At 37.6% G+C, this 104,538-nt stretch overlaps 8 protein-coding genes and 1 long non-coding RNA gene across 9 annotated transcripts; 7 read left to right on the top strand and 2 right to left on the bottom strand.

Annotated features, from left to right (window-relative positions):
• Positions 1–7,026: 7,026 nt before the first annotated feature.
• LOC149718647 (uncharacterized) lies at positions 7,027–9,244 on the top strand. Its single transcript, XM_089851322.1, has 9 exons — positions 7,027–7,260; positions 7,324–7,363; positions 7,445–7,521; positions 7,638–7,710; positions 7,787–7,951; positions 8,023–8,191; positions 8,353–8,570; positions 8,638–8,957; positions 9,017–9,244. The coding sequence occupies exons 1-9, from the start codon at positions 7,208–7,210 to the stop codon at positions 9,225–9,227; spliced, it is 1,326 nt and encodes a 441-aa protein (XP_089707448.1). The 5' UTR covers positions 7,027–7,207; the 3' UTR covers positions 9,228–9,244.
• A 5,400-nt stretch (positions 9,245–14,644) lies between these two features.
• On the top strand, positions 14,645–18,333 carry LOC149718646 (ATP-binding cassette sub-family C member 3-like). The gene is made up of 9 exons (XM_089860615.1): positions 14,645–14,725; positions 15,159–15,293; positions 15,418–15,510; positions 15,555–15,606; positions 15,721–15,922; positions 16,014–16,023; positions 16,611–17,080; positions 17,323–17,517; positions 18,201–18,333. The coding sequence occupies exons 1-9, from the start codon at positions 14,645–14,647 to the stop codon at positions 18,331–18,333; spliced, it is 1,371 nt and encodes a 456-aa protein (XP_089716741.1).
• A 23,832-nt stretch (positions 18,334–42,165) lies between these two features.
• LOC149718645 (uncharacterized) lies at positions 42,166–49,904 on the top strand. The gene is made up of 3 exons (XM_089861091.1): positions 42,166–42,266; positions 46,968–47,565; positions 47,598–49,904. The coding sequence occupies exons 2-3, from the start codon at positions 47,029–47,031 to the stop codon at positions 48,876–48,878; spliced, it is 1,818 nt and encodes a 605-aa protein (XP_089717217.1). The 5' UTR covers positions 42,166–42,266; positions 46,968–47,028; the 3' UTR covers positions 48,879–49,904.
• A 4,143-nt stretch (positions 49,905–54,047) lies between these two features.
• LOC149718644 (uncharacterized) lies at positions 54,048–58,968 on the top strand. The gene is made up of 2 exons (XM_089850875.1): positions 54,048–54,156; positions 56,901–58,968. The coding sequence occupies exon 2, from the start codon at positions 56,962–56,964 to the stop codon at positions 58,297–58,299; it is 1,338 nt and encodes a 445-aa protein (XP_089707001.1). The 5' UTR covers positions 54,048–54,156; positions 56,901–56,961; the 3' UTR covers positions 58,300–58,968.
• An 8,126-nt stretch (positions 58,969–67,094) lies between these two features.
• On the top strand, positions 67,095–68,557 carry LOC149718643 (uncharacterized). The gene is made up of 3 exons (XR_016373956.1): positions 67,095–67,203; positions 67,845–67,959; positions 68,100–68,557. It is a non-coding gene; the product is annotated as an uncharacterized LOC149718643 (long non-coding RNA).
• A 2,387-nt stretch (positions 68,558–70,944) lies between these two features.
• Positions 70,945–85,740, bottom strand: LOC149718642 (ATP-binding cassette sub-family C member 1-like). Its single transcript, XM_089850874.1, has 19 exons — positions 85,627–85,740; positions 85,481–85,545; positions 84,767–84,892; positions 84,490–84,669; positions 80,229–80,403; positions 79,906–80,160; positions 79,622–79,825; positions 78,178–78,324; positions 78,006–78,102; positions 77,039–77,403; positions 76,803–76,970; positions 76,552–76,730; positions 74,715–74,823; positions 73,723–74,247; positions 73,305–73,504; positions 73,087–73,213; positions 72,048–72,622; positions 71,756–71,950; positions 70,945–71,069 (listed from the first exon to the last, which is right to left on the bottom strand). Exons 1-19 carry the CDS (start codon positions 85,681–85,683, stop codon positions 70,958–70,960), a joined length of 3,861 nt encoding a protein of 1,286 aa, XP_089707000.1. The 5' UTR covers positions 85,684–85,740; the 3' UTR covers positions 70,945–70,957.
• Positions 85,716–88,159, bottom strand: LOC149718641 (multidrug resistance-associated protein 1-like). Its single transcript, XM_089861006.1, has 4 exons — positions 88,118–88,159; positions 87,345–87,521; positions 86,370–86,483; positions 85,716–85,946 (listed from the first exon to the last, which is right to left on the bottom strand). Exons 1-4 carry the CDS (start codon positions 88,157–88,159, stop codon positions 85,716–85,718), a joined length of 564 nt encoding a protein of 187 aa, XP_089717132.1.
• A 4,908-nt stretch (positions 88,160–93,067) lies between these two features.
• Positions 93,068–95,297, top strand: LOC149718640 (ATP-binding cassette sub-family C member 1-like). The gene is made up of 8 exons (XM_089850873.1): positions 93,068–93,175; positions 93,232–93,350; positions 93,432–93,490; positions 93,815–93,940; positions 94,011–94,190; positions 94,364–94,538; positions 94,611–94,865; positions 94,951–95,297. The coding sequence occupies exons 2-8, from the start codon at positions 93,312–93,314 to the stop codon at positions 95,179–95,181; spliced, it is 1,065 nt and encodes a 354-aa protein (XP_089706999.1). The 5' UTR covers positions 93,068–93,175; positions 93,232–93,311; the 3' UTR covers positions 95,182–95,297.
• Positions 95,298–95,731: 434 nt separating this feature from the next.
• On the top strand, positions 95,732–102,922 carry LOC149718639 (ATP-binding cassette sub-family C member 1-like). Its single transcript, XM_089850871.1, has 12 exons — positions 95,732–95,876; positions 97,682–97,778; positions 98,340–98,704; positions 98,758–98,925; positions 99,339–99,523; positions 99,733–99,832; positions 99,947–100,471; positions 100,600–100,799; positions 100,907–101,033; positions 101,132–101,706; positions 101,845–102,039; positions 102,641–102,922. The coding sequence occupies exons 1-12, from the start codon at positions 95,763–95,765 to the stop codon at positions 102,750–102,752; spliced, it is 2,763 nt and encodes a 920-aa protein (XP_089706997.1). The 5' UTR covers positions 95,732–95,762; the 3' UTR covers positions 102,753–102,922.
• Positions 102,923–104,538: the final 1,616 nt, after the last annotated feature.

Here is a 104,538-nt window from a genome sequence, read left to right as displayed (position 1 = left end):
CAACGTTTTAAAGCTCGAGTTTCGAAATGTTTTGAGACATTTACTTAGTCTTCAACTAATTATGATAAGATTTTCTTTAAAATAGCTCTGCGAATAAAATTAGACACAAAACTACACTAAGCCTTGGCTAGATATCAGCGGCTGAGGCCGAGCGGCGCACCTCGAGCTGCCGGCGGCCGGGCTTGCCGTAATGGCGAGAACAGAAAAATACCTCGTTAAAAAACAGATGCACGGCGTCTTAAATAGGCCAAGCAAAAACTACCCAGATTGATAGGATCTTCGTGCCTTACTCCCAAATAATCTTTCGTATTGTGAATAGTTTTAAATAAAGAATATTTCAGACACTAAACTCAATATTTATACTAGTTCCCTAATTTCAACAGAAAAATAGCTCTGCGAATAATAATAGACTCTAAAACTACACTAGGCCTTGTCTAGGTAACAGCGGTATCCCGATTCCCGAGCCGCCGGCGGCTGAGCTCGCCGTAACCGCGAGAACAGAAAACATTCCTCGTAAAAAACAGATGCACGGCGTCTTAAATAGTCCAAGCAAAAGCTACCCAGATTGATAACATTTTAAGGCCTTACTCTTTGGTATTGTGAACAGTTTTATCTAAAGAATATTTTAGATACCCTACTCAGTCTTTATAGTAGTTCTCGAATTTAGGTACGTGGTAATTCGGTTCTTTAGGTGGAAGGATCCGATGGATCCGAAGGAGCCGCGTTACTGAACTATTTCCCTCCGCGTAAGGGGAGGTTCTTTCCTAGGAGCTTAGAGAATATCGTGTAGCTCCCCAAGGCACATGTTACGTACTTCATGTGTAAAGCCTAATCGGCTTCTGGTTTAGCTTAAACTATGTAGAAAAATCTCAAAAAAAAAAAAATGGTCGGATTTTACTTTGAAAAGAAAAAATAATAAAATTAGTATGGATTAAAAATCCAGAGCGAGCGAAGCGAGCTCCGCAATTTCGCTGCCTATAAATTTGATCTCGATGAAAGTGCTTAATTTTGATAAACTTGGCCCTTAACTATACGAAAACTTCGACTAAGTCGAGAGTATAGATTGTATTAGAACCATTCATGGAATTATAAGATAATATAGGACAGGTTCAAATATGTAGCATTTTACAGTAATTATAGGACCGCTGGGCTCCCTGAAACACCCAAAGAGTCCGTTTGGTATTACCAGCCCCATGACTCTATGGAAAGCCATTCGTGTCACATGCAAAGAGGAGAGAGAAACGCGCTTTATAGAATCCGCCGAAAAATGGGAAAATAAGGGGGTAGTAAAAACAATTTTCGGAACGTTTAGTTTTAGGACGCACATCCTTTGCGCATGGGGGGATTGAACTCCTCCCCTTATCTCTTTCATCCCCTACGTCAACTATGCACGAGAAAGCTGCACTCAGGCGCCGCGGTGTACCCCCGTTTTGACCACGCATGGAACACGGTTGCCTATACTGATTCTCTCTCCGTCTTTCTCTCCTCTTTGTCACATGCAACACAAATCAACGGGTTCAAATTTAAAGTCAACACAAAAAACATTTTCTGTCGCGTTAAAATTTTAAACCAACCAAATTCACGGATATTTTCGCTATAAATATTTCAACGAATTACATATTAAACATCTGAAGGGCGTGTCTTTAAATTTTAACGCGACAAAGTAATTTTAGTGTGTTGAAAATATTTTAACGCGTTGAAATCGTCTCGTCGCGTTGATTTTCATTTTAACACGACAAAATCGTGTCGTTCATTTTCGTTGGTTTTCTATTGGCTCAACCTTTGTCAAATAACAACAAACATTTGACCAAATGGAGTTGTTTAGTGATCATCACTAACATAATTGGTCCATTACCAGTTTCACGACATAAAATCTAGTATATCATTGGTCGAAATTATCGTCGCGTCAAAATAAGAATCAACTCGACAAAATGAAGATTTTTGTCGCGTTAATTTGTGTAGCATGTGGCACGATTGGCGATCTTAACGCGTTAAAAATGAAATTCAACGCGACAAAAAAAAATCGCGTTAAAATATTTTCAACAAATATTATTATTATATTATTATTTTGTCGCGTTAATATTTAAAGACACGCCCTCCAGATTTCCGATATATGATTCGCTGAAACATTTTTAGCGGAAATATCCGTGGATTTGATTGGTTTAAAATTTTAACACGACCGAAAATTTTTGACGCGTTGAATTTAAATATGAACGCGTTCATTCGAGTTGCCTGAAAACACTGAGCACCTACGTTCTGAATATAATCTTGCATAAGTAGAAAATGTTTATTAGGAATCGTAAATAGTGAAACAGACTAAAATAGCTCTATTATTTCAACAAGAAAAGGCCATTATTATTTTCCTTATACTGTCAAAAAAGGGAGGGTGGGGGACCAGTCTCGGCCAACTCACAGTGTCACCCAAATTAAACGAGGCTTCCCAGAGGGGGCTGAGCCCCCTCTGATTTTTCCCCGTGGGGGCTCGGGCCCCCACATGATCGGCGCCCCTGATACCCTTGGCGCTCCATGGGGTAGTTCAAGCCGAACTACAACGGATGCTTGATAGTGGAATAATTACAAAGGTTGAGCGACCCACTGATTGGGTTAGTTCCATCACGGTTGTAGAGAAAAAGGCCAATCCCTTGGATGGTCTAAACATTGACTCTACTACCAAACCAGGGCCAAATGTCCGCCTCTGTCTCGATCCAAGGCCACTTAATAACGCAATCAAAAGACCTCATTATCCGATTCCAAATCCGGATAAACTTCTTACCAAACTCCACGGTTGCTCAATATTTACTTTGCTAGATGCAAAAAACGGATTCTGGCAATTACCTCTGGAGGAAGAGTCGTCTTACTTGACCACATTCGCTACTCCTTGGGGACGGTATCGTTTCCTAGTCCTGCCGTTTGGACTAAATAACGCGCCAGAAGAATTTCAGAGGGCCATGGATGATCTTTTTGAAGATGAGCCTACCGTGAATCCCTTTTATGATGACTCTGCCTTGGGCTCAAAAGACATGGATGAACATTGTCAATTATTGAGACGGGTTTTTACCATCGCTCGCCGAGCTAATCTCAAGTTTAATGCCGCTAAGCTCCAACTTGCTAAACCTTCTATCAAATACCTCGGCCAAATTCTCACTAAAGATGGCATTACCCCAGATCCAGCGAAGGTCCAAGCTATTCTCGAGTACCCACAACCTCAAAGCCCTGAAGACCTACTGCGGTTCCTTGGCATGGTGACCTATCAAGCTAAGTACACTCCTGCTCTATCAGGCAAAACACATGCTTTACGTCAGTTACTAAAAATGGGCAATGCCTGGGTATGGGACGAAAACATGGATCAAGCTTTCCAAACGCTCAAAACCAGCCTAGCTCACCCTCCATGTTTAAAGCTTTTCGATCCTTTAAAAGCAGTAACTGTCGCTGTCGACGCTAGCAAATTCGGCATCGGCGCAGTTTTGCTGCAAGATGATCAAGCAGTAGCATATGGATCTGCCGCTCTCAACGATACGCAGCAGCGCTACGTGCAAATCGAAAAAGAGCTTTTAGCTGTCATTTTCGGTTTACAACATTTTAACTACTACACATATGGAAGACCTGTAGAAGTCCTAACCGATCATAAGCCGCAACAAACCTTATGATACAATTTCTCCACGACTACAGAGAATGCTCCTCAACTTGCATCGTTACGAAGTTAAATTAACTTATGTTCCTGGCAAGGATTTGGTAATAGCAGATGCTTTGTCCCGTGCGCAACTTCCTAATACCACTTTCGATCTTCCGCTTGGAGATACCAACCCCGAACGAGTTTGCTTACTAATGCAAGCCTCAAATAACAAATGGAGTGAATTGCGGGAAATGACTCCAAAAGACCCCACTCTCAGTGATGTACTCCAGTATGTTCGAACTGGATGGCCTGATAAAAGGTCCTCAACAAAACTTACTACGCGCCAATACTGGCACTGCAAAGATGAATTGTATGAGACCGAAGATGGACTTTTATGCAGAGGCCAACGATTAGTCGTACCGGAACAATTTAGGCCAGATTTGCTATCGACACTACACATGGGGCACAGAGGCATTGTTGCGACTAAAAGAAAGGCCCGAGAATACGTCAATTGGCCTAACATGAGTCAAGATATCGAAGTCTACCTTTCTCGATGCCACTTGTGTCAAGAACATCAGAGAGCGAATCAACACGAACCTCTTTTAGATCGCCCATTACCATCTCGACCATGGCAGAAAGTCGCCTGCGATTTCTTTGAACTTAATGGTGCACATTACATGCTGATGATTGACTATTTTTCCAAATTCGTAGAATTGCAACTTATGCATGGCACAACCGCTCCTGCCGTTATTAATGCTATGAAAACAATTTTTGCGAGATTTGGTATACCGGAAGAGTTGGTTTCCGATCAAGGACCTCCCTTCACATCCGCAGCCATGAAGGACTTTTTTTCGACTTGGAGTATCACTCATAACGCCTCCTCCCCGCGCTACCCTCGCTCTAATGGACAAGTCGAGCGTGCTGTCCAGACCTTGAAGAATTCCCTCCGGAAAGCGTTGGAAGACGGTGGCGATCTTCATTCGGTACTACTCGATTATAGAATTACTCCCACCTATGGTATGCAATCGCCAGCTGAACTACTTATGGGTCGGCGTATACGATCTTTCTTACCGACTCATCCGAACAATTTAAAACCCAACTTTCCTACAAAATCAGCAACACAAGCGCTCCACCGTCGACAAGAATCTCAACGGAACTATGCGAACATCGGCACTAAACCACTCCTTCCCTTAACGGAAAATACCCGCGTTTGGTTTCGACGAACTCCGGACGAAACATGGAAGAAAGGACTAATCATAGCAATTGGTCCAGGACCAAGATCCTATGGTATACAATCGGAAGACGGACGCGTCTACACTAGAAACCGCTTCCATATTCGCCTAGATAAAACAACATCTCGCCTACCACAAGATGAAAGGAAGGTTGAGGATTTTTATCCTCTTGGCGCTCCCGTACAACCAACACCTCAATTAACAACGCCAAGCTCCTCATTCCCTACCCCTCTATTACCAATACCCCAACAGGTACCGCAGCAACCCTCAAACTCTCGATTACGTACTAAGTCATCTGACAGTAGAATACGAAACGTCACAACCGAGCCAGTAATCACCGCCACATCAGTACCAGATGACCTACATCTCCAATCTGATGTCACGGAAACTAATCATAACATTGCAGACGCTAACAGAACTCGCGTTGGAAGAGTTATCAAGAAACCTGCTCGTTACCTCTAAATACACACTTACATAAATTACAATAAAACAAAATTCACACTTGTTAATTTTCTATAAAAAAGGGCATGTGATATATTTCCTAATGTTACTTTATGTAAGTTCCCCCCCTGAACTTTATACATGTTCCCTTGCTTCTCAGAACTGAATACAACCCTCAATAAAGAATCATTCCGTACCTAGCGTTCTAGAGTGAGAGTCGTTCCTTTATTTACTTAGCTAAAGAATGTAACAGTTACGTCGAACCTTGACTTGAATAAATTCCACTATTCATCACCTATCACTTCAATATTGCGTAACCCTAGTCACTCACGCAGTAACTAATCAAAACTAGGGTACTCACTACTTTCCGGCAGACACACTTTGCGTGGCTGTTATTTTAATTTGCGTTACGTAACAAAAACAATGAGGACTTATTTGTATTACTGTTTGAGATTGGACAGTCCGAGGACACTTCTTTTTGTTGTCTGCAAGAACGGACAACAACTTCCGATTTAACAACGCTTTTCCATAAGTTGGTAAGATACGTTCCATAAGTTGATAAGATACGTTCCATAAGTTGATAAGATACGTTCCATAAGTTGATAAGATACGTTCCATAAGTTGATAAGATACGTTCCATAAGTTGATAAGATACGTTCCATAAGTTGATAAGATACGTTCCATAAGTTGATAAGATACGTTCCATAAGTTGATAAGATACGTTCCATAAGTTGATAAGATACGTTCCATAAGTTGATAAGATACGTTCCATAAGTTGATAAGATACGTTCCATAAGTTGATAAGATACGTTCCATAAGTTGATAAGATACGTTCCATAAGTTGATAAGATACGTTCCATAAGTTGATAAGATACGTTCCATAAGTTGATAAGATACGTTCCATAAGTTGATAAGATACGTTCCATAAGTTGATAAGATACGTTCCATAAGTTGATAAGATACGTTCCATAAGTTGATAAGATACGTTCCATAAGTTGATAAGATACGTTCCATAAGTTGATAAGATACGTTCCATAAGTTGATAAGATACGTTCCATAAGTTCATAAGATACGTTCCATAAGTTCATAAGATACGTTCCATAAGTTCATAAGATACGTTCCATAAGTTCATAAGATACGTTCCATAAGTTCATAAGATACGTTCCATAAGTTCATAAGATACGTTCCATAAGTTCATAAGATACGTTCCATAAGTTCATAAGATACGTTCCATAAGTTCATAAGATACGTTCCATAAGTTCATAAGATACGTTCCATAAGTTCATAAGATACGTTCCATAAGTTCATAAGATACGTTCCATAAGTTCATAAGATACGTTCCATAAGTTCATAAGATACGTTCCATAAGTTCATAAGATACGTTCCATAAGTTCATAAGATACGTTCCATAAGTTCATAAGATACGTTCCATAAGTTCATAAGATACGTTCCATAAGTTCATAAGATACGTTCCATAAGTTCATAAGATACGTTCCATAAGTTCATAAGATACGTTCCATAAGTTCATAAGATACGTTCCATAAGTTCATAAGATACGTTCCATAAGTTCATAAGATACGTTCCATAATTTTGTCACTGGTTACTGAGAGCTTGTCATGGAAGTGACGTCGGTAAAACATCGTAGATTCTCGTAAACCGACACCTGGTGAGACGCAGCCAAAGGCTTAGTCCAGACTAAATATTAAGATGGACGGCAAAACCGCGTGTAGTCAGGCAATTTTCGCTTCCGTCGTTCTCGAACTAGCTCTTAGTAAGTCTCTAGCATTACGAAGTATAGGAAGTGTCATACTTATGGATGGAACATATCTTATAAACTTACGCTTTTTCTTATGAAAAATGGGTAATCTATCAACGACTCTTTACAGCCTTTGAAGGTATAGGATTTTCTGCTCAGTCCAAAATGGCGATGAATCAATTTGAATTTATGGGAAATAACCGATATTTTAAGTATAGGTACAATTTACATTTTCAAATCTTAAATGTAATTGTTAATTTGAAATTTAATTAAAACTGAAGGTACGCCCAAGAGACTCCCGTAAACGTGACGACACTGGAGGTGAGTTTACCAAGGTTAAGCGGCGTGTATTTGAGAATTATTTTCTTTTTGGTAATTCAACTTTTAAATATTTCTTGTCAGGAGTCGTGGATGAGGGAGAACCAAGTGTTACTCTACAATGCCATGGCAGATTATTTGAAAAGATCACTTAACATAAAGTATTTTTCGTATTCCTTGAAATTAGAATCGTGTAAAAGGGTGAAACTTTTCACATTAAACCAAATGCATTTAATAATATTATGTTATGTTATATGATTTTGTCGGTGGTGTTTAGAGTAATTTACGAAGGAAATAAAATGGATTTTGATGACATGACCAAATTTGTTACTACGTCTGATGCTTTCAGCGTAAGTGAAAGAGAAACGAGACCAAAATTTATGTCTACTTATGAAAAAATTCTGATAATCCTTAATCTTGCTTTAGAATTCTACTTTTATGCTGATTCCCTTGCCACGTGCACTCTTCTATGGCCGAAAGGAATATTTCACTCCGTCTCCAGTGTACGAAACGGCCAGGACGATTATCGTGTCCGGCCCCCCGAGGAGAGTCTTGTCTACTTCCTTGTCCTTCTTAAATATGGACACTCCAGTAAATGTTGCTCAATTACAATCCACTACCTCAACCCCCTTTTCATTAATTTCCATTATCGGCTGAATTAGGTGCTGATTTTAACGGGGTTAACCTTATTCATTCTGTCACTTTTGCTCGTCATTTACTCCATCGTAACCAACAAATACAAATCGGTGCCCACCAAGAAAGTTGTCAAAAAACTGGCCCGAGAAACCCTGGAAAATGTTTGGGACAATGCGTCGCTCTTGTGCGCCGAACGTAAGCGATTGAGTACTCGCTTACACTTGAAAAGAATATTTTCCATTATGACGTAGCGAGAGAGTTTTGTATGGGGGGATCCAATCACCTAAATTGCATTCTCATAACAAGAGATGGCTATAGCTTTAAATAATCGGATATAATTATGTTCCCTATTACAGCGATTCCCTCCATTTTACCACAAATTACTTGTCGTCTGCTGGCTGCGTCATGGCTGATCGGAGTGACTTTCATTCTGTTTTTCTTGGGTTGTTATTTGCGGACGGAGTTCACGACGGAAAGCTACAATCGCATCGACACCCTCTCGGACTTGATCAAATCGGGAACTCCACCTATAGTTGCGAAAAATGGCGGAACTTTCGACTATCTGAAATATTTGGTGAATAGGCGTTGTTTAAGTGTTAAGTTCCTCTGTTCTTCTGACGTCACTGGTAACGTATCTACAGGCAGCCCAGGACCCAGATGTTAAGAAATGGTTTGACGCACTAAATCAGGAGAATATTTTCACTGGTGTTTGGGATTACATGACACGTGACGGATACCTGCCTATTCTTTTTGGGGAGAAAGCTTTCATCGCAGAGGACACGTATCTGATTTGGATAATGGGAAAATTCCTCAAATTAGATCCCGAGAGTAGAAAGTTCTTTTCGGACAATAAAGGATTTGACTTTTCGGAGCACGTAATTAGCTTCGACTATTTACACTTCGTTTTCAAAACATCTTGGCTAAGAAGCAGTCCGCAATTACGAGAAAATCTCCAACTGCTGTCGGTATTAATTTATTACAGTAAACCGATTAAAAAACTTTACGATTGTTTTATTACAGCTTTGAACCTTTGTTCGAAACGCAAGCATTGAATTATCCGGATTTTGAGAAGCTTCACTTTATTGAACAAGTCAAGTGGAAGAGACCGTTGAAAAGCACGACTGATTTGGACCTGAGTAGCGTCTGCGTTGCTTTCTACTTGCTCTTCATGCTGTTGTCAGCAACAGTAGCCGCCGTCATGACCGAAAGAATCTTCAACCACTTCGCTTAAACGCTAATATTTTAATATATGTCAAGAAACTAAATCAAAATTTGTGAAAACACAAAGCACATTATCAAAGATAGAGTGGGATATAGACCGAGTGGGGAAAGGTGAAGCCCCGCCCATTGACATGCGCGGTAACCACTGGATGTTTTACTTCCAACAGCAACACGTAGATGGCGGGAAAATCTACACTTTGGCGCGAAATTTAAAATGCTTCCTTTTACAACATTGGTGTTGATATAGATGATGTTAGTTCAAATCTTAACAAAAAGGTGAATATTTGTGTTCAAATATAGATTTTAAAATATATTTCCCACCATGTTTAAACACAACATACACATTGTCTATTGCTAAACAATAAAGGATTTACATGGATTATTATTAATCTCGACGTTAAGAAAAATAGTCAAAATTATTTGTAGACCGAGCGATGATGCCTAAATTGGAAAATACCTGCACTTGTGTCTTTGCAAGATCATGTCTTGTTTTTTCGATAATAGACTAATAGTTTTCTGATAGCTATTTTGTTTCAAGGATCATTTTTCTCTGAATTTTTGCAATTAATTCCAGGATGAAGAGAGTAGTTTTGTAAAATGCGGTGCTTGAAGTCAATTTAGCTACCAAAAACGTTAATAATCACGATAATGAAACAGACTGAATGTATGTTAAACTTGTTTTGTTATTGTGTTAACTTTGCATTAATATAGCCGAAGCAAAACAAGTTTAACATACATTCATTCTATTTTTTAATCGTGATTATTTACAAGTAACTTCAAGTGCCGTACTTTACAAAGACTTCTCTCCTCATCCAGTAATTAACCTCAATTAATCACAAAAACAACCCTAATAACAAACAAGCAAGATATGTCATTAAATCTAATTTTATTATACATTTCCGCTGTTCATTCTTTTATTCATCATAGGGGCTTCAATTGATCTGCATTTGGGTGTTTCTTTATTATTTCTACCAAAGAAACTCAGAGAAAATTTTTAATTGAATGTTTATTGTGTATAAAAAAGAGTTGTAAATCAACTCACGATATAAAAAACTTGGTACACATTTTCAATACAAAATATCAAGACAATAACGCATAAATGAAATAGTCACGCGTACAAATTTAAATTCGAAAAAAGAAAGTAGTAAATCAGTGAATTTTCTTCTCTCTCTCTCTTCTTTTAACATTTAGTAACATTCAATAAGTTGCAATCGAATTATTTTATGTACATCAGATAAGTTGTTCGAGCAAAGATCGAAAACGCTAGTTAAGGAATTGCATTTGCATCTTAATTGTTATACTGCTATTGTAAAATGTATTTTGGGCTGCGCAAATGTTTAGGAACAGAAAAATTAAGAGCATTTAATAGAGTCGAGAGCTGGAGAATGCTATGAACTAACTTGTGAATAAAAGTAACATGATTCAGTCATTAAATTTTCAGGAGATCCAAAATTTTCAATAATAGTCCATAATTAATAAGTAGCTTTAGGTAAAAAGTATTTATGACTGAACTCTATAAAATTTCGCTGTACTGCCTCTACTGTTTTTTATGAGAAATTAACTACAGCTACCCCAGGCAACCCAACCAAACAGCAACCTGGAACGAACTAGGCTTAAATATAAGATGCGGAAATGATGCAGAGATGTCAACTGACGACTAAACTTAAACGAAATCGCTAAGGAACGACGACATAAGCTAATCAAATAATCTTCCTTATACATTAGAGGCAGTATGAAGTCTTATCTAAGAGAGCTACCGCTCTCCTAGAATAGTCTTGGTGACGTGCCTACAAAAACGTAACTTAGCGTCGAATATAGTACCCAAATCTTTAGTTTGAGTTGCTGTGCGGATGGGTTTGGAGTCAATTAATTAGGAGTTCAGCAACATTCAAACGAATTGGTTATTAAAAAACTATTATTCTTTCATTGATAGAACAAGACATTACCTTGCAAAGACGGAAGTTCCGGTGCTTTCAGCTTAAGGCATCATTGCTCGGTCCACTGATAAATTTAATAACGTTGGGATTATTTGGGAAATATACATTCACTTCTGTGTTTCTGAAACCCGAAAATGGCTATTTACAACCCATATTTATTTAAGAAATAATAAATTTAAATCCTAAAGACAAACTACTCCCATAATTATACATTTAATATTGCAAAAATCATGAACTTAAATATATTTACTTCTATTGCTTAGTAATAAACAATGTGTATGTTGTGTTTAAAACATGGTTGGTGAGAAATATATTTTAAAATCTATATTTTAACACAAATATTCACCTTTTTATTAAGATTTGAACTAACATTTTCTATATCAAAACCGATGTTGTAAAACGAAGATTTTAAATTTCGCGCCAAAGTGTAGATTTTCCCGCCATCTACGTGTTGCTGTTGGAAGTAAAACATCCAGTGGTTACCGCGCATGTCAATGGGTGGGGCTTCACCTTTCCCCACTCGGTCTATATCCCACTCTAATCAAAGACACATAAGGAGACACGTGAAAAACAAAGTAACCACGGGACACAAATGATCTATTGGATCACCCCCATTTCGTTTTAAACCAGAACGGTAACAAAAATAACCCCATATATAAAGTTACTTAAAATATCGCAATAATTAAAGCAATTCCCACGAAACAATTAACGTCAAATACTTCAAAACACTTTTCCATATTTAACCCTATACCCTAAAAAAATATTTGCTTATCGCTCTTTGTAATCTTGGCATAATTAGGCTTCTTTGAAAAAACGTAGTAGAAAAACTTCTTAACAACCCAGCGCCGTACAAAATTCCATCGAGTTACGAGGAAAAATGGAAATTTTTATGATGGGGCTATTTTGAAGGAAAAGAAAACAAGTTGGGAATACCAAAACCAACCTCTCCGAGTCGAGACGAGGGCTATCTACCCACTTAAGAGGGTTTTTCTTAATTAAATAAATAAATACAATCAATATTAATTATTTTAATCGTGAGTAATTTACCTTAATTCTAGTTAAGTCGTTTTAAGAAACGTTATTACTAAAATCACTTTAAACATAGCTATTGTTAACGTTTGACTTCTAAAGAGCACCTTTATCACAATTTTTGTAAATTTATGGTATATATTCTAGTTAAGTCGTTTTAAGAACCGTTATTACTAAAATCACTTTAGACATGGCTATTGTTAACGTTTGACTCCTAAAGAACACCTTTGTCACAATTTTTGTAAATTTATGGTATATATTCTAGTTAAGTCGTTTTAAGAACCGTTATTACTAAAATCACTTTAGACATGGCTATTGTTAACGTTTGACTCCTAAAGAACACCTTTGTCACAATTTTTGTAAATTTATGGTATATAAGGCGATTGATTCACAGTAAATGATAAACCGAAATTACGTGAACCTTTGGTGAAAGCCCTGCCATTGTGAGGCTAGACTTGTTTCTTAACCCTAGCCGATCGTCGCGTACATCTTAGCCCTAACGATGATAATGAACTAGAAGTCAATATTGCTTTCTGTGAACCGCGAATGCGGTGACAGACACACAGACAGAAAATGTCCAGTGCAATACCTCTCTCCGTGACGCCAACGTCACTCGGAGAGGTAAAAAAAACGTCGAAGGAAAAATGCGTAACAGAAGTTGAAGAGGCTTTCGAGATAAGACCTAGATAGCATGACGTGACGTGACGTGGCTTGGCTTGGCGCGTACATAACACATACCATAAATTCCGCACCTCCTACACAAACCATATGCAAATTAATTTATACCCCTGTATAGTTTTATCATCAAAAACTGTCAATAAAATCATCGTAGCCCATCCCATGCGTGGATAATCTACAACAGGAAATAGGTTGGAGTCGAGGCTACTTGGTAAGTTATGTACCGTGTCCGCCTATACTTAACCTAGCCTCCTGGTGTAAATGGTATCAATCCTCCTTGTCTACAGACTATTTTATAATACTATCATTAAATCTCGATGCAAAAGAAATAAATAATAATAAAAAACATTCCTTTGAAAGGATGGACAATCATTTCTAAAATTGCGCAGTTCGGTTAGAGATGAATGCAATATATTTTATTAAAAAGGTGGCAGTCGGAATTTTTTCTTTATAAGACATACCTCAAGTATTGAACAGTAGGTAGTTAGGCACGCACGTCTTCAAATCAAATAAATTTTTCAAATACTTATTTCTATTATACAACGTTAAGTATATCCTTCTCAATTAGGTGGAGTTTGATTCTTAACTTTTCTATTCAATTCCCAATAAGATTACATAAACGAAAGAAACCTTTTGGTGGCATTTTTGTTCAACTGTTGCCAACGGCATCAGATATCACATGATACTGCAAGGATCTACAAGTTCTATTATATATATGCAAGGTGTTCCAGTGGAGAGATGGAGACGACTAATGTTCTAAGGGCCGCCATAAACAAGGGTTTTAAGGATGACCCCTTGATTAAAGTAGAATTGTCTCGCAGTTTCTTATGTTAAATTTAAGGGGTCAACCGTAAAACACTACTTCAATCATAACTTGTAAACTGTTAATCGGTCATGGAATCACATTTTCGACTCAAAATTTATTGATTTCACATAGAACCACACAACTTCGGACTGTCCTTTCACCGTCCCTTTATGGTAAAAACTTGCCTTGGGGTAACATTAAAATGTCCTACTCCATATTTTAAAATGGCGTCAAAGTCATGCAAGTTTCTTTGATACTAGTTAAAAATTAGTTCTTTGATTTAACCAGCACTTATCTCAATTAGTACCTCTAATGAGTTACTAATTAAGTCGTGGTAAATAGATTCTGGTGTATGAACACCTGTTGTCTGGTACATGGACACCAAATACAATACGGATCAAATTTGTTTCTCTGGTCTTGGATTCACATAGCCATAAATGTTCCAATAAAAATTGATCTAATTGCAATTACCAATTAAATCTTAAATGATAATTGATAACTACACTGATTAAATCCAAGGCGCATACGTCTTACAGGCATATTTCTAATTACACAGCTGTCAAAGTAAGTTTCATAAGTTTGCAGTTCAGCAAACATATTTCTTCCGTCATCTACGAATACATTCAAACAAAATAAAGTTTCTTTCGATTCTAACTGTATAAATTCGAAAGTTGAAATCAAACATTTCCGGTAAAAAGTGTAAAAAATATTGGTGAGAACTTAGAAGAAAAATAGAAGAAAGCCTTAAAAACCTTACAGTTCAGTGACCTGCCTCGACTAAAATTCGCTATTTGTAAGCGATACGTGGCTCTCGAAAAAAATAGCTCGAAAGCCTTTTGTAAATTTTGAACAGGATTGAAAATAGAGCTGCTTTATATAAAGATAAAATAAAGGTTGTAAGGTTAAAGGTTGCACTGTTTTGTTTTTATGACGTTGCTGACTGGGTCCGGGACTCTGACGCGCAACTTTAAGTATACAATGAAGCTTGCAAACCAAGTTTATCACGACGACTTTCAAACGGTTGATAACGTTGGAGCGGCAATAAAATTTGGAACTTTTGTAAGATTAAATGCAGCTGAGAAGGAGATTGAGAACTACTGTGCTCTTAATATTTTTATATTAGTTTCCATTTAAATATACCTGCTCAAAAATACGCGCAAAACAGTTGAACAATATCAACCTTCGTCAACCGCAATCTTTAAAATCATAAGTTCATAAGAGACGTTCCATAAGTTTGTAACTGGTTACTGAGAGCTTGTCATAAAGTGACTTGGGTGATACCAGGAATGTATGGAGGTGGGTTGGAATGGCTAATGGGGCTCCCGATGTTATCTTGATGGTGGAAAGCCTTTGTGGCTGTCCAGGGCTATGACTTAGATTTTTAAAGCCTAAACTCATCCTTATTCCAACGTCACCTGGGACTACGTCAGAATAAATTTGAAGGTATTTCAGGCTTTAGTAGTGGTGCAAAGTAGCAATTACGACCCCTCAGAAAAGAGACGTGATACGCGCCGATCGTCCACAGATCGAATTCACCCCGGATCATCTCTCAGAGTCCTCCCACGTGACCCAGCTATTCTTTACTCCTAATGGTCCCGTTTCTTATTTGGCATTTACATGTCCCCAAGTTCATCCATATCTAAACCCTTTCACTGGATATTTATGACGAGGCATTGAGATCTACAGTTAAAGCTTTACTCGTGAGACATGGATGTAATAACTGTTTCCTTTTCAGAATTATTTCGGAAAAGACAACCGCAGCTGATATATCCGATGTTAAAAAGAAAGAAACGGATAAAGGAAACGCTAGACTTATTACTGAAGAGGTGTTAAAGAAAGGGAATGTATGTATTTCAATGAATTCACAAGTATCTTGTTGTACATACAGCATGACTCAGAACTGCAGGGCCAAACGGAAAGACTATGTTTTCAATTTGTCGGTAAAGGGTTTTGGTAAAAAAAGCACAAATATTTTAAGTCAATACTAATCATTATTAATTTGGTAAAACAATTTATTTGGTGACAATTGATCATTATGCTTTGGCTTATCTTAGCGTTTTTTTTCATGGCTACGAATCGTCAATTGAAAATAATTTACGGGATGAAGAATTCGTTTTTGTTTTCCCACGTTTCTGGATCCGTTGCTGGCTCAACATTCATCAGAGCTAGCGACGCCGTCAATAAATACGACACTCAGTTTCTTCGGCTTCTTGACGAGAGTACCGCAGCCAACTACATGATGAACATGTGTCAAAGGTCAAAATTGTCTAATTTTCATTAAAAATCAATGAAACCATCGTATTTATTATTACGTTGATCACGATTTGAATAATGGTAATCGTTTTAGGTGGCTGGCAGTTTGATTTAATTTACTGGCAAACTTCTTGATATTTTGTTCGTCACTCTTTATTGTTCTATGCAAAGGAACTATTTCGTCTGGTATGGTCGGATTTGTCTTGAGTGCAGCTTTATATGTAAGAAATTACAGCGTTTCCTATCTGAATTAATATTAAATCAGGGATAGATGTAATGGGAAGCCCTCACATGAGCGGTTCACGTATGAGCGGATTCCAAAAAAGCGGTCCTCAAAACAACAGTTCCCTAAATAGCGGTTTCCCGAAATGGCAGTTTACCCGTTACAGCAGTTACCAATACAGCGGTTCTCGTAAACGCGGTGTAGCGTTACAGCAGTTCTCTAAAGAGCAGAAAAACATTTATGCGAAAAATACGTAATTCCTTTTTACCTCTGTCGCTATGACCCGCCTCTTCTTTCATACCCCCCGTCCCGGGGAAGGGGGTCCGGGACTTTGAAGCGCGTCAGATTACTCTGTTCTCCATTCCTGCTTCTGAAATGACATCTACCCCTGAATAAATTTGATAAATAAACTATTTAAATATGTTTCTTTACGTATAATAGTTAAATATCAATTATCTATTTGAACAGCTAGTTCAGTTTCTAAAGTTCAGTGTTGCCCAAATAACCGGTTTGGAGACGCAAATCGTGTGTGCGGAACGAGTTCCTAGATATCGTGAAGGAATGGATCTTGTATTAAAAGATTTAAACTTCACGATAGTTGCCGGTGAAAAGGTCGGTGTGGTGGGTAGGACGGGAGCCGGAAAGTCATCGTTGACCTTGGCACTGTTTCGACTCATCGAGGCAGCAGCCGGCGCAATAGTAATTGATGGGGTGAAGATCGCTAATATCGGATTATTCGATTTGCGATCCCGGTTAGCTATCATTCCCCAAGACCCTGTGCTCTTTTCGGGCACCTTGAGACTAAATCTTGATCCTTTCGGAAAACACGACGACCAACAACTCTGGTCTACTCTCGAAGATTCCCACTTGAAGCCGTTCGTCGAAGGTCTTGAACAAGGACTCGATTACCCGGTCAGCGAAGGCGGACAAAATTTGAGGTAAATCAATCAAATAGCGAGTAAAATGTTCCATTACACATTTTTTGAATTGCTCGATTCAAGCTCGCATAAATGGTAAATTGATGTTTCCCTATAGAGTGCTATCAGTTGTGACGTCAGATCCAAGGTTAAACGTCACGAGCCTGCCTTTAGCAATGAGCGGCCATGACAGTTACCGTTTTTTCTTTATAGGAAAACAGCATGGGTGACGTCACACCGGCGCTTCTGACAGCACTCTATAGTGTAGGTCAACGTCAGTTAGTTTGCTTAGCTCGTGCATTATTAAGAAACACAAGAATTCTAACACTGGACGAAGCGACAGCGTCCGTGGATATGGACACGGATGATCTCATTCAAGCGACGATACGGAAGGAATTTGCATCGTCGACGATCATCACCGTCGCCCATAGAATTAATACAATCATGGATTATGACAGGTATGCAATTTGATACAACACCCATAATGAAATAACTACATTTAATGATGAGCCTAGAACCAAGAAAACATACTGACGCTTGAAAATTTAAATATGTTAACTTTTTAATTGACGAGGTGTATAAATTTATGTCTAAAGTGTTGTCCACATTGTATGATTGAGCTCGCGCTCGCGTGTTCGTACCTTCGTCTATTCGCATCTTCGCAACAGATCACCAAAAGTATTCGCGCTACTGTTCAGATACACGCAAATATTTTGTTTTTCCTATTCTGAGAGCTAATGAAATTTGACCAATCATTGCGCTATCTACGGTTGTTCCATCTACGCTGTGCATATTTATTAACAGTGACTCGATTGAGCTGAACTCTGCTTCCGCCATAGTGAAAAAGTGACAAAAACGAGACGAACCGACGCCCTCCAACCCCACCCTTCCTCACGTCTTTGATTTAATGCTTTTCTTGGGCAAAATTCTTGGCCTAGTTGCCAGAAATTTGTATCTTCTCAAGGTGAAAATGCAAAGTAGCGAAAACCCAATGTGGACAGTAGTGCGATCTTGCAACAAGCAAAGATGCAAACGAACAAAAAATGTCAGTCTGGAAAGGACTTAATATTTGCCGCCCTAGTAGAATATTCTTGTATAGCACGAATAATGTTTTAAGATTTTCATAAATTTATGATTCTAGAGTTCTAGTTCTGGACCAGGGGGCCTATTCTGTAAGCTTCGAAAGCAAGTTGTCGATCGACATCTCTCTCGATCTCGAACCGAGATCTCGAAAATCACAAAAATGGTATTCTGTAAGAAGTTGTCGAACTTAAACATCTCGATTATCGACAAAGTTGTCGAACTAGATATAGACAGGGTAGTAGCTGTCGAGATCGTCTTTTCGTTTCGAGTAACCCTTCTTTCATGAGTTTTAATCTTAGTGTAAATAGCTGCCCTTCTACATTTAGCTCGCTTTGAGTTAGATATTCAAGCTAGAGAAATTATTAGGTGAATTTTACGAAGACACCGTGTTGTCAGAAGTATATAAAATTTCATATATACCTCTGGTGTTGTAATGTTAACGCCCAGGCAAAACAGTCCCCCTTAAATTTTGCAGGGACGTTAAATAAATTGCTTTTAATCTATCTTGAAAAATGCTGCAAGAAATGTGGAATAATGTCTGCGCTTTTCAACTGATTCCCCGAACATTAGGTACACCGGTACACGGTATCAAATATACAGGCTTTGTGAGTTTTGGGGTATGATTTAAAGGGACTGCAAAGAAGGCATCGGCGGGTGGGTAAAAATTATTTGAAATACGTCACAGACATCACGTGATGCCAAGATACAAAGACTCCTCGTGGAGTGGAACTGGACATCTAGTCCTTGTTTTTCGCGAGATTGCAGCGCCAATTCCATGAAGTGGTGGTTTTCGAAATTAAACTAACTAAGCTTCTTTGAACCACGCCTCTCCTTGGTCACGTGCCTCTGACGTATTTCAAATAATTTTTACCCACCCGCCGATGCCCCCTTTACAGTCCCTTTAAAACCATATTCTAAAATGGCGGCCCAAAAAGTAACAAAGATGTCCCGACGGGCAACGATGCTGAAATTTATGCAGGGACGTTACTCTTAAGTCGTAGGTGCACATCAAGAAATATGGCTTGAATGCACGGCCATCTTGAAAAAAGGCGGGGAGAAATATAACTATCCTTTCGGAATAACGTCCTACTCTCGAAACCGTTCGACTAAAAATAAAAAGTGTCTTACGGGTTTTCGGGTTTAACGTGCCGTCATCTTTTAAAATGGCGGTCGAAAAAGTAACACTAATGTTATGCCCCTTTGCTACTAGCTAGAGATAAATCTATACGTTTAGAGCAGTCGAATAAAATCTTTAGCCTGTAGATCATAGGTTATGGTTATGTAAATAATAATATGGTATTAGCCAAATTACTTTTAAATACTTATTTTTATACTGTCTATCCTACTTCAAATTAGATCGCTTAAAACCTGCAAGAATTAAACTAAACACTCACATCCTAAACAAAAATAAACGATCTTATTTTTTCGTCCGCTAATAATAGTTTCAAGTTTCGCGCCTCCTAGAGTCCTATTATGATTGGTCCCATGAAACGGAAGTGCGTTACTCTTTCGACATCTATGCTGTTCTCGAAGATCGAGAACTCCGGTATCGAACTCGAACGATACATGTTATAGAATACCATTTTTCGTTCGAGAAGGATCTCGATCGATACGGCTATCTTCGAGATCGTGTTCGCTTCGAGATCGAGATCGACATCTAAGAAAATTACAGAATAGCCCCCCAGGGATGCTTAGCCGAATTTGATGCTCCCAAAATTCTTCTCACTAACGAACAATCGCTATTTTACGAATTGGTTAAAGACGCTAAACTTTTGTAAACACGTTCATATTTATTCACGAACACTTTCAAAATATGAAATATTAAGTCAATTGTGACTTTTCGAAAAATAAATAATCAAGAACATGCGGTAAATTTTATTCACAGCGAAACAATTCAAACGATCAAAACTAATTTTGGTAAAAATGAAATTACAAATATTGTCACTTAACGATGAAGCCGCGCTACTAAGATAGAAACATTGATACTTGAACTAGTTTTTTTTTAACTACCGACCTTCTAGAACAAAGCGATAAGTGACTCTTTACCGGCCCGTATCAGTGACACCAACACTAGTTGAAGGTTTTAGAAGTTATTTGGTTGAGTTGCAAAAGGTTGGATTGGCAAATGCCTATAGCCCGAGGGGCTCAGCTAATTTTTAGAGTGGACATTTGTCCTGGTAAGTGACTTTGTCAAAGCCCACTCGATCACGCGCCCGTGCGAGTATTCGAGGAAAATCAATCGTCAGGGTAAGAAACAAGGAATATTTTGAAACTTGGTCGTGTGACGGGTGTAGTCCAATATAAAAAGAAACCGGTCAATTTCCACTTATTATTCTACGCGCTGAATATGTATGGGAATTTAATTGGTGGTCCCGGGGACCACTAGCACCCCGGGAATTTAATTTTTTAATTGGCCACCAACGTATTTCTCAAATTACCACCGTAACAATTGAACACTGAACTCTACTGTGGTTTGATACGAATCACAGTTGAAACGTAGATTAACTAACGTTACAAATGCAAATATAACTTAAATAAAATAAAAAATTCAGCATATCACTTTCAACTTGCAAAATTTAATAATGCTTTTGTCATGTAACCTTTTGAAAGAAACTGAGAACGTCTTGGCAGCTAGGCCTACATTTAGATGATTATGGAAGTTTCAAGTGCAAATTTGCAAAAAAAAAAAAAAAATTTCAAAATCAACTAACTTCCTACTTCTAAATCAAATAATAAAAATGTTCCAAAAATAAAAATTCACTTTGAATTTAAACATTTAAAAAAAGTCAAAAAGCAAAATAAAGACTTGCTGCATTTCAGAGTTTTTAACTTAAAAAATATTAGGGTGGTGGCTTGTAATTCCGAACGCTTCTAATTCCGAACAGTTTTTTTAAATTGATTTTTCTTTTACTTGCGAGGCTTTAGACCGTGAAAAATAGGCTTAAATTATGCCTTGATTCATTGTCTATCCGAAAAACATCATTTCAAATCCATATCTAAAAGTCAGGGAACGATGTGACACGAAATAAAAATGTACCTAATTTGCGAATTTAATTTAACGTCAATTAAAGGGAATGCCGACCCTGATGCCTCCGAAAATAAGGTTTCATTTTCTTCAGATAAATCAGAGGCAAATAAACTCAATTTCAGCCAAAACGTCAAGTTTTCCCCCACAAAATAAGCATTCGTAACGAAATTTTGGCTCAAAATTAAATTAATAAAAGAATATTTATAAAAACCTTTGCGAGCAGCTAATTCCGACCACTCGAAACAACACTCCATTAATCATAAATTATCGACAGTAAAATTAAATTTAACGCTATTAAACGACATGGTTTAACAGATTAGTTATCCTCGATAATACGGCGATACGTTTTCCCGGGCTTTTCAAGCAGACAACTTTAGTTTAACCCGGCTAGCGTAAAGTCCCTGTTTCCTTCCCTCCCCGCCGCGGCGCCGTCACTCGTACTCGTACACTATTCCGCGATAAAAAAAATAACGGTTCAATCTCGCGCCAAGTTTGAAAATTTGCGTTCGCGCGTTTCAAACTTTTGCATAAACGGGTCGCTAACAGAGTTGGGCACTCCTCCTTAGATAGATTTTTTTCCTATCAAACTATCATAGATGGCGAAACTATCAATTCTTCTGGCTATATTTTAGAGTGGAACTCCTTCTTAGATAGATTTTTTTCCTCTCAAACCATCATAGATGGCGGAACTATCAACTCTTCTGACTATATTTTAGACTGACATTGCTGGTTAGATAGATATTTTTCCTCTCAAACTATCATAGATAGCGAAACTATCAACTCTTCTGACTATATTTTAGACTGACACTGCTGGTTAGATAGATATTTTTCCTCTCAAACTATCATATTTGGCGAAACTATCAATTCTTCTAGCTATATTTTAGACCGGCATTATTTGTTAGATAGATTTTTCCCTCTCAACAAATCATAGATGGTGAAACTATCAAATCTTCCTTCAATATGTTAGATTGGCTCTCATTGTTAGATAGATTTTTTGCCTATCAAATCAAATTGAAATCTTTAGAAACGACTAAATTAATCGATCATTTAATCTCCGGACTTTAAATTTGATTGTTTTCGATCAAACTGATTTGGTCTCTACCTAATTTTACACTGTTTAATGGATTCCTGATATTTCCTGATTTTGTAGAATTTCGAATATTTTCATATATTCATATAATTTCCATAATCTCATTTCTCAAGTTTGACTTGTTGACTGTTTATAGTTCAAAAGCTACTATCCAAACTTTTTCAAATTATTCGCCCTCGATTTAATCTAAACCATCTACTATAAACGGTTAACTAATAATAATTAAAGGCAAAAATTGCAATTAATAACTGTGGGTAATAAAAATCAGAAAATCTACACTTTAATTTATCTACTTCTACGTTTGGATGATTTCGTGGAATCGTTCTTCCTCCTCGAGTAGTCGTTCACATCAGTGACAGCACGGAGCTTCTATATACAAGAAGCTCCGTCTTCACAGTTTGAACTGTTGAACCATCGTTTATTTTATTTTTATTTATTTGTTTGAGAGGGTTATAACGACCACCAAATACAGAATCTTCTTATAGAATAAACCTACACTTGCTAACGTTCAAATATATTAAAAACTTCGATATCATTCAAAAAACGACTTATCTTTCCAGAAATTTTCATAACTATCAAAATTGCCTATCAAAGATTAGCTCATAATTCTTTTAAAATGAAATCAGAAAACAGATGTCGCCAAATAAAATCACTCAAAAAATCAATATATTTCTCAAGGAATAATGCCTATCATTTTTTATGATTTCTAAAAGATGGGGTTAGTAGCCAGATCACGTTGAGAATCGATATTTTTCTCTAGAAGATTTCAACGAATCAATGAATCATATCAACTTTGAGTGCACTTTTTAAGCTATCAAACTCAATCGATCATTATAATTCAAATTTTTCTCGAAAATAACTATCAAAATTGATACTTTGATTGGGGCAGATTTAGTTTTCTATCGTATCAAGTGGTAAAACTATCAAATGATATGATAGTGCCCATCTATGGTCGCTAAAGGTTTATACCTACTTGAATATGGAATATGACGATCAAGGTAATGTAAATCGCTGTTGCATTTATTAATAATCTTTTTTATCCTATTAACCTACGAGAGATTTAAAACTTGAAAGCGAAATTTATTATAGAATTAACGTCCCAAAACTTAAGCCTTGGTTAGGGAATTTTATCCCGATTCACCTAATGAAAAAAATATTTCAGTTTTAGATAATCCCAATTTAGCATACAAATGAGATAGGCGCTGAAGTTTATTTCACCATAGTTATACCACATTACAGGTGGTGGTGTTAAAAAACCACGTAAAAACAAATCAAAATACACAGATATGGATGTTGTCAAAGCTCTCGAAGACGTTCGTGAAGGACGTCTTTCTATTACCAAAGCGGCTGCCCTTTACCACATCCCTAAAACTACCTTGCATGGCAAACTTTCGGTTAAATATGACAGTGCCCAAGTTGGAAGAAAGTCTGTTTTAAGTTATGACGAAGAGAGAGATCTGGCTAACTGGGCGATCAAGATGTCCAAAATCGGATATGGTCGCGTAAAACATCAAATTTTTGATAAAGTACGAGATATGGTTCAGAGAGAAGGAAGAATAACACCTTTTAAAGATAACAAACCCGGAAAAGAATGGTTCCGTGGATTTTTAAAAAGAAATCCTGACGTGAAGCTGAGAACCGCCGAGCCCTTGCATATTTCTCGAGCCACTGCATGTACACCAACTGCAATTAATCGTTGGTTTCAAGGGTACCAGAAATTTATGTCTGGCCTTGGTATGCTTGACCATGGTGGAGACCGTGTTTGGAACGCGGATGAAAGCGGGTTTTGCTTGTCACCGAAAACTGGCAAGGTCCTTGCGTCTAGGAAACAGAAAAATGTTATGCAGATTGCAGGGGATACACGGACACAAATAACGGTCTTGTGCGCAGTATCCGCGTCTGGAAGCGCAATCCCACCCTTTCAGATTTTTAGCGGAACTCGTCTTACACACAATCCTCTCGAAGACGGAGTTGAAGGGTCACGTTTCGCGCTCTCAAAATCTGGATGGATGACTTCTGAAGTTTTCCAGGGGTGGATAAAAAACCACTTTTTAAAATGCATTCCACCTGCTAGACCCGTTGTTTTGCTGCTAGATGGACATAGTAGTCACGTCAATTTGGACACAAGCAGACTGTGCGAAGAAAATGGCATAGAACTGTACTGTCTACCCCACATTCCTCCCACATCTTGCAACCTCTTGATGTTTCAGTCTTTAAGGCAATGAAATGCAATTGGACAAAAGCTGTTCAACAGTACCAAACGGAAACTGGAAAATTTGTCGACAAGAAAACCTTTTCTCGTGTCTTTCGGGGATGTTGGGAGAACACTATAAGCACGGCCACTATCATTCATGGCTTTCGGGCGAGTGGGGTATTTCCCGTGAACAGGTTGGCAATAGACGAAACCAAACTGTTACCATCAGAGTTGTTTGACGATGATCAGGAAGTTGAGACTGCGCCGAACAATGAATTTGACAAAATGAAGCAATCTATGAAAAACCTCGAAGAAGCGTTGGGTGAAAAAAAGATTCGGGAGTTCAGGTTAATGGAAGAAGAAGGCTTTGACATCGCAGAACCATTGTTTGATGCGTGGAAAACTCTCAAAAATTATTTCGCCGCGATGAAAGCCCCCATATCCGACAAATCATCAGAGTTGGGTTTTACAAGCACTTTAGCATCAGTCAACGACTTTTTCCATTCTCCAAGGGAAGATTTTGAAACATTTGAGAACTCTGGACAAAATTCGGCATTCCCAACTGTGCCACACAATCAAGTTACAAACCGACCTGTCCGATCTACACCTCCAAGTTCAACTTCAAAAACTTGCAATGCTGAGGCGACTGCCACGTCGAAAAAATCCACTTTGAATGTCTCTGACCAGACAAGTAATTTTACTTCGGCAGCTCGAGGGTTTGTATCGCCGGGCATTTCCATACCAACTTCAACAATTAGAAAACGTTCTTTTGCGGTTCCGTATTCAAAAACTAAAGTTCCTGTAGCAGCCTTAATAAAGCCTCCGCCTTCAGCCACCCTGAGCAAGCCTCCGCCTTCAGCCGCCCTGAGCAAGCCTCCGCCTTCAGCCGCCCTGAGCAAGCCTCCGCAATCAGCAACCCTGAGCAAGCCTCCGCAATCAGCAACCCTGAGCAAGCCTCCGCAATCAGCCACCCTGAGCAAGCCTCCGCCGTCACCCACGCAGAGGAATTCCCAGCCATCTTTCAACTTTACGGCTGCCTTGAACTTAAGCACACATTCATCCTCAGTTCTCATAAGCAAGCCCACATCATCTGAATCAGCAACCAACTGTCCATCAACTTCAATTGCTAGCAATTTCGCAATCGCAACGCCAGCTTTTCGGGGAATTCTCTCCTACCCAGCTCATAAACGAGTTGAAAAGCGGAAGAGAAATCAAATGGTAATCCCGCAGCATTTAACTGGACCCGAATTTATCTCGCTTATGGCCACAAAGAGAGAGGAAAATGAAAAAAAAGAAATAGAAAAGATAGAAAAGAAGCAAAAGAGGGAGGAAGAAAGGGTGAAATTACAGAATGAGAAGGAAGAGCGGAAGCGGGCAAAATTGGAGAAAAAGGCGACAGTTACAGCAAACAAGGCAGCAGCTAAGGAGAAAATTTTGGCCAAGAAAGCCACTAAAACTAAAAAATTCCGTCCTGATAAAAAAACAGTCTGCCAATCTTGCGACACACGATGGGAAAATAGGGAGGCTAATGAAGTGTGGGTGTGTTGCAGTGTTTGCAAGAACTGGAACTGCTTTAAATGCTGCAACTTGAGTGAAGCAAAGAAAGGGTTAGCTTGCACTGGTGGTTACAAGCATCGTTGCGATAATTGCCTTTTTTCCACCTTACTTTAAAGACTTCTATTTATCCCCGTTAAATCCACATTGTACCTAGGCCTATACTTACCTAAACTGTTTTTTCCACTAAATAAATGTTTAATGAAATTATGAGTTTTTTATTATTGTTTTTAAGCAGGTTCGGTAATTAGAAGCGGGGGTTCGGAAATTAGAAGCGGGGGTTCGGAAATTAGAAGCGGGGGGTCGGAAATTAGAAGCGGGGGGTCGGCAATTAGAAGCGGGGGGTCAGAAATTGGAAGCGGGGGGTCGGAATTGAAACCCCCTACGTCGGAATTACAAGACATCAGTTCGGAATTGGACGCCACTACTAGAAATGGGGAAATAGATATTTCTCCACAAGTTACCGGTAATTTTGGCTCAAAATAGGCTCAAAAGTAGCGCAAATGTTCAAGCTATTTGGTACAATATCAAATATTTCTCATAACATTATACGTGTGTCATGTTTCAATCGATTTTAAAAAAGTGTTCGGAATTACAAGCTACCACCATACTGAAGTTTCAAATGACAGTAATATTTTAAAACAAATGTTTTCTCTTTAAATTTGAACATTAAAAAAAGCAAAGCAAAACATATTTCAGATTTATTAACTTTATAATATATTATTGAACTTTTGACATAAATTTGAAACATAAAGCATAAAGTACCGAGTATATTCTTGAAATTGACTGTGCCATTCTACACCACATCAATTTATGAGGTTTGTTTTATTTAGTTCCAGCGCATCTATGAACTTCTTCTGATTTCTTAGTTCAAACAGTTTTTAATGAGGTAGTAGGTTCATGTGTCGTTAGGTAATAACCTTTCGCCGAGGTTCTTCATTTCCATTCAAAGCGAAACATTGACAAGGTTTTTTTGTATTAACATCGTACGACGCGATTTTAGGAGTTCAAAGAAGGAAATAATTTTTTTAAAAGTTAGTAGAAAACATTGGTACATTTTGAGGCAAAACTATGGTTAATTCTCTTTTTAAATTTCCACGAAATGCGGGATAGGCATGCTAATTTTCAGGAAATACAGGATATACAAACAGCGAAATACATTCATGATAGCTAATTGCAAAACTAATTTAAGACAGCTTTTGAAAACATAAGACGAAGACTCAAAAAATAGCGCTTGAATATGTTAGGTTATACATTTAGTTTGCCGATCTGTTCTCTAGATTAAAGTTCTCTCGTAATCGTTTCCAATTGTCATTCTCCGTTTGCTTCAGTAATTGACCGAGCGTGTCTTCCAATCTCTTAATTCGTTGAGTAGATTATGGCTGGAAGCACTCATCAAGGGTGTTGTCCCTTCTGCATCAGTCAGATTAACACGTTTTTCTTTACCAACTAAAGAAAGTGAGAATTGGAGAATTGCCTTTTTTTAAAAAAAATAAGAATGGGATAGCGCATAAGTAAAATAATTTTGTTCCAAGTATTATTATGAGTAAGATATTTAAATGATTTGTTACAGCCTGTTTGTTTTTTTAAACACACTACATTCGACGGAGTTCTAAAATTTAATTCCCTAATATTTGCACAGCCCTTTGTAAGATAAGGAACCTAACTATGATAAAAACAATTCACGTATGCCAGACAATACTCGAAACTGTAGTTACCTTTTCCAAGTGGTTCTTCAGTCACAGGTGAATCTTTAGGCAATTCAAAACCACTTTTCGCCCATTGCAGAATATCCGGGTCGATGGTCAAGTTCACCCGTGATATCATTTCCTAAAATAATGAAATTATAACGTGAATCATTGATCTCGCAAGTGTAAAATTCCTAGAGATTGTAATTTTAAGAGACCACTTGTAAACTTATAGTATTATTATTAGCTTATGTCTATGTTAGAAAACGAAATGAATTCGGTCTAAAAAAGATAAGACTTTCGGTCCACGGGTGGCCCTGCTCCAGAAAGGAATCGGTGTGGAGGTAGCTACCATAGAATACCATTTCTGGCATGGTAGCAGTGGTGGTAAGTGGGGCGTTCGGTGCATCACAGGATAGGGATATTCTTTATTTCTTTACTTTTTTATCGGATGGTGGGACGCGAGAAATAAAAAAGGAAGCTTGTCTACTATTCGATAGGGCTTTAGAAAGACACTTCTACCGATACCAACTTGAGCCGCCGAGCGCCTCTCTTTCCTTCATTCAACCTTCTTTAATTCTTAGCTCGTCTCGGGAGTTTTTGGACATAAAGGGGTGTTGTAAATTAGAGATAATACCGGTTGTTTTTTATCTATATCCAGATTCTATTTTCTATACTTGTGTTTTTTATGCATCGCGGTCATTCTTGTAATCTTTATTTTTTATCGCGATGCCTTAACTATATAACCGGATAACATTCCGATAACGTTTGTCAGTTCCTCAGTTCTCAGTTCCCAGTTATCTGTTCTCAGATAGCAGTTGTATTCCCGGAAATAATGTTTTACTTAAATTAATAAAGAGTTTATAACCAGTTAAACCCAGAGTCGTTCTTGCGTCAAACAACAACAGGTTATGGGCCCAGCACGCTTCCACTGCGCAAAGGTTTAGAAGTCATAAGAAGTCCAACGCCGGGAAGATTATCCTTTAAGGTGCGGAGTCAGAAGAAGAATGGCCGGAAATCACCTGGGACGAATCGAGACGTTAACGAAAGATAATTATGATACCTGGAAAATGCAAGTGGAAGCCCTGCTTCAAAAGAACGATCTCTGGGAGTACGTAGATGGAACTTCAACGAGGCCAACTCTGGTACGGGGAACGGAAGGCAACGCCCAGGCGGTCGCTACCTGGGACAGTAATGATCGGAAAGCAAGAGCGGACCTAATCTTGTCGATCAGTCCGTCGAAGTTGAAGCAAGTAAAGAATTGCACGACCTCACGGGAAGTATGGCAGAAGCTCGAATCCATCTACCAGTCCAGTGGACCTGCCCGGAAAGCCACGCTGCTGAAGAAACTGACCCTCAAGAAAATGAAGGAGGGAGAAGATGTCCGGGATCACGTCCGAGAATTCTTCGACGCAGTAGACAAGTTGGCGGACATGGGAGTAGCTGTAAACGACGACCTACTGGCCATTATGTTGTTATACAGTCTACCAGAATCGTACGAGAACTTCCGGTGCGCAATAGAGTCCAGGGATACGTTACCTGATCCAGAAGCCTTGAAAATAAAAATCCTGGAGGAATCGGACGCCAAGCAATCTAAAGGAGACGAACCCGTGCAGAATGCGATGATGGGCAGTAGGGGTAGAAGAAGAGGTTCACGTGGACGAGGAAGCACGACCTTCAAGTACAAGTGTCATGGATGCAGGAAACCCGGCCACAAGGTAGCCGATTGCCCCGACAGAAACCATGGTTCAGGCATAAGAACCAGAAAGAAAGAAAACGCCCATCATGTACTGGCAGAAAATTTGGCCGAGGAAGAATTCGCATTGCACCTGAAGGCTTATCACGATTCCTGGTGCCTGGACAGCGGAGCCACCTCACATATGACTTCCAGCAGAGACTGCTTCAACGTTTACGAAGAGACCACGAAATCTTTAAACCTGGCCACTGCAGAGTCAACGAAGATACGAGGTGTTGGCGAAGTAAAAGTACCCGCAACGAATGGCAGCGACAATCGAATTCTTCGCCTGGAACGAGCCCTTCATGTCCCGGATTTAAGAACAAATCTCCTATCCATTGCCAAGATGACAGACAAAGGACATGAGGTCACATTCAAGAAGTCGCAAGCCTGGATTAAAACGGCAACCGGGGAAGTGATTGCAGTTGCTGACAGAGTTGGAGACCTTTATTTCCTGAGAAAGGCTGAAGAAACGGTCCATGCAGTGCAAGCGGAAATAAAGCCTAGAAGCAACCTGGAGAAGTGGCATTTCCTACTCGGTCACTTGAACGAGAGAAGTTTAAAGGAAATGGCCCGGAAGAATTTGGCTACGGGACTCAACATTGAAAAAGATGGGAGTCTGGGAATCTGCCAAATCTGTATCAAAGGAAAGCGATCAAAGGAGCCGTTCCCGAAAACCGAAGATAGCCGAACCTCGCATGTCCTGGAAATAGTACACTCTGACGTATGCGGGCCGATGAGAGTAACGTCGATGAGTGGAGCCAAGTACATCGTCGTTTTCACTGATGATTATTCCCGGTGGAGTGAAGTCAGCTTTTTAAAACACAAGAGCGAAGTGTTGAAAGCCTTCAAAGAATTCAAGCAACGAGCTGAAGTGGAAACCGGGAGAAAAATCAAGACCTTGCAGTCCGACAACGGAACCGAATACTGCAACAATGAATTCGACAGATTCCTGAAAGACTCTGGGATAAAAAGAAGACTCACCGTACCATACACCCCGGAACAGAATGGCATTGCTGAAAGAAAGAACAGAACACTCCTGGATATGGCCCGATGTATGATGATACAAGCGCAACTTCCACCATCATTCTGGGCAGAAGCGATGGCCACTGCTAATTACATTCGAAACCGTTGTCCTTCCCGGAGCATAAATGGAGAAGTACCATTTACCAGATGGACCGGAAAGAAGCCATCCCTGCAACATTTGAGGATTTTCGGCGACAAAGCTTTGCTGTTGGACGAAGATAAAAGGAAGGGGAAGTTTGCAGCCAGGAGCAAAGAATGCGTTTTCATCGGCTATTCTGAAGTCTCGAAGGCCTATCGACTCTGGGTTCCGTCCGAGAAGCAAATTTACCGAAGTCGAAATGTCAAGTTCCTGGGAGAATTTAATAAACAAGGCGGATATGATGATTTCGTCACTCCAGAAGTCAACCTGAAATACGGAAGCAAAGCTAAAAGCGAAATCGAAGTCCCGGCCACTACACACGCTGCAAAACCGTCTAGCAGAGAAGAACTCAAAGAAGTCAAAATGGAATTCAAAGATGAAATCCCGGAAGAATCTAATTCCCAGGAAAACGACGACGTCTTTGAAGAACCGTCAGAAACCCTCGTTCTGAAGAAAGGTCCCGGAAGACCGAAGAAAATAAGAACTGGAGTACCCGGACGACCGAAAAAATCGTTCAACATGATTCCGAGCGTCTCAAAAGAGTCCACTGAAGAGGCTACTGACGAGCAAGAAACCCTGTCCGATGAGTCAGCAAACCTAGCCATCTTATCAGATCCTTTGTCCATGAAGCAAGCCCTGGCTTCTCCGTACGCGAACGATTGGAGGAAAGCAGTAACGGAAGAGTTCGTTTCGCTTATCAAGTGCGAAACCTGGGACATCGTTGACTGTCCGGAAAACCAGAAGGTCTTTGAAAATCGTTTAGTCTTCCGAACGAAGTACTTACCCAGCGGAGAAGTAGAGAAAAGGAAAGCCAGGCTCGTAGCGAAAGGTTTTGCCCAGAGACCAGGGATCGACTACCAAGAGACGTTCGCACCCGTCATTAGATCCAGCTCGATAAGACTGCTTATGGCCCTTGCTGTGGAAATCGGTTTGGAAGTCCACCAAATGGATGTCGTCACGGCCTATCTTAATGGCGAACTCGAGGAGGAAATATATATGGTCGTACCGGAAGGATTAACAGAATCCCTCGAAGAAATCGTCAAGTCAACCCGGTTCGACAAGTCAATCATTGCCAGAGCAAAGAAATGGACCAGCGACCTGGAAGAAGAGGGACATAAAGTCTGTCGGTATCTACCAACAGAGGAAATGCCAGCTGACATCTGTACGAAGAGCCTGTTCCGTCCGAAGCATCTCCTCTGCGTCAAAGCCCTTGGACTGGAAATAATTAAATGACCACCCCCTGGATAGAAGATTGAAACCACCGATATTAAGAGGGACTGTTGTAAATTAGAGGTAATACCGGTTGTTTTTTATCTATATCCAGATTCTATTTTCTATACTTGTGTTTTTTATGCATCGCGGTCATTCTTGTAATCTTTATTTTTTATCGCGATGCCTTAACTATATAACCGGATAACATTCCGATAACGTTTGTCAGTTCCTCAGTTCTCAGTTCACAGTTGATCAGTTCCCAGTTATCTGTTCTCAGATAGCAGTTGTATTCCCGGAAATAATGTTTTACTTAAATTAATAAAGAGTTTATAACCAGTTAAACCCAGAGTCGTTCTTGCGTCAAACAACAACAAGGGGTCGCTAACAAATCAGGGTTCCGATACATTCTGGTTCTCTACTTAAGCGTCTTAAACCCAGCTTACAGGATTTCATAAGGGATGGAGAGAACAATGATGGATATTTATTTCATGTTTTGTTTATATCTCAAGTACTTATTGTTGTATCCACGAGTATTTAGTATCCTTGGAATGGTAAGAAATGGGGCTATGACATACTTAAACGACAGTCTCTTATAGAGAAATTCAAAAAGGTAATATAATATTAAAAGTAGAGCGCTGATTGGTCTCTAGAGTCTAGCCAAAGAAGCTAGTGAGATCAAGACTTCGGTAGCACGTCGCAAACATCGTACTTCTCACTAAGAAAATTCCCAGTGCAAGCTTCTCACTTTCCATCACCACCATTTACCCTTGCTTTGTTGTGAACTTGTAACGCGCCAACCCAAGATCGCCCCCAAAGAATGAATAATAATAATAATAATAAAATGGCTTTATTGGAGTGTCATCTCAACTGGAATACAGTTGCTTTCCAGATGGGTCCATTAGTCAGCTTAAGTTTACAAGGTTTTTTCTTCTTTTTTTTAGAGTAAAAAGTAAAAGTAAAACTCGTTATATTAAAATATTTTTATACATTAGGTAAGAAGTTTATGTATTTTATGTTCAAATTGCGTTATTGTTAGGTTTTCCGACTTGACTTCTGCCGGTAACTTGTTCCAGTGTAGGTGATAGCAAAATGATTTGACTCGTACCAATCCGGACTTGGGCAATTTTTGGGTAGTTTCGATCTCGCGGAGCTTTTTCTGATGGTTAGCAAATATCATGAATACGCATTTGGATTTTTGTAGACGTAGTGCCAGGCTGTTTAGTGCATTTTCCAAGTTAAGTACGTCATCGTCCATTTGCTTTGTTAAGGTTGTGATGTCATCTGACTATGTTAAGGTAGCGGCATCATCTGCGCATAGGTGTACTTGGCTGTGAGCCAAGGAGTTCTGTATTTCATTTATGTACAGGGAGAACAATAACTCCCACCCAACCAGATTCAGTATAAACCCTACTACAAAACTTGCTAAATTGCATAGCAGCGGCCAAATCCTTCGAACCGTCCTTTTATAAACGAAACTGTGAACAGAACTTGTATCCCACCACCACTACCACATGATGCGTTTCCGTTCTACGCTGTCCATTCCCGTCAAATACCATACCCCAGCCCAAGCCAAGCCAACCCTTTGGATAAAAAATAATTCTACTAACAGCTACGAGCAGAAGCAAAAAAAGAAAGAAAAAAAGACTAGTTGAAAACGGCGCGGTCTTGTCACCGAAAAAGAAGAAAAAAAGGACCACCCTCTGACAATCCATGATGATGATGCTTCTAGTGAAAAGAGGATGACCATGATGCCTTGCAACTAACTCCTGGTTGTTCGATTCAATTCCCACCCGCCCGCCTGCCTGCCTTTTTTTATTTAACACTAATTTATAAAAAAGTTGATTCCTTTTTATCATCAAGTTCCTTGTGTATGGTTTCGGTTATTTGAAGGACATTTTTGAGTCGAGCTATTTCTATATCAAATCTGGGTTTTTTGGTATTAAAGGTAGGGCTAGATTCATTTAATAGCACGCAGCACTGTAGCAACAGCGACCACCAAGGAATTTTATTTGGTATTAACTAGAATGATAGGCTTTTAAAAGGTTTCAGATGAGAGAGAATAATTCTGAATAGGGGTGGGTAGTAGCGGAAGCCGATTAGGCTTTACACATGAAGTACGTTACGTTACATGTGCCTGGAGGAGCTACACGATATTTTCTAAGCTCCTAGCAAAGAGCCCCCCTCCCTTTTCGCGAATATTTAACGAGTAATTAGTGAAATACTTTAAATAGAAACCAGGAAAAAACCGCGAATGTAGTTTTTGCCACCGGTTTTACCCAGGTTTTTTCCACCCCGGCACAAACTTGCCAACCCTGGTTATCCAGACCACTGCCTTCTCTAATACTAGGCCTTGCGATAGGAATAAAAGGGGGGTGGCAGTTAGGATTTCACAAATTGCGCTAGATGTCGCTTTTCCGAGGTTTTAAACTGGCGGCAAATTCAAAACTATGGGAAATTGTTAGCTAAGTTCGGCTCGAAAAAGAAAGCAAAAAACCGGTCAATAAACTGGCGGCAAATTCAAAACTATGGGAAATTGTTAGCTAAGTTCGGCTCGAAAAAGAAAGCAAAAAACCGGTCAATAAACTGGCGGCAAATTCAAAACTATGGGAAATTGTTAGCTAAGTTCGGCTCGAAAAAGAAAGCAAAAAACCGGTCAATAAACTGGTTCATGATGCTGAACGGTTTCCGAGTTCGAAAAATACTAGTTTAAATTTGGTGTACGTTTTGACACGTGTCAATGGCGTCTGCATGGAAATTTCAACCTATCACAGCCCTTAAGTTTTTCCCAAAAACTGCCACTGCCAATGAAATTCCTTAAGTTTGATTTGGATTGACCAATGAGCGCGCTTGGAAAGGTAGGAGGAGATTTCTTTGGCAGCTGAATTCGGACACAGACTTTATCACCAATATTTTATTTATCCACTTCTCTAGTTTAGCAGACGATGTGCCCTAGTCAATGGTCATGGACCAGGCTATTTAGAAGTTTAAAAAAATCCTTATTTCCCACCCTGGTCCGCCATAAGCGAAAGACGTGACGTCATGCGAGACTGCGCAGTACGAATTTACTTTCGTCATCGCGAAAATTCGCCTCAGAAAAGAGCCATCTAACGGTTACTAAGCGCAAATTCAAAATGTCACATAAAAAATGCTTCTATCGTACATTTCAAGGCCTAGTATTAGAGTTGGCAGTGCTATAGACATCTGCTTGAGAGGCCAAGATGTGGGGAAGTTTCTTTTGTGACAGAATTTATATTTATTTTGAACGCATTTAGAGTCCAAATGGATTTTTTTTTGGAAATATTGTAGAGAAGATAAGGTTAAATGCGGTTCTGGTGCTCGAAAACCTCTTATTGAAAAGCGATTATTAAATTTCACAAAAACGTCTGTATCTACTGCTTGAATATTATGGCCTCCAAAACCGATTTAATACCCCATACATTTGTACAAATTGAAAACTTTCTGCCTTTTCCTGAAGTTTTTGAGTTTGACTTTAAACGCAGTTTCACACTGCGTTTTAAGTCGGTCAAATGGCCGATTTTATATGCAGTATTACACTGCATTCTAGAACTACCCTCGCTTTAACGGGTATAGTTCTTCGTGTAAGAACTGCCCTCGCTACAGGGGATTTCGTTCCCTCAAGGCGGAACCTTGCTATGAATATAGCACTAATAGCTAATAATCAAAAATTATATAAACAGTAAAACCATACGAAACCGCCTTGATTAGTCAAAATGTAGCTATCCATAGTATTTTCTCCGTCATCGGTTTAGCTTTTCGGTTGTAGAAAAAGTACTACTATGTTTACTACTATCCTACTAAAGCTAATTCCCACTATCGAAGGCGTCGTCGTAAATAGGAATGATCCTTGAAAATGAGAATGACATTGCCAAGCTAAGAGTGGAGCTCTGTAAGAATGAATTAGAATTGAAGATACAAATAGCTTCCTTGCGCAGGCTGATATGAAGAGAATTAATGACCACCAAAGAAAAATATTCGCCTATTTGTTGTTTTTTCCGCAATTCACACCGTCTCGAGAGGCTCAAAAGTGTGGACCTTCATGATTGGTCAGAATATGTGGGCAACTTAGTAGAGCATTTTATACTAATAACTCTATGACAAGTTGGCCGTCAAAAACATTTTCCAACCAGGCAGGGAAATAAGGTTTTAAGTATTTTTCTGGATAAAGCAGAAGCACTGCCAACTCTAATACTAGGCCTTGAAATGTACGATAGAAGCATTTTTTATGTGACATTTTGAATTTGCGCTTAGTAACCGTTAGATGGCTCTTTTCTGAGGCGAATTTTCGCGATGACGAAAGTAAATTCGTACTGCGCAGTCTCGCATGACGTCACGTCTTTCGCTTATGGCGGACCAGGGTGGGAAATAAGGATTTTTTTAAACTTCTAAATAGCCTGGTCCATGACCATTGACTAGGGCACATCGTCTGCTAAACTAGAGAAGTGGATAAATAAAATATTGGTGATAAAGTCTGTGTCCGAATTCAGCTGCCAAAGAAATCTCCTCCTACCTTTCCAAGCGCGCTCATTGGTCAATCCAAATCAAACTTAAGGAATTTCATTGGCAGTGGCAGTTTTTGGGAAAAACTTAAGGGCTGTGATAGGTTGAAATTTCCATGCAGACGCCATTGACACGTGTCAAAACGTACACCAAATTTAAACTAGTATTTTTCGAACTCGGAAACCGTTCAGCATCATGAACCAGTTTATTGACCGGTTTTTTGCTTTCTTTTTCGAGCCGAACTTAGCTAACAATTTCCCATAGTTTTGAATTTGCCGCCAGTTTATTGACCGGTTTTTTGCTTTCTTTTTCGAGCCGAACTTAGCTAACAATTTCCCATAGTTTTGAATTTGCCGCCAGTTTATTGACCGGTTTTTTGCTTTCTTTTTCGAGCCGAACTTAGCTAACAATTTCCCATAGTTTTGAATTTGCCGCCAGTTTAAAACCTCGGAAAAGCGACATCTAGCGCAATTTGTGAAATCCTAACTGCCACCCCCCTTTTATTCCTATCGCAAGGCCTAGTATTAGAGAAGGCAGTGTCTATAGTCGCCCTACTGTGTGAACAGTCCAGTGTCTAACCAAATCTATCTATTTTAATATTTCCATTCTATCTCTTTTTGTAACCATTTCAATTTTACCTCTTATTGTAAATATTTTATTAATTCTATTTTTATACATTGCTTAATTAATTTTATACACAGCTCTACTTTTTGTCTTCATTTAATAGTGTACTGGCTGTCAAGTAGTCGACTATAAACACCTAGACAAGAGACCCATGTAATTATCCCTAGCAAAAGAAAATGTCACTAGTTTCATTTTGCATGTTCATTCTCTACTGGCCTCTCAAGTAGGCCACTACTCACGAGTCACGCCTACTTTACCGCCACGAAATTTTGAAAACAAGCTTTTCATCGGCGTCGCTTAAACCTAACCTAACCAAACCTAACCTGGTCTAATCTCGTTTGAACGTAAGCACATATCTGTACTAGCCTTGCAATTAGGCCACTTAAAGCGCCTAGTTAAAAGGCAAATGTATTGCTCCCCCATTTCGTTTTTCCAGTTTATTCACGAAAGGCTAAGTATGCGCCTCTTTTCACGGTACATAGACAGTACAATAGCAATATTTAGGAAAAGGCGGCAATTTGTGAGGCTGATCATAACAAAAACAGGGGCACATTCACCTATTGTTAGTCGGCACAATGTAGAAATTCATACTATTTTCTCCATCATAGGTTTTGCTTTTCCACGTAGGGGAAATACTACAATTTTTACTACTATCCTACTTAAACATTTCCCGCTATGGAAAACGGCCTCTATAATAGGAATGTGCCTTTGATACTGTGCCTGTGCTTTAAGCTTGAACCATGGATTAACTAACGCTAGGGATTGTTCACTAACTGGGTTTCCCATGTAATTCTATCGCCAACTACATGTTCCGAATTATTCCTTGATTCCCCTCTTCATTCCCCCAATTTATGTAGCGCCATCTCTAGGCAAAATAAATCGTTTTTGCCCAACTTAGTCAGGATTTCAATTTTGACGTCATAGACCACGTGATATTTGGTCCAATTTTCTTATAACTTCCTGCTAGGGGGGCGTTTGGAACATGCGTGCGTTATCTTTTTGGGGGAACGAACTATCCCTAGCGTTAGTTAATCCATGCTTGAACCTTGAAGTTATATGTTACAAGGTAAATAACTAAGTTCCAGGTTTAAAATACCGAAAATTTTAAATATTACCTTGCTGGAAGAACTTTTAAAACGTTGAAGAACGCCCAGAATTACTAAAGATCGGAGTCAGTCAGGAACAGTAACTTCGGTGATTTTCTTAAGAGGTTTCTAACAAAAACAAGCAGACGACTTAGAAGTTAGAACTGTGGCACTGGCAACTGGCATCCGGCATGGCCAACTTAGATTAAAAGAATGGTCAGGGTGAGAAATGAGGCGGTGGCACTGGGCAATGACCAGTTTAAAAATTGCTTTGACCATAAGTAACATAATAACCACCGTGAATACTTTTTAAATTCCCAGTAGTGGGTTATACGTGGTTTACCAGGCAAATTCCAGGGGGGCTGCCATTGCGTCTTAGTAGTTTTTGCAACCGCCATCTAGCGTCGAAGTAAAGCGTAACTTAGGTATTTTTGTCTCTTTAAACGTCGGTGTTTAAAGCCATCTAGCGTTCAAAAGCAGTAAGTTCAAAACCATCGTCTGAAATCCTTTGGCTCGGTGAATCCGATGATTTGAACATATTTTTTAATTCTCATTGCTAATTAGTAAGTTTTGAAAAATAAAAATTGCAAGTTGGGGTAGAACATGTTCCGTTCTTGGCTGTAAAAGTAGTGATAGGGATTTAAGGGAGTGGAGATCACGGGTTTGCAAACTTCATTCGGGACCTGACAAAGGCTTAACTCTGTGTCATAAAGATTGTTGTTGTCCGCGGCCATTTTTAAAATACGGAATAAAATCGAACTACAGAATTCGCTCACTAGATGGCGCTTACCAAAAACTACTCACATTTTAAAAATGGGAGGTAACCTCGTACATCGCGTTAATAAATATTAAGAAAATCCCGTCAGGGATTTTCTATTTATACTCAATCCGAAATCGTAATGTTAAACTCTATGGAGCTTAACATTATGAGGTGGAAACATTTTCGCGACCAAGGGGGTACACTTTTTTCACAGCCTAACTTTACAGCACTAGCAAAGGCTGAAAAGGTATAGTATCTCATTTCTCGTAGCGTAAGGTTAACTTGGCCTTTTTGTATAGGTTTTAAAAAAAAAGAAATTTAAACCACGCGCTAGCTCACGCGCCAGCACGCGCTGAATTTCAATAAAAGTTTCAATTCAAATCTCGCGCTTAATTTCACCATTTTGATTCTCTAATTAAGTTCACGTGATTTTTTTTTAAACTCTTTGGGCCTATTTTTTGTCTTTGTAAGCCTTAGGTTAAATGATCATAAAGAAATAGTTGGAGAATTTTTATAATTCACACATGGTTACAAAGAATATTTAGCGTAGTGTGTTTTTATACAGTGCATTGTATTATCCGACCATTCCAATTTCCGAATGTAAGTTACGATTTAGTGAAATACTATATAATTAGTCTTAAAAATTGCACGAATGAGTTTCACTATTCCAGAACTAATTTATTCTGAAATAACGTTTCTCCCCAAAAAGGGACAGATATTATACAAAAACGAGTTTTGCTTCGCAGTCCTTAAAAAACTGCATTTATACACAATCCGCGGCACTTTTTCAAACCCACAAAGGGCCAGAAATTAGAAATTATTTTATGTATTGCAATTTGAAATTAAGTTTAATCGATATGAGAAATTTGGTTTTAATTGCGTAGTTCAAACATTTGTTATGATTAGAAATTTTACAACAAAAACGGGTATAAATGCAGCGTTTCGGAACAAAGAGCTAAATCAAGGACGATTATGACTCGAGTTCGAATTGAAGTTTAAAACTTATACATGATGTAACAACACACATATGAACACCTTTTCTGAATATATGATAAATGTCTGAAATACGACACTGCTTTTAAAGCCACAAATCAGAATGAGGGACCTCATTTTAGGAGTAGTAAAGCGACATTTTACTCGAAATAAGTGTTCTTATCTCTTCCACCCTGAAAAATTAAAATGTTAAAAGCTCATTTTGTATTTTTTCGCCTTAATTATTTGACAGGGATAAGTTTTTACGGGAACAGATTCTATATAATTTCATACGTGAAAATCTAAGCTCCCTTTATCTCGAAACGCCGCATTTATACCCGTTTTTGTTGTAAAATTTCTAATCATAACAAATGTTTGAACTACGCAATTAAAACCAAATTTCTCATATCGATTAAACTTAATTTCAAATTGCAATACATAAAATAATTTCTAATTTCTGGCCCTTTGTGGGTTTGAAAAAGTGCCGCGGATTGTGTATAAATGCAGTTTTTTAAGGACTGCGAAGCAAAACTCGTTTTTGTATAATAAAATAAATAGACAGTATATAAAACCTAGAACCATTTCAGCGCAGCTCTGACAATATGTAGAAATATAAAGTGGTCATTAACCAGTTTTACTGGTCCAAAGACTGTTCCCAGCCTTTTTTTTTTTTTTTACCACCTACAAGCACTAGTGCGTAGCCGTTAGGCCTTGAGCACCAGGAAGAATGGAGCGGGAGACCCTACGCGGCCCAGCACAGACGGGGGCCGCTAGGTCGTATGTGGATAAGCAGGGAAGGAAATGAGGTTTACTTGGGAGGTGACGGAAGGTGGAATTGGGGTAAGTCACCTCCGGCGGACACGGGACAGTCGGCACCTATAGGGTAGGATCGCCGACAAGTGTCGTATTCCCTCAAACTTTGCCACCCAGAAGCTGGGCTCACAGGAGCGCGCCATTCCCAGCCTTTGTTCTCCTCTACAGGACCAGTAACTCCCATTTCTTGAATTTAAAAACTAGGGATGAACCGGTACCGATACCATATCGGTATCGGTACCGATACTCGGGGTCTCCCGATAGTATCGGATCGGTTGGTTCGATACCGATACTAAACCGATACTCGTTTAAAATGCGTTGTATGGCGCTACATGACATTTTTAGGTCTTTTAGTAACGCAATGATGGTGATAATATCTCATTTCTATGAATTTCAATCGTGACGAGTTCTCATTTATATAAAAAGTACCTGAATCTTGAAGGAGAGAGGAATGGAGTGGAAACCCCCATACCTATAGCGTTGCCAGTGTACCCCCACCTACGGCACCGTAGTCCTCCCAGCATCCTCAGCGGTTAGGTAAGGTCGTACTGGACGAAATTGTAAAGGGCGCTCCCTCTATCTTAAAAATAGAAGCTAGTTCTCATTCAAATAAAATGGCGCTACGCGGCAGCACTTAGCAATCGCCTACCGAATGGTAGGGGCGTGCGCGAGGTACATTGGGAGAGATACGGTGCCGCAGGCAGGGCCGGAAATAAGCACAGGACACTGGACATTGTCCAATAAAATTTTAAAATGTCCCATAACTTTTTAAAAAAACTAAGGGGGTCACTGGACACTTTGACCAATAAATTTTCCGAAGTTTTGATAGCTTGACTTTGAAGATGCGACACTATTTTAGCACACTCCAGTGGACAATGTCCAATAAATTTTCCAGTCAAATGGGGGGTCACTGGACACATGTCCTATAAGATTTTTTTCTTATTTCTGGCCCTGGCCGCAGGTCGCCCATCATCATTTCCAATCCATCTCAACTCCCTTATCCCTGCCTGAATTCAGTTTATCTAACAACTATTAAGCGAAAATCTTTCTTAGTACGCGCCTACTACTCTAGGGATGAACCGTTACCATATCGGTATCGGTTGAAGTATCGGGTTTTGGATCATAGTGAGTAAATATCGGTATCGGTTCATGTTTGTACCGGTATCGATCGGTATCGGGTTAAGCCTGGTATCGGCCATCTCTATTAAAAACTAGTCCAAGCAACTAATAAACTGGTTTTGGTCCAGAGGAAGTGTGCTATTTCGCAGACTGATATGTCCTATAAGAATTTTTACTTATTTCTCATTTCTGGCCCTGAGTCTGAGTCCCACCACAGCCCAGCGTCGGAAATAAGGCGGTGGCACAGGGCAAATGACCAGTTTAAAAATAAAATCAGAGGGGGGGGGGGTCCAAAGGACCACTAAGACAAATTCTAGGGTAACCAGGGCTCAGACATTATCTCAAGTATTTTAATAACCCACTTCATTAATTTAGCAGCCGACGCGCCCTGTCATGGACCAGTTTATTTATTCCAGGCATGTATCTCTATGGCACTGAGTCACTGACCACATTTCAAAGTCGTCTGCTTTATTTTGTTAGAAACCCCAAGGAGAGTGGCGAAGTTTCGTACTCCGTTCTTTTGTAATTCTCTGCGTTCTTCAACATTTTAAAAGTTCTCCAAGCAAGGTAATTTTTATAAATTTCGGTATTTTAAACCTGAATCTTAGTTTTTTACCCTTGTAACATATAGCTTTAGGCATATATCACAGGCGCAGTATCAAAAGTTGTGGTACCATGCCCTATGGCATATGATATGCCTATAAGCCTTGGCAAAATTTAGTGTATTCAGTTATTGTGTTATTCTCTGCTTTGAGTTTAATTCAGAGTTTCAGACGTTAAACGTGCACTTAAATACTGCAGAAGAAAACTCGCGGCGAATGTCTGCGTCTGAAGTGGGAAAGGTAGGATTTTACTTTACTTAACTAACTCAACCAGCACTTGATTCTGACTAATTAGGCCACGGGGAGTTCGGAAAAAATAGTGAAAAAATTCTAAACCCGCCGCAAGTTGGTCAAAAAATTTAAAATTGCATGTACTTACCGCTATAGACTAAACGCACTATGCACTCAATCTTTGATAATATGCCGGGGGGAGGGCAACTATAAGAACTTCAAGGACTCGCAACGGAAGTATAGCTATGGAATTTTTAAGACCTACTGAATTTAACAAAACCATTCATTTTTGGTACTGGGATCGAAACGTAATCTGTGTAAAATTCCAAAATATTGCGTAAAGAAAAATATAGAAATGCCAAAAATAAGGAAAAGGAGAATATAGGCGAGAAATGGCGAAAATTACATTAGTGATATTTTAGTTTCTAAAACAAGCATTAAAACTTTTGGGAAGTATTTAAAAGTAAAACAATATTTTGGGAAAAAAGGCACTAATTGGTTTTTAAGTAACTAGGCCTAATCGCAAACAGAAATTTTGAAAAAGGTGGTAAATTAGCTAATAAGTAACCAAACCGAACCCTAAATAATAATATTTGAAAGGGTGGATTTTAATTGAGAAAAAAAATTAGGAATAGGGCGCATTTTATTTGAGTTGTAAATGAAGTAATCATCAAAACTTTGGAAAAGGCTGACTTTAGTTGAGAAATAATTCAGAAAAGGTTGCATTCTATTTGGGTTGTAAATGAAGTAATCATCAAGTTTTTGGAGCAGGCTTCAAATAATTTGGGAATCAAATGAACGCAAAGGCAAAAGTATGGAAAATAGCGCGAATTATTTGGAAGTAAATGGTAATATTTGTAAAAGGCGTCATATTTTACAGCAATATTTTGGATAAGGCGTCAAATTTTACAGCAATATTTTGGAAAAGCGTCATATTTTACAGAAATTATTATTTTGGAAGTAAATAAAGATAAACAATAATATTTTAGAAAAGGCGTAACATTATTTTGGAAGTAAATGAAGATAAACCACAATATTTTGGAAAAAACGTAACATTATTTGGGAAATAAATGAAGATAAACAACAATATTTTGGAAAAGGCGTAACATTATTTGGGAAGTAAATGAAGATAACCCACAATATTTTGGAAAAGGCGTCATATTTTACAGCAATATTTTGTAAAAGGCGTCATATTTTACAGCAATATTTTGTAAAAGGCGTCATATTTTACAGCAATATTTTGGAAAAGGCGTCATATTTTACAGCAATATTTTGGAAAAGGCGTCATATTTTACAGCAATATTTTGGAAAAGGCGTCATATTTTACAGCAATATTTTGGAAAAGGCGTCATATTTTACAGCAATATTTTGAAAAGGCGGCATATTTTACAGAAATATTTTGGAAAAGGCATCATATTTTACAGCAATATTTTGGAAAAGGCGTCAAATTTTACAGCAATATTTAGGAAAAGGCGTCAAATTTTACAGCAATATCATAAAAAAACTCTCCGTGAGAAACGAAGTGAGGCCTCCACCAAGTTGTGTTTCTCGGGTAATACATTACGGCATAGCCATAAATATATTTGGAATTTCTAATTGTATTTAGTTCTTCTCTGGTAATTTGAAACCCTTTACAAAATATCGCTCTTTGTGTTTAGATATTTCAAAAAGAATAAGACGCCTTTTGCAAAATTTTGCTGTAAATATAACGCCTTTTCCAAAATTTTCCTGTAAAGTAGAACTCCTTTTCCAAAATATTGCTGTAAAATTTGACGCCTTTTCCAAAATATTGCTGTAAAATATGACGCCTTTTCCAAAATATTGCTGTAAAATATTACGCCTTTTCCAAAATATTGCTGTAAAATATGACGCCTTTTCCAAAATATTGCTGTAAAATTTGACGCCTTTTCCAATATATTGCTATAAAATCGGACGCCTTTTCTATAATATTATTGATGTAAAATATGACGGCTTTTCCAAAATATTTCTGTAAAATATGACGCCTTTTCCAAAATTTTGCTGTAAAATTTGACGCCTTTTCCAATATATTGCTATAAAATCGGACGCCTTTTCTATAATATTATTGATGTAAAATATGACGGCTTTTCCAAAATATTGCTGTAAAATATGACGCCTATTCCAAAATATTGTGGGTTATCTTCATTTACTTCCCAAATAATGTTACGCCTTTTCCAAAATATTGTGGTTTATCTTCATATACTTCCCAAATAATGTTACGCCTTTTCCAAAATATTATTGTTTATCTTTATTTACTTCCGAAATAATCTACGCAATTTAGCAAAATATTATTGTTTATCTTCATTTACTTCCGAAATAATCTACGCAATTTAGCAAAATATCGTTTTTTATTTTTAAAATTGGAGCTTTCTTCAAATATTTTTCTATCCTGGTATGAGAATTGCAAATGTTTCAGCGGGTGTTTAAAATTTCATAGCTATATTTCCGCAGTGTGTGCTCCCTGATTTCCGTCGCGAGTCCTTGTTATTATATTTACCCCCCCGGGTAGTTTTTCAAGATCGAGGGCAGAATGCGTTTAGGCGCGTGCGGTCTTAATGGCGGTAAGTACATGCAATTTTAAAATTTTCAAAAATTTTTTTGACCAACTTGCGGCGGGTTTAGAATTTTTTCACTATTTTTTCCGAACTCCCCGTGGTCTAATTAATCAAATAATAAGTGTTGGTTGGGTTAGTTAAGTAAAGTAAAATCCTACCGTGGGAAAATTGAAAATAGAGTTGAGGGAACTAAAGTCTATCTTGAACCAAAGGGAAAATGAAAGCTAATGGCCAATAAGAGAGAGATATAGAAATGAAACAAGAGATGTAAGAAGTTAAAGAATGCAATAAGCTGTCTAATTTGCGAAAGAGTATTTCATCCATGCAATAACAACAGTTTCATAGGAAAATTGAAAATGAGAATGATATCCCCAAACCATAAGTTTATAATATATGTTCCATAAGTGTGACAATTAAACCGTTTCCCATGTTAAATCTGTACTTACACAAGGACAAAATATTTTGAGGGACTCCAAGATATGAGCCCGTTATATGTCATTATAAGGTGTTCGGTTTTTCTTTCTTTGGGCCAATCAGAGACGAGTGCCCGAAAGTAGTTTGTAGGCGTTCCTTAATCTCTCTAGATGTAAACAAATGGCGGCCATATGAGATAGCGAGCTAACACTTCTTAAGCGGCAAACGCGTTCCAAAATTAATTTTCGTACGCGAATATTTGATATGAGAGAATCAAAATCAACCCAGTGTAATTTAGCCATGAGAATAGTTGTTAAAATGAAAGAGAAAGCGAGTCAAACTAACAAAGTTTTGACGGGAACACTATTTTCCGATTATGAAGTTGAGCAAAGGCTTAAGATATCGCCTCCGCCAGAACTTATTGAAGATAGTGTAAAAGAATTTAAGCATACTGAATGGCAGGTTGGATGAAATATTACTGTTATTATCAATCAAATTATCGAACCTTTCATGGTATTAATCTGAGCTAATCTTTGACTAAAAATATAACCTAACCAAACTCGGGAAAACTCCGAGCCCGAGTATGGTCCGAGGCAGGCTGGCAGCCAGGCTCCGATGTAACTGAATGCACATACCGTTACTACCGCGCATTGATACATTTCCGCTAGCAGGTTTATTTCAAAATTTGTGACGTCATGGAAACAAGATACTGTGAGACTGGGTCTCAGTAATAATTTTACCTGATTGTCACACTTATGGAACATATATTATAAACTTATGGCCATTGGCCAAACTAAGAGTGGAGCTCCGTAAGAATGAAGAGGTATTGAAGATGCAAATAGCTTCCTTGCAGGCTGATATAAAGAGAATTAATAACGACCAATCGTTCAATATGCGAAAGTTTCGCAGGCTGGAATTGCAAATGTCTGATTTAAAACAGAACCTGATCTCAGTGCAAGCTCAAGATCTGGCAATGACATTCCGTCACAATTAATATATGATATTTTAAATTAATTAAAATAATTATAATTTTACTTCATATTGATAAGAATTAAATCTGCCCAAATATTTTTGAAATGAATTTGGTGTCCTTTATTTTTTCTTTTGGGACGTCACGTTACATGATAGTAAGATCCTGTTAATGTTAACATAAGTTCATAAGATATGTTTGCAGTCCAGATCTCGAACTAGCTATCAGTAAGTCTCATTGCGAAGTATAGTTAGTGTCATACTTATGGAACATATCTTACAAACTTATGATGTTAAATAATGACGAAGATCAGAAATATTTTTACAACTTTCGGACTATAAATATCGTAATTTTCCCGTTTTTGCTAAAATGGGTTTAAGACGACTCTAGGCCATTGAAGTCCCAAGGTTTCCTTAAAAAGTACTTAACCATGTAGTCAGTACGCCGAAAGTGCTAATTAATATTATTTTTTTTTCAGGCTGCGATCTCGGCTGCAAGGTACAAAAATAGTTGAAAATTGAGTGAAGTACACGTATACAATGTATGGTGAAGAATTATGTTTTGCTGCTTGTATCGGGAAAATAGATGAGGTTGTCCGGTTGTTAAACCTTGGTGCCAATATCAACTATGCTAATCCGTTTCGCTATACCGCGTTACACTGCGCTTGTTATGGAGGTAATTTCGATGTGGCATTACTGCTTATTGATAGGGGTGCAGATGTAAATGCGGCTGATGAATGGCGTACAACACCGTTAATGGCGGCGTCTTCATGGAATCTAGTCGATGTTGTCAAGTCTCTTTTGGATAAAGGTGCCAACATAGACGCCATTGATGAATATGGAGAAACGGCATTACAAAGGGCTTGTGAAAGTGGAAAATTTGATGCGGCATTGCTGCTCATTGAAAAAGGTGCCAATGTTAATCTGGCTAATGCAGGTGGGACTACACCGTTAATAAGCGCGTCCGAACGTAATCTTATCGATGTTGTCAAGTCTCTCTTGAATAAAGGCGCGAACGTTAATGCTAAGAATGACAAGGGTCTGACTGCATTGCATTATGCTACTTCAAATGAAACAGTCGTTGCTTTGGTGAAGAATTATTGACGGCTGCTTTTGAGGGGAAAAAAGATGAGGTTGTCTGGTTGTTAAGCCTTGGTGCCAATATTAACTATGCTGATGGGTATCGCCGAACGGCGTTATACTGCGCTTGTAATAGAAGCCGTTTTGATATGGCATTACTCCTTATTGAAAGGGGTGCAGATGTAAATGCGGCTGATGAACGGCGTACAACACCGTTAATGGCGGCGTCTTTACGGGGTCTAGTTGTCAAGTCTCTTTTGGATAAAGGTGCCAAAGTAGACGCTGTTAATGATGAAGAGGAAACGGCATTAAAACTGGCTTGCGGATATGGACAATCCGATGCGGCATTGCTGCTTATTGAAAAAGGTGCCAATGTTAATCTGGCTGATGCAGAAGGGACTACGCCGTTAATGAGTGCGTCCGAACTTAATCTTATCGATGTTGTCAAGTCTCTCTTGAATAAAGGCGCGAATGTTAATGCTAAGAATGACGAGGGTCTGACTGCATTGCATCGCGCTACTTCATATGAAACAGGCGTTGCTCTGTTCGAAAAAGAAGCGGATATTCACGCTATTGATAATGAAGGCCGTAATGCTTTGCATCGCGCTGCCGAACGTGGCAACGTCGTCATCGTAAGTTTCCTTCTGACTAAAGGATCGCGTTATAACACGGTGGACATAAATGGAAAAACGCCTTTGGATTTGGCTGGAGATAATGATTTCGCGAAAGTGATGGAAATCATTAACAAACTAAAGGAGAGTGATAAGAATTCCGACGTGGCTAATTCAGCCCAGATGTTGCAATCGCAGTCCAGCAACGTGATTAAAGAATCTGAAAAATTGAAACGAGAGTTGGGGGAACTGAAAGTCACACTGGATGAATTACTGAAGCAAACGGAAAAAGACAAATTGGAGGCAAGCAACAGAGAAAGTGAATTGAAAACCACCTTGGATGAATTGCTGAAACGATCAGAAAAGGACAAATTGGAGGAAACCGAAAGAGAAAGTGAATTGAAAGCAAATTTGGAAACTGACAAAATGGAGGCAACCAAGAGAGAACTTGAATTGAAAGAAGAATTAAGAGAATTGAAAGCAAATTTGGAAAATGACAAAATGGAGGCAACTACGAGAGAACTTGAAATGAGAGCGCGAATCGACAAATTGAAAGTGGAACCTACCATATTCAATCGCCCATTTTTGGACAATCTTGGTCTAATATTTTCAAAAGTTGTCCTATATTTGCCTTTAGTTTTGCTATTCGCTTTTGTGAATTTTTCTATTCCGCTGTTGTTTATCCTGTATTTCTTGTAATTTAACGTATCGATTCAACTTTCCCTCGGAATTTCAAAATGATTAATCCTATTTTCGACTTGAAATTTACCATTTTCTTTTTACAATAAAACTCTTCCAAATAATTTCCATTGTGACGATGCTAAAATGTCATCGCTAGGTCCCACTTCAAATGGAAATAAAGAATAACGTAGTGCGCTCGAACTTCTTTTCAATTTTAGAGTTCCTCCGCGAACTTTCGTTTCGCAACAACTTCTTAGTTCCTAATTGCACAAGCAAAAGTCATAAATTGACGCTATAGAATAAAGAATCGCGCGGTGAAGTTTGTATGGTTTTATAATGGAAATTGGACTTGTAAGGTTGAGAATAGGCCACCGAGATATTTTTTAAATCACTCGCAACAGTTCCAAGTTTGGGTTGTGAAGTTAATTACTCTAAAATATAACATGTTATTATTTTGCTCTTAAACTTCGAAAATAAAAGAAATTTTACAAAAATATTTTTAAATTTGTTAAATTTCATACTTTTGAAGTTTAAAATTTCTTTTTCATTTGATACTTTTGAAGTTTAAAGTTTCTTTTTCATTTGATACTTTTGAAGTTTAATATTTTGAAAAATTGCTTTTTCATTTGAAACTTTGAATTCAAAATTTTTAAAAATTTCTTTTCTTTGATATTTGTACTTACAGCTTTAATATCATAAACCAGACTTAGTTGCAGTTTTGTTTTGTTCACATTTCCGTCGAAACATTTCGTGTCAAAATATTTTTTTTTTTAACATTCAACTTTTTAAGTCAAAAGTTGAATAGTTTTTTATAGTTTTTGTTTTAATGATTTGTCATTTTCTTATTTTTTTTATTTAACCTCAATATTAGTTACGTTGCCATATTTGTGTTATCCTTGTATTAATACACAATTTGCAAGACTTATTTTATTGCCATTTTTCATTTTTAAGTGAAAATTAATTATTTTTTAAATTGGCAAATTTGCTCAATTTCGATTATCATTTTAATGTACTAAGAATGTTTCAATAAATTGTTTCGCCGATTGATTCGCATTATATTTTATTTTATCTTTTTATTATAATTTTATTTGTATTTTCATTTCACCATGACGCGTGACCTTTCCAAGATGCTCATGAACTAAGCAAACAACAAAGGTACAATCCGCTCTAAAATATTTTATATCCGATGAATATCGTGTTACATCGTAAAATTACCCTCGCAAAGTCATGTTTTCTTGTACAGTCCTATTCTAGCCTAAGAAAAGATTTCTTTTCATTTGCGAAATGAGTTGGTTTTTACGCATATCAGCAGGAAGAAGGCAATAATCAATACAATATTCGATCAATGTTCAACCATTTCTCACTACGTTTCATGGCGCGAACATTGTCACAATTTTATATCGCCCTTTACTTGTGAAATTTAGGCATAATATAGTTACGTTGGAGAGGCTCATTCGACACGGAATGGTGACACAGGATGATAATTCTGTGAATAAACCCTTCCGCGTAGAGTTAGCAAGTTAGAGTTTTCCTCCGCGGTCGTACCCGGTTAATAACTTCCATCAAAACTTGCTGAGTTTACCGGTAATAGTTAGTATTAAAAATATTTATTTCGCAAATAATTATATTCGCAATCAACCCTGTAGGCCAGCCTATTTGCGGAGGTTACCGGGACAAAGACCTTACAATACGTAAAAACAATAATAAACAATTTTCATTTGAGCAATTATAGCAAAGGAAATTTTCTAAACTAGACACCATAATGATGAAAGACTAGTATTTTGACGAACTTTATAGTAGTGAATCAATTTGGTTTCCCAAACGTCTTTTAGCTTTAGGCCTGTTGTGTTACTGAAATTACTACTTTGATAGCGCAATAGGTTGGCATTTTTTCAACTGTTAGACAATTTTTCCAATTTCGTCATTTTTTATTTTTAATATCTAATTTGATTTGCAATATTGGGATATGGGTGTAAATGAAAGCAATGATGACTCCAATATTGGCAAGAGTTAAAACTGGCTTATTCAACTTTATTTTTCAATTCCGCGTGGTCCGAGAATTTTAAAGGCCGACTTCCAGCGAAAAGGGTTCTAGCGAACTGAAAACCGAGCATCGAGACTAACTATGAAGCGACCGTGCCGATTTTCGAAGCCCCGCTGGGTGAAAAGTTGGAAGGAACTGAAAGCGGTGCAATGTTGTTCTTGCGAACTGAAGATGAACAATAGAAATCCTTTTAAATTGATTTCCTCTCGAATTTTTGCTTTTCCCCGAAGGAAATTCTCTATTGTGTATCTTCAGTTCGCTAGAACCACATTGCACGACTTTCAGTTAGCTAGAACCCTTCCATCTTTTACCCGGGCGGCGATTCGAAAATCGGCACGGTCGCTCCATTGTTAGTCTCGATGCTCGGTTTTCAGTTCGCTAGAACTCTTTTCGATGGAAGTCGGCTTTTAAGACGCTGAACTCTGCAAAGTTTATATAGCTTCCAGACATACTACGACACTAAAAATATTGTATCGTCTTTAACCCTATTAACAAAGTCTTAGGTTGAAGGAAACCGAATTTACCGAAAGTCACCCCAGTAATCCAGTTCGACAAGAATAGCGTATCGAGGTTAGCTAAAATTAAAATGTACAAACAAGTTTAGTGTACAAGATGGCAAGATTTGAATTCGCGACAAAATTATGCTCTTTTAATTGAAATCAAATTAGTAAGAGAATAGTCCACGAGCCCATTCTTGTAGCAGAAAATATGTTGAATGTTTCCAAAAGCAGAAGTCCATTGAATTAGCCTAGGAAGTAGCCTCTCCCTTTTTTTTTTCTTTTTTTAAGCAAAACCGTTCCCGGTCCCTTTAGAGATCCAGCGTTCATGGGCTGAAGAAGTCACGCCCCACTCACGTGAAGAAATATTTCAAACAGGGTTACTGCGTTAGGAACGGGCAAAAGAAACGAACCTCCCCCCCCCCGATCTATGGAGTTAGAGGGAGTTCTTAACCTAGCAGAGACGAACGCCATACCAGCTATTGTAATTGTTTACTTACTAGAGGTTAATTTAATGGACTTTTGCCAATAGTTAATAGTCCAAATGGAAGTGGTATACATTATGAATAAAATGTGTCGCTAAATCTTAAATTTTATTTGTTATTAGTGTATATTGTTCTATGATTTCTATCAGTGAACCATGGATCAACACAGTGAAGTTGAGTGAACTAAACGCTGGCAAAAAAAATCTTTTTTTGACGCTGGGAGTAAGAATATCGGTATCGGGTACCATTAAATTAATAATTCTAGCAATATCGAAGCGAGGAGCAATACAACTTATTTTCATAATTCGTCCGCCAAACTATAAAAAGTTTAATGCCTGGGGTACTAGTGGTCTCCGTGACCACCAATTAAAATCCCTTGCGCATTGAGAGCGTAGAATAATAAATGGACATTGACCAGTTTAATTAATATAAAAATAAAAAACCTTTGGACTTCCCCCGTGACACGATCAACTTGTACCAAGTTTCAAAATATTCCTCGCACTGACGCGTAATCGAGTGGGCTATGACTAGGTCACCAACCCAGTACAGGCCAGTTTACTAATTGCAAATCTTAAAATTTGCAATTGAAAAAAAAAATTTAAAGTACATGTGTTCACCCTAGTTGACTGGTAAATTTATTGGACATTGTCCACTGGCGTGTGCATAAATAGTGTAGCATCTTCATAGTCAAGCTATCAAAAGTTCCTCCTGTGCTTATTTCCGGCCCTGGACTGCTGAGTGCCTGACAGCCTGAGTGAGTGAGTCCCACTGTCCCACAGACTTAGAAATAAGGATAATTTTTAAACTAGTCCTTGGGACCAGTGACCCCCCCTAGTGTCCTAAATAATAAACTGGTCTCCGGTCCCAGCCTTTGTTCTCCTATAGATTTGCAATTAATAAACTGGTCCCGAGGACCAGTAACCCCCACTTTTTGAATTAAAAAACTATTCCAAGCAATTAATAAACTGGTTTTGGACCAGTGGACGTCAGGCTTGGAAATAAGGTTTATTTCTGAACTAGTCCTCCGGACCAGTGACCCCTGGGGTACGTTCAGTAACGAAAATTTCAAGGAAATCGCTGTTTTCTTGATGTGTGGTTGATGGGCTCGAGACGTCACAGTGACGTAAAAGGCTGTTGAACGGAAAAGTGACATTTTGAAGTTAGCGCTGTTTTAGAAATAGGAGTTGGGGAAACGTCTTGCTGGCCCTCAAAACGTTACGAAGCGCAAATGGCTCTTTTTAATTATAAACGAGCTCGCAAATAATGAAATTGTTCAAGAAAATTATGCCTATTTGAATGATAGAAGTAGTTTTGTAAAGAAAACTAAATTACTAATACAATTACTGTAGGAATAACATTGTTGGAATTTAATTTTTAAATCCCGCGCAAACTTTTCGTCTGCCAAGTGTACAACAGTCAAGCGCTACGTCACGCCATCAAAAAAACCATATCGATTAGATGGTTTTTTGATGGGCAAGCGCTGAGCATCATGACGTCAAAACCGGAAACGTGAAAAAGCGTACAGTAGGAAAAATCTCACATCGCTTAGTAAGCGCTGCCATCAAAGAGGGTTACTGAACGTACCCTTGATGTCTTAAATATGAAACTGGTCCTGGGACCAGTGACCCTTCCCCTATTTATTTTTCTACTGGTCCCAGGATTTGTTGTCGTTCTCTCTTCTAAAAAAATCTCTCTCGGCCTAGGGTTGTATACACAACTGGACTCATGGAGTCGAAATTTATGTTAAAATGAAAATAATTAAAGAGGTCCCCATATCAATTTTTAATAAAAGTAGGAATTAATAAACTAGTCATTGGGACCAGTGACCCTCACGTTTTGAATAAAAAAAGTGGTCCAAGCTATTAATAAACTGGTTTTTGACCTGTAAACCTGTCTTATTTCCTAGCCTGGTCCAGTGGACGTCAGGGCTCTACATAAGGCACTAGTCTACTAAAATAAATCGAAATCTGGGGTTCACTAGTCAACTTGACTAGTAAAAAAATGTCCCAAATATTCGTAAACCATGCGTCTCACTAGTCAGTGATTACTAAAATAAAATGGGATAGGGGGACTCACTAGTCAGGCTGACTACTAAAAAAAATATCCTTATGTAGAGCCCTGGTGGACGTGTGCTATTTCTAAGTCTGCTGTCCCACACTTCAAAGTCGTCTGCTTGTTTTTGTTAGAAAGCCCGAGATCGGCGAAGTTTCGTACTCCGTTCTTTTGTAATTCTGGGCGTTCTTCAACATTTTTAAAGTTCTCCAAGCAAGGTAATTTTTATAGTTTTCGGTATTTTAAACCTGAATCTTAGTTATATACTTTGTAACATATAGCTTTAGGCATATATCACAGGCGCAGTATCAAAAGCATAGTATCTCTATGATCAAAAGCTGTGGTTCTATCAATGAGATAGAATATATATATTAAACCTAGAGTCACAACGTGAAATCTCGAGATCGACGTTTCGCGATACACCTTTTGTCGAGCATGAATCTTTATCAAATACGGATGGCGCCACCTATTGATCATTTGAAAAACTTTATTACCGTCTGCTGCTATAATCTGCGTAACCAGTCAAGATAGTTTTTTAAACGCTTTAAATAAAATACGCGAGTTAAATAATAAAAACTTTAGTCCATTTTAATCTAATAAAGAGATGAAATGAAAATCATAACGATGTTTCTGATTGCAAATAAGCGAGTGAAAGTTGTAATTAGTTCCGATAGAGGCTCACAGATGGCGCTGTCATGTTTTGATAAACGCGCTTAATAAAAGCAATGTGTTTCGCGGTAAGCCGATTTGAATTGTAACTCTATCTATCTCATTGGGTTCTATGGCATGACATATGCCTTTAGGCCTTGGCAAAATTTAGTGTATAGTGTGCTACCACGAAGCTAGGGGGGGAAACTGTGACGTCAATATTGGGTCCCGAATTTGTATTGCCCAAGCTGACGACGTCTCTCGACTGCCAATATGGTCGCCTGAAAATAAGGTAAGAGATAAGAGCATGTGACGTCACTACAAAATTCGTGGCAACACACTATTGAGTTACTTTTTTTTCCCTTCTTGTTTTGGGTTTAATTGAGGGTTTCAGACGTTAAACGTGCACTTAAATACTGCAGAAGAAAACTCGCGTCGAACTAAAGGGAAAATGAAAAGCTAATGGCCAATAAGAGAGAAATAGAAATGAAAAAAGAGATGGAAGAAGTTAAAGAATGCAATTAAAGCATTAACTTACAGCTGTCTAATTTGCAAAAGAGTATGACGTCCATGAAATACCAACAGCTTCATAGGAGCATTGAGGCACATTCCTATTATAGAGGCCGTTTTCCATAGCGGGAAATGTTTAAGTAGGATAGTAGTGAAAATTGTAGTATTCCCCCTACGCGGAAAAGCAAAACCTATGATGGAGAAAATAGTTTGAATTGCTACATTGTGGCGACTAACAATAGGTGGATGTGCCCAGGTGTTTGTTATGATCAGCCTCACAAATTGCCGCCTTTTCCAAAATATGGCTATTTTACTGTCTACCTACGGTGAAAAGAGGCGCATACTTAGCTTTTCGTGAATAAACTGGAAAAACAAATGGGGGAGCAATACATTGGCCTTTTAACTAAGCGCTTTAAGTGGCCTAATTGCGAGGCCAGTACAGAATGAACATGCAAAACGAAATGTTGGAGTAATACATTGGTCTTTTAACTAGGGTCCTAAGAGACCTAATAGCGAGGCCAGTACAAATATATCCTTACGTTCAACTGAGATTAGACCAGGTTTGGTTAGGTTAGATTTAGGCCATGCGGATGGTAAGCTTGTTTTTAAAATTTCATGGCGGGCCTCTCAACAGGGTTCGTACACGACCTGGAAACCCTGGAAAAGTCAAGGAAAATTAAAATGAGCCTAAAAGGTCAGGGAAATTGAAAAAATGTCAGGGAAAATTATGTTGGAGGGAAATTGAAAGTCTGAGTATAAGGGTAACCAGAAAATGTGTTGTTTGAGATCTGACCAAATTCGCGCAGCTTGTTTTTCTCGCTCCGATTATTTATGATTTATTTGGATAAAGTTAAATTTGAAGGCCATAGTTGGCTTATTTTTATAACAATAACAACTCGTGCAAAAATGATTCGAGTGATTTCATGTATTTACGCCATCTAAGTTATTGCAAATGGTCAGGGAAATTTATGGAATCTAGTCAGGGAAACCTTGAAAAGTTAGGGAATTTCATTCCAAAGATTTTGTACGAACCCTGTCTCAAGTAGGCGTCGGTAGTGGCCTATACTTGAGGGGCCAGTAGAGAATAAACATGCAAAATGAAACTAGGGAAGTAGTGAAGATGCAAATAGCTTCCTTGCAGGCTGATATAAAGAGAATTAATACGGACCAATCGTTCAATATGCGAAAGTTTCGCGGGCTGAAATTGCAACTGTCTGATTTAAAACAGAACCTGATCTCAGTGCAATCATTCCGTCACAAAAAATATATGATAACCTAAATTAGAACTTCTTTTAATTTTACTTTATATTGATAAGAATTAAATGTACCCAAATATTTTTGATATGAATTTGTTGTCCTTTATTTTTTCTTTGGGACGTCACGTTACATGATAGTAAGATCCTGTTAATGTTAACATAAGTTCATAAGATATTTTTGCAGTCCAGATCTCGAACTAGCTATCAGTAAATCTCATTGCGAAGTATAGTTAGTGTCATACTTATGGAACATATAAACTTAGGATGTTAAATAATGACGAAGATCAGAGCCTTAAATAGGGCGATAGGGCAGCTTGTTGTTGGACAATTAGGTCTCAGAATATGGTCCCATTATTGGAATTAAAGCTTTTTTTGACAATGGATATTCCAAATAAAGAAACATTTTTACAACTTTTGGACAATAAATACCGTAATTTCCCCGTTTTTGCTAAAATGGGTTTAGGACGACACTAGGCCATTAAATTCCCAAGGTACTTAACCATGTAGTCAGTACGCCGAAAGTGCTAATTAATATTCTTTTTTTTCAGGGTGCGATCTCGGCTGCAAGTTAGAAAAAGAGTAGAAAATTGAGCCAAGTACACGTATGCAATGTTTGGTGAAGAATTATTGACGGCTGCTTGTAAGGGGAAAAAAGATGAGATTGTCTGGTTGTTAAACCGTGGTGCCAATATTAACTATGCTGATCGGTTTCGTCAAACCGCGTTACACTGCGCTTGTAATGGAAGGCATTTTGATGTGGCATTACTGCTTATTGAAAGGGGTGCAGATATAAATGCCGCTAATGAATGGCGTAAAACACCGTTAATGGTGTCTTTACGGGGTAGAGTCGATGTGGCCAACTCTCTTTTGGATAAAGCTGCCAAAGTAGACGCTGTTAATGATGAAGAGGAAACGGGATTAAAACTGGCTTGCGGATATGGACAATCCAATGTGGCATTGCTGCTCATTGAAAAAGGTGCAAATGTTAATCTGTCTGATGCAAATGGGACATCACCATTAATGAGTGCTTGCAAATGGAATGTAGTCGATGTGGTCAAGTCTCTTTTGAATAAAGGTGCCAATATCGACGCCGTTAATAATAAGTGGGAAACGGCATTACAATTGGCTTGCTATTATGGAAGATCCCATGCGGCATTACTGCTTATTGAAAAAGGCGCCAATGTTAATCTGGCTGATGCAGATGGGACAACAGCGTTAATGAGTGCGTCCGAACGTAATCTTATCGATGTTAGCAAGTCTCTCTTGAATAAAGGCGCGAATGTTAATGTTAGTAATAACAAGGGTCTGACTGCATTGCATCGCGCTACTTCATATGAAACAGTCGTTGCTCTATTCGAAAAAGAAGCGGATATTCACGCTATTGATAATGAAGGCCGTAATGCTTTGCATCGCGCTGCCGAACGTGGCAACGTCGACGTCGTTAGTTTCCTTCTGTCTAAAGGATCGCGTTATAACACGGTGGACATAAATGGGAAAACGCCTTTGGATTTGGCTGGAGATAATGACTTCGCTAAAGTGATGGAAATCATTAACAACAAAAAGGAGAGTGAAAAGGATTCCGACGTGGTTAAAGAATCAGAAACATTTAAGCAAGAGTTGGGAGAACTGAAAGTCACACTGGATGAATTACTGAAGCAGACGGAAAAGGACAAGTTGGAGGCAACCAAAAGACAATGTGAATTGAAAGAACAATTAAGAGAATTGAAAGCAAATTTGGAAAATGACAAATTGGAGGCAACTATGAGAGAACTTGAAATGAGAGCGCGGATCGACAAATTGAAAGTGGAACCTACCATATTCAATCGCCGTTTTTTGGACAATTTTGGTCTAACATTTTCAAAAGTTGTCTTATATTTTCCTTTAGTTTTGCTATTCGCTTTTGTGAATTTTTCTATTCCGCTGTTGTTTATCCTGTATTTCTTGTAATTTAACGTATCGATTCAACTTTCCCTCGGAATTTCAAAATGATTAATAATATTTTCGACTTGAAATTTACCATTTTCTTTTTACAATAAAACTTTTGCAACGATGCCAAAGTGTCATCGTAATTAGGTCCCACTTGAAATGGAAATAAAGAATAACATAGTGCGCTCCAAACTACTTCTTTTTAATTTTAGAGTTCCTCCGCGAACTTTCGTTTCGCAACCACTTCTTAGTTCCTAATTGCACAAGCAAAATCATAAATTGACGCTATAGAATAAAGAATCGCGCGGTGAAGTTTGTATGGTTTTATAATGGAAATTGGACTTGTAAGGTTGAGAATAGGCCACCGAGATATTTTTTAAATCACTCGCAACAGTTCCAAGTTAGGGTTGTGAAGATAATAACTCTTAAATATAACACGGTATTATTTTGCTCTTAAATTTCGAAAATAAAAGAAATTTTACAAAATTACATTTAAATATGATACTTTTTGAATTTAAAATTTTGAAAAATTCTTTGATATTTGTACTTACAGCTTTAATACCATAAATCAGATTTGATGTTATTCCTCGAAACATTTCGTGTCAAAGTAATTTTTTTTTAAACATTCAACTTGTTAAGTCAAAAGTTGAGTAATTTTTTATAGTTTTTGTTTTAATGATTTGTCATTTTCTTATTACCTCTCCGTGTGACGTAGTCCAGGAGAGGTTCTGTAACGGCCGTGTCTGTGTGTGTGTCTGTCTGTGTGTGTGTCTGTCTGTGTGTCTGTCTGTCTGTCCGTTGTTACACCCACGTGACCGCGTTCGCAGTTTGCGTATCGGAGCAAACGTGTTCGCCATTTCCGAACTGCTTTCACAGTCACGGAAATGGCTCCTCTACTTGAGTTCTCACACCACCATCTTCTGGTCTTTGTCCATCCCACACGGACACCAGTCTGTTCTTACTGGCTTCTAATCACCACCATCTTCTGCTCTTTGTCAATCCCACATTGACACCAGTCTGCACTTACACTGGCTTCTAACACCACCATCCACTGGTCTTCCGTCTATTCCACATAGACACCAATCTGTATCATTGGCTTCTACTCCATTATCATCGTTTGGTTTTAGGATATACGCGGCGATCAGCTAGGGTTACGAGAAACGTCTAGCCTCCCTAAGGTGGGATCGCCACCAAAGGTTTTCGCAATTGCGCTTTTTCCTTACTATTATAATGGAAACGAATCGTATATATACCCCAAATTTGAAAAAAGCGGGCAAGAGGGGTACCCTTAACTTTAAACGTCAATATTAGCAAAGTTTGAGAAGATAATAGGTATAACTTTATTTTAAACGATTTAACTATTATTAATGTTAATTATTGAAGATTAAAATAATTAAAAATAATTATATTTATTTAAATATTAAAGATAAACCTCTGGTGCAAAGAGAGAGATTATCATTGCCTCCTATATCTACCAAGGCCCGTGCATGCGATATATTTCCTTCATTGCCTCTTATATCTATCAAGGCCCGTGCATTGTGATATATTTCATTCATTGCCTCCTATATCTATCAAGGCCCGTGCATTGCGATATATTTTTCAAAACAACAACAAAAATGGGAAACCCCAACTCAGAAACATAATAACGTTTTCATTGGATACTTTAAGTTTATATAATCTTCTTGACACGGAGAGGTAATATTTTGGTTTTCCCAACTTGTTTTTTATTTAATCTCAATATTTGTTACGTTGCCATATTTGTGTTATCCTTGTATTAATACACAATTTCCAAGACTTATTTTATTGCCATTTTTAATTTTTAAGTGAAAATCAATTATTTTTTAAATTGGCAAATTTGCTCAATTTTGATTATCATTTAAATGTACTAAGAGTGTTTCAATAAATTGCTTCGCCGATTGATTCGCATTATATTTTAATTTATCATTATAATTTTATTTGTATTTTCATTTCACCATGACGCGTGACCTTTCCAAGATGCTCATGAACTAAGCAAACAACAAAGGTACAATCCGCTCTAAAATATTTTATATCCGATGAATATCGTGTTACATCGTAAAATTACCCTCGCAAAGTCATGTTTTCTTGTACAGTCCTATTCTAGCCTAAGAAAAGATTTCTTTTCATTTGCGAAATGAGTTGGTTTTTACGCATAGCAGCAGGAAGAAGGCAATAATCAATACAATATTCGATAACTGTTCAACCATTTCTGACTACGTTTCATGGCGCGAACATTGTCACAATTATATATCGCCCTTTACTTGTGAAATTTAGGCTTAATATAGTTGCGTTGGAGAGGCTGATTCAATACCGAATCATGGTGGCACCTGGTAAAACAAGACGACCCAAGGGCTCGTAATAACAGCCACATCGTACCATACTTAACAGGAGTACAGAAAATTTTATTGAATAACCCGTCGATGCGCTACTGTTTTAAAATTATTACTGAATTTTTTTTTTACTTAAGTTATAAGTATACTGTGACACGAACGGAAAACGTGAGTGAGTACCCCCTGGATGCACATCCTTTATCAGTGGTAAAACGAAATACCCATTAAAAGAAGTACAGATAATCACAGTAAATAGCCCCTCGATGCCCTAACAAAAATTATAGCCCCCTTATCCTTACTTCAATAAATTTACTTATGTTATAATTATAATATCCGGGGCCCGGTACGCGACAATTTGGTCTCGCCGTTATGGTCTCGCCGATTTGGTCTCGCCGTTTTGGTCTCGCCGATTTGGTCTCGGGACAAATGTGCCTTGCAATGCTGCAATCTTACGAAAAACAAGGACTAGATGTCCAGTTCCACTCCATGAGGAGTCTTTGTATCTTGGCATCACGTGATGTCTGTGACGTATTTAAAATAATTTTTACCCACCCGCCCAGGTATTCTATGCAGTTCCTTTAATACCATTTTAAATATAACGTCGGTAAATACTTGCTTTTGCCTTTTAAAATTTTCCCTCGATTTCATTGAATTTTGAAATAGGGGAGCGTGATTGAAAGCGTGAAACCCTTATTGTCCACGGGTGACAATATTAAGGAGTATTAAACCTTCCATTTAAATTAAGGCAATACTAAAATCCTCTCTAGCTTTAAATATATCGAGCAAACTTAAACCACAATTCACAAAGCTTAACCTTACCTGTACAATTAAATGCAATGCTTATACTGACAATTAAAATCCCCATCCTTTTAAAATACACAAACGAAAAATATCACCTCACCACAATTCTCTTACATTCACTCTCCCTTCAATGAAGAACGAAAACTTTTATACTGCCAAAGGCAAAAAATAACCATTTCTTCGGTTAGATCTGAAATAACCATTTCTTTGGGTAACTCTGACCACATTCCAAATCGCGAAAAACTACAACTACTACTACCACCACCACCACCACAGGCTCGCGGGACAAACTAATAGCCTCATCGTATATATACGATGTGGCTAAAAACCTATGAACAAACCCTTCCGCGTAGAGTTTGCAAGTTTGACGAGGTTACCGGTAATAGTTAGTATTAAAATTATTTATTTCGCAAATAATTATATTTCCTTTCAACCCTGTAGGCCAGCCTACAAGACCTTACAATACGTAAAAACGATAATAAATAATTTTCATTTAAGCAATTAGCAAAGGAAATGTTTTAAACTAGAGACCATAATGATGAAAGACTAGTATGTTGATGAACGTTATAGTAGTGAATTGCGCTTTAGGCCTATTGTATTACTGAAATTACTACTTTGATAGCGCAATAGGTTAGCTGTGTCCAGTATAGCGCCCCTTCCTCCAACACGTAGCGAATAGTTTAAATTATCTTATTGGCTCACTTAAACTACGTTTTGATGACGTTGCTGACGGGGACGGCAAAAATAAGGGGGTCCGGGACTTTGAAGCGCTCCCAGATATTACTCTCTGTTCTCCATTCCTACTTCTAAAATTAAATCTATCCCCGGTGGATGTGATAATAATTGGTATTAATTTTAATTTGGCGTGTGTTTAATACTGATTATATTGTTTCCCGTTTTGATTTCTCTCTCTCTCTGTCTGTCTCTCTCTCTCTCTCTCTCTCTCTCTCTCTCTCTCTCTCACTCACTCACTCACTCTTATAGCGGATGTGTTCCCATCTTGATAATAAATATTTATATATATATTGAAACGGAAAAAACGATATGAATTTTTAGTGCATGCATAGCGACTATATGGTTACTAACCAACATTCTTGGCGGGGAGTTGCTAACGGTGGTTTAGATGTAGTCGTGGGTGACGTAATATTTGACTAAGTTTATAAATATTTCCATCCCATTTTTTACGTGACGCTAAGATTACGAAGTGATTGTATGGGTTTAGGTTTATCAAAAGCAAATAGAGTTAATAGAAAGTGTCGTCCAGACCACATTCCGTCTTAAGCAGACGATACTCAGCTTAAGACCCCACCCCTTTCTTAGGCGCCAGTAGGTCATTTCTTAGAAACTTATATAGGAAATTATTAACCTATGATAAAGTGGGAGTAAAAGTATAATATTGGCGTGTTATGGAAACTAAAAAGATAAGGTATAAATTGCCTTCGTTATGGAGCTTGGTTTCATCTCAAGAAAAGTAAGAAAAAGGGGGGTTCCGTTCTTTTTTATTTTGTATCCTTGGGCCCCCACTTTTTCCTTTTCCTTCTGATTAAAAACATACTTCCTAACCGGGAAAATATACCAGTAATATAAATTATACTTCATGGATGGAGTGCAATTTATAAGCATTTCAAACTCAACACACTTAAGCATTGCGTTGTATTTTTATATCTGAATTTCACACTCCTTGTAAAAAGATAAGATGTAGTTTATTATTGCTCGTGGATTCTTCGGCTATATATTTGGCTTGTGTGTGTCGGTTTACTTAGTGTTATTTTTGTCTGCATCAAACATGTCATTTGTTTATGACTATGGACCATAGTCATAAGCAAACGACATGTTTGATGCGGACAAACTTTAACACTAAGTAAACAGACACACAACCCTGGTCAGTTCTTTTTCCCTGATTGGGTCAAAATCGATCTTTTTTCTTCTCCTCTGGTAAGTAGCTATTAATTAAAAAGTTAATTTATTTGATTGCTTTAGAGCAAAAATATTTGCCCGATATATTATTTTTTGGTGAAAATTCACTTAGTTTAAAATTAAGTCCCGTGACAATATTATTTTTATTAAAGGGAATGGTTTTCCCCCATAGAGAATTATTGAATTAGGAGTAGAATCAATTTAACCTGCACATATCAAATTATTAGTTCATCTATAGCTGCTGGTATTATTAATTTCTTTATTAAATAGTCTATGTAGTATGCTAGCTATCGCTTTGAGACTCCATTGACGGGGCTGTCGAAAGAGGGGGCAATTGGGTTAGTTTTCCCAGGGGCCCGGGTCACCTGCAGGGCTGGCAAACTCTCTATATGGTTCTGGATTCGTTAATTGTAGGCTGGTAGTCATTGCAATGTAGGCATTCTTTTTGATTTACTTTCAAAGTGGCGTTACAATTATTCCGACTCCTGGTATGGGTCCATGGTACACTCTCTTGTTCTTCCCGCGTAAGCGCCGCCTCTGCCCCAATCCCGAGTGGACGATCCGATGACATCGTTGTTTCTACAACCTGAACCATACCATTCTCACTCCAGGACAGAATGCAGCATTCTTATTTAAGCACCCCCCCCCGTAGACTTAGTTCACCAACTAAATGTAACGCAGGGTTGCCACGGGTCAGGGGAAAACCTGGAGAAGTCAGGGAATTTAAAAATCATGGATTGAAAAGGTCAGGGAATAGTCAGGGGAATTGAAAATGAACCTAAAAAGTCAGTGAAAAATATATTGGAGGGAAATTAAAGTCTGGATAACCAGGGTTGGCAAGTTTGTGCCGGGGTGGAAAAAACCTGGGTAAAACCGGTGGCAAAAACTACATTCGCGGTTTTTTCCTGGTTTCTATTTAAAGTATTTGACTAATTACTCGTTAAATATTCGCGAAAAGGGAGGGGGGGTTCTTTGCTAGGAGCTTAGAAAATATCGTGTAGCTCCTCCAGGCACATGTAACGTAACGTACTTCATGTGTAAAGCCTAATCGGCTTCCGCTACTACCCACCCCTATTCAGAATTATTCTCTCTCATCTGAAACCTTTTAAAAGCCTATCATTCTAGTTAATACCAACTGAAATTCCTTGGTGGTCGCTGTTGCTACAGTGCTGCGTGCTATTAAATGAATCTAGCCCTACCTTTAATACCAAAAAACTCAGATTAGATATAGAAATAGCTCGACTCAAAAATGTCCGGCAAATAACCGAAACCATACACAAGGAACTTGATGATAAAAAAGAATCAACTTTTTTATATTGAGTGTTAAATAAAAAAAAGGCAGGCGGGCAGGCAGGCGGGAATTGAATTGAACAACCAGGAGTTAGTTGCAAGGCCTCATGGTCATCCTCTTTTCACTAGAAGCATCATCATCATGGATTGTCAGAGGGTGGTCCTTTTTTTCTTCTTTTTCGGTGACAAGACCGCGCCGTTTTCAACTAGTCTTTTTTTTTCTTTTTTTTTTTTTTTGCTTCTGCTCGTAGCTGTTAGTAGAATTATTTTTTATCCAAAGGGTTGGCTTGGGTTGGGCTGGGGTATGGTATTTGACGGGAATGGACAGCGTAGAACGGAAACGCATAATGTGGTAGTGGTGGTGGGATACAAGTTCTGTTCACAGTTTCGTTTATATAAGGACGGTTCGAAGGATTTGGCCACTGCTATGCAATTTAGCACGTTTTATAGTAGGGTTTATACTGAATCTGGTTGGGCGGGAGTTATTGTTCTCCCTGTACATAAATGAAATACAGAACTCCTTGTCTCACAGCCAAGTACACCTATTCGCAGATGATGCCGCTACCTTAACAGAGTCAGATGACATCACAACCTTAACAAAGCAAATGGACGATGACGTACTTAACTTGGAAAATGCGCTAAACAGCCTGGCACTACGTCTACAAAAATCCAAATGCGTATTCATGATATTTGCTAACCATCAGAAAAAGCTCCGCGAGATCGAAACTACCCAAAAATTGCCCAAGTCCGGATTGGTACGAGTCAAATCATTTTGCTATCTCGGGTTGATGCTACAAGAAACACTCCAGTTCAGCTGCCACATCGATCATACCAGGAAAAAAGTTGAACGTCGGTTGTGGTGCATTCGGTCACTAAAGCCAACTCTAAACGTACAATTACTGAACATCCTTTATAAGGCAATAGTGCAACCACTCTTTGATTATGGGGACCTGATATTCAACGCTGCAGCAGCAACTCAATTAAAAATATTACAAGTTCAACAAAATAGGGCAGCCAAGATTATCATAGGTGTTCCCAAGCGGTCATCAGCTTCTGCGGCACTGGAGAAGTTAGGTTGGCTGAATCTTAAACAACCCTATCTCTTGCACCTCTACACATTTATGTACAAAGTGCACAACAACCTGACTCCCGGATATATACAAGACATCTTCAATTTAACCAGGAACGGGCATTGTTACTCTACAAGACAAAGTGACACTGGCTACACTTTACCACAGGTCAAAACAGAGATCCAAAGGAAAAGTATCATATACCAAGGTCCCCTACACTGGAACAAGTTACCGGCAGAACTCACGTCGGAAAACCTAACAATAACGCAATTTAAACATAAAATACATAAACTTCTTACCTAATGTATAAAAGATTTTAATATAACGAGTTTTACTTTTACTTTTTACTCTAAAAAAAGAAAAAAGAAAAAAAACCTTGTAAACTTAAGCTGACTAATGGACCCATCTGGAAAGCAACTGTATTCCAGTTGAGATGACACTCCAATAAAGCCATTTTATTATTATTATTATTCATTCTTTGGGGGCGATCTTGGGTTGGCGCGTTACAAGTTCACAACAAAGCAAGGGCAAATGGTGGTGATGGAAAGTGAGAAGCTTGCACTGGGAATTTTCTTAGTGAGAAGTACGATGTTTGCGACGTGCTACCCAAGTCTTGATCTCACTAGCTTCTTTGGCTAGACTCTAGAGACCAATCAGCGCTCTACTTTTAATATTATATTACCTTTTTGAATTTCTCTATAAGAGACTGTCGTTTAAGTATGTTATAGCCCCATTTCTTACCATTCCAAGGATACTAAATACTCGTGGATACAACAATAAGTACTTGAGATATAAACAAAACATGAAATAAATATCCATCATTGTTCTCTCCATCCCTTATGAAATCCTGTAAGCTGGGTTTAAGACGCTTAAGTAGAGAACCAGAATGTATCGGAACCCTGATTTGTTAGCGACCCCGTTATGTCCAAAAACTCCCGAGACGAGCTAAGAATTAAAGAAGGTTGAATGAAGGAAAGAGAGGCGCTCGGCGGCTCAAGTTGGTATCGGTAGAAGTGTCTTTCTAAAGCCCTATCGAATAGTAGACAAGCTTCCTTTTTTATTTCTCGCGTCCCACCATCCGATAAAAAAGTAAAGAAATAAAGAATATCCCTATCCTGTGATGCACCGAACGCCCCACTTACCACCACTGCTACCATGCCAGAAATGGTATTCTATGGTAGCTACCTCCAGACCGATTCCTTTCTGGAGCAGGGCCACCCGTGGACCGAAAGTCTTATCTTTTTTAGACCGAATTCATTCCGTTTTCTAACATAGACATAAGCTAATAATAATACTATAAGTTTACAAGTGGTCTCTTAAAATTACAATCTCTAGGAATTTAACACTTGCGAGATCAATGATTCACGTTATAATTTCATTATTTTAGGAAATGGTATCACGGGTGAACTTGACCATCGACCCGGATATTCTGCAATGGGCGAAAAGTGGTTTTGAATTGCCTAAAGATTCACCTGTGACTGAAGAACCACTTGGAAAAGGTAACTACAGTTTCGAGTATTGTCTGGCATACGTGAATTGTTTTTATCATAGTTAGGTTCCTTATCTTACAAAGGGCTGTGCAAATATTAGGGAATTAAATTTTAGAACTCCGTCGAATGTAGTGTGTTTAAAAAAACAAACAGGCTGTAACAAATCATTTAAATATCTTACTCATAATGATACTTGGAACAAAATTATTTTACTTATGCGATATCCCATTCTTATTTTTTTTAAAAAAAGGCAATTATCCAATTCTCACTTTCTTTAGTTGGTAAAGAAAAACGTGTATAAGAGGCTTAAACAAGATGACACAGCTAACAGGATTAAAATCCCCCTCCGTGAGGTCTAAATTCAATTTAAAAAAGCTAGCTATCCATTGGTTCGTTGATTTGAATGTTCTTGACCCTATACACGACTGTGTAGTCAAAGAAAAACTAGGAATGTGGATGGTCCGGAACTTGGGGATTAGTCGGTTGGTTGGTTGCTAGAGTTCTTAGAGCTTATAGAAGTGACTGTTATTAATTTCTGAAGCTTAACCCCTAGTGTCAGTTTGATAACCCAAAAACTTTAGTGACCTTAAATTTCTTTGGCTTGAAGCCTTTGTTGTATATGCACATACTCATTAATTTTCCTTCTTAAGGCAACTATGTGATCAACAGCTCGGAGTCGCACAGACTCCACAGAGTCCATGAGCGCGAATCGAGTGGGCTGTGGAAAAAGTTAAAGCTGTCTGCTAAACGTTCTAACAGAACACTGTGAGTAACTGTGAAATAAAAACATTCATATAAGCCTTGACTGGTAAGAATCTCTATTGAACTGAGGGGAAAACGCTGAATCCTTGTTTATGGCCATGTTTATTATTATCATTAAAATGTTACGTATGTTATCTAATCAGGGAAACTGTACAAAGTATGATGGATTTTGTGAAGGATTGTCGTGTTATGGTCGAACGTTTAAGCTGGTAAGTGATGAATATAATGCAACTTGGGTGTCATTAAGGCGTGTAACGGATCAAAACTTATCGAAACTATTATGCCTTGAAAAGAAAAAGATTGAAGAATAGCCCCTGCTCTCCCAAACTTAATAAATCATATAGCAAATGAAAGCTTACGCCTTCCTCTATTCATTGCAAACCATTATAGTGAGCGCAAACAATAATTAACATTAAAAACTAATTATATATATAGCAGTGCCAAAGGCTTTGCCGGGAGTCGCTGTGATGATACACGCAGCGGCGCCGCACTTAACCAAACCAAACCTAACCTAAGATAACGTGCAAATTATGTAAAAATATAATAATTAACGCGGAATGAATTTTGTTAAAATTAGTAAAAAATTACCTTAAATCATAAATTTTAGGTTAGGTTAGGTTAGGTTAGGTTTGGTTAGGTTAGGTTAGGTTTGGATAGGTTTGGTTAGGTTAGGTTAGGTTTGGATAGGTTTGGTTAGGTTTGGATAGGTTTGGTTAGGTTTGGTTAGGTTAGGTTAGGTTAGGTTAGAATTGGTTTGGTTTGGTTAGGTGCGTTAGTTTTTTAATGTTAATTATTGTTTGCGTTCACTATAATGGTGTGCAATGAATAGAGGAAGGCGTGAGCTTTCATTTGGTATATGATTTATTAAGTTTGGAAGAGCAGGGTCTATTCTTCAATTTTGCCAAGATCTTTCTTGCTATTTCACAAATTAAAAATACTAGCAGAATAAATAATTTATACGAATTAGTGAAATCTGAACCCATTGAAAATGATTCGAGAATTAATGGCCAAGAGTTATCTCTTCCAATTGTGATGCACTGCGTCCAAGGCATGCTGGGTAGAAAAGATATTAGTCAAGAATCGCCTGATTCTGAGCCTCAATATGTTGCGGAGGTTGGCAATACAAACGAAACTGAAATTATCCCAAAAAAGTCTAAAGATAAGGGGTTTATAACGCGAATTACGAATGTATGTGTCCCTAAATTGATATACAGTGACAATTCGCCACTTTGTGTGCCTTCGCCTAAGCTCGAGGTCGAAAACCAATTCAAAATGCCTCTCGACACAACGATGGAAAGTGATTCGTCACGAGAACCTCTTGAGAACAATAATATAATTATCGATTCTTATCGTAAATCGAAAAAGCTTGTGATTTTAAAAGTTCCAATGCTGCATTGCTGCTCGTTGAAATAGGTGCCTATGTTAATCTGACTGATGCAGAAGGGACAACACCCTTAATGAGTGCTTCCAGCCATAATCTACTCAACGAATTAAGAGATTGGAAGACACGCTCTGTCAATTACTGAAGCAAACGGAGAATGACAATTGGAAACGATTACGAGAGAACTTTAATCTAGAGAACAGATCGGCAAACTAAATGTATATCCTAACATATTCAAGCGCTATTTTTTGAGTCTTCGTCTTATGTTTTCAAAAGCTGTCTTAAATTAGTTTAGCAATTAGCTATCATGAATGTATTTCGCTGTTTGTATATCCTGTATTTCCTGAAAATTAACATGCCAATCCCGCATTTCGTGGAAATTTAAAAAAGATTTAACCATAGTTTTGCCTCAAAATGTACCAATGTTTTCTACTAACTTTTAAAAAAATTATTTCCTCCTTTGAACTCCTAAAATCGCGTCGTACGATGTTAATACAAAAAAACCTTGTCAATGTTTCGCTTTGAATGGAAATGAAGAACCTCGGCGAAAGGTTATTACCTAACGACACATGAACCTACTACCTCATTAAAAACTGTTTGAACTAAGAAATCAGAAGAAGTTCATAGATGCGCTGGAACTAAATAAAACAAATCTCATAAATTGATGTGGTGTAGAATGGCACAGTCAATTTCAAGAATATACTCGGTACTTTATGCTTTATGTTTCAAATTTATGTCAAAAGTTCAATAATATATTATAAAGTTAATAAATCTGAAATATGTTTTGCTTTGCTTTTTTTAATGTTCAAATTTAAAGAGAAAACATTTGTTTTAAAATATTACTGTCATTTGAAACTTCAGTAATATTTTTTAAGTTAAAAACTCTGAAATGCAGCAAGTCCTTATTTTGCTTTTTGACTTTTTTTAAATGTTTAAATTCAAAGAGAATTTTTATTTTTGGAACATTTTTATTATTTGATTTAGAAGTAGGAAGTTAGTTGATTTTGAATTTTTTTTTTTTTTTGCAAATTTGCACTTGAAACTTCCATAATCATATAAATGTAGGCCTAGCTGCCAAGAAGTTCTCAGTTTCTTTCAAAAGGTTACATGACAAAAGCATTATTAAATTTTGCATGTTGAAAGTCTAATGTTGAATTTTTTTATTTATCTTAGTTATATTTGCATTTGTAACGTTAGTTAATCTACGTTTCAACTGTGATTCGTATCAAACCTCAGTAGAGTTCAGTGTTCAATTGTCAGGGTGGTAATTTGAGGCATTCGGGAATCCAACCTTTTGCAACTCAACCAAATAACTTCTAAAACCTTCAACTAGTGTTGGTGTCACTGTTATGGGCCGGTAAAATCATTTTTCGCTTTATTCTAGAAGGCCGGTAGTTAAAAAAAAACTAGTTCAAGTATCAAAGTTTCTATCTTAGTAGCGCGGCTTCATCGTTAAGTGACAATATTTGTAATTTAATTTTAACCAAAATAAGTTTTGATCGTTTGAATTTTTTCGCTGTGAATAAAATTAACCGCATGTTCTTGATTATTTATTTTTCGAAAAGTCACAATTGACATAGTATTTCATATTTTGATAGTTTTCGTGAATAAATATGGTGTTTACAAAAGTTTAGCGTCTTTAACCAATTCGTAAAATAGCGATTGTTTGTTAGTGAGAAGAATTTTGGGAGTATCAAATTCCGCTAAGCATCCCTTGTCCAGAACCATAACTCTAGAATCATAAATTTTCAAATATAGATTTCATGACTGTACAATTTTTGAAAATCTTAAAGCATTATTCGTGCAATACAAGAATATTCCACTAGAGCGGGTAATATTAAGTCCTTTCCAGACTGACACATTTTGTTCGTTTGCATCTTTGCTTGTTGCAAGTTCGCGCTACTGTCCACATTGGGTTTTCGCTACTTTGCATACTCACCTCGAGAAGATACAAATTTCTGACGACTAGGCCAAGAATTTTGCCCAAGAAAAACATTAAACCACAGACGTGAGGAAGGGTGGGGCTGGAGGGCGCCGGTTCGTTTCGTTTTCGTCACTTTTTCACTATGGCGGAAGCAGAGTTCAGCTCAATCGAGTGACTTAATAAATATGGACAACAGTAGATAGCGCAATGATTGGTCAAATTTCATTAGCTCTCAGAATAGGAAAAACAAAATATCTGCGTGTATCTGAACAGTAGCGCGAATACTTTTGGTGATCTGTTGCGAAGATGCTAATAGACGAAGGCGCGAACATGCGAGCGCGAGCTCAATGTGGACAATGCTTTAGACATAAATTTGTACGCCTCGTCAATTAAAAAGTTAACATATTTAAATTTCCAATCCTCAGATTTTCTTGGTACTATGCTCACGATTAAATGTATTTATTTCATTATGGGTGTTCCATCAAAATGCGTACCTGTCATAATCCATGATTGTATTAATTCTATGGGCGACGGTGATGATCGTCGACGTTGCAAATTCCTTTCGTATCGTCGCTTGAATGAGATCATCCGTGTCCATGTCCACTGACGCTGTCGCTTCGTCCAATATTAGAATTCTTGCGTTTCTTAATAATGCACGAGCTAAGCAAACTAACTGACGTTGACCTACACTATAGGGGAACATCAATTTACCGTTTATGAGAGCTTGAATCGAGCATTTCAAAAAATGTTTAATGGAACATTTTACTCGCCATTTGATTGATTTACCTCAAATTTTGTCCGCCTTCGCTGACCGGGTAATCGAGTCCTTGTTCAAGTCCTTCAACAAACGGCTTCAAGTGGGAATCTTCTAGAGTAGACCAGAGTTGTTGGTCGTCGTGTTTTCCGAAAGGATCAAGATTGAGTCTCAAGGTGCCCGAAAAGAGCACGGGGTCTTGGGGAATGATAGCTAACCGCGATCGCAAATCGAATAATCCGATATTAGCAATATTCACCCCGTCAATTATTATCTCGCCATTCGCTGCCTCGATGAGTCGAAACAGTGCCAAGGTCAACGATGACTTTCCGGCTCCCGTCCTACCCACTACACCGACCTTTTCACCGGCAACTATTGAGAAGTTTAAATCTTTTAATACAAGATCCATTCCTTCACGATATCTAGCGCTGTAATTTCGAAAAGCAATTTCTCCACATTCAGGCCATTGGGTAGATAACGGAACTTTTGAGATGTGAGATTGCTCTTCGGACGGCAAATGACAATACTCGTAAACTCGTTCAGCACACACGATTTGCGTCTCCAAACCGGTTATTTGGGCAACACTGTACTTTAGAAACTGAACTAGCTGTTCAAAGAGAAAATTGATATTTAACTATTATACGTAAAGAAACATTTAAATAGTTTATTTATCAAATTGAATCAGGGATAAATGTCATTTCAGAAGCAGGAATGGAGAACAGTAATCTCGGCGCGCTTCAAAGTTCCGGACCCCCTTCCCCGGGACGGGGGTATGGAAGAAGAGGCGGGTCATAGCGACAGAGGTAAAAAGGAATTACGTATTTTTCGCATCAATGTTTTCTGCTCTTTAGAGAACTGCTGTAACGCTACGCCGCGTTTACGAGAACCGCTGTATTGGTAACTGCTGTAACGGGTAACTTCCATTTCGGGAAACCGCTATTTAGGGAACTATTGTTATGAGGACCGCTTTTTTGGAATCCGCTCATACGGGAACCGCTCATGTGAGGGCTTCCCATTACATCTATCCCTGATTTAATATTAATTCAGAGAGGAAACGCTGTAATTTCTTACATATAAAGCTGCACTCAAGACAAATCCGACCATACCAGATGAAATAGTTCCTTTGCATAGAACAATAAAGAGTGACGAACAAAATATCAAGAAGTTTGCCAGTAAATTAAATCGAACTGCCAGCCACCTAAAAGGATTACCATTATTCAAACCGCGATCAACATAATAATAAATACGATGGTTTCATTGAATTTTAATGAAAATTAGACAATTTTTACCTTTGACACATGTTCATCATGTAATTGGCTGCGGTACTCTCGTCAAGAAGCCGAAGAAACTGAGTGTCGTATTTATTGACGGCGCCGCTAGCTCTGATGAATGTTGAGCCAGCAACTGATCCAGAAACGTGGGAAAACAAAAACGAATTCTTCGTCCCGTAAATTCTTTTCAATTGACGATTCGTAGCCATGAAAAAACGCTAAGATAAGCCAAAGCATAATGATCAATTGTCACCAAATAAATTGTTTTACCAAATTAATAATGATTAGTATTGACTTAAAATATTTGTGATTTACCAAAACCCTTTAGAGACACAATATCAAAAACTTTTACAATTATTCGATTACACAATTGAATGATCAGGGTTCGTTATTGTTTCTTCTCTATTAACTGTTTGCTTAAAATTATCGTTCTTACCTGAAGTAACGAATTGGCAATAACAACAATGGCAAATGCAATTGTGAAAAGAGGTAATCCTGTTATAGCTGTAACACTTATAACAGCAATTTGCATTATCGAATACATGGTAGTCCTAATCAAGTTCGGTATCTGTTGGTCCAGATCGTCGATATCTTGCGAAAATCGGTTCAGTATTCTACCAGCGGGTGTTGTATCGAAAAACAAAATTGGACAGCGTAGTATACTTCTCAACATATCGTTGTGTAGTACTTTGGAGGCCTTCAAGGCCACAAACAAGGAGATGACAATAGTCAGATGCGTTAAAACGCCTAGGAGAAGATTTAACACGCCGTATACTGTAAGACGGATTGTTCTTAGACCAGGGTCAATAGCTTCGCCATCTTTAGAATCTTCCCCCCATAAAGCGAGCCAGTACACCATTGCCTGATAGCTCAATGGAACGGATAAATTGCTGAGAACTAAGCCGATACAGCCAATGATTCCTACTGCTTTCGCATAATGTCGGAAAACGGAAAAAGAAGTCTGAAAAAAAGGAAGCACGACTTTTCCATACAGGGAGGTTTAAAACACTAAGGCCAAACAAGGCGACTGTTAAATTTCAGTTACGATACGTCACTTGTACGTAGGAACAGTTTCTCTGCAACTACACTCTCAATGCATATTATTTTGCTTTGAATGAATGGTAATATAGCCTGAATTTAAATTTCCACAATTCTAATGAACCGAATTTGACAGTTTTACTCAATTTATAGTGAACCCACCGATCAAAAATAAGTTCTCTTGAATATTTAAGGCTATTATTGAAATATATAAACATTATTCCAATAATGGGAGGCAAGTAGGAATTTCAAGTCCCCACCAACAATATTAGGTACGAAAACTGTTCCTAGGTATCCAAATTGAAAACATAGTCTTTCCGTTTGCCCTACAGTTCTGAGTCATGCTGTATGCATACAACAAGATACTTATGAATTCATTAAAATACATACATTCCCTTCCTTTAACACCTCTTCAGTAATAAGTCTGGCGTTTCCTTTATCCGTTTCTTTCTTTTTAACATCGGATATATCAGCTGCGGTTGTCTTTTCCGAAATAATTCTGAAAAGTAAACAGTTATTTCATCCATGTCTCACATCGGATGATCACGGCGCAAGATAAGGGTGCGTCTTTAACTGTAGATCTCAATGCCTCGTCATAAATATCCAATGAAAGGGTTTAGATATGGATGAACTTGGGGACATGTAAATGCCAAATACGTAACGGGACCATTGGGAGTAAAGTAGCAGGGTCACGTGGGAGGACTCTCAGAGATGATTCGGGGTGAATTCGATCTGTGCACGTTCGGCGCGTATCATGTCTCTTTTCTGAAGGTCGTAATTGCTACTTAGCACGACTACTAAAGCCTGAGATACCTTCAAATTTACTCTGACCAGGAGTTCATAATAACCCCCCTTCGGGGGAAGTATGAAACTTGCCATAGAGCTAATGGTAAAAATCGCGAACAACAAGATTTTGCCGTTGCGCATATAAAGGACTAGCCTGTTGATGGACATACAACTTTAAAGTAGATTGTAGTAGTATCTATACTCCTTGGTTTTCGTTCCAAAACTTGGCTTGGAGCCTGGGATCTCCGTCGTTAAGAAAAATGGCGAGTATGGGGACGTAGAAACACGATGGAATTCTTATACTAAAGATACTGGGAATCAATTTGTCCATACCGTTTTAATTGAACCACGGAATTCTCACACATATCACAAGAAAACATTAATGACTATCGTTTAAAATTATAAAGGTTGAAATAAAGAAATACAAATACAAATGTTTTGTAGAAAACTAGAAACCATCGCAAAGCCAACTTCTTAGCCAAGGCTTAATGTACACCGCGGCTGACCGCTTTCTTTACGAACCTTGTACCGCGCCGACAGACGCGACTCGCGAGCCATTTTCGCTCCAAAAATCACAAGATAAAAATAGTGCTAACCCGGAATATGGGAAATTAATGCGCGTGGGCGCTAAACATTGGGGTAACTATTTCTTTGGGAGTTAAGCGGTGTATAAATCCGCTGAGCTTTACGGCGAAACTTTGTTGTTACGGGCTTTTTAACTAGTTTCGTACTTCCCCCCCCCGAAGGGGGGTTATTATGAACTCCTGCTCTGACGAAGTCTCAGGTGACGTTGGAAATAGGATGAGTTTAGGCTTTAAGAATCGAAGTCATAGCCCTGCACAGTCACAAAGACTTAAACGTCGATGTTCTCTATTGGTACTGTTGGCTGCGCGTTTCGCCATTTAAATTTTAGAGATATTTTGGGTTTGTACGAAGAAGAGTAGACACGGTAATGTGTAAGTTATTAAGTTTCAAAACAAGAAACCCAAGTTAAAAAAATGCAAAAAATGGATAACAGCACGTGGAAGAACAGTTTCAATCTAAAACTTTACATTGTTCTGTCGATAAGCTCTAAATCATAACCAATAGCTTAAAGGAAAGCGCGGCTCCGTTGATGCCCCTTATTAATGGCTTTTCTGCTACACAGTAGTTAAACTTGCTAAAGGCTACTTAAGCCAAAGGCAGGAACCAATGGGAACTAGTGCATTAGGTCTGATTGGTTCCTGCCTTTGGCAAGGTAAAATACGTGTCCATAAGATTAGCCAGAATGCTAGGGGTGATCACGGAGCCGCCTGTTGCTTTAAAACAGATGTGTGGGAAAATGCGCACAAACATTTCATGCCTCCATTTTTTAGATAGGGGGGAGAAAACGGAAGAGGGGTGTTACAACATTTGGCCACTTCTCCATCTCCCCTAGTTCTTTCATGGTTTATCTACTTACTGCTGATCTTCTTCTCCTAATGCCTCTTTAACATGTTGAGCGAAATAATCACTAACTGCACTGCTTCTGCTCATTATTTTATTGAATGTGCCCTTTTCTATTATCTCTCCGTTGTTCATGAAAAATATTTCGTCCACATCTCGCAAAAACGTTAAATTGTGTGTCACTAAAACTCTGGTCTTAGAGTAAATGAATAAATTGACGAGGTGCACTCGAAATAACAGTTTAATAAAAAGTTTTATGTATTCTACTTTGTTTCTAAGTAATCCATTTGGCCCAATCACTCTGTTGAAAATGTGCTTGCCTACGTGCGAGTCAACTGCGCCCAAGGGGTCGTCCAGTAGGTAAATATCATTATTCTGGTAAATTGCTCTCGCGACATTTACCCTTTGCTTTTGTCCACCACTCAAGTTGATACCCTTTTGAAAGACAGGTGAATTACGTTAAATAATTGTAGTTATACGGTGAAAACGTGATCGAAACATACTCTTTCTCCAATCTCGGTATAGTCGTGAGCAGGGAAAGTTTTGAGGTCAAAATCTAAAGCGCAGCTCTCAATGACTTTCTTGTATTTGTCGTCGTCGAAATCGTCAGTGAACAAGATATTTTTTCGAAGAGAAGTGTTTTCTATCCACGGCTGTTGAGTGACGTACCCAACTTTACCGTTTACTTTCACTTGTCCATCAATTTTATTAATTTCGTTAACCAATGCGGATAAGAGGGAAGACTTGCCAGAGCCAACTGGGCCCACAACAGCAACTAGTGTCCCGTGAGGCACTTGAAAGTTTATGTCCTTCAGACATGCTGGTTCATCTTCTTTCCAGCGGAATGTTGCATTCGCAACTTCAATAGCTGAAAAGAATTTACTAATATTAAAACCTCGCAATTTCATTTTGAAGCGTAACTCTTAACATTGGCGAAACTCGACGCCAGTGCTACAACATTAAAGGCTAGTTGCTAAAATTTAGCGAAGAAACCTCTATTTATTTAACTGTTGATCTAATATAATTTTTTATTTTAAGTAAATTGTTAAATTTCACTTAGCAGTGAATTGCTCATAGTTTTCGGAGGTTTGTTTCAGAAAACGAAGTGTTATAGGATTCATACTTGGAAAATGGTAAGCTTGAAGAGATAAAATGCAGGTTCAAAGTGAAATCAGCCTCTTATGCATATAAGTTTATAATATATGTTACATAAGTATGATACTTTGTAGTGCTAGAGACTGAGAGCTAGTTCGAGAACGACGCGAGAATTGACTAGACGCGGTTATACTGTCCATTTTCCTATTTAGTCTGAACTAAACCTTTGATAGGGCCTCACAGGCGTCGCTTTACCTACGTCACTTCTTGAGAAACTCTCAGTAGCCAGTTTCAAACTTATGGAAAATAACTTATGAACTTATGATATCATTTATAGAATTTGAGCAATTTTCAAATGTTCGTTAAACAGATTACCGTATTTACTGTCATTTGAAGTTTCACTTTTGTTAGTATATTCATCGATTTCAGCGCAATTCAAAACTTTACTGATTCTTGAAATGGAAACTTTTGTCTGTAATAAGTAAATATGAGCACTGTGTAGACGCTACGCTCCTTAACAAGAACATGATTTCCGAGTTTTACCAACCAAGACTAAAGTCTGAAGCACATCAGGTAAATAATACAATGCTGAAACGATTAAGCGAAATAATTGAAATGAAACGAAAGCTTTCTTAGTAGTTAAAACGTTTGCATCGTCAATCAGAACAAACGCGGCAAAACAAGATAGACCAGCCTTAATTAAAAATTAAAAGAAAAAAGGATTAATTAGCTATGTTAGGTTAATATTTGTCAGATTCTCTCAGTTCAACAATCTCGAGTGTTTATAAGAACTGTCCATTATGGGGCGCCAAACCGGACAAAATTCGTACATATTATAGTCGACATATATATTAGTCGAAATCAGATTTCGACTAATATATATCAGATTTCGACTAATATATATCAGATTTAGACTAATATATATCAGATTTCGACTAATATATATCAGATTTCGACTAATATATATCAGATTTCGACTAATATATATCAGATTTCGACTAATATATATCAGATTTCGACTAATATATATCAGATTTCGACTAATATATATCAGATTTCGACTAATATATATCAGATTTCGACTAATATATATCAGATTTCGACTAATATATATCAGATTTCGACTAATATATATCAGATTTCGACTAATATATATCAGATTTCGACTAATATATATCAGATTTCGACTAATATATATCAGATTTCGACTAATATATATCAGATTTCGACTAATATATATCAGATTTCGACTAATATATATCAGATTTCGACTAATATATATCAGATTTCGACTAATATATATCAGATTTCGACTAATATATATCAGATTTCGACTAATATATATCAGATTTCGACTAATATATATCAGATTTCGACTAATATATATCAGATTTCGACTAATATATATCAGATTTCGACTAATATATATCAGATTTCGACTAATATATATCAGATTTCGACTAATATATATCAGATTTCGACTAATATATATCAGATTTCGACTAATATATATCAGATTTCGACTAATATATATCAGATTTCGACTAATATATATCAGATTTCGACTAATATATATCAGATTTCGACTAATATATATCAGATTTCGACTAATATATATCAGATTTCGACTAATATATATCAGATTTCGACTAATATATATCAGATTTCGACTAATATATATATCAGATTTCGACTAATATATATCAGATTTCGACTAATATATATCAGATTTCGACTAATACATATCAGATTTCGACTAATATTTATCAGATTTCGACTATTATATACCAGCTGTTTTGGCGCCTCATAGTAGTCCATCCCAAATCAAGAACGAATGCAATCTTCGTACGCCTGAGTCGTTACTTGCTTAGGCCTATGTAATTTCACCCTCTATTTCTTATCGTTACCTTTTTACATCTTGATTTAAACTAACGTGGTATATCAAGGTCCCTCTTGGTTATATTCTTGAAATATTTTAAATATGGTCTTACTATATATGAGGCAACAACGCCGAGACAATAACTGAAGCCAGTTAGAGTTGCTCGTTTCTTCAAAAAAGAAATTTCTTTTTTCCTTAAATCGGACACAATTTCTTGGAAGGAATCTTCCCAAGCGTAGAGTTTCAAAACACGAATTCCGTTCAATATCTCGCTCATCATTTTGACTCTTTTGTCGGTTATCTTCATTTGCAAATCCTACGAAATATCGCAAAAGATAAACTATTCAAAGGGAACAAGATATGTTGAACTGTAGATTCCATTCAGGTATATTTTACATGAATCTTTTTAGATTTTCTGGAAATTAAAACCGAGGCTGGAATACTCAAGAGCAAAACCGGAAGTCCTATGAAAGATGAGGCACCAATTTCATTGTATAAAAGGTAATAACAAAGAACAATGTGAACGGGGATGCCCCACAAGCGTCCTATTTGCGTTGAAAGAACAACGAATCGACTTGTGTCGATATATATTGTGTTTAATATTTCTCCCATAGTTAGACCTTGCTGATCCATATTGGACAAACGTAAAACCTGTAAGGTATTTAAGCATATTTAAAAATGGATTTACTGATGACAAGACAGACGTAATGAAGATTCACCTTTTTGTAAAGGGCGTGCATGGTTGCCGATTTTAGTCTTAGCCCGAATTTGGTGTTGAAAATACCCACACCTTCCAATAACAAAGACTGAAGCATCCCAGTGATTCCCATAAGGAAAGCGTAGAATACACCCTTCCAAAGAGGTTCGTCGCTTGAAGCAAAGTTTACAAGTAAGCTAAAAGAATAAATAAGAATTTGGGAACTTGGCTTTTTTTCACATGACTTATGTACCCTCATTTTGACATGACTATGTACCCTCATTTTGACATGACTCATGTACCCTCATTTTGACATGACTCATGTACCCTCATTTTGACATAACTTATGTACCCTCATTTTGACATGACTAATGTACCCTCATTTTGACATGACTCATGTACCCTCATTTTGACATGACTTATGTACCCTCATTTTGACATGACTCATGTACCCTCATTTTGACATAACTTATGTACCCTCATTTTGACATGACTCATGTACCCTCATTTTGACATAGCTTATGTACCCTCATTTTGACATGACTCATGTACCCTCATTTTGACATAACTTATGTACCCTCATTTTGACATGACTCATGTACCCTCATTTTGACATGACTTATGTACCCTCATTTTGACATGACTCATGTACCCTCATTTTGACATGACTTATGTACCCTCATTTTGACATGACTTATGTACCCTCATTTTGACATGACTCATGTACCCTCATTTTGACATGACTCATGTACCCTAATTTTGACATAACTTATGTACCCTCATTTTGACATGACTCATGTACCCTCATTTTGACATAACTTATGTACCCTCATTTTGACATGACTCATGTACCCTCATTTTGACATAACTTATGTACCCTCATTTTGACATGACTCATGTACCCTCATTTTGACATGACTTATGTACCCTCATTTTGACATGACTCATGTACCCTCATTTTGACATGACTTATGTACCCTCATTTTGACATGACTTATGTACCCTCATTTTGACATGACTCATGTACCCTCATTTTGACATGACTCATGTACCCTAATTTTGACATAACTTATGTACCCTCATTTTGACATGACTCATGTACCCTCATTTTGACATAACTTATGTACCCTCATTTTGACATGACTTATGTACCCTCATTTTGACATGACTCATGTACCCTCATTTTGACATGACTCATGTACCCTCATTTTGACATAACTTATGTACCCTCATTTTGACATGACTCATGTACCCTCATTTTGACATGACTTATGTACCCTCATTTTGACATGACTCATGTACCCTCATTTTGACATGACTTATGTACTCTCATTTTGACATGACTCATGTACCCTAATTTTGACATGACTCATGTACCCTCATTTTGACATGACTTATGTACCCTCATTTTGACATAACTTATGTACCCTCATTTTGACATGACTCATGTACCCTCATTTTGACATGACTTATGTACCCTCATTTTGACATGACTTATGTACCCTCATTTTGACATGACTTATGTACCCTCATTTTGACATAACTTATGTACCCTCATTTTGACATGACTTATGTACCCTCATTTTGACATGACTCATGTACCCTCATTTTGACATGACTCATGTACCCTCATTTTGACATGACTCATGTACCCTCATTTTGACATGACTCATGTACCCTCATTTTGACATGACTCATGTACCCTAATTTTGACATGACTCATGTACCCTCATTTTGACATGACTCATGTACCCTCATTTTGACATGACTCATGTACCCTCATTTTGACATGACTCATGTACCCCCATTTTGACATAACTTATGTACCCTCATTTTGACATGACTTATGTACCCTTATTTTGACATGACTTATGTGCCCTCATTTTGACATGACTTATGTACCCTCATTTTACATGACTTATGTACTCTCATTTTGACATGACTCATGTACCCTAATTTTGACATGACTCATGTACCCTCATTTTGACATGACTTATGTACCCTCATTTTGACATAACTTATGTACCCTCATTTTGACATGACTCATGTACCCTCATTTTGACATAACTTATGTACCCTCAATTTGACATGACTTATGTACCCTCATTTTGACATGACTTATGTACCCTCATTTTGACATGACTTATGTACCCTCATTTTGACATAACTTATGTACCCTCATTTTGACATGACTCATGTACCCTCATTTTGACATAACTTATGTACCCTCAATTTGACATGACTTATGTACCCTCATTTTGACATGACTGATGTACCCTCATTTTGACATAACTTATGTACCCTCATTTTGACATAACTTATGTACCCTCATTTTGACATGACTCATGTACCCTCATTTTGACATGACTCATGTACCCTCATTTTGACATGACTCATGTACCCTCATTTTGACATAACTTATGTACTCTCATTTTGACATGACTTATGTACCCTCATTTTGACATGACTCATGTACCCTCATTTTGACATGACTTATGTACCCTCATTTTGACATGACTTATGTACCCTCATTTTGACATGACTCATGTACCCTCATTTTGACATAACTTATGTACCCTCATTTTGACATGACTTATGTACCCTCATTTTGACATGACTTATGTACCCTCATTTTGACATGACTCATGTACCCTCATTTTGACATGACTCATGTACCCTCATTTTGACATGACTCATGTACCCTCATTTTGACATGACTTATGTACCCTCATTTTGACATAACTTATGTACCCTCATTTTGACATGACTCATGTACCCTCATTTTGACATAACTTAAGTACCCTCATTTTGACATGACTTATGTACCCTCATTTTGACATGACTTATGTACCCTCATTTTGACATGACTTATGTACCCTCATTTTGACATAACTTACGTACTCTCATTTTGACATGACTTATGTACCCTCATTTTGACATGACTCATGTACCCTCATTTTGACATGACTCATGTACCCTCATTTTGACATGACTTATGTACCCTCATTTTGACATAACTTATGTACCCTCATTTTGACATGACTTATGTACCCTCATTTTGACATGACTCATGTACCCTCATTTTGACATAACTTATGTACCCTCATTTTGACATGACTTACGTACCCTCATTTTGACATGACTTATGTACCCTCATTTTGACATGACGTATGTACTCTCATTTTGACATGACTTATGTAATCTCATTTTGACATGACTCATGTACCCTCATTTTGACATGACTCATGTACCCTCATTTTGACATAACTTATGTACCCTCATTTTGACATGACGTATATACCCTCATTTTGACATGACTTATGTACCCTCATTTTGACTTGACTTATGTACCCTCATTTTGACATGACTTATGTACTCTCATTTTGACATGACTTATGTAATCTCATTTTGACATGACTTATGTACTCTCATTTTGACATGACTTATGTACTCTCATTTTTGACATGACTTATGTAATCTCATTTTGACATAACTTATGTACCCTCATTTTGACATGACTCATGTACCCTCATTTTGACATGACTTATGTACCCTCATTTTGACATAACTTATGTACCCTCATTTTGACATGACTCATGTACCCTCATTTTGACATGACTTATGTACTCTCATTTTGACATGACTTATGTACTCTCATTTTTGACATGACTTATGTACTCTCATTTTTGACATGACTTATGTAATCTCATTTTGACATGACTTATGTACCCTCTTTTTGACATGACTTGTGTACCCTCATTTTGACATGACTTATGTACCCTCTTTTTGACATGACTTGTGTACCCTCTTTTTGACATGACTTATGTACCCTCATTTTGACATGACTCATGTACCCTAAATTTGACATGACTCATATACCCTCATTTTCACATACTTATGAACCCTCATTTTGACATGACTTAATGTACCCTCATTTTGACATGACTAATGTACCCTCATTTTGACATGACTAATGTACCCTCATTTTGACATGACTAATGTACCCCCATTTTGACATGACTTATGCACCCTCATTTTGCCTGACTTATGTACCCTCATTTTGACAAGACTTATGTTAAATCATTGAAGCTTGCATAATGTTCAAACTAATGAATTTCGGAAGTCTGATAAAAGTTTAGAGAAAGTTTCGTTTGTCTTTCATTGAAAGTTTCAAAATAACAATGGCGAAAATTCTTAATACTAAGTATCGAAACAAGTGTCACAAGCTTATAACAATGAAAACTTTATCCTCCCCCTCCCATAAGAAAAAACCCTGAAAATACCCAAGTATCAATGGAGATGTATAGAGCATCGCATCGGATAAATTTTGGAAGATGACGCCAGCCAAAACTAATTTCCATACTGTTTTAAAACAAGCCACTTCGATAGAAATGAAACCTTTCTTATTAATATTGCTTTTTCTTCCCTTCAAGAGGTTGTCCATTTCTACATCCTCGCAGTCACTAAAATATAATTTAAAATAATTAAGATTAGTCTCGGAAATGCGCGAAGAACGAATTTTAAATTACAGAGATACATAATCTATTCTTGGCTACTTACGTTTTACTTGGTTTATAATTCCAACAATTTTCAAACTTCGAAGACACGGTTAAAGCTTTGTCAGAATGGTTCAACTCGTAAACATCCGATGGTGTTAGCGTAGTCTTCCAACCATTCCACACAGCCCTGTTTGTGATAGTTTCAAACAATTAATAAAACAAGTTGGGAAACCAAAACGAACCTCTCCGAGTCGAGACGCAATTAATAGGTTTTTCTTAAATAATTAATTAAATATAATTGATATTATTTTAATCGTCATTAATTTACCTTAATTCTAGTTAAACCGTTTTAAAAAACTTTATTCCTAATATCATTTTAAGCATAGCTATTGTTGACATTTGAGTTCAAGCGTATGCCTCTTTAATAATTCTTGAAAATTAAGGGTACATAAGGCGATTTGTTCACAATAAATGATAAGAAAAGCCGCAATAGCGTGATCCTTTGGTAGAAACCCTGCCATTTAGGAGGCTAGACGTGTCTCGTAATCCTAGCCGATCGCCGCGTACTTCCTAAATCTAACGATGATCATCGAGTAGAAGCCAAAAATTGCTTTATGCGAACACGTTTGCTCCGATTTGCCAACTGCGAACGCGGTGACAGACACGTCCAGTGTAACGTCATCGTCACTCGGAGAGGTAAAAAACCGCCAGACTTGGCGGCATTATTATACTGTAGCTGACTTTAATCAGATTTAAGACGTTATGAATATTTTACCTCGTGAGCCACGAGTATACGATGCGTGAACAGAACGATGCTGATTCTTCCGGCGATTTCTGAAATTAATTTCAATAGAAATAAAAATATTATTTCTAAATAATATAATGCGACGGCGGAACTCTTTCAAGACTCCAAGCCCTTACATTTTTGGGTTTCTTGTTATCCGGCCCGTTATCCGACATGGCAGTAAGGACAAGCATCGAAAGTACCAAGGGTATCTTTACTGATTTTATTATGAGACCAAAATTATCCTTCCTGCCACTCTGACGAAAGATAGTACAACCATTAAAATCGGCTTATCATAAATATTGTACATACTAACCTCTAAGCAGTTATCCATGAGGCTTGACCTGAAGATAATGACATCACTAACCGCTATCAAAGACCAGAAAAGTAGCTGTATACCAGACGAAACGACCCCACGTCGTCGCCCAAAGAAAACTTCCAGCAATAGTGCCAATACCTGTTAAAAAAATTTAAGTTAATAACTTCAGTTATTATCATAAGTTTATAAGATATGTTCCATAAGTATGACACTACCTATATTTCTTAATGCTTAAAGACTTATTAAAAGCTAGTTCGAGAACGACGCGAGAATTGATTGCACTCTGTTTTGCAGCCCAGCTTCCTTTCTAGTCTGTTTTAAGCCTTTAATAGTGCCTCTCCAGGCGCCGCTTAGCGAGAATGTATGACGTTACACCTACGTCACGTCATGACAAGCTCTCAGTGACCAGTGACAAACTTATGAAACGTATCTTATGATATTATAGATTGCAGCTGGCGAAGGTTGATATTGTTCAACTGTTTTTCTCGCAATGGAAGCTGATATAAAAATATTTAGAGCACTGTAGTTCTCAATCTCCTGCTCAACTGCATATAATCTTACAAAAGTGCCAAATTTTATTGCAGCTCCAACGTTATCATCCGTTTGAAAGTCGTCGTGATAAACTTGGTTTGCTAGCTTCATTGCACTTAAAGTTGCCAATAGAATCAAAAATACCTGAAATATCCAAAAAGAAACATCAGGGATAGGCGTAATTTTAGAAGCAGGAATGGAGAACAGAATAATCTGGGCGCGCGTTAAAGTCCCGGACACCGTCAGCAACGTCATCAAAACGTAGTTTAAGCAAGGATTATTTAAAATGTCTAAGGATAAAACGCACACACAGATCTCTATAGTAGGGGAATGTTCTCTAGTTGTTCCGAAATTTTAACCCATCCCCCTCTTCTCCACCTACTGTTTTGGTGCGTCAAACGGAAAAGAAATACCGATACGGCGCCACCTATCTTATTATCGCGAAAGCATAGACGAAAGAGAGATAGTTTTCGAAAGCATGCTGTATAGTTCTTGATCGAATTGTCAACGGTCGTTAAGAACTATTAGTTCAAGATTCAAGAATGAGGTTAGTTCCAAAAAATCATAATTTAATTTTAATAACAGATTAAAGCAATTATCATTGATCAAAGCAAACATTCAGTTCAAGAATATATGAGGTGAGTTTACACTAATTTAGTTTAATAGGAAGGCCTAGTTTGAGTACTTCTACTAGAGCAGACGAGAGCGACAAAACTTTCAAGAACCCGATCACGTGCTGATGCTTCAAAATATTGGCTTTCCGGTTTGCCGATTGTGCCCGCTAGGTACCGTTTGGAACATCTACCTTCGATATTTCCTTCTCTGCGTTTTATCCTTAGACATTTTAAATAATCCTTGGTTTAAGTGAGCCAATAAGATTATTGAAACTCTTCGTTACGTGTTGGAGGGAGGGGCTCTATACTGGGCATACTGAATTAAATACTAACCGTTCTCCATTTCTGCTTCTAAAATTACATCTATCCCTGGTATCATCAATAGACTTACTTTTCTTGTAATATTGTGAATGGAACAGGGCAAAGGCTTCTGATTTGTTCTAAAAACTATGGCTAATTCTAAGGGAAATAAGAGCCATAATACTCCACATGGCACCCAGACTAAGATGGTGGTTTCGAAGCACGGCGTAAAATCAGGGTTGTTGTTGTACCATGTTAAGTTGGCATCCTAAAAGCCAAAAATAGTTAATTGTGCACTGGGGACTTAAATTAAGCTTGACTAAAATATCACAGTCGAATAGTAAAGTTCAATACCATTTTTTTATCTAGATGATGCAATATAAAAATAAAATACAAACTTAAAAGTATTTTTACAGTTTTCGTCTCTTATTGCCACAAAAAATAATAGCCTCTGTTATGTTTCAAACTAATATAAAGTAATACTATTGCCAGATTAATGTTCAACGTAGTATAATGAAATATGGTACCTGCTATAGTATGAACCTCTCAAAATTTGAACTTTAGTAATAGCTAGTAATGCTAGAATTATACGTAATATGATAACATATGTTCCATAAGTATGACCGTAAATTCTTAATGCTAGAGACTTATTGAGAGCTAGTTCGAGAACGACGCCAGAATTTACTACACTCCGTTTTGCAGTCCATCTTCCTATTTAGTCTGCAAAAGCCTTCGATAGCGCCTTACCTTTACGAGAATCTATGACGTTTCATCTACGTCAGTTCATGACAAGCTCTCAGTACCCAGTGACGAATTTATGGAACATATCTTATGAACTTATGCTTATAGTGATATCAAGTTTACCCAAAATGACGATTGACAAAAGTCGTCCAAAAGTTGCGACATTTTTGACGCAAGTACTTAACTATATTCATTAATTAGATTATTTTTTGGCATTTATTTGAAGAACACTCTTACAGCATTCGTCTCATCAAAAGTTGTAATAGCAATTTTCAAAGTGCGTATCTCTCAAACTAACTTGCTAAGAGAGGACTTTAACCTTAGATTATTTTATTTGTAAATGTTTTAGTTAACGTAAGGATAAAATGTTATCACCCTTTGTAAAATCGTAAGTTAAGTTTAAGAGTATGACATACAGCCTGTTAGCAACAAGGGAATACTAGCGATTTTATAGCGACACTATCGTGAGAAATGACTCTAGCAATAATAGTCAGGGCAAGGTATTAGCAATATTAGAAGTTGGGAACCTTGGAGGGATAAATTCTTTGTGTAGATTGCAAAAACATACTCGTACAATTCTGATGTGATTTACTCCAAGTAAATTTGCTCTCGATATATGTTCGAAAAGAGCGGAGTTTCTACAAGTTTTTATCTAAGTTACAGTGTAACAGTTATATATCTTGAAAGGTTTGAAATGCTTCAGTTTAATGAACTTACTCACGTCTCGTCTAAGGTTCTTTATCATTTCCAATTATATCGAAAAACATATGATCGAATTATCACATTTATTTCGGACTTCAGTTGATTGATGTTAAAAACTACTTCCGTTGTACCTATCTATATCTAAAACTGGAACGCATTTAACCCGCAAAAAAAAATAATAATAATAATAAATCAACAGTACGCTTCTAATCGTAGTGAAAGTCTTGCGATTAATTTGTTGAAATAACTGTAAGTTGCCAGAGTGTTTATTAACGGGTTGAAAAGGTGCAGATTTTAGTATTTATGTAGACACTAAACACTAAATAGTCTTTGGAACGTGTAAAAATATCTGCATGATAATATTTTTTAAACAAATCATACTTTTTTAAACTTTTAATTTCAATATAACGATGCTTTATTAGGGTTAAGCATAAAGCTGAGACGTGATGACTCTTTTGAAGGACCTTTTGGACAAGCTTAATGGCTATGGGTTCACGTATCCAAGCATGAATACCTTAACCATACCGTTTCTAAAACTCCCCATCCAGTATTTTTGATATGAACCACGCAGTATTATAAAATTCGTTACCGAACTAAGACTGCATAAAGAACAAAAACTACAAAGAAACAACTACCTGAAATATATATATTGCGAAGCTATTGGTGTTTTAAGGGACTAGAAACCGGGATGAGTTTTCAGTTTATGTAAACACTAAACACCCTTTAGGGCCCAGGGACAGTCCATAAACTACGTCACGCAAAAAAAGCATTTTCTGACCCCCTTCCCTCCAGATCACGCTTCGTCACGTTATCTCAGACCCCTCCCTTAAAAACAACGTCACATTTCTTTAAACCCCCCCCTATGATTTGTCTTAATTTATAAACTTAATTTGATTTATGATTAATATTATAGTTTTTATTGCAAATATTATTACCGTACAAATAATAAACCTGTTAATTCACTAAATTTCTTCCCACGTTGGAGAGAGCCATTCTTCGATTGATTGCGCGCACGGAAATAGGTGCCTCTTGAACACCAATCACGTCATGATTTTTCCCTTCATCTTGATCGACCCACTCTGCGTCATTCTCATTTAAGTCGTCTTTGAAAATACCCAAAATTTCTTTCTTTCTTTTTGCAGCAATTGAAACAAGCCTTGCACTTCTTCTGGTGGGTCCGATAGGCAGTGGCGTCGCCAGGGTCTCGAAATTGGGAGGGCTTAAGCCCTCCCTAAAGTATTGTGTTTCCAATTTTTCAAAACACATCACTTTTATCATGACACCCTCTTGTCTATAAGGCGAATATTAGAGTAATAAAGTAATAATAGAGTAAAAAGTAATTAAGGACTGAACGCATGTTTTATCACAAGAGCTTTCGCATCACAACAATTAATTTTATTAGTGTTAAAATGTTTGAATATAACTTGACATTGACTATATTAGGGATGCACCAATATATCGGCTTTGTGTAAACCGATATTTCCGGGAAAAAATTTACAAGAAATTAAGTACTCAGTGAATACTAATTGAAACACATCAAACAAATTTATGCCCACAATTTAACATTTGCCTTTAAAAATGAAAGGTTTTCCACAATCTCAGTTCTATGCCGTTGTTTACGACTATGAGAAAGTAATTTCAATGGTTTCCCATACCTCCCGTAGACAATCGAAGTCGACACTGACGCTCTCTAATGTGTTTGGTGTCACTAATTTACATTTTGAACTTTTCACTTGTGGTCCATAAGTCTGCTTATAACGCTACATCATGCTGAACAAGGAAAGGAGCTGCATTTTTACTAAAAACCAAGCAAGGATTTAAGTTAGACCACACCATTTTTAAGGAAGGGGGTTAAGTCTGAAATATGTATTGGTACCACATTAAACGAAAGAACTGTGACACGTGTCTCTAATAAAACAAAGTAAAAACGTAAATGGTCCTAAATAATGCTGATTCTACTCTTGGAAACGATATTCATGGGGAAATATTATTTTTTATGGGCCGATAATATCGGCTGGACCGATATCGGTGCATCCCTAGACTAACTATATCAGGACTATGAAATAGTGTTTCTATGTGTATTTCACTTTCATATAGTAAAAACTTCAATTCACCCCAACTGAATAATTAGGAGAGGCTTTAGGTAAATATAAGGGAGCGCTTTTAAGAAATTTTAGGAGGGGCTTCAGAGAATTTTCAGGGGGCTCAAGCGCCTCCAAAAAACCCCTGGCGACGCCACTGCCGATAGGCTCTACAGTGGCCAAAATTCAACAAGATCTTTTATGTAAATTCATGGATTTTGCACTGGTGTGATAGATACCACACATTTTCTGCAACATGGGATTGAACATTCAGAGGACATTTGATAAGGCGCTGCACCTGGCGGGGGGAGCCACCTTAAAACTCGATTCCAATTTCCAACTAACAATCTAATAGTTAGATTAAAAGTAGTTGAAACGCCGTTCTTTCCGCGTTATCTGTCTTATTATTTTGTAAGAAGAACCAATCCACTAGGAGTAAATCACAACCGTAAATGTGACTAATGTGTTTTGTTTTAAACATTTAAGACACTGAATATGCTAAGATCACAAGCAACCTTAATCGGTACCACCACCTCTTCTATTGCTCCTACCAACTACTATTATTGCTACAGGCAATCTCACGATAGTGGTGCTAATGTTCCAATCTAGCTCTGAAAGGACAGGTTTATAGCCCTCGCTTGAAATGTTGTATTTTTTACTCTTAGTTAATCTACTCTCGCATCGGTTCATGGCTTTAGAAAGTATTTTCGTACAAATTGCGATAACGTGTTTATCACTTAGAAACAGAATAAACTATTTTTGCTTGAAATCATATCTTGTAGGTTAAGCAAGATAGTTAAAGCCATTTGCCATTATAGGGGAAGAAAATTTTATATTATAACTTGGGAGAACGCTTCAATGCAGTCTTAAAATAAATACCGAAAGTTATAACGGATAAAACTCAATTCGGTTTCAAGAATGTCGTCGCAAATTTTGGATAACTTTTGCCAGTCGTCTTTTTGGGTAAATAAAATGAACATAAGCGTGTTTAAATAATATTTAAGATATTAGAAGTATAGTGCTTAGCTAAAATGGAAGTTTTCTTACTTTTATTAAATCTTATATTTTATTATCTGACATTTAAAATGCAAAATGATTTTGAAACGGAAGAGCACGCTCTAAATTTGAAAATAGTTCACTTCATTATGTTTAACTTTGTAGTTAACCTATCACAAGTCCATTAATTTAAAAAAATATGACGAGAAAATCCAAGCCCAAAAGCGATAAGGCGCGTATATAGGTTATAAGAAAACCTGTATACTAAATATTAGTAAAATCGGTTAAAACGCCCGACATATATTCCATAATGAAGGTTTTTACTGTTCGGGCTGCCAAAACCGAAACCCAAAAAAAAAGCCCGCCTGTAGGATATAGGGAATCTGTGTACCAAACGCGCGAACGTTAAAACGTTAAGCAGGTTTTTTATATTTCTGACCCCCATTTTCCAAGATGTCGGTACATTGGAAAAATATTTGTTTGTGCGTGCCTACTACATAAGAGTAACGTTACTGAAAAGTTTTCGACTTCTATTTAAAACGGTTTGATTCTCAATATTTATTTTTTTTTTGATTTCAGGATTCCAACTTAACATGGTACACCAACAACCCTGATTTTACGCCATGCTTCCAAAACACTGTCTTAGTCTGGGTGCCATGTGGAATATTTTGGCTCTTATTTCCCTTGGAAGTAGCCCTAGTTTCCAGAACCAATCAGAAGCCTTTACCTTATTCCATACTCAACATCACGAAAATAGTAAGTCCTTTAATGATAAATTGTTCGGAAATAAAGTAATCATTGAAAGTAAAATAGTTCATATTTAAAAAAACTAAACGTATGATAAGTTAATTTTAAACATTGCAAAAAATATAAATGATTCTCCGAATATTTCAGCTTGTTTTGATTTTATTGGCAACTCTAAGTGCGATGAAGCTAGCGAATCAAGTGTATCATGACGATTTTCAGACGGTCGACAACGTGGCAGCGGCAATGAAATTTGGAACTTTAGTAAGATACAGCTGAGGAAGTAATTTAGCAATTTTGCTGTCCGTGAATAGTTTTTTTCGCACATCGTACTTTTTACAAAAAGTCAAACGTAGTGAACAGTCTCGTAAAACCCTATTACAGTGCTGTATATATTTTTTATCAGCGTCTAAGAGAAGGGCCGTTTGAATGCGAGCTAAAGAGTTTACAAACATCTCCCCTTGATGACTCGTTTATCATAATTGAGCCAGTGGAATAACGTAAATTAATTTATCAGGTATTGGCACTATTAGTTGCAATTTGCTTTGGTCGAAGAGGAGGGGTCGTTTCGTCTGGGATAAATCTTCTATTCTGGTCTCTCACGGCAGTTAGTGAAGTCATTATCTTCAGATCATACATCATGGATAACTACTTAGAGGTCTATAAATAACTTATTTTTTATAAGCCAATTTAAATTGTACTCTCTTTCCTCAGAGTGCAGGAAGGATGATTTTGGGCTTATAATAAAATCAGTAAACCTCCCCTTGGTACTATCGATTCTTGTCCTTGGCGCCATGTCGGAGGGCTCTTCCGATGAAAACAAACGCAATAATGTAACGATGGAGCAATTTTTTTTGACATGACGGTTTTCAATTCTGCATAGCTATTTACGTTTTTGTTTTAAAAAAATTTAGAAATCACCGGAAGAAGCAGCGTCTTTCTGTTCGCGCATGGTACATTCGTGGCTCACGAGGTAAAGTTATTTGTAACTAAATAATTCTGATTAAGATCCGTTACATAATACCAGCAACATCTCTGAGGTTATCGCGAAATCTTTTGTGAGCCAATGTGCTACAAGGATCCATATTAAACCTTAGAACTATGAACAGCCATCTTTGTTTTCCATGAGCTCCAACGTTTGCAGGGCGTCATTGTGCACAAGCCAATATGACAGCAATCTGAGGAACCCAGTTCCAAGAATAGTTGGGAAAATCCGAACACTACTAATAAATAAATCATTGAAAGTTATCAGGTCTTTAATTACTTATTGTTAGCTGTAAGAAACTGTCGTTTTCAGGGCTGTGTGGAATGGTTGGAAGACTACTCTAACACCATCGGATGTTTACGAGCTGAACGATTCGGACAAAGCATTAACCGTGTCACGGAAATTTCAAAATTATTGGAATTACAAACCAAGTAAAACGTACGTGTAAAGATTCATTCTACACGCACTTCGAAGCCTTTTTTCTTAATTATTTCAACTTATATTTTAGTGACGGCGATGATGTAGAAATGGAAAGCCTCGTGAAGGGAAAAAAAAGCGATACTAATAAGCAAAGTTTAATTTCCATTGAAATGGCCTGTTTTAAAACAGTGTGGAAATTAGTATTGGCTGGCGCCATCTTCCAAGTTTTGGCGGATGCGGTTTTTTTCACAACTCCATTCATAATTGGGTACCATATTTTTTTTCTAAAACTTAGCATTGTTATTAGTTTGGTGACCATTGTTTGGCTTTTAGATCATTAATTATTTTACGCGTGGTTATACGAGGATATGAACAATGTTATATATTTAAATATTCTTTAATGATACACTTCACGTCAAATCAAAACCTCTATACTTTTAGCTTACTTGTAGACTTTGCTTCGAGCGACGAACCTCTTTGGAAGGGTGTATTCTACGCATGCCTAATGGGAGTTGCTGGAATGGCAAATTGTTTGTTACTGGAAGGTGTGGGCATTTTCTCCACTAAATTTGGCCTAAGACTGAAATCCGCAACTATGCACGCCCTTTACAAAAAGGTCAATCTTCAGCTTACGTATTCTTGGTAGTATATTAATACTAATTTATGATTGTTTTTACTAATCTCACAGGTTTTACGTTTGTCCAATATCGATCGAAGTGATATGACGATGGGAGAAATTTTAAACACAATTTACATCGATACAAGTCGATTCGTTGTTCTTTCAACGCAAATAGCATTTCTGTGGTCCATCCCTGTCAACCTAGTTCTATGTTCTTACTTTTTATACAATGAAATTGGTGTCTCTTCTTTCATTGGCCTTCTGGTTTTTATCTTGAGTATTCCAATCTCTGTTTTAATTACCAGTAAATCTAAAAACATTCAAGTAAGATAAAGATAAATGAGATATTTTAAAATAACTTGTTATTATTGAACTGTTCAAGCTCATATATCTTTACCATATTTCGCAGAATCTGCAAATGAAGATAACTGACAAGAGAGTCAAAATGATGAGTGAAATATTGAACGGAATTCGTGTTTTAAAATTGTACGCTTGGGAAAGTTCCTTCCAAGAAATTGTTTCCGATTTAAGGAAACAAGAAATCTCGTTCTTGAAAAAACGAGCACATTTATATGGCTTCAGTTTCTGTCTTGTGACTACTGCACCATATATAGTAAGTCGGCACTCAGAACACAAATGAAAGGGTTCATTCGATATACTTCACATTAAGTGTATTTTTCACTTGGGTTCAGATGTGTTTCTCTCTCTTTTAAATAACAATATAGGCCTATAGTAAGCAACTTCAACATTTCTTCGCCTTAAAATCTATTTTGCAATTGTGCAGTACGTGTGTAATCAATATTTAGTATTGTTAAACGTCGAGGGGCTGCTAACTAATAATTCGCGATTTTAATGGCATTGGGATAAAGGGTTACTTTGAGGGTTTCGGGTAATCGTCATAGTATCCTTAAAGGTAGCGCGTCGAGGGGCTACTCACTAATCATTGGCTATTTTAAAAGGCCTACTGGGTTACTTATGGGTTTCGGGTAATCGTCATTGTACCCTTGGCATCTAAGTTTAATTAAATTAGAGGTGACGGTTTCTTCAACTCCTCCCCTTTAGTTCAAGGTTAGAGAAAATGACATGTTAAAGATTCCAAGTAGTTGAAATCGATGTATTCCTGATATGAGCCTTAGCTCATATTTTGAAGCGATGTTACTAACTTGATCTATTAATTATTTTTTTATGGTTGGTCTATGCTGTTTTGCCGCTTTTGTTCTGATGGACGATGCGAACGTTCTTACTGTAAGGAAAGCCTTCGTTTCAACTCAGTTAATTCGCATAGTCGCTATAGCAGCGCGTTATTTACCGCAACTAATTCAAACTTTAGCCTTGGTTAGTTAAACTCGGAACTTACGTCAGTTTTCAGAAGGGAAGTAGCACCAACGCAGATTAATTACAGAAATAATTTAATAACAACTTAAGTATGGATCGAAAGTATATCCATAAAATAGTTGACGAGATGTCAGTCGGTTTTTCCTTCGAAGGTTTTATCGTTGCCCAAGTTGCCCGTGAGTTACAATGATGAAACTCCTTACTATGGGTTTCCGAAGAAACCGAAACTGAGGAGAATACAAGATGGTTTAGCCCATAATTAAGGCACATCGTTTACGTACTCTCGCTATCCCTACTGCAATAAATAATTTTTCAATGGCTTCTTGGCAACGTGAATCACATGTCGCCAACGCCCGCTACTAATTTAATTACTAATACTACTACTATTACCACTACTCTTCGGGTAAAACTATTAGTCCCATCGATACCTTGTAGCTAAGAAGAAACCAAAAAACCAAAGCGCGCTTCTATAGAATCCTCGCCCGCTCGGACCAGATCTATATCCCTCCCATTCCTCTCTCTTGGAGCTCACAAGTTACTAAGCACAGCTCGGACCGCTCCTATATACTTTTGTTATCTCTCCTGCAAACCTCTTTCAACAAGCCACTGTAGAGGAAGCGCTATAGTATGAGGCTGGCAAGCCGTAGGTCCCGGGTTCGATTCCCGATGGTGGTGGAGAAGAAGATATATTTTATTAATTTAAACAATGTTGACGCAAAAATTATGGAACCAGCGCCACCTAGAAGTGGTTTTACGAAGTACTACTTAAAAATAACAAACGAAACTTCTTCTACACATCAGGTCAAACCATGAGTTAATAATATGTTAGCTCCCTATAAGTTACTCAGGCTCCATAGGCGTAATGTATCCAGCGATTTCTTCTCATTTCGCCCGCGCGGGAAAAGAATCCGAATGTTGCGCTCTCTCTTGTCGGAAAAAAAAAATCCCGCTCGTACGGCTCCTCGACCTCGAGTCGTCGGCTGCATTTTCACCAAGGGAGTGTTTTAGTCGTCAATTTTTATCTTTTAACAATTTAACATTAAATTATGGCGTTTGTGTCAGTACTGAGACAAAAAAATGCAGGAACTCAATGCAATTTGCCTATATTGACAAAGAATGCTAAAGATAAGAGTTGTTATTGTGTCTTGAAAGAAGAAAATTATACAACTGAGCTAAATCCAATCCACTGATCTCTTAACTGTTTTCTTAACCGAGGCTACTGAGCGAAATATTTGGCTGCTTAAATAGCTCCGATATCAATGGCTAGCTTCCACTACACACGCTTCCGAAGAAAACCGGAAAGAAGAGTAAATAAGATTTTCGTTCACGTGGCGGCCGCAGAGCGTCGCATATAATTGGGAAGCCGGCGGCGCGGGAGAAAACGCTGGAGTATAAAAATGAATTGCCTGAGTAACTTATAGGGAGCTAACATATTATTAACTCATGGTCAAACTAATAGCCCATCGTATATACGATGTGGCTAAAAACTAAAAGTCTAGTCAATAGCCTCAACCAGTGAGCGCTGAGAGAAGGCAAGGTAACTGAAGAGAATGACGCTTGGAACAGTGAGGAAGTATAAGAATGAGAATCAAAGGGGGAAGGGGAAAGTCAACTATAACGGCACAGCCTGATATTCCTCTCATCTAAGGCCATTAAACGCAGATGGGCTGGGATCATAAGCTTAAACCCCCGTTCTTAAAGATGGTAATGGGATAGACCACATGAAACTGATGCACTGGCACTACTTTCCTTCGTTTTTAGAATAACGAATGTTACATAAAATTGTATTTCCACCTTTATTACAGACCAAAGTTTCTATTTCAAGAATCAGTAAAGTTTTGAATTGCACTGAAACCGATGCATATACTGACAGAAGTAAAACTTCAAATGACGGAAAATACGGTAAATAAGATACTTCATTAGCTTGAAGTTCGAAAACTGCTCAGATTCAATAAATGATATCAGGAGAAAATAGAGGAGTGTATAATACCTCTGCCTCCGCGTGCTGCGCCTCGTTTGAGGGGTTAGATTCTTACCGTTCTAGCGTTGCGATCCCGCCGTCCCAAGATAGCCCCTTCACAGCTTTTAGAGAGAGAGAAATATTTCCCGGAAAACAACCTATGGGCTTAGAGGCGGGGACGAGGAGCAGCTACCTCTCCAAGAATCCCTAAAGTTGTATTTTGAAGGAAGTATTATACTCTCTTCTATTTTCTCTTGTGACAGGCATGAGTTGGTAGTTCAACTTCGAAGATATTCTTTCCGAACCAATGCACTTTAAATTTAATATAAAACATTAACTTAGAACAAATTAGAGGTTATATTGAACTTTTCTTTGCTGAATTTTATGCTGCTAGCCTTTAACGCTGTGTCACGATACCTAGTTAACTTTTTCCGAGTTTTGCGAATGTTAAGTTACGTTCGAAATTAAATTGTGATATTTCAATATAACTAAACTCTTTGCAGCTGTTGAAGTATCCAATGCAACATTCCGCTGGAATGAAGCTGAGCCCGCATGTCTGAGGGACATAAACTTCCAAGTGCCTCACGGGGCACTAGTTGCCGTTGTGGGCCCAGTGGGTTCTGGGAAGTCTTCCCTCTTATCCGCGTTGGTTAGCGAAATGGATAAAATTGATGGACAAGTGAAAGTAAACGGTAAAGTTGGGTACGTCACTCAGCAGCCGTGGATCGAAAACACTTCTCTTCGAAAAAATATCTTGTTCATTGACGATTTCGACGACGACAAATACAAGAAAGTCATTGAGAGCTGCGCTTTAGATATTGATATCAAGGCTCTCCCCGCTCACGATGACACGGAGATTGGAGAAAGAGTATGTTTCGATCAATGCAAATATATTACCGTAATTCACTCGTGTTTCAAAAGGGCATCAACTTGAGTGGCGGACAAAAGCAAAGGGTAAGCGTCGCGAGAGCAATTTATCACAATGATGATATTTATCTACTGGACGACCCGTTGGGTGCTGTTGACTCGCACGTTGGCAAGCACATTTTCAACAGAGTGATTGGACCAAATGGATTACTTAAAAACAAAGTATAGGATACATAAAACCGGGAGAAAGTACGAAACTGCCCATAGAGCTAATGGTAAAAATCGCGTACAACAAGATTTTGACGTTCTCCATCTAAAGGATTAGTCTGTTAACGGACATAAAGATTACAGTAGACTGTAGCTGAAGTTGTTACCCCAGCAGAGACGTATTCTATACCAGCTATTGTAATTGTTTACTACATGGGTTAATTTAATGGACTTCTGATACTGCGAATAAACTTGTCCAAACTGTATTAAAACTTGAAATTCAGCTAAGGCAGCGGTGGGAGTTTGTTTTTTACTCCTTTTAATCAGTTTCGTACTTCCCTCCCCCCAAGAGTGGTTTTTTATGAACTCCTGATAATACTTCTTTATTAAATTGAGTATGTCTGGTCAATTTTTTCATTTGCACAAAGACCAGAGTTTTAGTGACACACAGCTTAACGTTTCTTCGAGATGTGGACCAAATATTTTTCATGAACAACGGAGAAATAATAGAAAAAGGCACGTTTGATGAAATCATGAGCAGAAATAGTCTAGTTAGTGAATATTTCGGTGAACATATGAAAGATTATAAAGAGACAGTAGAAGAAGAGCTGCAGTAAGTTAATAATAAACTTTGAGGAAGATTTGAGTGGAGGAATCAAGATCGACAGTTAAATATTTGCCTTTGTCTACAAGACATATCTGAATCTTGCGCTCTAAACACGTCCAAGTCCAATATTCTGTTAATATACTATTAGTGAATTCCTTTCACTTAGATCGAGCGTTCCGAGCTGTGAAGCCTCGATAAACTGTACTATTTTTCAGAATTATTTCGGAAGTATCTAAGACAGCTGATGTTAAAAAGAATGGAACAGATAATGAAAACGCCAAACTCATTACTAAGGAGGTCTTAAAGGAAGGAAATGTATGCATTTAAAACAATTAACAAAATACTTGTTTTTTTTATTGACTCTAGGGCCAAATTTGGCCTTAGTGTTGTAAAGATTCCTGTCGTTCGTAACCATTACACTTTTCACAGACATCACTTACAGTCTTCCAGCATTATGCGAACGCAATGGTAATCGTTGGCTGTGTTGCCTTGTTTCTCATTAATTTAGTCGCTCCGTTGGTATATCAAGTAATGATGTACTGGCTCGCTTTATGGGGGGAAGACTCTAAAGATGGCGAACCTGTTGACCCAGTTTTAAGAACAACCCGAGTTACAGTTTACGGCGTGTTAAACTTCTTTGTAAGTGTCACAATTCATCTTACTGTTGTCATCTCCATGTTTACGACTCTGAAAGCATCAAAAGTGCTACACGCTGACATGTTAAGACGTATATTACGCTCTCCAATTTCATTTTTCGATACGACGCCTGCTGGTAGAATACTGAATCGATTCTCGCAAGATATCGACGATCTGGACCAACAGATACCGGAATTGATTAGGGGTTTTATGTTAGCGACATCAGTAATGGTTGTAACGACGGTTTCAGCTTCAATTGGACTGCCTCTTTTCATCATTGTATTTGCCGTCGTTTTTACTGCGAATTCATTGCTTCAGGTAAGAACGAGAATTAAAAGCAAACAGAGAAAAAGACAGTCTCGATCCCTTACTTTTTGAGATTTCCGTGGATTTGACAAAACTACTTCTTGAGTGAATACTGACCATTATTAATGGGTTTAACTTAGCGTTTTTTCATGGCTTCAAATCGTCAATTGAAAAGAATTTACGGAACGAAGAACTCCTTTTTGTTTTCCCACGTTTCTGGATCCGTTGCTGGCTCTACAGTCATCAGAGCTAGCAACGCGGGCAATAAATACGACACAAGGTTTCTTCAGCTTCTAGACGAGAGTACCGCAGCCAATTACATGATGAACATGAACCAAAGGTAAATATTATTTGTCAAAATTTAATGACTCGAACTTGTTGAACATTCTAATTGTATTGATTTTGTTATGAGATTAATCACCATTTGAATAATGGCAATCTTTAAAGGTGGCTGGCAGTTCGATTTAATTTACTGGCAAATTTCTTGATATTTTGTTCGTCGCTCTTTATTGTTCTATGCAAAGGAACTATTTCATCTGGTATGGTCGGATTTGTGTTGAGTGCAGCTTTAAATGTAAGAAAAAAAAGTTAAATTACATAAAAACATTCCAACTATGTTTCCGTGCATGTGGATCGGATATTATACTTAAATATCAATTTTCTCATTGACAGTTAATTAGTAGTCTAAAGGTCAATGCAGTCCAAATAACCAGTTTGGAAACGCAAATCGTGTGTGCGGAGCGAGTTCACGAGTATTGCCACTTGGAGTCCGAAGCGGAATGGCATAAACCAAACATTTCGTTATCTCCCCAATGGCCCGAATGTGGAGAAATTATTTTTGAAAACTATAGTACCCGGTATCGTGAAGGAATGAATCTCGTACTGAAAGATTTGAATTTCACGATAGAGGGCGGTGAAAAGGTCGGTGTAGTTGGTAGAACGGGAGCCGGAAAGTCATCGCTGACCTTGGCCCTGTTTCGACTCATCGAGGCAGCAGCCGGCGAAATAGTAATCGATGGAGTGAAGATCGCTAGTATCGGGTTATTCGATTTGCGATCGCGTTTAGCTATCATTCCCCAAGACCCTGTTCTCTTTTCGGGAACATTGAGGATCAATCTCGATCCTTTCGGAAAATACGACGATCAAAGTCTCTGGTCCGCTCTCGATCATTCTCACTTGAAACCATTCGTCGAAGGTCACGAAAACGGACTCGATTTCCCGGTCAGCGAAGGTGGACAAAATTTGAGGTATATAGAAATTTTGGGAACATTTTTAAAAACATAAATTAAATGACAAGTGATTATGTGTAATCCTAAATGCTTCGCAAACTATGTCGTGTGGTAAATTTTCGCTTCAAGCTCTCAAACGTTGCGGTTTTCCTATAGTGTTGGTCAACGTCAGTTGGTGTGCTTAGCTCGTGCATTATTGAGAAACACGACGATTTTAATATTGGACGAAGCGACGGCTTCAGTGGACATGGACACGGATGCTCTCATTCAAGCGACGATTCGGAAGGAATTTGCATCGTCGACGATCATCACCATCGCCCATAGAATCAATACAATTATGGATTATGACAGGTATGTAATTTGTTGGGAATCACATAAACAAATTCATTTAATTGTTAGCCTTTATCCAATTAACTTCTGATGCTTAGCCCTAAATTTTTTTAATTCCCTTTGAAAAATAATGCTTATCAATATGATGTATTTTCAAGTTTTGACAAAACGGATTTATGTAAAAAGAACTTTGAACTTAGGGAAGGCCGTGTAAGTCTTCGACTACTTCGTAGGTTTTGAAGGGCGTTTCTTAAAATTTAAAATGTCGACACTCGCCATCTATCGGTGTTAGTAAACAGAAGGAATAACCACATCGATAACGAAACTCTTTCTGACATCAGCTACCTAAATGGACTTTCACCCAGTGTGAGTTTAAATATGTTTTTTTAAGTGAGGAATTGTTTCAAGAAACGATGGTTTAATCATTATTTCAACTAAATCGGGAGTTATATTGCATTGTGTTCCGCATTACTTTTCTACCGCCATTTTCGAATGAATTATTTTAATAGGGGAATTATAGTTAAGAATGGCATTCTTAACCACTGGAAATCGCGTTATCCATTTTCGGTTTTTTGATAATTTTACAATAATGAATTCTGTTTTTATAAATTTGTCATTATAGGGTCTTGGTTCTGGACAAAGGATGCCTAGCAGAACTGGACTCTCCGAAAAATCTTCTCAAGAACGAACAATCGCTTTTTTATGAATTGGTGAAAGACGCCAAACTTTTGTAAAATATGAAATATGTCAGTTGTGACTTTTTCGAAAAGTATATGTATAGTGACAGACATGCAGTATCATTTGTACATGGTGAATCTTTGGAATAATTGAATTAAACAAAAAATAATAAGTTGTGAAATTAAAAATATATTTAATGCAAAACCACACAGTATGTCTTCTTCCAGTTCAATAGAATTTCGGTCCAATGGGACTATAATAAAATCGCACCTTTTGGCTACGTTCGGTCAAATGGGACACCACAAAAAAGCCGTTCTGTCGAATGGGAATTCGGTTCAATGGGACCAAAGCATGTATTCTCCCTTATTATCTTAATGTTCATTTTATTGAGGAGCTTAAGTTGTAGATTTTTTATTTGATTTATTCATAGTAACGTTATTTTTAGGCCTGTGCGAGTCCAGTTTTTTGGGCATCGAGTCGAGTCTCGAGTCCCAAAAAAAGCTCTTATAGAATCTCGAGTCGAGTCTTTTAACTGGTATCGAGTCCTCGAGTCCTATCGTCAGCTTCAAAACTACGTCTCAAGCCCAGTGTCGAGTCCTGATAAAATATATCAAGTCCCAGTCGAGTCCTAATAAATTATTTCATGTCAAAATCAAGGCTAAATATTTCCATATGTTTTATTTTTTTACTCTTCATTTGTTCAAATATCACAGCTTGGATATAAAAAGTAACAAACGTCAATAAACATGTTCTAGCTAAACTTTACTTTAGCTCGCGCATTTTAAATACAGTTTTTTCAATAAATATCATTTATTCAAGGTTAATTTTAGACTAATTTAGTAATTTGTTAAAATTAAGGTGCGGAAACTAATTAAAATATCTAAACTTTACTTTAGCTCGCGCATTTTTAATACAGTTTTTTCAATAAATATCATTTATTCAAGGTTAGTTATAGGCTAATTTGTTAAAATTAAGGTGCTGAAATTAATTAAAATATATATTTTCCATGTTTTTTAATATTTTACCCTTTACCTTTTGGTTAGATTATTTTAGTTTTCCAAATAATATCACACCTTTTCCATAATATTGTTGTTTATCTTCATTTACTTCCCAAATAATATTACGCCATTTCCAAGATATTGTTTATCTTCATTTACTTACCAAATAATATTATGCATTTTCCAAAATATTGTATTTTGTTATCTTCATTTAAGTTCCGAAATAATATTGCCCCTTTTCCAAAATTTTGATTAGGTTTAGGTTAGGTTAAGTTAAGGTTTGGTTTGGTTAGGTTCAGGTTTGGCCGTCATTTAAGGGTTATATTTTCAGAAATCCTTCTAATAAACTCTGCCGATATGGACGACAAAAGCTATGAAAATATTGATTAAAATAGTTTCCGCAACTTAAATGTAATTAATTAACATAATACTGGGTGCTACGGTCCATTACATTCAATTCTGGCCGTTTCTGGGTACATTTGTCAACAGAAAAATTTGACATGCTAATATCACACACATCCTGTGAACGCTGGCCAACATTTCCTATCACTGGTTCATTTTCAGTTTCAGAGCAAATCTCTTCTTCTAACAATACATCATCAGCTTCAGATGTAGAGTCTAAATTACGAAATACCAAAGAGTTTCAAAATAAGCTAATAATATATAACAGAAATCAGTATGGAGTAACTGATCTTACCAAAAATATTTATTATGAACCAGTCTGGGTGAGTATGGTCAAACAGTGTTGAAGGACAACCTACCAAATGAGTTTCTATTTTAATATGTAACATCATGACCTAAAATATTATTCTAAATTGGTATTATAATAAAACCATTCTACTTA

Source organism: Phalangium opilio, unplaced genomic scaffold, assembly GCF_054372755.1.
Source record: "Phalangium opilio isolate 3A_F unplaced genomic scaffold, DU_Popi_V2 ptg000002l_1, whole genome shotgun sequence".
NCBI lineage: Eukaryota > Metazoa > Arthropoda > Arachnida > Opiliones > Phalangiidae > Phalangium > Phalangium opilio.
The sequence above is the reverse complement of the archived record's forward strand: the minus strand, read 5'-3'. Positions and strand labels throughout refer to the sequence as shown.

Bases quoted from the DNA above. Each gene is read 5' to 3' on its own strand.
- LOC149718646 (XM_089860615.1), top strand. From the start codon at position 14,645: ATGAAGCTTGCAAACCAAGTTTATCACGACGACTTTCAAACGGTTGAT. The intron at 14,726-15,158 runs GTAAGATTAAAT...ACGACCCCTCAG, and splicing joins CAATAAAATTTGGAACTTTT to AAAAGAGACGTGATACGCGC. The intron at 17,518-18,200 runs GTATGCAATTTG...TTATGATTCTAG, and splicing joins ACAATCATGGATTATGACAG to AGTTCTAGTTCTGGACCAGG.
- LOC149718641 (XM_089861006.1), bottom strand. From the start codon at position 88,159: ATGTCGCAACTTTTGGACGACTTTTGTCAATCGTCATTTTGG. The intron at 86,484-87,344 runs GTAAGTCTATTG...TGGATATTTCAG, and splicing joins TTCACAATATTACAAGAAAA to GTATTTTTGATTCTATTGGC. The intron at 85,947-86,369 runs GTAAGATTATAT...TTTTTTTAACAG, and splicing joins CAATAAAATTTGGCACTTTT to GTATTGGCACTATTGCTGGA.
- LOC149718644 (XM_089850875.1), top strand. From the start codon at position 56,962: ATGTTTGGTGAAGAATTATTGACGGCTGCTTGTAAGGGGAAAAAAGAT.
- LOC149718640 (XM_089850873.1), top strand. From the start codon at position 93,312: ATGTCGGAGGGCTCTTCCGATGAAAACAAACGCAATAAT. The intron at 93,351-93,431 runs GTAACGATGGAG...AAAAAAATTTAG, and splicing joins ATGAAAACAAACGCAATAAT to AAATCACCGGAAGAAGCAGC. The intron at 94,866-94,950 runs GTAAGATAAAGA...CATATTTCGCAG, and splicing joins GTAAATCTAAAAACATTCAA to AATCTGCAAATGAAGATAAC.
- LOC149718647 (XM_089851322.1), top strand. From the start codon at position 7,208: ATGGCGATGAATCAATTTGAATTTATGGGAAATAACCGATATTTTAAG. The intron at 8,192-8,352 runs GTAAGCGATTGA...TCCCTATTACAG, and splicing joins GTCGCTCTTGTGCGCCGAAC to CGATTCCCTCCATTTTACCA. The intron at 8,571-8,637 runs GTGAATAGGCGT...ACGTATCTACAG, and splicing joins TCGACTATCTGAAATATTTG to GCAGCCCAGGACCCAGATGT.
- LOC149718639 (XM_089850871.1), top strand. From the start codon at position 95,763: ATGGACGATGCGAACGTTCTTACTGTAAGGAAAGCCTTCGTTTCAACT. The intron at 98,926-99,338 runs GTATAGGATACA...ATTTGCACAAAG, and splicing joins ATGGATTACTTAAAAACAAA to ACCAGAGTTTTAGTGACACA. The intron at 102,040-102,640 runs GTATGTAATTTG...TTGTCATTATAG, and splicing joins ACAATTATGGATTATGACAG to GGTCTTGGTTCTGGACAAAG.
- LOC149718645 (XM_089861091.1), top strand. From the start codon at position 47,029: ATGTATGGTGAAGAATTATGTTTTGCTGCTTGTATCGGGAAAATAGAT. The intron at 47,566-47,597 runs GTCGTTGCTTTG...TTATTGACGGCT, and splicing joins ATGCTACTTCAAATGAAACA to GCTTTTGAGGGGAAAAAAGA.
- LOC149718642 (XM_089850874.1), bottom strand. From the start codon at position 85,683: ATGCTTGTCCTTACTGCCATGTCGGATAACGGGCCGGATAACAAGAAA. The intron at 84,893-85,480 runs GTAAAATATTCA...TATCACAAACAG, and splicing joins GTATACTCGTGGCTCACGAG to GGCTGTGTGGAATGGTTGGA. The intron at 71,951-72,047 runs GTAAATCAATCA...GTTCCCCTATAG, and splicing joins GAAGGCGGACAAAATTTGAG to TGTAGGTCAACGTCAGTTAG.